Source organism: Mustela nigripes, chromosome 2 (assembly GCF_022355385.1).
Source record: "Mustela nigripes isolate SB6536 chromosome 2, MUSNIG.SB6536, whole genome shotgun sequence".
In the NCBI taxonomy this organism is placed as follows: Eukaryota; Metazoa; Chordata; class Mammalia; order Carnivora; family Mustelidae; genus Mustela; species Mustela nigripes.
In genome coordinates this window covers 105,236,204-105,380,382 of record NC_081558.1, presented here as the reverse complement: position 1 = coordinate 105,380,382, position 144,179 = coordinate 105,236,204, and the positions used below count along the sequence as shown (strand labels likewise).

The 144,179-nt window shown below is 43.4% G+C and overlaps 1 protein-coding gene across 3 annotated transcripts; it reads right to left on the bottom strand.

Annotated features, from left to right (window-relative positions):
* Positions 1-28,040: 28,040 nt before the first annotated feature.
* Positions 28,041-139,570, bottom strand: MB21D2 (Mab-21 domain containing 2). Of its 3 annotated transcripts, none has more exons than XM_059391272.1 (3): positions 138,500-138,586; positions 103,725-103,809; positions 28,041-30,967 (listed from the first exon to the last, which is right to left on the bottom strand). In XM_059391272.1, exon 3 carries the CDS (start codon positions 30,963-30,965, stop codon positions 29,703-29,705), a length of 1,263 nt encoding a protein of 420 aa, XP_059247255.1. In that variant the 5' UTR covers positions 30,966-30,967; positions 103,725-103,809; positions 138,500-138,586; the 3' UTR covers positions 28,041-29,702. The 3 variants fall into 3 exon arrangements, with proteins under 3 accessions (XP_059247255.1, XP_059247254.1, XP_059247253.1); XM_059391271.1 differs by lacking the exon at positions 103,725-103,809 and adding an exon at positions 80,265-80,364 and having other exon boundaries at positions 138,500-138,566; XM_059391270.1 differs by lacking the exon at positions 103,725-103,809 and having other exon boundaries at positions 138,500-139,570.
* Positions 139,571-144,179: the final 4,609 nt, after the last annotated feature.

Sequence of the window (144,179 nt, the reverse complement as noted above, 5' to 3'; positions counted from 1 at the left end):
CCCCATCGTCAACTTCCCCCACAAATGGGTACATTTGTTACAATTATTGAATCTATATAGAAACCCCATTATTATCTGGAGTCCACTTAGTACTTTAGAGTTCATTTTTGGTGGTGTACATTTTACTGGTTTGGACAAATGTAAAATGACAGGTACCAACCATTATGGTAACACACAAAGGGTATTTCCACTGGCCTAAAAATCATCTATGCTCTATTCATTCCTCCCTCCCTATTAACCTCTCCCTCAAAACCTCTGTTTCTATCATTTTTACAGTCTCCATAGTTTTGCTTTTTCTAGAATGTCATATATTTAAAACCATATAGTATAAGTAACCTTCTCAGGTTAGCTTATTTTACGTAGTAAGATAAATTTATTTCCTCCATGTCTTTTCATGGCTTGATAGCTCTTTTCTTTTTAGCACTGACTAATATTCCCTGGTCTGGATATACCAGTTTACTTATTATTCAATCACCTACTGAAAGACATCTTGGTTGCTTCCAAGTTTTGGCAATTTGAATAAAGCTACTAAAATCATCCACATGTAGGTTTCTGTTCAAAAATATATTTTTAGCCTCTTTAGTTAAATACCAAGATTGAAATTGCTGGATCATATGGTAAGAGTATGTTAGTTTTGTAAGAAACTGCCAAACTACCTTCCAAAGTAGCTGTACTATTTTTCATCTCATCAGCAATGACTGAGAATTCCAGTTGCTCTACATCCTTGCCAGCATTTGGTATTGTCAGTGTTCTGGATTTTTGCCATTCTCATAGGTATATAATAGCATCTCATTGTTAGACCCACAAAAATATAGTCAACTGATCTTTGATAAAGGAGTAAAAACAATACGATGGAGAAAAGATAGCCTTTTCAATAAATCATGTTAGAACAAAGTACATCAACTTGCCCAAAAATGAATCTAGACACAGACCTTATATCCTTCACAAAAAGTAATTTAAAATGGATTACAGACTTAAGTTTTAAAGCAAAACTTAAAATCCCAGAAGACAGCATAGGAAAAAATTAGATGGCCTTGAGCTGGGCACATTTTAGATATGACATTAAAAGCACAATCCAGGGGCTCCTGGGTGGCTCAGTGGGTTAAGCCTCTGCCTTCGTCTCAGGTCATGATCTCAGGGTCCTGGGATCGAGGCCCGTGTCAGGCTCCCTGCAGGGAGCCTGCTTCCCCCCTCTCTCTGCCTGCCTCTCTGCCTACTTGTGATCTTTCTCTCTCTCTCAAATAAATGAATAAAATCTTAAATAAATAAATAAATAAATAAATAAATAAAAGCACCGTCCATATAAGAAAGAATTGAGAAGCTGGGCTTTATTAAAATTAAAAAATTTCTTCTCTGTGAAAGATGCTGTCAAGTGAATGAGAAGACAAGCCACTGGAAAAAAATTATTTGCAAAGGACACATTTGATAAAAGACTGTTATCCAAAATATACAAAGAACTCTTGAAACTCAACAAAAAGAAAACAAAGAAACCAATTTAAAAATGGACCACAGAAACCTTACCAAAGAAGATGTACAGATGGCAAATAAGCACATGAAAAGATGTTCCCCATCATATGTCCTCAAATGTAAGACTTTTTATTAAAAAAAAAAAAAAAGGAGGATTAAGTTGCTCAGTTTTCAACAACAGTTTGAGATTAGAGTTCTTCATGACAATGTAACTAACATTCAGTCTCACATTTTAAAGTTTATCTGTTAGAGACATTTATCTTACTTGTAAAATGACTATTTACTAGGTACAACACCTAAAATATATTTTCGTTCTAAGAGAATATATACCGTTTTGGTTATATATTAAGTTAACTAAAGAAAATTGGTCAGATTAGTTTTTAAAAATTAGTCGGTTAATTATCACAGTTTTTTTTTTTTTAAGATTTTAATTATTTATTTAGAGATCACAAGCAGGCAGAAAGGCAGGCAGAGAGAGAGGGTGAAGCAGGCTTCCTGCTGAGCAGAGAGCCCAATGTGGGGCTTGATCCCAGGACCCTGAGCTGAAGGCAGAGGCTTAACCCACTGAGCCACCTAGGTGCCCCAATTATCACCGTTTTTGAGGAAACATAAACTCCCATAATAGTTTGATTTAAAATAAATAAATACAGTTTTCTACAACAATATTTTCCCCAAAATACATTTAATTACAATAAACATTTAATTACAATAAAGATCTCAACTAGCTTTGGAACTATTAAAATAAAAAGTGTTAATATTGCAGGAAACTTTCTCACTCCCTTTTAGCAAACTAATGGAGATACAGACTCCATTTTCTTTAATAGGAAGACACAGGTAAATACAGATTTACTTAAATGGTGTAGTAAATGATCTGTAAACATTTACCAACCTTCTCCTCTGTCTATTTAAACATAAGCTTATAACTAACTATTCCATCTTCCATTCTCAAAAGCACTCATATCAACAATTTATCAGACCCAGAAGTTTTCTGCTTTAAAGAAAACAACTTGCAGACTCAGCCTTCAATTTTCATTTTGATCAGGGATAACTTAAAGATATCTTAAGATTTAAAGTAATTTATTCCTTCAGAAATACAGAATTTCACCAGAACTATAAAATGACAGAATTTTCAGAGACCATCTAGCCCAAATCCCTTAATTTTACAAATAGGGAAAACAATACTGGAAAATGGAAATAAATCTTCCTAACATCACAAAGCAAATTAACATCAGAGGTAGACTTGAGAATCCAGGGGTCCCCTGATTCCCAGTCCTCTGACTCCTAACCTGCCAAACTTCTTTCAAAGTCACATTGCATTAGGCAAAGTTGACCTGAGATAAGCACCTATTGTTTTCATTGAAATATGCTAAAATCATTGGTTGCTAGATTTGTTGAAAAGATAGAAAAACATAAGCACTGTCCTCAAAGGCAATATATTCCTATGGAACAACTGAGGTAGACACATATGAAAGATAAAATATCATGTAGTTTTTTCCTAATTATTTAGAGTAACCGAAGGAAACAATGACGCACTTACTTAAAATAAATATAATCCCAAGAAACAGACTTATGTAGAGCCCCTGCCCCAATTTCTATCCCTCTTTAAAAAAAAATTTTTTTTTTAATTGGCTCCATGGGGTCCAACATGGGGTTCGAACTCAAAACAATGACCCTTAGATCAAGAGCTGAGCTGAAATCAGGAGTCACATGCTTACACTGATTGAGCCATCCTGACACCCCTTTATCCGTCTTTTAACAAATACCACATGTAGAGAAGGACAGATACATTAGACACAATTTAGAAGACAGGAAAAGACAGGAGGAGCCAGTGGTTCTAAGCATAACCTGAAAAAGACAAAGCTGTGTCACAGGTATATGGAAAACACTGTTACAGTCCTAGAAAGAGGGACATGAAGAAAGAAAGAGAGGGTAAGAGAGGGAGGGAAAGAGAGAGAGAGAAAAGGGGGGAGAAAAAGAGGAAGAGAGGGAAGGGGAAGCATACATTAGGCTACTCGATTTCAACAATAGGTTGAGATGATGATTAGATCTGGAAGATATGGAAGAAACAATGTAATAGTGTGATACCTTTAGCATGTCTCAGATATTCAGTTTGGCCCACATTTAAATGATTCTTTCCTAGGTACAGCAGGAGACAAGACTTTTACCAGCCTTACCTCTCAGGGTTTGATCTTATGTCCTTCTGTAGAAGTGACAATGACAACTAAGATTCCATATTTCAGATCCTTTCAGGCTTCAGAATTCATAACCAGTTGCTGGGTTGTACAGCTCTGAAGTTGCCTGACTTATATTCATGGAGGGTAAGGGAGTGGTCTGTTCCTATCAATTCCTATAATTTCTATCAAGAATTATATCAGGCAGGGACTCCTGGGTGGCTCAGTCAGATTAAGCCACTGCCTTTGGCTCAGGTCATGATTTCAGGGTCCTGGGATCAAGTCCTGCATCAGGCTACTTGCTTAGCGGGGAGCCTGCCTCTGCCGCCACTCTGCCTGCTTATGCTTTCTCTCTCTTTCTCTGACAAATAAATAAATAAATAAAATCTTAAAAAAAAAAAAAAGAATTATATCAGGCAAGAATGATGTGTAGATATCAGCAAAAATACTACTTTAAATGTTGGGAAAGAAACAAAGGAAAAAAAGAAAAATCTGTATGCAGATCAATCTGGGTGATTAAGCTTTTTATCTTCAGATAGTATCGTTCTTTTCAGTGAAGGGGGATTGTAATTGTTGCATGTCTGTCTTGATCATTTATTCTATTTTAACATTAACTTCAATAGCCCTACGTGTCTCAACAATGATTATGACTGCAGTTGAGGATTATGCCATGGAAGCCGATATCAGAAGGAAATCCAACTGGCTGCTCCGTTCTTATTAGATGATAAAACAAATTCATATCAGATCATACCAGGCAATCTGGATTATCTAATAAACACTATCTTAAATACTGAAAATGAAGCAACTTTGTGATCTTGGACATAAGCCAAGTGTAAAGACTTAAATCATAAGACAAAAAGACGATTCTCAAGGAGGTTAAAAAAAAAAAGTCAGACTGAGTGTCCTAACTAAGTTTCTGAGTCTCAGAAACTCAGAGCATGTTTTCTTCCTATTTTGTGTAGAGGGGCAGATGAACATCTTGGTGGTCATTGCAAGTGATAATATTGTATGACACCCTAAAGAACATTGAAATAACAGAAAGTTATTTAAGAAATCTTTTAAAGGTTTGGTTTTTTAAAAACTGTTAGATTTTCTTTTTAATATATAAGATAAATAAATAATAATTGGGAAATATATTAAATATTAAATCTGATAACACTTATGAATATAATCTTTCCAGAAATTTAAAGAGAAAGCTGAAATTTTGCCAATGAGCATCAGATTTTGAACTCAGGTTTTATGATTGGAATGGTCAGGATGAACTCTTCAGATTCTTGGTAATCATCATTGACGAGAAACCATGCACAAAGCAGAAGATAAAATATTTAAAGCCACTGCTTAAAGCCACTGTTTTCTTCAATAACCACCTAAATATTTAAAACAGTTGAAATTACATTTAAAGAATCAAATGAATTTTCCTTAACTTGCATTAACAAATGTAATAGTGAATTTTCTTGTGATTTGTAAGTGGGATTAGGCTTTAACTTGCAGATGGTACCTGCATTGTTAGAACAGTTGCACCTCAACATTAAGCACCTGAGACAGAAATCCAGGTGGAGGAATACGTCCTCTAGGGGGACACTTGGGGCTTCTTGTCAGAACTGAGAATGCTGGCTTTCGTTCTTGTTGATGCAAGTGGTAAGTTGGTCAGATTCTCACTGCACATGCGTTAAACCGAGCACAGGACCCTGGATGGGAAGCTCTGTTTAGATAACAACTAGCACGCCTCTATGACTTTCTTTTACAAGTATCAAAGTTCTCCATTTTTAGGCAAAGGTTAGGGAGCAACATATTGTTGTCAGAGGAACTCTTGACAACTGTCTTTGTTTTCTTCAGTTCCATTGATTGATGGATGAGTTCATCATGAGTTCATCTATTTATTTGACAACGATTGATCAAATGCTTATTCTTTGCCAGACACTAATGTTAGTCTAACTAGTGTTGCCAATGCAAATTGGAGAAAGGTTCAGCAATCTTTCACTTAAGCACTGGGAATCTAGAATCTAGAATCTAGAAAACTCCAGAATAAAGCCATTTACCATTCCATCCCACACCCACACCACACCACATCATATACCAAGCAAGCTAACCAGTCATGACAGACACTTTTTCACAGGGTGTGTCACCCTTTCACTAGTTGATTCGTAAGATCTATGTTTTTCTCAGTATTTGTCTGATATATTAAGTGAGGGGGAAGTACCCAAGCATCAAAGACCAAAAAGTCCTGGATATTTTAATAATGAAGCCCCAGAATTTCGAGATGCCTACACCTCACAAAAAAGAAGCTGCAAGGGCAACAATGAGCAAAGGTCGTGTAATGAGTTGACTTATTTTATCTTTCCCCGGGGAAGTCCCTCCTTCCTCTCCCCCATGTCCTTACCTTGTAATGTTGTAGCAAAGTGAGGGCTCTTATTGCTTGTTTCCCTCCGGGCTTTCTGGCTTCAACCTATTAATAAGATCTCCTCATTTTCTGCAAACCAAGTTAATCTCCATTCTCTTAAGGACCCTAAAGAACCGTGAAAACCACTAATACTGACAAAGGCGATTCCTGGTTCTTATCTTCAGAGTATATTAACGTAGATATGCTTTAGAGAAGAGGGGCATGAGGGCAAAACTAACCGCCTTATCTTCCGTACTTCCTCCTGTGGACCTAATATCACACTTGAGCCAAACAGCTCCCCATTGCCCAAATGTGCATTATGTCCTTTAACCTCTCCGTGTTCTTTCTCTTGCTACTCATTCTTTCTCTAAGGCCTGGTCTCTGTGTCAACCACACGCGTAGTCCTCCCCACCCTATAGTCACGGTTCTTGATGTCCTTTGTGCATTTCCTCGAGGCACCTAACACATCATACTTAAGATTTGTTTATATGTCTCCATACCACATTTACCAGAAAAATCCTTGATACACATCTCAAGGGCCTGTCCCAGGTCAAGTACTCAAGCAACACTAGATAAAAAGGTAAACATTACCCTCTGTGGGATTTAATCGCCACAAAGCCAGCTCTCATTTCAAGTTCAGTTAATTCTGCCTTCAGAGCATACTTGTATCTATTTCCTGGATCCTGACATGCTGATATTTTTCTACTCTTGTCTTCTGGTCTTCCTCTCAGGCTGGGCTTCCCCACCATCCTGGGACTCCTTCCTTCAGACTCCTTCCATAACTGCCAAGTAGATGGCAGCTGCTACTCTGCTGCCCCCTAGGGGGCCAACAAGGCTTTACTTCAGTGATGAAAGGACGGTCAAGGGAAGCATCCAAGCAATTGATGGATCTTCAAGAATAGAATAGAATAGAATAGAATGGAATGGAATAGCCGTCGCTGTCAACAACTGCCAGCCGTTGACAAAATAGTAAGTTAAGCCTCAGGTTGAAACGGTCTTCCATGATGGAGCCGATCTCTGAGTAGCTCTGATCCCACAGACAGTGTTGCAATAATATTGTGTCAGCTGGGCTTCCTGACTGTCTGGATGTTACGTTTCAGGTTAAACTTCAACATTTTCAAACAATTTTTCCAAAAGGCTGAAGCCGAGAAGTATAAATGATAAAACACTAGGTGAGTCTTTCAGCCTTCCTAAGACTTCAGTTTCCTCTGTTCCTGTTGGCTAAAATGAAGCATAATGAAGTTGTATAGAAAGAATCTTAATTGTTAGGGATCCTTTCTAATAACATTTTCCACAAGACAATGCTTATAAAGCACTCTGGATGTCTTTTTTTTTTTTTTTTAGATTTTATTTATTTAATAGCAAGAGAGAGAGATTGATCACAAGTAGGCAGAGAGGCAGGGGGAAGCAGGCTCCCCACTGAGCAGAGAGCCCGATGCTGGGCTCCATCCCAGGACCCTGAGATCATGACCCAAGCCGAAGGCAGAGGCTTAAACCACTGACCCACTCAGGCGCCCCACTCTGGGTGACTCTAATGAAAGTAATCTCTGTACAGTAATGCAAAATACTTTCTGTATTACTGTTATAGGGATGGGGGCTTTAAATAGATGCATTCCAGTAGCCATCACAGAAAGAACAGAACTCAAGGAACTGGATATAGAGTGGAGACATTTGTAAGTTACCAGAGACTCACAATAAAGCCTGCAGAGAAAGAGGTTGAATGGATTTTTATAATGTTTTAAGTTCTAGACCTGAGAACTTTTTCTCTTCTAAATTTGAAGGTACCTAAATTTTGAATTAGTGTAGGTGGCAGTCACTGAAGAAAACATATATACAGAAAAAAAATATTTTGATATCATTGGTCAAATCCAAGATCACTGTCATTCTCCTAAAATGATGCTATCTTGAATTTTTCGTTATCATAACCCAACTCTTGTCCCCAAAAGGTCACCTTCTATTAATAAAACTGTTAGTCACTGAACTGACTCAAGGGAGTATAACTGAAAGAAGCATACATAAAGAACAAAATAACCTACATCCCTCACACACTTACTTCATAGAAGCACTTGTCATGTCTGGGTGAGGAAAATCTAAGACTTTTAAAAATGAACAGAACTTGGCAGGTCTCATTAATACAAAACTATCATAAGAATGAGACAGAAAGTATGAATGAAAATATTTAGCTAATGAAAATTGTCTACCAAAACAATAGTTACCAAGTAAAGAAAATGTTGGGCTGGCAGAAAGGGCTACTTAAGATGGCGAAAGTTCCCGCCACAAGACCTGAGCTCAGACAGGAGAACAAAGGCCCAAGCAGAAAGCTGAGACCCCCGCCCTGGGCTCCAGTGGACCAATGGGACCCCGACGAGCAGGTGAGATATCCTAATAAGGGAAACTTGCCAAAAGACCCCTGAGCTCCCCTTGAGACCCCTTAAAAGCCCTCTCCTCCCTGCCTAGGGCGCGATTTCCACCACTCTGCTTTCCAGAGTCGTGGAACCTCGCCCGAGGGTGCCCACCTCCTCCTGGCTCAACTTTCCTGGCTCCTCTTCTCCTGAGCCCTGAAACTTTGCCGAAGAGTGTTTTTAATAAATCTTGCCTTGCACCCACTTTGCCTGGTGTTGTGTTTATCTCACCAATAAAAACTTTACAGAAAACTGTACCAAAATGCTCCAATATGAATTCAAAACAATTAAACAAGAATTTGCAGATATGAAAGAGCATTTCAATTCAGAAATTTAAAAAAACCCAGAACAGAAGTAAATAAAGAAAGAAGATTGTGAAACAAAAGTTCACTAAGACTGAGAAAGATCAGAGAAGGCAGAATCTTCTCAAGTCAACATCATATCACAAGGTGCCCAGAGAAATAGATTTCACTGAAAACATAATAAGAAAATAATTACTGGACAGTTGAGTTAAAAAATATATCATTTATAAGCTCATCAAAAATGTCTAATACCTAAGAATAAATCCAATAAAATATGTGCCAGATTGCTAACTTAAAAAAAAAAAAAAACTTTAGAATATATCTGAGAGAAATTAAAGAAGGCCTTGTTTTTTTAAAATTAACATATATGTACTATTTGTTTCAGAGGTATAGGTCTGTGATGCATCAGTGTTACACAATTCACAGCACTCACCATAGTACATACCCTCCCCAAAGTCCATCACCCCACCACCTCATCCCTCCCACCCCCTTCCACCCCAGAAACCCTCTGTTTGTTTCCTGTGACCAAGAGTCTCTTAAAGTTGGTCTCCCTCTCTGGTTTCATCTTGTTTCCTTTTCTCTCCCTTCCCCTACGATCCTCTGTCTTGTTTCTCAAATTCCTCATATCAGTGAGATCATATGACAATTGTCCCTCTCTGACTGACTTATTTTACTTAGCATAATACTCTCTAGTTCCATCCACATGGTTGAAACTGACAAGTTGTGTTTTTTTTTTTTTAAGATTTTATTTATTTATTTGACAGAGAGAGAGATCGCAAGTAAGCAGAGAGGAAGGCAGAGGGAGAAAAGGGGAAGCAGGCTCCCTGCTGAGCAGAGAGCCCAATGCAGGGCTCAATTCCAGGACCCGGGGATCATGACCAGAGCTGAAGACAGAGGCTTACCCCACTGAGCCACCCAGGCACCCCAAGAAGAAACAAAAGATACTATCTTCATAACATTTTTGGGTAGGTGAAGATTTTTTGACAGAACACAAGTAACAACAGTTATAAAAGAAAAGAACTTGAGAAATTAGATTTTGTTACAAATAAGTTTCTGTTCATCAAAGACATTATTAGGAGAGTGAAAAGACAAGGTATAGTCTAAGGAAAATGTTGACATTTATATAATAAAGGACTTGTTTGTGGGATATAAAGAGAATGTTTACATTTTAATAGGGAAAAACCAAACAACCCAATTTCAAAAGTGGGCAAATAACTTGAGCAGGTAGTTTACCAAAGAAGATATACAAATATCCAATAAACATGGTAAAAATTATTCAATGTCATTAAGTATTGGAAAACACGATTTCTTTTTTAAGATTTATTTATTTATTTGACAGACAGAGATCACAAGTAGGCAGAGAGAGAGGAGGAAGCAGGCTCCCCACTGAGCAGAGAGCCTGATGCGGGGCTCGATTCCTGGACGCTGGGATCATGACCTGAGCCAAAGGCAGAGGCTTTAACCCACTGAGCCACCCAAGTGCCCCAGAAAATACAATTTTAAATGGCAGTGAAACACAACATACAGCCACCAAAATGATCACAAATAAAAGGCTAGCAATATTAGGTGCTGGAATGTATGGGGAAAAACTAGAAATCTCATCCATTGCTGATGGATGTATAAATTGTCACAACACTTTAGATAACTGGAATTATCTACTCTCATCAGAACCAGAAATTCTTTTCATAGATACACACCCAGAAGGAACAAATGCATGTGTCCAATAAAAAGATAGGTACAAAATGCATAAAGAAACTTTATTCCTGGGGGGCCTGGGGGGCTCAGTGGGTTAAGCCTCTGCCTTCGGCCCAGGTCATGGTCTCAGGGTCCTGGGATCAAGCCCCACATTGGGCTCTCTGTTCAGTGAGGATCCTGCTTCCGCCCCCTCTCTCTTTGCCTGCCTCTTTGCCTACTTGTGATCTCTCTCTCTCTCTGTCAAATAAATAAATAAAATCTTAAACAGAAAAAAAAGAAACTTTACTCCTAACCATTCAAACTGTCAAAAACAGGCAAAATTTGGAAACAACTCTCATGTTGCCAGATGGACTGTAGACATAAACTTGAAAAGAAAAACTATAAACCTTTTAGAAAATAAATGGGAAAGTGGCTTCAACCATCAGGTCAGGAAGAAATTGCTGAATAGGATGAAAATATTGATAAATTTTATATTAAGATAACATTAAGAATGTCTGCTTATCAAACAATATCATTAAGAGAATGAAAAGGCAAGTCATAGAAAGGAGAGGATATTCAAAACATTTATAACTATGTCCAAAAAATATGCCTATAAGTAGCAGGAGGCATGGATAAGAATGTTCATAACAGTGTTATTTACAGTAACTAAAAACTAGAAACAACTCAAATACCCATCAGCAGAAAGAAGTTAGATAAACAGAGCTGTGTTTGTGGAATGGAGTATCAGACATTGGAAATTAGCAAACTGCCGTTTCCTGAAGCAATGTGCACGAATCTCACAAACACAAAGTCGAGTGAAAGAAATAAGACACAAAAGATTGATTCATTTGTATAAAATTCAAAACACAGTCAAACTAAACTGTATCATTTAAAGGTGGAGCAGCATACAGAGAAGCTATAAAAAAAAGTAAAGAAGAACTTAGAAAATTAAGCGAAGTTACATTTGTTAGAGCCAAAGGGGGTTGTACTTGGAAAGAAGCACAGAGAGGTTTTGAGGGTATTGGCGATGTTGTTTCCTGATCTGGGCAGTAAACAGGGTTTGTTTTTTTGTTTTTTTAAGAATTTACTTATCTATTTGGCAAAGACAGAGAGAGCACAAGCAGGGGAGGGGCGGGCACAGGGAGGGGGACTCTCTTCCTGGAATCATGACCTGGGCCACTCAGGGGCCCACCCAGCTCATCTTTTAAAAGGAGGGCTAGACACCGCTGGCCAGCATATAGGAAGAAACTTCTTCTAAGTTACAAGGTAACTCAACAGGAAATTTAGTCCCGGGAGAATTTCCGCCCCGTACAATCAGATCATCACTCCTTGTAGTGGAAACCAGGTAAATTAAGACGACTGTCTTCACAGACATTTGCAGTGAGGAGCCTGGATCCCTAACTGCTGGTTTGCAACATGGCCAGGCATGGAGGGTGATGAGAGAGAGAGAGAGAAGGAAGAGCAGACCCCTCCAGATTTGCAGGCGGCAAGAAGCTTAGACAGGTCTGTCTTGGGCTCGGCCGACCAGCAGATCTCCACACCGCGGTCGGAATCTCGGAAGTTTACTAGAGGCCATAAGTACCTGGATTTAGTGGTAGAAACTGTTCCAAAGCTTTCAGCAACACCTCACTCTCTCAAGACTGTGTCCTTCAAAGAGCCGTACTGTGGGAATGGGGGACAGAATGTATATTTCAAGGACAGGGCAGGGGGCCCACTCGCAGGACAACCGTAGGTCACGTCCCCTGGATGACCTCCTCCCACATGCCTTTTAGCCAACACTTACTAGCTCTGTGGCTTAGAAAAAGTCATCCTGTTCAAGATCTAGTTTTGTGAGCTGTAAAATGAAAGAAGTAATCTTTGCCCTAAGTATCCAGTAAGATGGTCTAAGAAACAAACAAAGTAATTGTGAATTCGTCTTATACATAACAAAAGGATAAACATATATGAAGGATTCGGGCGTGTTTTATAAACTCTGAAAAGGGGATTTACTACGTGTGTTGTGGGTAGTGGGCAATCAACATGGTGTTTCCTACAGCAATTCAAACAGTAACCCAGGGAATCACTGGCATTAATAGTATTCCATAACAACCTTGGGTAAGCTTTGTCCCTCTGTCCCCTTGGGTTGGGACAGGGATTAGACTGACAAATGCTGCTCCAGAAGTTATAATGGGGACTTGAATAGAAAACTAATCAATGACTTATTTTAAGATTATAGCTTTCAACCTTCCAGAATTAGTTTAGGCAGTGATAACATGAAAAGAAGGACTTGTGAAAAATACTGAAACTCAGATTATTTTGCTAGTTTAATAGTTATTGAATATAAGCATATTTGCCAGTTTATTCGGTTAAAATAAATTCTGGAGACACTAAGAAGCAAAGAACATGTCTTATGTCAGTACCCCCAACACTGTGCAGTGTCTGGCATATGATGTTTATGAAATGACTGAATTAAGTGGATGGTTTCGTCTCTCTTATGCCCTATAAAATCTATTAAAAACTTTATAGATGCAAATGTAGCCCTCCCACAACATGGCATCAGTCCTAGTTAGGTTTTAATGGAAGTTCCTTAAATATTCAAGGAATAGAAAATTCTTAATATTTAAGCTCTTTAAATGAATTTTTAATGACAATCTTTCCCATTAATTTCATAAGGCTAGTCTTCTTTTGATATTAAATTTTTCTCTATAGCTATAGTAACTATTAAGAAACTATATAATGAAAAAAGAGTAGAAATTACATTTGCAGTAATAAGAATACTGGAAAAAATCAGAATACTTTGCTGATATACTGACAAAAAAAAAATGAATTCCATGTTTCAGAAAGGGTATAAAATAACAATTAACCAATTTAACAAAGTGCCTCAAAAATAGATGGATTGTCTAAGACAAATTTTGGAAAAATAATGGGAGTGAGATAAACTTATTATATATTCATATAATATGTTATATTATAGTAATGTATTAATAATATAAATATATTAATAATATATTATATAAAATATATTATAACACAATATATAAAATATAACATTATGTTTCATATAATAAAACACATATTCAAGATAAAATCATTAAGACACTGTGGATCTCTGGGGCACCTGGGTGGCTCAGGGGGTTAAGCCTCTGCCTTTGGCTCAGGTCATGATCTCCCCCTCCCCCTCCACCTGTCTCTCTGTCTACTTGTGATCTCTCTCTTTGTCAAATAAATAAATAAATAGAATCTTTAAAAAAAAAAAAAAAGACACTGTGGATCTGAAACAGAAACTGAATAACAGATGATTGGAATAAAATAGTACATTGAGCTCCAGAAAGTCCATATTAGAATTTAATACATTTTTTGGCATCGCATAACAGTGGGAAAAGAGATATAAACAAATGGTAGAGGGAGAACAGACCAACCATTCATTCATAACAGTAAATAAATTAGACATATAATTTAAACCTTACATAACAATAAATTCCAGTAGGATTAGGGAATTAAATATTTTCAAAATGTACAAAATAAAACATGAAAAGGAAATATACATGAACATTCTTTTTTTTCTTTTTAAGATTTTATTTATTTATTTGACAGACAGAGATCACAAGTAGGCAGAGAGGCAAGCTGTGGGGGTGGGGTGGGGTGGCGAAGCAGGCTCCCAGCTGAGCAGAGAGCCCTGATTTGGGGCTCCATCCCAGGACCCTGAGATCATGAGCCGAGCTGAGGGCAGAGGCTCAACCCACTGAGCCACCCGGGTGCCCCTATACATGAACATTCTTATAATCAAAGGCCTCTCTAAGAATAATTTTAGAATCAAAGTCACAAATGAAAAGATTGGTAGGTTTTAGGTAACAAGCCTTAATAGTTCTGTGCGTGAACACATAAACAATGGCTGAAAACTTGTGAAGGAGTGAAGTAAAGACATCCCTGCTCATTTTTTTAGCCTTCAGTCAAAAGCAACAACTGAAGGGAGAAAAAAACAAAAATCCTGAGACAAAACTAAGAAACACCCATGCCCCAAGTCAAATATATTTGAAGAAGAGTGAGCCGTCAAGAGCAGTAACAACTGAACCAGGGAAGGGAGGTTGTGCAGGGAGCATGCTCACTACAGAGCTCCGGTGGAAGCAGCTGACATGGTGGCCTCTAAGAGAGGAGGAGACCCGAAAGGGGGCAGAATCACTGGGAGATGAGGAAGTAGAACCTGGAACAGCACTGAATCCCTCTTAGCACCCCAAAGAGGTGAAGGAAGTAAGGACCAGTAAGGAAAGAAAGAAAAGAAGCTTTCAACAGGCCAGCTCGGCTATCACGTGACAGACCAGGAGAGACTCTGTGGTGCAGGAGGAAGTCTTTAGGGGCTACTCTTTCTGGGCCAAGTTAACCCCTTAAAAACACAAACCATGCTTCACTGTGGGGCTTCATTCCAAACCCGAAAGAATTCCTGGCCTGCTGTTTTATTCTGTTGCAAGTAACCGGCCTAGGAAGAATTCGCTTCTTTCAAAAACCAGGATCCCTGTAGTAGGTTGGCATTGCATCACGTGGCTCTCAATTACACCAAAATTTCCTGAAAAGGAAACACAACCACCAATACAGGGAGGGTAAAAGGACATCATCTTCAACAAGATCCCCCTAAAAGTTATTTGTGACCAAACCATCAACAGCAGCAGGACCTGCATGAAATAAATGTTGTGTGGTGGAAATCCACCCTCGTATCTTAAAAGCTATCAAAATGAAAAAATGACTAAATTCTCATGCACAAGGAGAGAAAATACCATCCTGATGAGAAACTAATATGGATCATTCTGAGAAATACCAACAGGGAAAGATTCTCAGAAGGTCAGAATTTTGGTAAATACAAAAAAAGGTGGGGGGAGCAGGTCATATGGTTTCAAAAATGCTAAGAACATTTGGAACCTTGAAAATCTCAGAAATAACTATCAAGCATTCATTTCCAAAAGGATAAACTTAATCTTTTTAAAAAGACTTATTTTATTATTTGAGAGAGAGACAGAAAAGGAGAGAGGGAGAGAAAGAGAGAGAGAGGCAAAGAGAGCAGAGGGAGAAAGGGAAACTTCAGTAGATTCTTCATTCAGTGCAGACTCTGACACAGGACTCGATCTCTCAACTCTGAGATCATTACCCGAGCTGAAACCAAGAGTCAGATGCCTAACTGACTGAGCCACCCAGGGGTCCCAAAGATAAACTCCATCTAGAGGGAAAAGTACTGGAAACAAAAACCAAGTTGCACAGAGCAAGACAGTGAAGGTAAAAAAGAGGAAGGACTCAAAGGAAACCCAACCCAGGAAGTTCTGTAACAGCAAAGCACAGTCTGTAGCGTAGAGTTCCAACATGGACACAAAGGAGATTGGAGGCCACAGGGCTAGAGGCAGAAAAATGTTACTGAGTCCAAAATGGCCTTGAATCCAGTATTAGTGAATCCAGCTAGGCTACACAGAGAGGCCATATATTAAGCTTTTCATGGAAGTAACAGAGAAGGGAGTCACTGAGTTCTGAAGCTGGGAAAGATACCCTACTCCAGCCCTCCTACCCAATAGGCAATTCCTTCTAACAGCCCAGAAGGAAACGCACCTTATCTAAACACAAAAGGAAAAAAGGAATACCATTTGACCCCGTAATACACAAATTACAAGAAAAAATATTAAAAGAAACTTTATAATATTCTGACTATGAGAATACAGAAAAATATGCTCACAAATCAGGTTAAAAACTAAGATTCTAAAGGAACTAAAAGACATCAAGAAAATTACTGCACCTTTGAAAGAACAGTACAAGTCAGATAGAGAAAGCCTCAGGAGTTAAATAGTTGGAAATCACATGGAGAATATGAAATAAGAAACAAGAGATCACTAGAAATAATTAAGAAAGAAAAAAAATCTCTTTCCACAAACAATTTAATCCAAAACTACTAGACAAGGCCAAACATGTAGGCATCCATAGTAAGTGTCTTTGTATGTGTCTGGGGGTGCTAGCCGGTGTTAGCCTGGAGAAGGTGCACAACCTGGTAAGGAGAGTGTCTTACTGGGGAGAGAAGCAGCCCAGGGAGCCATGTCAGAACTCAAATGGGATGAGGAGGAAGTCCACTTTGGGAAGTGGAAGTGGCTATGAAGTGGCTAAAGGAAGAAAAGATTGGTTATGTACAGAAACATTGTCATATAAATATATTCAGGCCAGTTTTCTCAGAGAATGAAGATACAATATGAAAAGGTGAAAAGAAAGAAAACAGAAATGAACTCTATGGAGGTGGATTGGAATTGGAAATGTTGGGATGACCTCATGGTTTTCAAAATATAGAGAAATAAAAATAAGTGTGTGTGCGTGCGTGCGTGCGTGTGTGTGTGTGTGTATACCATAGTTTGCTACACTGAGCAGGACTGGGAGAAGTGCCAATTAGCAGCCCCAGGACCCAGATCTTGGTTTCTAATTATCCATTTTCTACTAAAAGGAACCAGAGTTCCTTGAGAAAATGAATGACTAAAGATCTGGGACAGGAAAGGTATAAGATTAGCTTGGAACATGGTGGTGTGCATGAAAAATAAGTGCTCAAAGAGTGATGGGGTCTGGTCAAGAGGACACAGAAACCATCATTAAGTGATTCTCACTGGCCAAATCTGGGATTGTTTAAACATCAAAATAAAGAATGATAATAATGGATTATAGGCCATTAAATAAAAAAACCACAAGTCCATTCTAATGTTAATAAGTGAATTCAGTAGTAATATGATGAAGAATAGGGTATTTACATAGTTTGAAAGAACCTCCTTACAGAATGTTTTAAGAAGTTACCTTTATGATGGAGAAACTTGGCAGATAATAATTTAATCAAGTGGTCAAGTTAACATTACCAGTAATAGGAAAATCTAAATAATGTGCCACAGAATAAGAATGCATTAAGAACTCAGCATAGATTTTATTTAGATACGTGTTTTTACTGCCAATTGTGCAAACATTAATTCTAAACAGGCAGGGAAAACTAACAAGTCTAAATTGAGGGGCATTCTACAAATTTACTATCTAGTAGTCTTTGAAAATGTCAAGGCCCTAAAGCTAAGGACGGAGAAATGGTTCTGAGTAGCAGGAGACTCAAGAAATGTCACAACTAAATGCAGTGTAAGAATTTGGACAAGATCCTTTTGCTACAAAGGACAATATTAGGAAAACTTAAATGAAGTCTGAGGATTAGATGGTCATAACATATTAAAGACAATCTCTAATCAGACAGTTGTGGTTATGCAAGAAAATGTCCTTGTTAATAGAAAATCCACAAAAGTATTTGGTTATGATGGGGCATCATATCTACAACATAATTTCAAAAGGTTCAGGAAATAAAATATCTTTCTATTGTACTTTCAAATTTTCTGTAAGTTTGACATTGTTTCCCAAAAAAGAGGAAAGAGTAAATTAGAAGGAAGATAAGAAAAGACACAAAGAAAACTTAGCAAAGAAAATGAAAACTGTAAGAGATAAAATAAAAAATAGAAAATAAGAGCAAGAAAAAAGATTTTTTTTTTATTTTTAAGATTTTATTTATTTATTTGACAGAGAGAGAAATCACAAGTAGATGGAGAGGCAGGCAGAGAGAGAGAGAGAGGGAAGCAGGCTCCCTGCTGAGCAGAGAGCCCAATGCGGGACTCGATCCCAGGACCCCCAGATCATGACCTGAGCCGAAGGCAGCGGCTCAACCCACTGAGCCACCCAGGCGCCCGCAAGAAAAAAGATTTTTAAGACAATGACAGATATGGAAGACTAGCAAAGGGAATAGAATATGGGTATAGATAAAAACCCAGAAGGAAAAAAATCAAAGCAAAAACAAATATTTAAAACTGTATCTTAGAAAGCTTCTTAAAATTAAAAAAAAAAAAAAATCACCCTAGATTGTATGCTGAAATGAATCTCCAGGGAACTAGCAAATATTTCCCAGAACGGTCAATACCAAAGTGTTTGCTAATGTGGAGTTTCAATGTTAGAGAAAGTAAGCAACAACAACAACAAACTAAAAAACAGTGGGAGGGGATAACCTGAACAGAAGACAAATGACATTGAGAGCGAAAATTTAAAAACAAGACAAATTAGTTTGGGTGGGTTTCCTTGGCTCTGGAGGAGTTCATAAGAGTTATTAATATTGCTCAGTTGTTTATTTGAGGAGTCAGTGCAGAGTCTGACATGACTGAAGAATTAGCTTCTTCTAGTCTGTATGGAAAAACTACAGGTGAAACATTTTCAAAGTCAGAAAACAAAACAAAACACGAACCCCCAATCTGAAGTGGAATCTGTCAAGATGTGTGACAGCTGATGGTGGTGAAAACAGGTATGGAGCAGAACCAAAGCTTAGATGGACCGATGTACGAAACCTGTGAAACTGGAATGTTCAAACCTGTTATTATTCATTGGACTACTCATCAGCTGGTACTTTGAAGACAGTATTGGAACTGATCGTGTGTTACAAACACAGCAGCATCAACAGTGAACTTTGCGTATTCTTGTAGACTTACCATTGGCAGTTTGAGAATTTTTGTTCAGAAATAGAAGCTGAATATTCTAAACTGTTCAACCACACAGGAAGTCAGTAACTTAGCATTGGTAAACATTTTTTATAGCTCTTTCCGGCTGAGATTAAAATGTTTCTGAATGAGAACAGCTCTCATTGGCTATTGTTTAACCTTGTGTGGCTTTGGAAAACAGCTGTTGCTACAACGTGATAATGTTTCTTAATGAACTGAACCAAAAATAACGAGGCAAAACAGTGCTTATATGTGAGACTTATTCAGCAGTAAAGTCATTTCAATGACAATTAATGTTTGAATTTCAAATACTAACTGCTTTATATACTTTCCATGCTGTCAAAAAATAAAGCAAGAAGTTTCCATTTCCATACAAATTTGCAACAGATATATTTTCCAAGTTCAAATTACACTTCCAGCGGCACTTTTCAGATCTCAATGTGTGAAAGAACAGAATGATTTGGATTTCTTTATCCTTTATTCCTATATGTCGCCCCTCCCTACCTCCTTTCTAAGATTCTCCCTCATTCTACACGTTCCCAGGCATCTCCATGGTTTTATGGATCCTCTTATCCTTTGAAGCGTTCCCTAAATGTCTCAGCCTAGGATTCTTAAGTCCAACTCCTGTGATAATTATTTTTTTTTAAGATTTTATTTATTTATTTGACAGAGAAATCACAAGTAGTCGGAGAGGCAGAGAGAGAGAGAGAGGGAAGCAGGCTCCCTGCTGAGCAGAGAGCCTGATGCGGGACTCGGTCCCAGGACCCTGAGATCATGACCTGAGCCGAAGGCAGCAGCTTAACCCACTGAGCCACCCAGGCGCCCTCCTGTGATAATTATTATCTGGTCTTTTATTTGACCTTCCTGTATACTGCTTTTTCTGCTAATATATATCCACTATGCAGTTAATATTTCCCTGTGTGCACTATAGGCACCTTGAGTGGAGAAGCTACAATTCAAAGATAACCCACAGTCCCTGCTCGCAAGATGTGAAACTTTAGAAAATGTTAGTTGATTACTTGCTTGAGCAAGTATTTATAGTTACGTAGAAGTGCTTAGTGAAGGACTATGAAAAGACTCATTGACACGTTGTTTTTACAAATTTAATTCAGCTAACATTTCCTAGGTATTTACTTGCTTTTGGCTAGTAATAGAAATGAACCTGAAATTATCTCTATCCTCAGGAAGTGAGTGGTAGGGTAGAATTATTTACTCCAGTGGTTCTCCACTAACAACAATTTTGCTCCCCAGAGGATGGCAATGTCTGATGACATTTCATCTTCAGACAAAACCGAGAAGGTCAGGATGCTGCTGGCATATAGTGAGTAGAGTCCAGGGCTACTGCTAAGCATCCTAATACACAGAGAAGTCATTCAAAACACACAATTGTCTGGTCCAAAATGTCAACACCGAGGTTCAGAAACCATGATTTACTATGCCAGTATGGGCTGAAATATGGGAAAACGGTTTATAATATTTGTTTTCTTCATCTTCTAAATTATGAAATTGTCATAGGACTTTTTAAAAAAATATCTGAGAATCTAGGGCTGGTGTCTTCCTCCTCGTTTATCATCATTTTACGAGGCTTAAAACCTCCCAAAATGGGAAACCAGTTCTCTTTCTTTGAAGAGTCTAGTAAATGTTTGATGAGTCTATGCGCTCAATAAATATTTGTTAAATGAATAAAGTGTTGAGGTGTTATCTGCTCTTCCTTCACTCCCCAATGCACTGGTCTAATATCTGCTTTCTAGAACTACTGTGAGTCTTCAGAGATCTAAAAGGACATTTAGAGATAATCTCATCACACACTTTTTACTATTCATTAAGATGGTGACACTTTTTCTATAAATACTTTCTCATGAAAAATTCTAACATATGAGGCAGATAAGAATAGAGATGCTTTAAAGGTGAGGAATCTGGTGCCCAACCTCCAGCAGCACATTGCGGTGTCTCCTAAGGTCAGCATTGAAAAACCAATGCAAATTACACTCAAATACCAATAGACAAAACTGAAGTAGGGAGAAAAAGTAACCAAAATAAAGTCACATAGCTAGGTAGTGGTAGGTCGCTAGTTAAAGCCGCATTCATTCATTAGGTACCCTGAGAGGCAGGTGTAGAGCAAAAGTTCCTAGTTTGTTGAATTAACCTAATACCACACTATACTAATGTGTGTGTGGGGGGGGGTGGGCAGGGGTGGTTAGGAACTCTATTGTTTATATCTGATCATCTAGGGCTAGTGTTTTCCCCACCAACTTCTCTTCATAGCAGGAATTCAATACTTAAAACACGTGGATTAACTGGACTATAGAGATATTTCTTTGTGAATCATCTTCCCCCCAATTAAGACAGGTTCTTTGATGAGGTTAATTAAAGCAGAAGAAATTTAGGAAAGTCCTTCAACATCCATTTACCCTTCTATGTAGAGAAATGATTCTTAATGGAAGAGGGTTGTTGCATAATGGTATTTTGGTATTAGGAAAATGTGTAGTTTGAAAAAGCACTGTCTCTAAATTTATTTTTAACACCCCCCCATACCTGTAATTTTCATAATACAAACCTCAGAGAAAGCCTGTCAAAATATTTTTGGCTGGCTGGTGGGAATACTTAGAAGATAGTCATTCTCTAATGAATAATAGAAAAGTGAAAAGGGGGTGTCTATGGATCTTACAAAAAAAGGTTGAAGCATGAGGTTTTTGTGTTTATCAAAAGATTATGAGATATTTGGGGCACCTGGGTGGCTCGTGGGTTAAGCCTCTGCCTACAGCTTGGTCATGATCTCAGGGTCCTGGGATCGAGCCCTGCATCGGGCTCTCTGCTCAGCAGGGAACCTGCTTCCCTCTCTCTCTCTGCATGCCCCTCTGCCTACTTGTGATTTCTTTCTGTCAAATAAATAAATAAAATCTTTAAAAAATTTAAAAAAAAAGATTATGAGATATTTAAAGGTGGGAGGTAGGAAACAGGGAATTTTATGTAATGACCTGGGGCCATTCAGTGTCCTACATAGCCATTGTTAAAAACAATATAAAGAGGGTTGAGTCTGGGCATAGAACATAGAGAAAACAGACAGGCAATGCCAAAGTTCTGAGAACTTCCAGGCTAGAACCTTCCTGGTAAAGATGAGGAAACCATTCTTGGATAATGTTATTTTGTTCTATTCCCTGTTATGCTTTGCTATGATCCTTCTCCACACTATCAGCTTAAAAAACAAAAACAAAAACAAAAAAACCCTACAAAATGACTGGAAGGTCAATATGAGAGCAAGGAAGGATCCCTCTGGCTGGAGTCATGCTGGGATCCTGTCAGCGTCACAGGGTTATCCTGGGAGACACTGCCCAAAAGTTTTTATCATGATGTGACCATGCAATAGGTGGAGATCTACTTTACACAGATTATATATGCAATCTAGACTTACCTTCTTCGCACATGAACCACCAAATATGTTCCTTTCTCTCAGAACTTTTGTATCAAACACCTGAAGACAAAACTGATGTGTGAGTTACCTCAGGTCAACGCTTGAGCTATATTTAGTGATCTGAGAGTCAAAAAAGGTTTCAACGTCCCAGGAAAATCCTTCTGTCAGCAATAGCTTTATAAAATGCCACAAACAGAGCTGCGTGGAGGACCCAAAGGGATCTGTACCTATGAATGTGAGACGGGCCTTGGGGAGCTCTCAGAACAATGATATCATCCTGGAGAGCAGAAAGGAGAAGGGAATAACCAAAAGAATGTCCTATCATTAGTCTCGCCTATCTGAGCACTCTCTGCCCTTTCCGTCTACCTCAGCTCATCCCACTGCTGATTCCGTTTACCCGTCACAAACTGTCATTGACTAATCTTCCCTTGTGTCCAGCTTCTGTCTTTGTGTTTTTTTTTCTTCCATAGCAAACAGCTCTTCACAGAAGGAGGTGTCCTTAGAAGTCATAGATCTCACTCCTCAATTTACAAATAAGAAGAGCCAGAGTAGGGACAGCCTTTGCCCAGGGTCACACAATAAATGTTCGAATGAATCTAGGAGGTTCAGCTCTTGATCTGGTGTCCTCACTGTTGGTGCCAGTTGTCTCAGCCTGATCCTACCCACCCTCTAAAGCTTGTTGTTCTTGCTTCACCAGTGTCCTCTTCAGAGAACAGTCATTCGGGGCATTTCAGGAAGCATTATAGAAAACACCTGCCAATCACTGCGAAAAGATCAGATGTACTTCATTTTATTATCATGTGAAAAGAAAGACTTCTTTGCGTTAATTTAGTCCCATGAATAAGGAAGAGCTTGGCTCACCATGACCAACACTTGCTTCAGTCTATGAAGCACAGCCCGTGTTGAGGCTGGAAGAAACAAGAATCGGAAACAAACATTTATGTCGTGATTGTTATAAGCAGAAAATGCCATCTTGTCCCTTCGGTCCACCACTGAAGTCATCCTTAAAATCATCTCACTGTCTCTAATTTGGTGATAGCCTATAAAAGCTGGTTTAAGAGTTTGGTTTACTATGAAAAGATTTATAATTGTAAATGAATAACATATTGATTTATAAAATGTAAGTGGTGAGATTTTGTAGTAAGTTTCATCAACTGAAGTTCTAGCAAATGCCCAGAAATTTTTACAAACACCATCATATTACAAAAACCTTAAAATAAAGAAATAGTTTTTATTAAGATTTTATTTATTAGTTTGACAGAGAGAAATTACAAGTAGATGGAGAGGCAGGCAGAGAAAGAGAGATAGGGAAGCAGGCTCCCTGCTGAGTAGAGAGCCCGACTCGGGACTCGATCCCAGGACCCTGAGATCATGACCTGAGCCAAAGGCAGCAGCTTAATTCACTGAGCCACCCAGGCACCCTACAGAAATAGTTTTAAAAGTACAAGATGGTCTATTTACACATATATCTTTTATTTTTTCTCAATGCCAGCTGACAGATTCATTTAAGTTGTCACTTGTAGCTAATTTTTAAATGTAACTCAATTCCTGACTTCATATATATGTATTTTTCTTTTTGAAGACAATACCTCTCTCCCTACATCTTAGGGAGGTGGGGGGAAGAGTAGTATTCTGCTACTAGTAACAGTTCTTCCACTGCCCAGCTGTGAGCTCAGGAATGCAAATGGTGGGAGGGACATTTGTTCATTCCTTACCTCATTCATCCAGAAACTTCCCCAAAAGTGATTATCTCTCTTCTACCAGGATCTGTTGGTGACAGAAAATTAACTTTCTCTAAATAGCCCATTTATTCTGCTCATAAAAAGCTCTAAAGGAAAGTTTGCTCAGGTTCTGTTATTTAAGGCTTACCTTTTATCTAAAGCCTGGTCCTCTATAAATGCACATAATGGAATTTATCCCAAGTGACAGACTCTCATATGAGAGCAGGGGGGAATCAGAAAGTTCTTAATTTTAGAAAATGACAATGTGTTCAAATCCTGGCTCTGCCTTACCACTCAATTATCTACAGAACTTTGAACAAGTTGTTCGATTTCTGAGTCTTGGGTTCCTTAGATGTTTAGAGACTTAAATAGGTTCATGAGTACAAAGCACCTAGCAAGAACATCTGTACTGGAAAGTACTCAATACATGTTTGCTGTGTCCCACTATATATGTGGGTACAATTGACAAGATTTTTAAAAATAATATTCTGCCAAAATGAATACACCAGCTTTGTAAACAGGTGGCTGTGCCAATCCAAAATTGAGATTATTTCAGAAACAAAGGCAATCGTGGATTGAGAAACCCAGAAAGGAAGAGAATGGCTGCCCAATTATGCATGTTACAGATTAAGGTACAAAGTCAAAGGATGTAAAATCAAAGTTTAAGCTTTACGCACACTTACCACCCTTTAGCTTCTGTGTTTAGTTGGTAGAGAGGATTGTATATGAAAAATGTGTCAATGTGTCCAACCTTACCAAGGTCACAGTAAGAGCCCACTCATCCTGAAGAGGAAAAGTGGTCCAGAAATAAAACATCCTCATCTCAGCTGCTATACTAAGGGAATATATATATATATACATATATATATATATATATATATGTATATATATATATTTATATATATATATATATTTTATTTTATTTTATTTTTTGAGAGGGAGTATGCAGGGGGAGTAAAGAGGGCAGAGGGGGAGGGGGAGAGGGAGAATCTAAGCAGATTCTGAACTGAGCTGGACATGGGTCTTGATCCTACAACCCCAAGATCAGGACCTGAGCCAAAATCAAGAGTTGGACACTTAACTGAGCCACTCAGGTGCCCTAAGGGTAAATATGTCTTTAAAGATGGTTACACAACAGCACTTTTATATGGGGGGATAAATTGACTTCTCTCAAATTTCTCCATTATTCTTAACCACACAGGTATGGTCTCCCTGATGTTTGATGAATGTTGGGACCCCAATGTGGATTGAAAACTGTCAATCCAAACTTAGACAACCAGGGTCATGCTATGGTAGTCTAAATGTTTTGTGCCATACAGCAAATGGTGCACTTTATAAACCAGAATGCTTTCGAATATACTGCTAATAGGGTATGAATGCTATGATATAGGCATAGAGAAACACAGTTATTGTAGTTAAACTATTACAAGCTTGATTTGTACTCTATATAATGTATGTATTCTTAAAAAAATAAAAAGTACACTTCATCAACTAATTAACAGAAGGTAGAATTTTAGACATGTTGCCAATAATTCTTCAATGGCCAATACCTATTCTAAACAATGTAGATGTCTTTGTTTACCTACTGAAGAAACTACACACATTCCTAAAACTATTTTTCTCACAGAGGAGCACTAATTACATTGATTCAATTGGTTAAAAAAATACACATTATTTACCTGATTATTAATGAAGTAACAGTAACAGAAATGATCCCCATCCTTCCTGAGTATATGTAGTCATTAGTGCTCCATTTAATGGCAAAAAGCTTTCATTCTCTGAATCAGAATATGGGATGAAAAGTATGAAATAAAAGTCTTTCCCTGACCCCTAAGAATGACCCGTTGGGCAGTCACCCCCTTGGGTGACTCAAGTTAAGAGGTTTTGGAGGACAGCAAATCAGGTGGGAAGTTGAGGTACTTCTCCAAAGAGGAGCACAGAGATCGGAGGCAGCAGGAAGCCACCTAACTCCAGGATTCCACAGCTGCTGCTAAGTGCCAGCTTCCTTTTCCTTCCCAGCAATCTCTTCCAAGGCTGAACTCCAAGTCAGGAAATTTTTCTCAGCAAGGTAATGATCTGATCCAAAATAATCAACACTTAGCTGTGACCAGCCAATGGGCTCAATTCTCCCTGGAAGTGTTACAAAATAGTCTAGAGAAATTTCCAGTCGATGAAGTGAAGGCAAGCCTGTATGCCTGTGTGTGCATGTGCATAAGGGGGTGGTACAGAAGTCACTCGGAGCTCTTCAACTAGCCCCAGGAGGTTCCCCACTGCTTCCCCACATCCCCACCTGAAAGTAAAATTAGCCACATGTACCCACCACTCCTTTCTCCGGAATAATTCTGTATAGTAATTTCAGGGGTATTATTTTTATAATCTCTGATCCTAATTGGCTCCTTCCCCTCTGAAACCAATCCTTATTTGCATCTTTGGATCATCCATGTTCAAATTAGAAAGGCAAAGGCTAGAAAATAACCTACTTTTGGAATATGTGAAACCAGATCTCATTAGGGAATTAAAATACTATTGAGTTTCAGCTTGTAAATTCCCACAACCAAAAAAATCAGTTATAAGCTATGTTGAAGTTATGATTCATCTTAATGTATTTTTTATTGCATTTGAAACAGAAGTGATTTTAACCAATCTTCTGGGCTTCAGAAAGAGAGTTGGTTAGTAATTCAATGATTTACTAAGTTTCAGACAGGAAAGGGTACCTGACTACATTCCATTTCTATCCATTCTTCAACAATGTCTGACCTGAGTCTTAGATTTATGGTGCTGATGGAAAATTCCAGAAACTAAAAAATATTTAAGTTTTAAAATTACTAGATCTCAGGGGGCACTTGGGTGGCTCTGTTGGTTAAGCGTCTGACCCTTGATTTTGGCTCAGGTCATGATCTGTCACTCTCCCTCTGCCCCTCCCCTTTCTCTCTAATTAAAAAAAAAAATTACTGAACTTTTTTTTTTAATGACATTTATCCAATACCTTGGAGAAAGTGTTCTTACTAGGACTAGACATAGCAAAAAGAAAAACATGCCAAAAAGATCACTGAAACTAGGTTTTTATCACACCTGAAATGAAATTGTGTCTGCAAACACAGCATCTAAAATATCGTAGATGTTGTTAATTGTATTTGAGAGGCCAATTCAAAGCACAGTTATGGCGGTTTACAGGGACATTAAAGGGAACCAATGCCTTTGAATATGCTTGCTACCTTAGTGGTTAATAACAGTTTCTTTTAATCAAGGAAGTGTAATGTAATGGTCAAAGTATAATAAATTTTAACAGTCTCTTCCAGATGCATATTTACTAGTTACGAGGCTGTGATACTCTTTGGACTTAATTAAATCAGATAGCATAAACCAGTGTTTAGATAAATTAGATAGACATTCCTGATACCTATCCACAGAAAGAAAAGAGACACAGCAACTGAAATGGTTTGGTATGTCAGTTTAAATATTTTGATGAGTTGGACCAAATTTAAACTGGCTAAAAGAACTAAATGTTGACTCATTTAATAAGAAAATTCAGTATGGGGTGTGTCTTATGGCTCATGGTTTTCTTTCTCTTCTCTCCACAGTATCACACAATGTCAGTTTCATCCTCACGCTGGCTCCAGTCAAGATTGATCTCAGGGTGACAGAGGCCAAGTGCTTCGTACTCCACATCCAGAGGCCTGCATCTTCCCCAGCATTCCAAGCCAGAATCCTGAGCACGTCCCTGACCGGAACAGCTCATGTTATATGATGAATCCCTAGCTAATCACTGTGGCTAAGGAAATGGTTATGTCAATCAGTTCATACCACGTCTCTGGGAATGGAGTCATTTCATGAGAAGGACATAGATCATGTGGAGGATAGGTAGATACTCAGAGGAAAACTGGGGAAATGGACAAAGGAATACTGGAGGTTCACTACAAATAATACTGGATGCTACTGAAAGACAACAGCAAACCCAGCGTTGTATTTACTGAAAATGATTATTGGTTTCACTAACAAGAAAATAGTTTCTGGATCACAAACTAACAACAGCAACAACAACAAAATTCCAAGGCCAGTATGTTTCTTTTATTATTTTGTGTTTGACTTAAGATGGTTGAATGACTTCATTTTCAGTTATAAGCATTACATTAATTCCCATGCAAAAACCCAAGACCGCATATGCCGAATTTCAATTGGCCAAATTCCAACCTGTGAGTCTGGACATTCGAGATCAAATCCAAAATGTTGCTTGACCTTTCCAATAGTAGATATCATGGTCATCCTTTGAGACATCAGCAGGGCCCCTGACCTCTCAAACACCACCGTTTGCCATGAGTCCATACCAGAACAAGGAGCCAATGCCTTGCGGCACCTAAACATGGCAAACGACTTCACTCATGAAGAGAAGACACCTCTACACGAAGCTACCACTCACAGATATGCCCTCGCTCCTGCTCTGTAGAACACCTGCTTTTGAATAGGCATGCTATCTTCTGTTGGGGATTATAAATTCTTTCTGCCAGTTTTCCCCACAACTCCCAGTAGAAGCAAAGAGACATTACAAAAAAAGCTTACCTCTATAACCCCCAAAGCAGTACATACAAAGACAACTACTCTATCAAGTATGTATTTTCTCCGGCTTCAGATGGTCATTTAGCAGGTGTAAAGCTTTGCAAACCTCTCTCAGTGAGACAGGAACCAGGAATATCAAAGAGGGCAAAAAACAGGACCCCACAATTAAAGGAGAACAAAACAAATGCAAATAATCCTTCTATTGATTGAGAAAAATGGGCTTAAAAAAAAAAAAGATAGCATTTCAACAGTGGATGTCAATTTATATTGAAACACCTACATCGGAAACTCTGACAATGGCCGAGATTTCATTAGTGCAAATAACAATTATAATGGTATGTTCTTTCATAGGATTTAAATAAGGCTTCAAATAATTACACACACTAAAACTACCATTTGGAAACCTTAATTCTGTTTGGAGAGTTGTCAAACACAGCCTCCAAACCATCCAAAGTTCTGATCTGAGGAAAATTACATTCAATGAAGTTGCTCCAAAACACAACTGGTAGCATTATCACTTTCAAAGTCTACATCGTTTGGTGGAAAGAGGGAAACTACTCTGGTCGCTGGTCAAAAGAAATAAATCCAGCTAACATACCAGGTAGTTTCCAGGTTCAGATGATTCTCAAATATCTGTAGTGATGAAAGCTCATTGAAAAAAAAAAAAAAAAAAAAAAAGACAAAAAAAAAATAGCATCCTGAAGCATCAGAAAGGTATCTGTTGCCCTACCCTCATTAACAAATTTACACAAAGCATGAAACAGTAAAAAGCAAGAGAATTCATGGGCATTCATCTATGGCTCAAGTTCTCCTTAAAAAAAAAAAAAACAACAACAACAAAAAACCCCAAAACAAACCCGAACCAAAAACAATGTGACAATAACTACAAAGAGTAAACAACCAAATCAGAGGCAGAATATGAAATAGTAATATACTGTTTCAGAGCCTGCACCGTCCTGCAGAACCAGGAAACTTAAAACGTGTTCTTAACAGATCCAATCTAGGCTGGATATGTAAAAAACGGCAAGTCAGCATCACAAACCACACTACACATTATGAGAGTTTTAGAACCCGGGAAAAGAAAAAAAAAAAAAGAAAGAAAAAGAAAAAAGGCAGCAGAATGCTCAGAAAAATTTATCATCGATTCTGAAATGGGGCCTCGTGACATCATCAGGGTTAATAAAGACAGAGATGGACTTCCCCGGGTTCTCAGTCACCAGCTGCTGCAGTTTTTTGGCCAAACGGTCGTCGGGCTGGTTGGGGTCCCCTCCGTCGGACTGCGGGGAGGGGATGCTGGTGGTGCTCCCCCGCCTCTGCAGCTCCAGCGTCAGCCGGTTGGCCGCCTTGACGTGCTCGATGGCGGTGCGCAGGTGCTCGGCCGGGTCTGAGCGCACGGAGGAGAGCTTCCGCGCGTGGAGCATCACGGTCTCCTCCGACAGGTGCTCCAGCATGTTGCACTGAGGGATGAAATAATTGGGGCACATCTTGTTGACCAGACAGTGTTGTAGGTCATCAATGAGTCCCAGCAAAAAGTGGGCTGCATAGTCTTCTTGGGCCAAGTAGTTAGCAGGAAGTCTGTCACAGGCCCAAAGCATCATGCTCCGCAGGTGATAGGGGCTGATCGCCTTGGGCCGGGACAGGAGTTTAATGATGATGGCTTTGCAGGCCTGGTAGGCCTGCATGAGGCTACCAGAGATGCATTTCTTCAGCTGTACCTCGCTCCTGGCGAAGGACAGCCGCCACTCATTGTCCTTCTTGCCCTTGTAGGAGCAAGCAGGCACCAAATAAAACCCACTGATGACCTCTTCCTCGGTGATCTTCCCATCCCAAAAGTGGTTCTCCATGAGCCAGCTCTGGGCCACAGCGGGCCAGCCTTTGAAAGAGACCACAGGGACAATATCATACAACATGCGACTGCTCCCCACGCCCAGGATGATGGAGATGATGGTCCCGTTCTTTTCTACCTTTTCCACCTTGGGCATCCCTCGCTGGGGTTTCTTCTGGATCTCTGACAGGACAATGCTGATGGAGTCATAGAACCAGTCCGCCACTTTGGTTGGGGAGAAGAAGTAATTGGTGGCACCATTGATGTGATCCACGATGGTGCAGCAGTCTTTCCACTTACTGATTGTCCCCTCATCAAAGAGCCGGAGGCTCAGCCAAGAGTGGCACAGGGCTGAGTGGCGCATATCGAGTGTCACAGGCTGATTACGGTCATGTAGCTTAAGGGCTGGCACCAGAAGAGTGAAGTCCATATCATAGTCTGTCCCTCGGGCATACACGTTAAGCTCATCTAAGTCCAGGTCCACCACGCCTTCCCGGACTCCCCCAGAGAGCAACAGGTACTCATTGGCCACTGGAAGTTTTTGGTCCAGCTTTTGCACCATTCCTAGAAACAGAAAAAGAAAACACTATTAGAGGAAACACAGACACCAGAGTCCTTTGCATCAGCACAGAACACGCTGAGTTTCTAAGACCCACTGTTTGTTAGAAGTATAAAGTCAGATCTTGTTGCACGGGTCCAGCCAGCAGCATACATTGTTCTTGCTCGTCAGTGACAGAATGCATCCTTTACCAAGTGGGAGAATTATGATCCATTTTCCTCTTGTGGCAAGAGCAGTATCTTTTGAATTTTCTTTTAATTTTTAATTTTTTAATTTTAATTTTATTTTAATTTTAAGATTTTATTTATTTATTTGACAGACAGAGACGACAAGTAGGCAGAGAGGCAGGCAGAGAGAGAGGAAGGGGAGCAGGCTCCCTGCTGAGCAGAAAGCCTGAGGCAGGGCTTGATCCCAGGACCCTGAGATCATGACCTGAGCGAAGGCAGAGGCTTTAATGCACTGAGCCACCCAGGTGCTCAGTGCATTAAAGCAGTATCTTTTTAAATCATAAACTGGGGCTCTTCTTCCCCCAGTCATTACCTTGGTTAGTGGCATTGCCATCCACTAGGTCACTCAGGCTAAACACCTCAGTAAGCTTTGAGTCTTTGTTGGCTTCTACTGCCAGATTTTATCTGTATAACCCCTGCGACATTTCTCATTCCTTCCCTGTTCTCCATCTCTGCTGCCATCATATAAAGCCAGGCTCTTCTATCTCTCGCCCATGCAGCCTCCCACCCCTAGGTTCTTCCTGCTTAAACCTTCCTTTATCCCAGGGATTCTCCGTGTGGGCTATGGACACTGAATGTGAGAGGTCACAACTCTCCCCATAATAACGCTAACATATTATTTGCCTTGTTTACTGTCTTGACACTTGAACTGACTCTTGATGGGACAAAAGCAAATGGTGGGTCACAGTGCTCGGCGTTCGTGAAGACAGTGGCACCAAACCACAGTGGCAATCACTGGACTCCTTATTGCTGACATGTACCAGCATTTAAAAAAAAAAAAAAAAAAAGTTCAGCCACATTGAATAAAAATCCCTCACGGAAAAGAAAAATGGGTTAATTTTTCTCAAATCCCAACTCTAGAAGTACCTTTCTAATGTTCTGTGCAACAAAATGGTAAGTGACCATAGAGCACTCTTGCCTCATACTGAAATACAAGAGCTGTCTTCAAGAAATGTGCCTGTCTTGGAGCTGTGGGCTAAGCTAGCGGCTCTGTTCATGGAAGACCATTTTTACTTTAAAGAACAACCGATCAACTATGGGCATCCAGACTTGGGTATCTGGTAGACATTTTCATTTAAAAATGAACAAAGTTAGCCTGTCTTTGCAAAAACAACTAAAATATTTATTGCCAATGGGGGATAAGACAAAACAAAACTGGAGATTTAAAAAAAAAAAAAAAAGCTGAATTTTACGAAAACTCATCTCTTGCAGCAGGAGCTTAATATCTTCCCAAATGGTATAGTTTTCTGGTAAGATTGGTGGTGACATAAAAAAATGTAATTTTTGGATGTTAATTGAGCTCTCTAAGAGTGCGGACCATGTCTCAAATCCGTATTAAGCATGCATTGGGCTCTGCAACCAGTATCATAAAGCTGGAGCTGTGACTGGATGGCAAAGGGAGAAAAGGATGGAATTACTGGGACTTCCCCATGAAGAGCTGAAATAATTAGACTAAATGTAAATGACTGATTCGTTGATGAACAAATGTCCCCTCCCTGCCAGCTCTCTCTGCGACTTAATTTAATCTTTTCTCCAAAAATTACAAAGAGCTATCACAAACTAAAATTCCCTTACTCACTGCAATTACTTTTAATCAACATAGTTTATTATTCATAGAACAACTCCAGTGCAAATCAATAAGCCTTGTATGTGTGTTTGTGCTACCATTTTATTTCAGAATTTAATACTCAAATGAAATAAAAATGTGCTCTTTTCATTCTTTCCAATCCTGTTTTCCAAACCATATGAACCATGAAAAATTCATACTTAGTACCATTTCCTTACGTATAGATAGACAGACATACAGCAAGCTATCACTTTTGTCTTAACGCAATCAAAAAGTTATCCAACTTTAAAGAATCCACAACTAGGAAGCCTGGGTTAAGCCTGGGTTAAGCCTCTGTCTTCGGCTCAGGTCATTGTCTCAGGGTCCTGGGCTTGAGTCCCACATCAGGCTCTCTGCTCAGCAGGGAGCCTGCTTCCTCCTCTCTCTGCCTGCCTCTCTGCCTACTTGTGATCTCTCTCTCTCTCTTTCTGTCAAAAAAATAAAAAGAGAATCCACAACTAGTCAGAAAGAGAATTCAGTGTACTGGACTTTTGAGGCTGTTTCTCACACGCCTTGTGCTGTGCCACCCAGATTCCTTTCCAGTAAAGGACTTCCTGTCTTAGCTGCTGGGAATCTGTCAGTGTAATCCCTTAAGGACTAGCTGCAAAGAGCCAGCTCAACCAAAGTGATGTCCTGTGTTTGGGGTAAGGGTAGGGGGTACACATCAATGTGAGAATGCCCTGGTTTAGGATACTCTGAAGAATTACTCAAATCCAGAGTTTCCAGGGGGGCTGTGGGCTGCAAAGGAACTGGACTTCTCCCTCTGCCTGATCCTGCTTTGGGTCCCTACTTTCTACCACAGTGGCGGATCCTAGAGGGGTTTCTTAATAAATATCCTAGGGGCACTTGGGTGGCTTAGTCGGTTGAGTGCCCAACTCTTGATTTCGGCTCAGGTCATGATCTCCTGGGTTGTAGGTTCGGGCCCGGAGTCGGAGATTCAAGAGAATCTCTCTCTGCCCCTCCCCACCACCAACTCAAGCATGTGTGTGGGGGTGTGGGGCGAGGTGGGCGGGCGCATGCTCTCTCTCTCTCTCAAATAAATAAATAAATCTTCTAAAATAAATAAATAAATAAATATCCTAACTCCATTCGAAGGCTGCTTCTTGAGGAACCCAATCTAAGACACTACGTTCTAACCAAGCAAAAACAGCCTTCACTGTAAGTCAGCTTGGAAAATTTATCTTCCTTTTAAAAGTGGTTTTCGAAAACCAAATTTAGTAACCAAGGATTGAAAGTTATGGTAAGCACCAAACCCAAGATTCATTTCTCAACTGTCATGTTTCAGTATTCACCTCATCTTTATGATGTAACAAATCTTACCACTCAGAGTTTTAGCTATAGCTATGAACAGATAAGATTTGTTTCTCAGAATCCAGGGTAGGTTGGGAAAATCATTTTCACAATATTATAAGTTCACAGGCAGGTAGTTACTTTCAAAGATAAACGTTTAATAATGAAATAATTTATTCATCATTCATTCAAATATGTTTAAATTCTAGCACTTGGTGCCATAAATACACATAGGAACCATGTTGAAATGTGTTATGATTAATAAGTAAGAGCTGAATAAATTAGAAGTGGTGTTATAATTTGGATACCAAACCACTGTTCCCTCTTAGGTATCCATGATTCAAAACTCTGTACATTCTATTTTGTCCTAGACAGGATCAAACTAGTTCTGAGCATACTAGCAAGGACTTGTCTAGACAACCAGAATAAGTTGTGCATTAACAGGCTGGGTAGAATTTGTTTACAAAAATGCCGCTGGATTTTGCCTTGGACTATCAATTTTGGTTTGAATCATCATAGGTAAGAAAAGCTAAAACTCCCTTCTGCCCTCTACTGGATTAAAGAAGTTTTAACATGTTTTTCACTAATTAGCATGTACACTAGAACACTCCTGCTAGTAATAAAATATTCTTTTTCCTCCCAGATGTGGCTTTTGCACCTAGTTAAAATGTCGTCCCTCCTTTCGGAAGTCATGAAAGTATGTGGCTAAATTCTGTTATCAGGAATTCGGTTAATTTGGGACACCTACTCCTTTAAAGGACAGAAAGAAGTTTTGCAGCAAAGAAAATATTACTGAGGCTCTTTGCTAAGCTCCTAAAAGGTAGAAAGAAAGTCCCCAAGGCCACGTATTTCTGGAAGCTGATCCCCTGTGACACCCACATTTACCTTTAGGCCGCCGAAGCCCATTAGTCTGCAGTTTCACCAATGATTTGGTAACACAAACCAGAGCCTGCCCAGCATTCTACTCAAATGCCCTTCTTGAAAAACTTTTCTGGGCTAAGTTTAAATGAAAATGAGCTGACATCAGCTATCATGGCAGATGGGTTGCCACGCAACTAAAACACAGCCACGGGCTGGAGGGAAAAAGGCAGAGGAGAGAAAAAAATTCAACCATATACTCCGAACACAGGCACCAGTTCCAACAAGTGCCTTCTCAGAACAGATCCAAGGATTTCTGTGTAATTACAGGAGGGTGACATCAAGTGACTGGCTGTTTAGCTATTAGCAATTTATCCAAAACTGTGAGAACAAAAGGAAGAATCACATATAACAATGACCTTGTTAGCCTGAGAAATGGCTTCTTGCCCTGGTGAGTCTCTTCTTTCTCATGGAATCAAGGGCATATGTTTGCTCTTAAAAACACAAAACTGCCTCCCAGTCTCCCCTCCTGTAATGGATTCTTTGATTTTGCTTTATTTAGTAGTTTCTACTTAAGAAGACCTTAATATTACTGGTGAAACCGGTAACTAATGAGTTAACAGGGCATATAAGCCAGGTGGCAACTCTTTTACCCAAATCTGCTTGTTCTCAGGAATGCTGTCTGCCACCACATTTCTGTAGCCTCATATTCTTGCCTGACACCAAGATAACCAAGTGTTAGTTTCACTGTTTTGCAGAGACTCAAGATTTCATCAAAAAGCCAACCAGACCAGTCAGTGGCCTCCTCTTTCAGTGCAAAGAAAGGAAGTTAACACTCCCCTGCTCAGTAACTTCCTCTGTCCCCTCCTGACACACCATAGCTCCTCTCCCCTTTACTCACTGCCTTCTCCATTTGGCTTTAGAAATCCTGGCACCTGTAGTGGCTCAGGGGGCTAAGGGTCAGCTCTGGTCCTGGGATCTAGCCCCGAATCAGGCTCTCTGCTCAGTGGGGAGCCTGCTTCCCCCTCTCTCTCTCTGCCTGCCTCTCTGCCTACTTGTGATCTCTCTCTGTCAAATAAATAAATAAAACCTTAAAAAAAAAAAAAAAAAGAAAGAAATCCTGGACTCTCTCACATTTCCCCTCCTCCCTGGGGAAGTGGATTTAAGGCTTGCCCCCCAACCTCCTCATCTAGCTGCCTCTTGAAGAGACCCCTTCCTAGCTGCACACTCCATGTCTCAGTGATTGTCCCTCCCCTGGTGCAGGGGACAGAGGGACTTGGGTTCTGTTTACACTGTGGTACCACGTTTAAGGAACGACTTCCATGTCATCCACTTAGTCCTTTGCTGATTATCTTTAGAATATCAAGTGAAAAACGGAACTCTTGTCCTGACACCCTTATATTCTAGTGAACAAAACTTTATCACATCCAACCAAATTCAAATTACAAGCTGCCATCACTCAAGCCCATAATGCCAGATTGTTAAGCACATATGAATCAGGTATGGTTTCCAGACTCACAGCTTCTCTCCAGGAGGTATGTGTGTGTGTGTGTAATTTAATAAATATTAAGTAGACACAGGAAATGGTACTTGTGCAGATTCCGTAAAAACACAAAACAAAACAAAGCTGTCACCTATGTTGGGGGTGCAGAGATAGATCAAAGAACTAAAATGTTTATATCTCATTATTAAGGCTACAGAATTAGATAAATCTTGTCTCTGTATCTTTGACTATGTACAGCAAGGATTTTTTATTTAAAAAGGCCGAAGTACCTTGACAATATTCTTTTCATTAAAAAATGTTATCTTTTCCACCCAAACCCATGTGGCACACTAATGACAGTGCCTTACTATAGCGGTGACTCAACAGTAGGAAGGGAATGGGGTGGAATGATGCTGACAAAGTGCTTCTGTGACTCTGATACATCTCCTTGGGGAACAGTCTATTGGTTGTTAATAAATAATATAAAACTTTCCTATAAAAACTGATTTATACTTCAAAGAAATAACTATTTTTGTCAAGCTTATTGACATCTTGAGAAGTAGGCATGGCCACCTTCTAAGAAAGGCACCAAATCAATGGGATTTTTTAATGACTCCTATTTGGGGAAGATTTTAGTATTTTCCTTTTTTGTGGCCAGAAATATATGTAGAGTCCCTCACCTTGCAGGTAAAAAATCTGAGGTTGAGAAAGGAGAACTAACTCATTCACGGTCACACAGCCCTAGACAGAGATTAACAGCATTGTCTTATTCCCACAATTGTTGCAAAGGTCAGAATGGCATATACCTACTGCTTTCCTTAAGACAACAACTGAACTTGACATAAATGTAGAAGAGTCTGAAAGGGAACCAGCAGGGGGTCTCAAGGCAAAGCGTCATCTTTGTGCTTTTATGGGTCAAAGCTGTGCGTGACCTTGGACAAGCAGGAGAACAGGTCCAAGCATCCACAGTTATCATAAAGAGAAAAGACCTTATCTGTCTTGCAGGAAGCTATTAGTATTCTAAAATAAATGGAAGAGAAGGAAGATTCCGATGAAGTTCTCAGCTTTTTCAATAACCTGCTGAATGATCATTAATATTAATAGTTTTAACAATAATCTTAAGGCAAAGAGCCCGTTTTATTTGGCATAATTTCTGAGACAACTGCATGTAACATTATCTAAATCTTTCAGAAAACTGATTAACTCATGTATGGTAATGACCCACTTTTTTTTTTTTTTTTTTAAAGATCTATTTATTTGACAGAGAGGGAGCAGAGAGAGAGAGAGCACACAAACAGGGGTAAGGGAAGAGGGAGAGGAACAGGCAGACTCCCCGCTGAGCAGGGAGCCTGATGCGGGGCTCCATTTCCAGGAGGCTGAGATCATGACCTGAGCCTGAGCCAAAGACAGACATTTAACTAAATGAGTCACCCAGGTACCCCTGGTAATGATCTATCGACCAAATACATATAGTCACAGGTCTGATTCAAAAGATGACTCTTCACAAGATGGTCTCTCTTGCTTGCTCCTTCCTTGTTTCTATACAGATATGTGTGCAAGAGCGTTGGAGTAAGACAGGCTTGGGTTTAAATCTGGCCTTGTCATTAAGTAAGCCAGACAAGTTATTTAACCTTTGAGCTTCCAATTCATCATATATTTAAAACAAACGAACAAACAAACCATAAAACCGCCCACTTGGAGTTGATGTGAAATGCCTAAGCACATGGTAGATACTTCGCCCATTTTCCCCATATGTTCTTCCCCTTCTCCACCACCTATAAAACTGAAGAGCAAACAACACCTATTCCACAGACTTATTCTGAAGACTTAACTAAACCTGTCTAAAGCTTCCAGCACATGCAAAGTGTACAAAACATGTTAGAGGAAGTGAAACGAACAGAGTATTCTCTCCCCTCGCTGCACTCAGGCTGCTGCTAGCCTCTAGAGGCTTCCTCTGATGAGTGCCATCGTGTGGCATGGCGCACAGCTTGGCAAGTAAAGGGCAGGCGGATTTCGGCCCTTTCTTGTTCCTTCTGAAGGAGTGCCCTGCAGAGTAAATAATCTGCAGACCCCCATGGAGGGCCTTTAGCACTTTCTATGCATATTGAATAGTGGGCCCTGCTCAGGGGTTGTTTTCCCCCCTGAATAGGATAACAATATAGAGCGTTTGACACACTAATTGGCACAGAAGCTCAGCAAATGGAAGATACAGTCACAGTCGATCATCCATAAGCTTCCAGAGTCAGGTTTTATGACTGCAGTGACTAACACAGATCTTGGGATCAGAAGGCAACTGCTTGTTGAGTGTATGAATGCCCCAATAACCATTATCTTGGAGATCAAAAATTTGCCACACAATATAATATGAAATACTGTCAGCACATACCTATAAGATCACTTAGTAATAATTAAAAAGTCAGAGTGGAAAAAAAGCTTAATTTTTCATTTAAAAAAGTTAAAGTTCTAAAAATTGGTGAGATTTGTCAAAGTCTACTAAGCTATTTTGAACATAATGAGTATGAGTTAGGCCTGGGTTCAAATCAGATCCACCCATGACCAACATAATTAACCCACTCTGCGACTCCGCTGGGGAATGAAGTTGGGGAATGACAACGGATTTTAGTGGGATCGTCACAGGGATAAGAAATGAAAATGCACACTAAATTACTCAACACATGCTCCGATACCTACTTGGCAGCCAATAAAGAGGGTTCTAAGCACAGACACACACACCCCAAAAACACACATTATCAATATATTTTCCCTATCTCCTAAGTCTTGCCTTTTTTTTTCTTTCTAGTTCTTAAGGTCGTTTAAAAACTCATGGTTTCTGCCAATCAGAACTTAATGGCAAAACCCAAAGCGACATCTTATTAGTCCCACCTGCCAGCTTCCCACAGCTGCAACGGGGCCTGAAAGCTACGTATTGTCAATTTATAAGGAGTCTTCACTTTAGAAGGCTCATCCTTGAGAGAGAAAAACAACAGCCAGTAGAAAGCCAAGTGTAATGCCAATACGGTATTAAATGGCTATCTACGGACACAGAAACGCCTCAGTGATGACCATATCACCTTTCTCCTGATCTGCAAAAGAAGGAATAAGCTTGCGATGATGTTCAGAATCAAGTCAGCTGTAGCCCCCTCGCCTCTGCCTGCGATCCTCAATGGGGGTAGTTTGCACTCCTTTTCCCTCTGAGGTCATCTATGCTATGAGAAACCACTGAATTTCTCTGAAACTGGAAAGCTGGGTTGGACTGGGGGAGAGGGCTGTCTACATTTTAGAAGAGAAATGATGAAGTAAGCCAAGTTCAGGAACTGGCAGAAATGATGGCGATAGGATTCAAAACTCAGGTTTAATTTATTCATGCACGCAGCCCACAGTCTTAGTGTCTCTTCTGAGCCAGAACTAGGCTAGAAACACACAGCCTTCACTGCATAATGCTTATCATGTAGCGAGAAAGCCCGATATAACTGTATCAGTGAGGAGAGAGGTAGTTAATGTTGAGAAACAAAGTTAAAGCCTCAGTGGCAGAAAGCAACAAAGTCTTCTTTCATTCAGGCTTTGTGACCATCAGGTGTTGGCTCCGGGGCTCTTCTTTTCTTAATCCAGGACCCAGGTGGATAGAGAACGTCACGGTTACTCTAGAGCAGAGAAAGAAAGCCCTGGAGAATCTATTTTCAGCAGCTAATTTTCATTTCCGGCCTAAAAAGGACACCGGTATCATTTTCATTCATAAATCCCTGGCCCAAACTAGTCACATGGTCTCACTCACCTTACGGGAGAAAGTGCAATTCTACCTCTGGCTGGGAAGGTAGAGAGCCAGAAATATTTGAAGAGCCATGTGAACAGCTCTCACACTGATCAAATAATCACACGCTAATAAACATATAATTATAAGCTGAGATAATAACACTTAAGGAAACAAATAAAGGTCCTAGCCAAAACATAGAAGAGGAAGAGGAGTGCATATTATTAAGCTTGAAGAATAGAACATTCGAGAAGGCCACGGGATCTGCCTTCAAATATTCGATGAGTTGTCCTGGTAAAGAAATGGGCTTTACCTGTGGGATTCCAGGAAGCAGAAGACAAAGAGAAAGAAATATTCTGTCTCATATGTCAGTGAAAGACCTTAGAGTTTTCTGACAATGCTGCCAGTGGAAAGTGGACATTTCCTGTCCCAAGGGATGATCAATCAGAATCTTGGGGGATGGAGCAGGAGACCCAAAATACAAACATGTGAGGAAGCTACTACTGAGGACAGACGATGACAGAGTCCTGAAGACACCTGTGGCCATGCCATGGGGGCCCCAGAAACAGTGGCCAGAACAAATCCAAGGCGCATATCATGCTCCATGCTGCTATGGTCTCTCACCGAGTTTATTCATCTGTTTTTAACCTGCAGCCCAGCTGTGATCACATCCTCTGACCTCTGCCAGTGTTAAAAGGGGAGAGCACGAAACTAGCAATAACACATAAGGGCAATGGAAGGACTGACTTTATAGAGCACCTTTTCAAAGCACGGCTCCCAGAGAATCAGCTCTACGATGCATTAAGGCATAGGCAGAATTTTTTTTTAATATTTTATTTATTTATTTGACAGAGATCACAAGTAGGCAGAAAAGAGACAGGCAGAGAGAGAGGAGGAAGCAGGTTCCCTGCTGAGCAGAGACCCTGATGTGGGGCTCGATCCCAGGACCTGAGATCATGACCTGAGCCGAAGGCAGAGGCTTTAATCCACTGAGCCACCCAGGGGCCTCTAGGCAGAATGTTGTATCTGTTATCTCATCCAATGCTCTTGGCTTCTTCAAGTACATGATATTGGCCCCATTTTACAGACAAGAAAATCAGGATAAGTAAGAGTGAAATAAGTTGTTCGTGGTCATGACAATCCAGCTGGGATCCAAATTCAAGTTGACTCCATAGTCTTCTCATTACCCTATGCTCCTTTCCACCACTAAGAGTGCTCTTCTAAGAGAACAAACAATTTAATATCTTCAAGCCTTTAAAATCGCCATGTACAACACTACAGGAAATAGTGGAAGCTTATTTCTCTATCTAAAAATAAAATGGATTCTATTCTGGAATGAAATGATTTCCAAAGCAGATGATTAGCTGATTTTAGCCATCCCTGAGGAATGAGTTATATGAGCAAAGTGGGTCATGGATCATAGGAAAGGCATGATTAAAAGTGACTTAAAAAAAAAAAAGCCAGAGGCGCCTGGGTGGCTCAGTGGGTTAAGCCGCTGCCTTCGGCTCAGGTCATGATCTCAGGGTCCTGGGATCGAGCCCCACATCGGGCTCTCTGCTCAGCAGGGAGCCTGCTTCCTCCTCTCTCTGCCTGCCTCTCTACCTATTTGTGATCTCTCTCTGTCAAAAAAAAAAAAAAAAAAAAAAAAAGCCATCCAGTGCTGTAACACCTAGCTACGTGTGCACACACGTCACGTATATGTGTTGCACACTTTAACTCTTAGACCATCTTCAGAGAGTATCCCACAAGTGTTTTCTTCACAACAACATCCATGGCATTCTTTGAGGACCCCAGGACAAACTCTGAGAACATTCCAACCTATTTAGATGCATAGTCCAACCTACATATTTTAATCTAACAGGAAGCCTTCATTTTAAAGTCAAATCCCCTAAATTTCTATGACTAGTTGGGGAGCCCAATTGATAGTCACTGAGAGCGTCATGACCAAAGGAAATCATAACCACAAAGCCATTAGTTCTGAGTTCTGAAGTAGGAAAATCCTTCTCCTCTGACACAGTATCTATAGGAGTCACCCCTCTTTTCTGGGTAAAACTAAGCTCAGACACACTGAGAGCCAGGGGGAAAGAAACATGAGGAATTCTGTGCCTTCTCTAAACACAGCCCTCTCCCTCAGCAAAAAACAAACACCAAAAACCATATGGTATCCCTGAGCCTAAATGATATCTTGCTTGTGACCCAGCAGCCTAAGAAAATACAACACTGGGGCACCTGGGTGGCTCAGTGGGTTAAGCCTCTGCCTTCAGCTCAGGTCATGATCCCAGGGTCCTGGAATCAAGCCCCGCATTGGGCTCTCTGCTTGGTGGGGATCCTGCTCCCCCGCCCCCCGCCGCCCCCCACCTGCCTCTCTGCCTACTTGTGATCCCTCTCTCTCTCTGTCAAAGAAATAAAGAAAATCTTAAAAAAAAAAAAAAAAAAGAAAGAAAGAAAGAAAAGAAAAAAGAAAAAGAAAATACAACACTGTGGCTTAAAACTGGACTCTAGGTTTATGGTCTATACTGCACACTTAGAGTTGCTACATTACCTCAAAATGATCCCAATGTATACAAAGAAGGCCCCTCTAGAGGATTTTAAAATCATCATTTGCTAGCGATGGCCTTAAAATTAGTTTACTTTTGAAAATTTCAAACATACACAAGAGTAGAGATAATACAACAACAAATCACCATGTAGCCAACACCCAGCTTGAACAATTATGGTTGCCATCACTGTTCCACTCATGCCCACTTTTTTTTTTTTCTGTCATATTTTAAAGTAAATCCCATACCACTTCACCCATAAACACTTCAGGACTACCTGCCAAAGACCTTTTTTTTTTTTTTAATTTTTAAAGATTTTATTTATTTATTTGACAAAGATCACAAGTAGGCAGAGGCAGGCAGAGAGAGAGGGGAGGAAGCAGGCTCCCCTCGAAGCAGAGAGCCTGATGCGGGGCTCGATCCCAGGAGCCTGGGATCATGACCTGAGCCGAAGACAGAGGCTTTAACCCACTGAGTCACCCAGGCTCCCCAAAGACCTTTTAAAAACCGCAACCACCTGTTCTCCTATCTAAATAAAATTAATAAAAATTCCTTACTTTTCCTGACTTCATTTTACCTCTCTTCTGACACGTGTGAATATATGAGTGTGTGGTGTGCGTGCTCACGTGCACGCGGGCAGCAGACACTGCTGACACCCTGCTCCGCTCCCTCAGCGGCGGGAGGCAGTTTCCCGCAATCTGGAGGCTTCCCTCCTCCAGGCCAAGGAGTCTTCTCCTTTGCCTGAGCGCCGGCTCAACTCTGGCATGACTAGGAAGTACCTGGGACATAATGCACAAGGATGGACACCCCCAGTGGCCGTCCTCACCCACTGGAGGCCAGGAATCTGTAAGTAAATGTCCCAGCTTACCCATACCTGCTGGGACAACTCTAAAATGGGCTCTACACAACTTCCCAGAGGTCTCCCAAGATCACTCTGCTCATTAGCTCAATAACAAACACTTCATTGGCTTTTCTCTCTGCTCTGTTACAAAGGCTCTATTCCCTTCCCTGTGCTTCTCAGCACTATACTGAGGCAGTTCTTGTTTCTGGAGTGGTGTGTGTGCGCGTGTGTGTGTGCGTGCGTGTATGCGTGTGTGTGCAGCAGTGCTAGACAGGCTCATCTCTGATAATTCTGGGTGAAATTATAACACGTCAGATGTGTCCATGAGAACAGAAGCATAAGCCAATGAAAATTCCTTGTTCTTTCCCACAATCAAGTACAAATCTAGGATATGTGGCTTATAAAACTGCATCTGAGCAGAACTCTCAGAGTTCATCACCTTTCTTCACTCGACAAGCCTGTTTTCCACTGCATTTGCAGTTCGTACCCTGCCTATTCATTTACTGCTCTGCTGATACTCCAAATCTCATTTCCCAAAGGACACACTAAAACCTCTTCTAATTCTGGAAACCTCTGGAGAGATGAAAATTTATATGTTACTTTGAAATGGGCCTTTCTTCCTCAAACTACAAAGAAAATAATGGGGAGTAAGGTTTGAGGAGAAAAAGCCTGGCTTCCCAGTATACTGCAGAAACCAATCTTCAGAATGGAGCTTTGTTCAAGTGCATCAGCCTTATTCATATGGAAAAGGTCAAACCAAATTCACAAACCAAAATAACCTTCTCTTTCAGCCTCCACCTGGGATTATTCTGTCTCTGTTCCTCTGAATTGTATGGAAAAAATTGCAAATGACATATTTAGTCTCTCCGTTCAATGACCTTTGTCCATGCTTTCTTTAGTGTAGGGCTTGGACCAGTTATCAATTATTTGTTGGCCTGTCGGCGTCCCTCCATCTAAAGACCTGTGTGTTTCCTAAGCGAACACAACAGAAATTCAACAGATGCCACTTGAATGAAGAGATGGTAGAGACTAAAGACGGAGTTTATAAGAATCTTCCAGGATGAAAACTGCCAGGGTGTTATGCTTAGACTGATAGAGTCAATCTGACATTGTCATTTCTAGACACAATGAAAGACTCCAGAGCCACTCTATCTGACAGCAAAGGAATCCTTTATCACATCCACAGAAGAGATGGAAGGGGGAAGCTAGGACCCTGTTAATGAGCTGGCCATAAACTCACTATGTTGTATTTACACAAAGGCATCTCTCATTCTCCAAGAATAATTTAAGTAGAGGACATTTTCCAAAGCACCAGTTTTTAGCCAACAATCATAGCCAGAGATTAGAAGAAAAGCTACTATGTAATTACAGTGTGCTCTAAGATCAAAGTCTAATGACTGCTTTTTAAAAAAATGAGAATAGTGCATTTTTCTTTTGATGAGCAAGAAAAAAAACTCCATAAATAAATGGATTGTCTTACCAAGCAATTTCTAATAACTGCCAGGAGATGGCGCTCATACCCTATTCATCTACCAAGCATATACCGCTGGGACCCATCCTCCAAAAATCTGAAAACAGAGGCTTAGCAAGGGGGTAAGATTTGATAAGACTGTATTACAAGCAACCCACCAGTGGGGGGGGGGGGCTTAATTCAAGATACCACCCAGGGACTCCTACCTTTGCCTTTTGGTTTCCCGGAGAAAATCTGTTGGTAATTCAAGAGCTCACAGGCTCCATCTAGGTTCAGCCAAGACTAAAAAGAAGCTTTGTCTGGGCAGGCCATGTGATTGACAACGGACTCTCAAAGTATATTGAAGACCTTGCTGCAAGCTACAGGTTGCAAAGCACATCTCCGCTGAATACAGTTTCAGGTGGCAGGAATAAGGGGTACAGAGAAGGCAGAGGAAATAGTACTTGATGTTCTGAGGTCAAGGCCCTCCTCTTTCTGAAAATGGATTCTGTTCTTATTATATGCTTAGTCTACAAATAAGTGAGTACACTAAAAGATTTAAGAACAGGTTATTAATAAAAACGAAACTGATTTTTGGACCTGCCTTCAATCGATAAAATCAAAACAAAACTGATTTACACTATGTGTACCGTACACATGTATGTTTTGCAACTTCCAGAGAACGGCCGGTCTTTTTCTCATTTTTTCCCAGCAGTCATTCTGGGAAAAGCATTCAAGTTCTCATTGTGCAGACATGGGAACTGAGGCTCTTGGCGGCTAAGTGACCGGTAAATATAATTGCACAAAATATCTCCATGGTTCTCTGGCTTAAATTAGATGAAAAGCTCATCTGATCACCCTCAATAATCTTCAAGAAAGGGAAGTTGTGGATTCCTTACCAGGTTACTAATTGGTTTGCTGCAGGTTGGGCAGGAAGGTCACGAGAGGTTTCGAAATGTAAAGCCTGCTCTGTTAGGGGCCGTCTACATACCATAAGCCTAGAGGTCTTGGTTATGCCTACACTGTCTGGGTTATTGATAACATGCCCTCCTTTATCTACCAGCAAAATAAACTTAGATCATTCTTAGGAGATAACTAATCTTGAAGTGCCAAGTCAATAGTTATTAATCAATTTTCCATATGGCTTGTTGCTGTAATGCCTAATACATTAATAGTGATGACCCCTTGCCTACATTGCCTTTATCTTCATTTAAATCAATCTTATTTCAAATATTAATACTCTCAATCAAGTTTCCAAACAACAAAGTAGCAACATCCTAAAAATCTGCTATTTAAAAAAATAACTCCGTTAATAAGTCTTAAAAGTTTTCCTGTTATATAAAACCAGAATGTTCCACACCAAAGTCTGGATTAGTATAACTACACCCATACCTGTAATTTAAGGAAGAATATTTCCAAGCAAAACAGACACAGAATAAAAGTACTGACAATGTGACAGACTCATAAGGAGCAGAATCTACTTCAGAGCCACAATTGTCTACCTGATAATTACTTTCGGTATCTGGGTAAAAACACACTTTATTGTTCGCACTTGAAAACATTCACATGAAAAGAAGCCAGACTTAAAAAACAACCCATCAAAGCCTTGTGCGGAGGTTGAAATTTGCAGTTTAAAAACCATGAGTAGATAATTTGAAAGAGGGTCAAATTGTTTCAGTGTTTTTAAATCAGTGCCTACACAATAAAGAAGGGAAAGTCAAAGAGAAAGTCAAAAAGTGAATCTTTTAATGATGAAGTGGGAAAGTGATATTTGGGGAGATAGCTTTTTTCTTCTACTTCTACTTGTTTTCCAACAATCAAAAAATGGAGCAAGAGTCAGTAGTGTGGGGCTGAAAAGGGCGATTCAATATTTAGCCATTGTGAACTAACACGGTGGCTGTTAAGGAAGAAATAAGAGATTTTTTTTTTTTTTAAACTTTGTAGTTTTAAAGATTATTGTTTGAATTGGTTGCCATTTCAGTAACTCTTGGGACTCCTGGAGACAAAGTTTCAGCTGTATAAATGGATCACTGATGACTAGAACCAGAACAGACTTCCAAGGTTATATACTGTTAAGGGATAGAGCAGGTTGCTGAAGCCCAAAAGGCCAAAGTGACACAGCAGGACTCCTGCCACAGTGGTGCTAGGAATGAATCTCAAGTCCTTATCCTCAATTCAGGGCTCTCTCCACTCCCATAGGTGGATCCCTAACCAGGAGTTTGTGGAAAATATGGCTCCCCAGTCCCCACTCGGGACTGATACATAATCTCCAAGGATACATATGTGTTTTAAACTAGCAATATTGAAATGCTTTTAAAAATTGAGATTGTCTGCTCCGTCCCTCAATTTCAAAGCAGACAGTTTAATTGCATGGATTCAGGAAAGACAAAACTGTCAAGGCAGAGGAGGGGGTTTGTCGTCCCAGTAATTCTCTAAAATCTTTAAGAGCTGAGGTTACCTGTTCTCCAAATCAAGAAAGACACAACTTTGATGAAACTTTTGGAAACATGACAGTATTTGAGATTCAGCAAACAGAGGACATCTCTCATACCTCATGTCTGGGGGATTCACTAACGCCTGCAATCTCCCACTTGTTCATTTCACTTCGAATGAAAAAGGTCTGGGTTTTGGGGGCTAGATTTCTTTCAGTTTCTTTTTTCACATCCTCTGTCTCTCTCCACCCATGAGATAGTGGCTGATTTTGGTCCTCTACTTTAATCTTAAACTTGGACAAAGCAATTGTGTAATCAACAGAGAATCCTTGAGGGCTCTTGGCACATGCCTCTCCTCACTTGGGAGCACATATGTGGGTCAGTGAGTATCTGCTGTGGGGCCGACTTGGCAGCCAAACAGTAAGACCTATGGTGATGGGCACGATTATAGCTCAGTTCCCGAAACCAAAGATTACACAGTTTGGATAGAAGTGTACAGTTTCCAAAGCTATCAACTGTCCCGAAGGCAAGCTGAGACACAATGGGTTCAATACAGACACTCATATTCATACAGTGGCCCTTCCAAAAAATCCAGTCAGATTAGAATTTATAGATAAGTGGGGAAAAGACTAAATAATAACAATTCTTTTTAAGAGATGGTGTGTGCTTGAGAAAGGTCATTAAAAGACTCAAAGCCAAGTGTAGTGTGAATTTGAGATGCAGAAACCCCATTTTTAAGGTCGTGACAAAAATGATCTCTGTGTACAAACCCAAATCTTATCATGAGAGGAGATTTCAGGTCAGAAATTCCAGAACTCCATTTTAAACATGGCAAGGAGGTAGTCTGGAAGTGGTCTGCAAACAGGAAGTTTGCAGTGTTTCCACTAGAGGTCGGGCATTCCTCATTCCTAAGTTTCTTTCATTCTTTCTTTTTTTTTTTTTTTTTTTGAACAGTTGGGACAGATTCCAACAAAAAAAAAAAAAATAAGAAGAAAAAGGCCTGAAGATTGGATAGATTGGATATAATTTTTAATTCACACTTGATTTTACTGAGACGCTTTGAAAGTGAGTCATAAAATGGATTTGGGTTTCAGAACAGTACTAGTCTCTGATGAATCCGAAATGCCCACATGCTGTTTGCAGCAAGCCTGTTCAAGTGGTGGGATGTCACACATCCACTGACAAAATTCCTTCGCTTTGGGATGAAAAAGGCACACAGAAAAGAAAGATGCTTAAGAGGTAACGTGAATGATGTGACAGGGAGCTTATGAATTTAGGATACAGAAAAGTTAGAATGTGAACACTTCCTTCATGATTTATTAGCTATGTGACATTCGGGGAAGTTACTTGACTTTCTGAAACTTTAGTTTCCTCACTTTTTTTTTTTTTTTAAATGAGGATACCACCACCTGTTTCACAAGATTATTATGAGGCCTGGTGGAGAAAAAGTTTCAAAAAGATTTCAATACAGTTTCCAGAAATTTGCAAATGTTGAGAAAATAGAATTTTCTTTTTTTTTTTTTAAATTTTATTTATTTATTTGACAGACAGATCACAAGTAGGCAGAGAGAGAGGAGGAAGCAGGCTCCTTGCTGAGCGGGGAGCCCAGTTGCAGGGCTCCATCCCAAGACCCTGAGATCATGACCTGAGCCGAAGGCAGAGGCTTAACCCACGGAGCCACCCAGGCACCTCTGGAATTTTCTCTTTAAAATAGCATCATTTCACACTTCTCTCAGTCAGTAAAGGACACTGGTCTTATCTGAGCATGTGACTTTTTAAAAAGAAATGTAACAGGATTTATCTATCTATTCAACCATCTCCCTCCCTCCTTGTTCTTTTCTTTTGATTTCAGTTTTCCGGTGCTTTGTAAGTGTCAAGTAATGTGGGTTGAAGGAAGGAGAGCTCACGACCAACTCTGGCAGCTTTGTAAGGAACAGAAGACACTTTAAATGAAGTTACCACAGTGTCCTTGGTTGACAGGATGACAGAGGAAGGGACTGGAGGGTGCGGTGGGTCGGAAATGGAAGAGAGAAAGACAGATGGACTAATTGTTAGGGTCAGTTTTCACTCAATCCTGTCCCTCCTGTTCTCTGATGACTCTGATATACAAGCGGAGATCACAGATGCCAGACTCTGTCTTCTTACCACAGTGGTTTTCTTTCTTTCTTTTTGCTTTTCAATTATTTATTTGACACACACACACACACACACACAGAGGGACAGAGAGAGGAGAGAGAGCATAGCAGGGGGAACAGCAAGCAGGGGGAGAGGGAGAAGTAGGCTTCCCTCTGAGCAGGAAGCCAGATGTGGGGCTCCATCCCAGGATTCTGAGATCCTGACCTGAGCCAAATGCAGAGGCTTAACCCACTGAGCCACCCAGGGACCCACCACAGTGGTTTTCTGACTACCATGGAGAATCATCTGGAGAAATTATTAAGACATAGATTTCTGGACCTTGGCCCTCTGGGTTCCTACTTCATTGCTCTGGTGCAGGGTTCAAGAATTTGCTTTTTGAGGAAGCTCCCAAGTGATTCTGAAGCTGTTGGTCCAGGACCACACTTTGAGAACCAGTGGTTTAGCACAGCACCAGAATTTATAATCCAACTGTGGAAAAAGAGAAGGGACGCACGGTAAGAAACCTAGGCTCTAGTTCTGGATCTTCCATTAATTCCCCATAGGATAGGGAAGGTCATTTGTTGTCATACCTGCATTTGCTCACCTGTGAAAGGAACAATGTTTGTTTACCAGTGAGGTCAAATGAAGGTCAAAAAAGAAACAGGTAAATTAAAACTTTGAAAAGTTAGAAAATACTCTGTAAGAACAAAGTACCATGATCAACAATTCCAAAAAGCACAGGGTAGCAAATCTGCCTTTGTGTCAACCTGAGATCATCAGGGAATGCCCAGATTTCGGGTTGAGTGTTTGTGTGTGTGTGCCTCTGAGTGTGTTTCTAGATGAGATTAGCGTTTGAACTGGGCTAAGTAGATTGCCTTTTCCAGTGTGGGTGGGCAAAAGACCAAAAAAAAAAAAAAAAAGAGTGGAGGAAAGAGGAATTTTCCCCTTTTTTCTGCCCCACTGCTCAAGCTCTCATCTTTTCCCATCCTCGAACTAGGATTTACATCATAGACTCCCCCTCATTCTCAGACCTTCAGAGCAAACTGCCAAATCACACCACTTGTGAAAGGAACAATGTTTGTTCATTCCTAGGCCTCCAGCTTGTAGGCCACAGGTAGTGGGGATTCTCAGCCTTCATGAATGTATGAGCCAATTCCTCAAAATAAATCTCCTTTTATCTTCTATTGGTTCCATCTCTCTGGAAAATGCTAACACACAGCCATTACTTCAGAGGTTTTCTAAAAATTAGTGAGTGACAGTCCTAGGTTCTATTCCAGGGTTAGCCTCTGACCTACTCTGGATACACACTTGACCTTTCTGGGCCCTAGTATTCCATACAGCAAGGGATTTAAAGATGATTTCTAGGGGCGCCTGGGTGGCTCAGTGGGTTAAAGCCTCTGCCTTCAGGCTCAGGTCATGATCTCAGGTCCTGGGATCGAGCCCCACATCGGGCTTTCTGCTCAGCAGGGAGCCTGCTTCCTCCTCTCTCTCTGCCTGCCTCTCTGCCTACTTGTGATCTCTGTCTGTCAAATAAATAAATAAATAAATAAATAAATAAATAAATTCTAAAAAAAAAAGATGATTTCTAAGGTCTTCCAAATTTAAGGTCTTCCAAAATTTAAAAATGTGTGGTTCTATGGTCAGAACATGAGCAGGGACTGGGGCTCCAGGCAGGTCTCAAAATACGGAACATCATGGCCCCTCCCAGAACTGGCATAGATCGCCCAGTGGTAACCCAAAACACGGCGCACTTTGCCCACACTTCAGTATTAACCCATGCACAGAACCCAGGTACTGGATGGTACTAGACCATCCATCCACTCAAGAGATCAACACTTGAGAATCTGCTGTAAGATGTCTCGTATCATGCCCTCCCTGAACGTCCCACTGCCACCATGGGTCAGCATCGTCACCGTGCAGCTCAGGCCCTCACATCTCTCACGGGGACTACTGCCATACCTCTTAATGGGATCCTTCTTCCCAGCACCATCACACAGCATAACCTGCCAAAAGGACCTTCTGACAGGACAGCTCTATCATTCTCCTGCTCAAAATTCTTTGATGGTGCTTACATTCCTCTCAAGGCCTCTGACATTCAGAGGCCAACCTCTATTTCAACCTTGTCCTACTGTTCCCTTAGGTTCCTCACCGGTTCCAGCTCCAAAGTGGAACCCCCAAACTATACCAGTCCCCCAAATATTTCCTATGCTTCCTGGCTCCAAGCCTTTGCTCATTCTCTTCTTTTTGCCCTCTCTCTTCACCTGGTGAAATCCTGCCAATTCTTCTCCCACAAGCTTTTGCCTCCTTGTCCCCCACCCCTAGACATATTCTTTCCTCTCTTTCCATAGCCTTTGATTCACCTGATAGGAAATTTCACAAGATTTAGTGTGACGGGTATTACGGTTCTCTGTGTTCATTTACCTCCCGGTCTCACACAAGATCATGAGACGGATCTTGAGGACAGGGGTGGAGCCTTATTCATCACCTCTATCCCTGAGCTCACTGCCCAGGGGTGAGGCTGCTGAGCCCTGGAACAGTCTGTCTGGATACAGAATGTGTCACTGTAACATGAACTAGCTTGTACAGCACTGGCATTATGTCTGCACAAGGAAAGTAGTGTTAGGTTCATTCGCAGTTTTCCAAGAATGTTAGTATTTTGTACAACCAAGGAATAGCCACTAAACAAAACATGCTCGAACACAGCAGAAAGCAGCCATCCCGCAGAGGGAATGATGCTCACGTTCCCCTTCACTCAGACTGGGGTGTCATCTGTCATGGAAATGCTTTTCTTTTGATTATTATTATCCATGATTTTAAGGGCAGTCTATCTTTGTCTCCAAAATACAACAAATGTTATGTATTCTTTTTTTTTTTTTCCTAAAATGCTCTTTGTCAAGCCTTGAACCTTTTTTTTTTCAAGGTAAAGCCCTATACTGGAGTGATATTTATTTTTCAGTATTGCTGTTGCTCTTCTGAACGCCTTGGTTACAAAGTCAAATAGGTCTTGAGTGATCGGCACACAAGCCCTGTCACTTTTGGAAGGCAATTTGGCAGCATGCGAGGATTTTAAGGAATCCTCCTTATTCTGTAACTGCACTGTTACATAAATGTCTAGACTAGTACTCAACCATGGACAGAAGTCAGACTGCTGTTTGTAAAAAAGGAACCATTACCAAGCCCCTGAATATGATTCCTCTGCATGTCAGTTACTAGGCCAGCTCTTAAGGAACGGAAACTCAGAGAGGCAGGAACGGAGCTGTTCTGCTAGAATCCAGAAATGCCAAAGGAAAAGCTCCTGGGGACGGGGACGACAGAGCTGTCCCAAGCAGCCACTAGAATACAAGTGACTCAGTTTTCCTGGAAAGCTGAGCGTGTCTGGCAGACTGCTGGTGCCAGAGGCCTCTGGGCTTCTGAAGAAGGAGGGGACATCTAACGGATAGCAGCATAGACAGTGGGAAGGAAAACAAAACAAAACAAAAAAGATAAAAAGAGAGGTGGGAATCAACACTTACAGTGTATCTGCTATGAACCAAGTTGATTATTTGTCATCTCAATACTTACATGAAAAAAATCCTTCAGTCTGAAGCTTTATACTCAATTTACAAGAAAAGAAAAATCAGGCTCTGTGGTTAAAGCATTTGTCAACAGTGACCAACACAGGGTTGCCTGACTTGCAAAGTTCACTGGCAGTTCATGGCAATGGTAGCTTCCAAACTGAGCAGGGTTGGGGATGGGGAGCAGGCCTCCCACGGAGTAGGTGAGAAGGGTAAGGAAGCGTTCTGCACCCCAAGGGCAGAACCCGGGCCTCCCGCCCCCTCTTCAACCATCTTTTATCTGTTTTACATATCGGGCTTCCTCTGCCATCTCTATTTGAAGTAAGAGTACTGCAGCTTTAACAGAGAGGGAAAGAAGGTTTGAAAACCCCTGCATCACATCCAGCTGGCTAGTCCCCAATTCTGCCTGAGGCTAGCCTTCAGCAGAAAAATAAATCAGTGCTTACAAAAGATCTACTCTATACAGAACGCTGTTGGGGGGGCTCCCAATTCCCTGCTCTAATCGTTCTAAAGCTGTCTAAAAAAGACTTCACTTTTTGCCAACTTTACTCGTTCATTTGACTATTTCTACCCACACCTTCACAGACCCTGCGAGGCAGGTCAGGGGCTTGGAGAAGCACAGGCAGCATGCAGAGTGGACCCTCCAGCTTCACAGCAATGGTGGGGGGGGGGGTAAGTCAGAGAAGCCAGGGATCCCCAAAGAACTCCAAGTGTGAACCTGGATACTTGACGCTCCTGAGGCACATCAGGGGTCCTCTTTACTTCTCTCCAGCCCACGTCTGCACGACCAAGTGAGGTGGTCAGACCAGATGGTCTTCACTGCTTTTTCGGACTCTTGGGAGCCCAGACAGAGAAAGGGTGCTGTGTGCCCAAGTGGAGGGAAAGCAGAGCTGTAGAAACAGTGAGTTTGTAAAAGCAAGGCAGAGTGAGCAGGTGGTAAGCACATGCCTCCTGGGTCTGCGCAGAGGCAAACACAGACCCTGCAGACAGATGATTTCTCTCCAACTCATGCGTACTGGGGAATACATGGAAACAAAAAGGAAACGAAGATGTACTGAGTGCCGATATAACTTACACGGAGAATGGAACAGAATACATCTTTAATTCGCCGGAAACAACAACTCCAAACAACACAAGAGGTAATTTCAGACCATTCCAAAGTCCTTTCGAAGTCTAGAGGTGAGTGTGTTGCAGGGAAAAGACACGTGCAGAAGTTTCTCTAGAGCAGTCAGAGAGAAAATAGCAGGTGCTGGATTTACAGACAGACTCTGGGCAATGAACGATCTGGCACCTTCTCTTTGGTATTGATTCTCGCCTCAGACAGGCGATGAAGGCCTGCCGAAGAAAGCGTGTGGTCCCAGGGGCTGCTCAGGCTGGGTGCGAGTCCTCTTCCAGCATCCTACCTGGGGCTTCTCAGCCGCCTCTCCCGGGAGCAGTCTAGTCGGCCTCATCTGCACACATCTGGAGGTACTACCCTTGGGCTACCTGCATGGCACGCGGCCTTACCACCCATTTTCTGTTCCCCGAAATCGGTTTAAAACAATCAGAGGGGCCTCTGACATTAGGAACCCTTCAAATAGCAGCATCTGAAATAACAAATCACTTATCTGAAATCTCTGATCACGGCTGCCTTCCAGGTGTTGCTCAGGCCTCTAACCACCCCTGACCTCCTATCAACATAGCCCCTTTACTGAGCATCTTCTTCGGGCCAAAGGTTGTTTCTGTATTAATTTTTGTAACGTCCCTGGGTAGTGTGAAGAAATGGACGCTCTGACGTTAAATAATGGCCCAAAGTTTCATAGCCTGTGGATCTGATCCTTGAACACAGGTACGGGACTTAAAAGACAAAACTGACTTACAGATGTCACAGGGGTAAATGGTAAGGACTGTCCCCATCTGCCTTCCCTAGTCCTCCTGCTCATCCTCATTAACACACCCTCTACCACTGCCTGGGAGAGGACTGAGTAACCCAAACTTTCAAACACTACGGGGTCCAGAAATGGACAAAACTGGAAAAGCTAGGGGCAGACAAGGAAAATTGAACCAGGAGACAGACTTCCAGACCAAAATTTTCTGTCTTTTCCCTCTTCTCTTGCCAGAAATTCTACCAGTTAGGTTCATTTTCACAATTATAAAAAGACAATGGAATAATGCTTCTTGGGAGTTAGGGCTCAAATTACCCTGTACTCCTAAGTATAAACATGTTCAATCAGAGTGCGACCTTCTCACTGCTGTGGTGACCACCTGCCCTGTCCAAATGGGAGTTCTGTTTCAGAGGGGACAGAGCCATCTGTTGATTAACAAGGTACCATGGTGGGACATCAGAGTGCTGGGGGGCACGGAGGACAGAAGTTAAGAGACTGAGAGGCTGCAACAGGGGGTGCCTGGGAGATGACTCTTATCAATTTCCAAACTGCTCCCTTCTTTCCCTCTCCCTCACTGCAGAACGAACTCTAGCTCCTCAAACACAAGCTGGTCAGACTAGAGTTATAGTCTGGCTGCAAATGGAGTAAACATGGCACTGGTGTACCTAGGCGCTGCTTGGGAGGTTTTTATATAAAATACATAATTTGAGGGATGCGAGGATGGCTCAGTCGGTTAGGCATCTGCTTTTAGCTCAGGTCATGATCCTAGCATCCTGGGATCAAGCCCCATGTCAGGCTCCCTACTCAGCAGGGCATCTGCTTCTCCCTCTTCCTCTGCTGCCTGTTTATTCTTTATCTCTCAAATAAATAAAATCTTGAAAAACAATAAAATATGCAGTTTGATTCTAAACAAATGAATACATACCTATCATATTGTTAAATGTGAGGCTACTAAGAGACATCATTAGTAGCAAGCCAAAAGATGCTAATTACACATGCCCCAAACAAGCTTGATGGTATTAATCCAAAGGAAAATAGGGAGTGGAGAATCTGCTTAAATTCTTCATTTTTTTTTTTTTAAGATTTTATTTATTTATTTATTTGAAAGTGAGAAAGGTATTGAGAGTGAGCGAGAACGGGTGGGTTGAAGGGCAGAGGGAGAAGCAGACTCCCCACTGAGCAGGGAACCTGATGCAGGGCTCAATCCTGGAACTCCCGGATCATGACCTGAGCCAAAGGCAGATGCTTAACCTACTGAGCCACCTGGGTGCCCCTGGATTCTTCATTCTCAGTAGAAGTTGTTTCTAAATGTAGTTGAGAAGAGGAAGAACCCTGAAGAGTGGCTTCTATTGCTTCACTTTAATCTCTGGTTTCTCCCCAAAATAAGACTCAATAGAAAAAGTATATAGGACCCTAATTTTGATCGCATGGTGGGACTATTAAAATGGGACTTTGCCAACTGACTTCACTACTATCACACTTTCAAATACCCACTAGAAGTTATCCTAACAGACACAGGAGCAAATGCGAATGACCAGGCTTTGTAAACAATAAAGGGCCACACCAGGGAGGTGTTCCCAGGGTGGCCGTGAGGTCCAAAGGGATGTAGAGCTCCCAGCCAGCTGAAAGAGCCTGGCCATGCTTATTGAGCTGGTGACTCTTCCAGTCATCGTTGAGGGCTTTTCCTTCTCTGCGTGCATGACAGAAACGCTCTATCGCTCACATTCATCTGTCTCCAAAGTACGTGGGTCCAGAGAATTTCTAGTCTAACCACTTCATCCAGCATCCATGAAAACTGAATGCCCAACAGGCATGGCAAGTAAAGGAAACTTACAAAGCTAGTGAGTATCTAGATGAAGGTTTCCGAATTCTTCAACCTGTGCTCTGCCGTCCTGGTTTAACAGTCAGGCACTACGATACAGAAGTGGTGAAATGGGCTGTAACTGTACAAATATAAATCCTTTCATGACAGCCTGGCCAACATACTAATGCCAACAATCAACTGACATTCGACGTCTATACTTTCTACTAAACAGAGATGATAGAATATGATAATATAATATGATAGACACATTTATAAACTAGTAGTCGTTCAAAGTTAAATTTGCATTTTTATGCATATTATTTTCACACTGAATATTCTGAGCTCTGGTTTATTTATAGGTGGCCTTAACCAAGCACATTTAAAATAAAGAAAATCAATATTACCTGCAAAGAAATTCTGGTTAGAACAGCTTTAATATTAATTAATGCCATAAAAAAAATAGATCCAATTGGCTTTAAAAACACTGAGTAAATAAATGTCTGATAATCTCTAAAATGACTTACAGCTGGAGAATGCCTAGCTGCATCTACTCACAGCTTAACAAAATGCATTTCTCCAAGATAAATCTACTCTTCTGACTAAGAGATGAAGAGAAGGAAAAAGATTATTCATGGCTGGCTTGGACTTCAAGATATACAAATTCATATATGTCAAAGGTTAACTTGGAAAGTCCAGGACTCATGCCAACCTATTTTATTCAAATTGATTTCTGGTTTTGAATAAATTAACAGAGTAAGAGGATGAGAAAATATAAAAATCATGGAAATTATAACAAACATTTCTCCTAGAAGGGTATCCCACAGACATGATGATCTTTGGTGCAAAAAAGACAAAAATCACCATACCTCCTCTCTCTGCTGATATATATATTTAGTAGGAATTTGTTTCTGTGGGAACTCTGGGAGTAAAAGTAGCAATGTTTTATGTTGGCAAAACACCCAGCTTCATCAAGAGAATCCTGGACGGTAACAATAGGGTCAGATGATTGAGGGACTTGAATCCCAAAGAAAGAACTTAAGAGTTCATCCTATGAAACCATGTCATCCACCTGTCCTCAGACCACAAGCTTGCCCAGTGCAAAAGCAATGCACCCCAGTACCTATGGCCCTCGGTATAAAAGTCCAGTGGAGATCTGTTAGATTAAAGAAGAAAAAATAAATTACTAAAGAATGTCAGGAGGTGTAATAAGACTTCAAATAACTTGGCAAAAACTATGAGGGAAGGTTTACAGTTGTTTGTTAGCCAAGTGGGAAAGAATAGTATATGGGAGAAAACTTTCTAGACAAGATAATATCTTGAGTTAACCTATGACAAAAGAAGGTGGTCTGGTTATGTGGGGTGATTTCTAGAGCTAGTTCTGCTATTAAACTATCTGAATTCTGGGGAAAAGAAACCATGAACTTTTCTGTCCATTAATTGCCTTGTGTATAAAATGAGAACAACAACATATAAAGGATTTTCAGCTCTAACAATCGGACTAAAATAGTTGATGTTCGTAAAGAGGTAATTGAACTTAATTGCAGTACACAGACTACCTTTAAGGAGGGAATGATGAAATAAATACTTTTAAGATTGTCACTTATAATTTTTAACCTTTTAAAAGCATCAGCACTTTGTTAACTTCTGCCGTCTCTGCTCCAAAAAAAAATCATTCCTTTTTCTCTCTACTTTGTGTTTCCATATCATGCCATGCTGCTGTTTTAGGACATTCTCAAAATCCCCTTCTAGGAGCCACATACAGAAAAGATGTTCAGGAAGTCCTGGGAGAGACTCAGAAGAAAAGTCCATGCAAATACTCCTTCCTCCCAATCTTCACCTTCTTATTTCAAGGGGCAACTTAAGATATTACATGCTCCGAACAGCTTTCCATGAAGATGTCCAGCTTAGGGGACCCTCCTGTGTGCCTGGATACTGCTCCATGCAACCCCAGGATGTCCCTGACCTGCTCTACTTACTTATCTGTCTCCCTGTTACAATATAAACTCATGTGAGAAGGGGCTTAGTGGTGCCCTGGCCCCCTTCCCACTTTACCAGTTCCTCACACTGTAACTGGCACATCATAAGCATCCCGAATGCTTTTTGAATGAAGAAGAAAATGAATGGGAAAACAGAGGCCTGGATAAATGTGTGTGTAGGGGAATGCAATTCATTTCAGGCAGATTCTCTTGCCAAGGAACGAAAAAAATGGAGCGTGGAAGGGACCTCAGAGATCATCTGGTCCAACCCCCTCATTTTCCAGAAGCCAAGGAATCTTGGCAGTGTGCCCCATGAAAGAGAAAAGAATATTTCAGGAAACATGCAAAAGAATATTAGGAAAAGCAAACATTCTCCCTAATGAATGAGGAGACCAGCCCACACAATCTGCAAATGGAACTTAAATAATTAAAAAAATGTTCACGGCGCTAATTTTATTTGGCCTTTATTAGTGCCTTCAGCGAGTCTACCTACCACCCAGTGGTGTCAAGTCTCCATCACGCAGGCTCAATTACTTAGTATGTAGATCAGGCAAGATTCTCCCTTGTCTCCCTCCTGTATTTCTCTGGCCTTTCAATGCTCATTAGCACCTCCAACAGAAGGCTGAGGAAATGAAACTCCAATTTATCAATGTCAACTGTTGAACCAGCAAATTGCATCAATCCCGCCCCCACATGGAAGTGTTTGGACAATTCTGAATCAACAAGATGTTGGCAGCTGTGTTCCTATGGTTCAGTAATTGCATTGTTTCCTACTGTGCTCTACGGGTTGTGAAATGAATTTATTAAATAACCAACACAAAGGGGATGTGGTGTGGGCTAGCGGAAACAGCTCTGGGCTGGTGTTGGGATTCTGTCTTCAGTCTCCCCCACTTTGACCACCAGCCTTGACAATAGCTTTTCTTGTCCTCAGGCTCCTAACCATTTAAGAAGACAATTCTCCCCTAGGGAGTAGAGAAATCTATGGTACCTAAAATATCTTGTGCTTTTCACCCCATGTACAGATTTAGCATTGATCATATTCTCTATCTGTTGGAACCTCGTATGGTTACTTTCACCTCAAATGATGCCCATTGTGTGTTATATCCATGACACGAAAACGGTACACCATTCTTGACAGGATGTACTAGGATCCGTATGTCTAATAGGCCATGTCACACTGGAAGACAATGGTTAGAGGAGGACAGTCGAGTCCAGGCACATGAAGCACATAACGGAGGCATCTCAACATCCAATTCTACAGTCTTTGGTAAGTTTGCCAGTTGGTAGTTTGCTGGTTGTCTTAGGTGATTAAAACTAGTTGATGTTTTGTAAATCCATGCTGATACTTGCTGTGTGACAGACTGAGAAATATTTCTAAATGAAGAGGGAAAGCTTACTTCGTATATTATCCCAGCTCTCAAAGAAGAAAAACAAACAAGTTTCATAAAATCAACCCTATTCAGTTCCTCTTGAGTCAGCCTTGGACTCTCAGAAGGCAGGCAAGGTTTTTGAGTCCTGAGAATGTCCGCAGAGGGTCACCCTGTGGAGGGGCAGATGGGAAGTCTCCTTGGCTCTCTGGTTTGAGCTGGGCCCAAACTAGCACAAGGTCTCCTCGGTTGCTGGAGAATTTTTTCTGGACAAAGAGAGGAGGCCAAGTGAAGATGAGACCGGGGAGGACACCTTCTCTTCAAGTGGGAGTTTGACACTCGGGGCCCTCATTCTGGCCTTGTTTTCCTGTTCTTTCTTTAAAAGGAAATAATGACAACGACAACAATGTTTTTTAACAACAACAACAACAATACTTTCTTTCAAACTAAGAGCAGAATTTCACTCTTCCCAATCTCCCGACCCAGTTATTTTATAAACAGGGCTCAATTCAGATCCGCCATCACTCAGTGCAATCTACACACAGCCCAGTGGTTCTGGCCAGGAGGTATAATTGCTGGCAGACTATCTACCGTCGGCTGATCGTCTCCACAATGGGGATCGTGGCTGTTAAGGGTTCAGATAATTTATGTAAAGCACATGGCCCAGTGATGAATGTACTAGAGAAGTCTATCACACCCAGGCCTGGAATTCTATTTCCCAATCTCTGATTTACACATCGTAAAAACCCTGTGAAGTAGGAATTATGGTCACTATCCTGCAGGCAGAGAAGTTAAGTGGCTACCCAAGGACACGACGTTAGAAAGGAAAAGATTTAGGAACTAAAATCAGGACTGGCTTCACTCCGAAGCGCACCTGCTTTCTGCAACAAGATGTTGGTGTAAATCTCCAGGATATTTTGTTCTTTCTGGACTGACTGGGTGGTGATGTCCTACAAGGCATAATTCCAAATACATTAACATCCTGTTTTGCCATTTTCCCCCTTTCCCCCAAAAATGGAATGGAATAGGTACACAGAGGTTTATTATTGGAGTTATATATTCTTGGATTCTGGCTAAATGCAATTTACTTTTTTTTTTTTTTTTCTAATTAGGAGCCCTCCAGCCAAACTGCAGTTCAACAGCCGATTGAGCCTCACAGTAGAGGGTGAGTTTTTAAAAGTCACCCTCAGTGCTGCACTGAGTGCTGGGGATCAGCACTCACGACCTGTCTAGAACATGCTGTGGTCTATGACAGGAGGCCAAGGTTCCAGCTCACTTCAGCCTCAGGGCTGGGGTGAGAAACCTGTATGCCCAACGCACATCTACTTAGCAAGTCATTTTCTCATCTGGGCCAAGTATTCCCATCTGGAAAATGGCAGGTGTGGACTGGTTCATACTGCGTAACTTACAGGCAATAAAATTTATCCCCTTGATACAGTTTGATGAGTTTGACAAAGGTTTACAGTTTTGTAACTATAGCCACAATTAAGACACAGAAAATTTCCATCACTCTCCCCACCCCTATTTCTTCATGCCCATTTGCAGTCGATTCCTTTCCCAGGTCCCAGAAGTTCTGACCTGACTTCTGTCCCTATAGGTTTGCCATTTCCTAACCCGTACATAAATGACAAGGCATGTAGCCTTGGGTTGTTTCTGTTTTTGCTACTATGAGCAAAAGTATTGCAAACATCTGTGTACAGGTCTTTTTTGTGGACATACCTTCCATTTCTCTCTCAGAAACAGGAGTGTGGTAGCTGTGCAATTTGTTAAGTGAATATGCTTAACTTTCTTACAAAGTGTCACACTGACTCTCAAAGTAGTTGTACCATGTGGCATTCCCACCAGCCATGTATGGTCTGGTTGGTATTTCATGGGCAGCCTCAGCTAATGACTGTGATGTCTACCCACACCACATTCATGTGTGGATTCTTGCATCTCAGTACCCTGCACAGCAGCAAGGGACCAAGGGCAGGTGCAGACTAAGTATATGAACTCAGTGTTAAGAGCCCTTCGGGCTTTGATAGCTGCCGTTCTGTTCTCTTCTCTGGACATCTTATTCTGCGATGGTGAGCACCAAGTAACAGCCCTAGGTTGAAATCACTATAATTTGGAGACAGACTCCACAACTACCATCTACTAGCTGTATAAAGAAACCTCACAGGCTTGGTTTCCCCTTTGCAAACTGGGTGTGATCATTACCTTCCTCTCAGGTCGTTGGAGGATTAATAGTATAAATGCTTGGTGCATAGTAAGTACGCAGGGAACAGCTATTTTCAGCTTCTACAGTTATAGAATTGCATGGCTGATGGAGAAGTGGTAGGTGATACACTTGATCCCCTTCCCAAGGTCCCCAGTGACCACTAGATATGTGAGGATGGAGGTCCCTGTGTTTCATCACAAGTTTCAAGGTCCCCCTTACATGTTAGTATGGTTTATTCACACCCTATTCATTTATAATGTATGCGTATGTGTGTGGTATGACTTAGAGATGAGCAAAAAAAAAAAAAAAAAAGACACAGCTCCTCCCTTGGAGCTTACAGTCTAATAAGCTCCTCTTAACTGATGTGTAGAAAGACACTGGGCAGAAGGTTTGCCTTGGGCAAGAAGAAAGGCAGAGTGCCAGGACCAGCATTCCAGATCACAGCAAAGCAGCTTCAAGTGGGAGCACTTAGGGGATTTCAGCTCTGATTTTCAGTTTATTCAGGGAAATACATTGTGGGTCTAGAGGTTTCCTGAGTGCTCACGTGTGTGCATAAGAGGGAGAAGGGAGAGGCGAGCAAGGAGGATGAGGAATCCACCGACGGGCATCTGAGCTCTGAATAATGCATTGACACGTTTCCTTTCAAGCACTGTTTGTGTTCCATCCCACCCCAACCCCCCGCAAACTAATTACCTCGCCATTTTGAGCACCCAGCTGTTGCTGTCTGAAACCTGACCTTCAAAGGGAAGAAGCTCACAGCTGCAGTGAGCTGTCTACCTAATAATGCAGGGGCTCACATCGGTTTCGTACCTCTCCTTCCCTCCACCACTTTAGTGGAGGTTCCCCTAGTTCCCCTGCCTCTCAGACAAAATGAAAGGAGGAGACCCAGAAGCAAGGTTATAGGGTTGCTGGTCAGAATGCAAACTCTCAGGCTGCCTTTAAACCTACTGGATCAGAATCTGTGTTTCAGCAAAAGGCCCAGGGAATTTGTAGGCACATTAAAATTTCTGAAGTGCCATAATAGGACATAAATCCCAAAGAGTTTTCATTCATTCCACTTGAGAACCTGACCTAAGCATACGAGAGGGCCAAGCTGATTAGGACAGCATGATATTGGAAAAGGAGTGTGGTGTGAAGGCAACAGCCAGCGTGAGCCTCACTTTTTGATATCCATGCCCTTGAGCAGACCCCTCGAACAGAGTCAGGTCTGTGTGGCAACCTGAATGTGTAAGTGTTGACAACATGCAACTTGGGAAGTGAGGTCATAAAAGGCACTTAACATTTTCTCACCATGGCCCCTTGGATCACCTGCTCTGGGGGAAGCTGGCCACTACATTGTGGGCACTCTGAAGAACTCACGGAGATGAACTGAGGCCCCCCTCCCATACTGGCACCAACTGGCCAGCCATATGAGTGAGCCTGTCTGTATGTGGAACCCTCCGGCCCCAATCAAGCTGGCAGATGAATGTACATCCCAGCTGGTTACTTGACCATTAACAACCACAAAAGGACAAGAGCACTGGGTCTGCTCTTGTCCACCCCAACTGGTGGTGGATCTCCAAGGTCACATTACCTTCTTGGTGCCTCAGGTACCTCCTCTAGAAAAGGAGCGACTACAGTTTATCAGACCTTCGACACCTTTGACTAGAAAGATGCACTGTTATTTTATATATTTTATATCCCTAAGACCAAAAAAAAAAAGTGCCACCAAATTCCTACATCATCAATTCTAAAACGCATACGGATTTTAGAGACGTAAAATGGATGAAATACGGTATACTTCTTTTGCCTACCACAGGGAGATGTTCTCAGGATCTAGGGTGTTACAGATGACAAGGCTCCTGGAGGGGCTGACAGGCAGCTTCCCAAAGCATCGTAGCTCGAGGAAAGGGAGTCACATTAGGGCTCCAGACCAGCTAATTAATCAGGCTCTGCTGGGCTTCGTCCCCTCTCTCGCATCAGGCTTCTATCACCGTTGATGCTCAAAATGACTGTTTTGGGCTCAAAAGCCCACCCAAGAAGGAAAAAGTCAAGGAAAACCATTTGTGGCAGTGCTCCCTAAATCTGCTGGAGTATAAGAAATCACTTGGTGCATTTGGTAAACACACACCCAGGCCCTTAGCAAGAGACTTTGATTCAGCAAATCTGGAGGAGCATAGAATCCATATTTTAACAAGGGCCCCAGGCCATTCTTGTGAACACACAGGTTTTCAAACCCCAGTGGAAACAGGGTGATATCTGTCTACTTACTGATATTTTCTCCTTGTATGAAATCATAATAGAAAACTGCAAACCTGGACTGCCTTAGCTATGTCCCCATATAAGAAACACCTTCAATCAAGTATAAGATTTTACTGGAGGTCCACCTAAAAGAGCTGTCTCACCAAGCAGTGTTTGCCATTGGCTGGAAAACTTATGGAAGCTACAGAAACTTCTATGCTTCAATGTTTACAGTATAAAAATCGGTGTAATACATATATTAAAGCATAGATCTCCTGACAGGCTGACCTGCTTTCTTTTTTATCAGTCAACGCAAGTTGCTAGGCAACCCTTCTCCCCTTTTTTGCTTAGACTTCCAGGGATCTTTCACCTAAAATTCATGCCCCCAAACAAGAACAATATTAGCAATAGTTCTATACCTTGGTCCCCCCCCCCCCAAAAAAAAAGGCAAACAAAAGTCCAGTTGCTGTTAGACAAAACTTCTTGTGAGGTTTCAGCTTTGTCCTGTATTTTAATGGTGATCTATATTCTCGGGTCTTTTTTCTTTCAAGACCTTTAAGTCCTTTTGGAAGACAGGAAAGGGAACACATTTTACAACCAATCCTGTTAGTTTTGTTCTGTTCCTCATCACATTTAGACTAAGCGACCAAAACCCAGTTTCCAACACCACTGCAGGAACGCTAACTGTGTCTTGGCAGAGAGACTCTATTTCCTGTTCAAGCCAAATACTTAAGAGAATAAACCAAATAATTTTAGAGCATCTCTAAAAAAGCTCTTCTTGTCTTTCTTTCTCTGGTGGATAACAGAATATTCTGACAATCTGACCCAACTAGGAAGCACAGAAAAGCCAGTAAGATCCTTCCCTACAAAGACAAAATGAAACAAAACTCAAAAAATCCCCTTTGAAACAAAACAAAATACCCCTTGTACTTCATTTTTAAACGTCTTACTTGTGTGCCTTCAGTTCTGCAACAGAAATTTATCCTTGACCTGAACTTCGAAATATCCCACAAATAATAATTAAGTGGCTAGAACCCTGCTGGGTAAAGGGCATTTTCTGACAGATGGGCAACCAAGCCAGAGCCCGAGAACTGTTTCCTCTTCCCCAGCCTCCCGCAGCAAGGAGATTAGGGGCAAGGATTTCCATAGCCATCCTTGGAAACTGGGGTGCATGCAGAATCCCCAAAGGACATATTATAAATACTTTAGAGTACAGAGTAATGTTACTGAGTATGGTCCCAGTGACTATTTCCAGCCTTCACGGATTGTTCGCTACCATGCCAGCTGCCCAGGCTGACATCGCCCTGCTTTCTGGGGAAAGGTCTTTGTACCAGGTGAAGTCCTTCAGGTTGCCATTCTCCTCCCACCAGGGCTAATCCCGCTGTCATGTGTCTTTCCATGACGCTCACGATACAGCACCACAATCGGCCGCCTCATCTGTCTCTGCAGCTGGGTCGAGCCGCTTAGGGTCCCTGATTCCAGTTAACTTCACCTTTGCATGTCAGGACCAATCAGATTATCTGGTACAGAGTAGGCGCTCAGGCAATTTGTGTAAATAAGACAATCTAGTTCAGGGACGCTGAGGTCCCTCAGATTCTCTAATTGATGCAAATAAGGACATGCGGCCCAAAGAAGTAAAGTGATTTTTCCCCGAAGTCACGCCGGAAAAAGAAAGAAGACACACAAGAATCCATATTCTCTCCTTCCCTACCTGTGGTTTCCCATTCTTCCTCCTGCCCGTGGGACCCTTGCATCCCAGCTGAGTCTCCCCCTTCCCCACCATTTCTCACCCTACAGTGAGGTTCCCAGGGAAGCCTTCCAGCCTGGGGCAGGCCCCTTGGATACCTGCTCCTGGAGCTCCTAGAATCACGTTCCTTTCTTTTGGGAAATTCAGCCCAACTTGCAGTTTTACTTTCAAAAGTGAAATTATCTTACGAAGGCCTCCCTAAAATAAAACTCCCTGAGAGCAGGAGCAGGTCTCTGTGGCAGCTCTTGGCCTGCTCTATCAATAGTGCCCCACGCAGGAAGCGTCTCTAAATATTCGTTGAATGAATAAATATTTTTGGAATCCTCTGAAAACAGGGAGTGGGTCTGTGGTGCAAATATTGTGTCTCATGAACAGCAGACATACAATAAAAGTGGCAAATCATTCTTGTACAAGACTAAAAGATATCTCTATTTTTGCATTCAGATGATTCACTTTATAAATAATAGGTAGCCAGTGCTTAAACACAGCTGTCCCTGTTTCAGACTCTGGGAAAACCTGGCAGCCTTTCTCTCTGTAGGTTAACAAGGATATATTATTTCATCATGGGAGTAAGACAAATGAGGACCACCAACGGGAGGCTCACAGAATTTCTTTCACAGAACAAATGGAAATGTCTGTTGAATGAGGTAAATGACTGGTTTCTATCACAGATACAGATACTTGACAGGATTATTCTTATCTGATTTACCCATGATCTTTAAAAAAAAAAAAAATCCTAAAAGTATAAAATGGTAGTTGTAAATTTTATTCCACTTAACCTAGAGAAGGTGCCAGGTCACATCTCCGATTCCCAAGCCACTTACGGATTCCAGAAAGAAAAAAATAACAATCTGATGTAATTTCTTAAAACATTTCAACAGTCTGCTGGATTCTAAAAGTATTTGACATCAAAAATTGTTCCCAGTCCTGACCCCAAAATTAAGCTAAAAAATTCGGTGGATCACTTCTATTACTGTTCCTCGCTCTTCTTCACCGGTTTAAATATAACAAGACTCTGCCATTTTACAGATTTACCACCCTTGATCCTAGATCTCGTGGTGAGAGACCTGCCCCGCTCAGGAGACCAAGAAGAAAGTGTTGAAAAAAGCCCTCTCCTGGACAAAAAGCTTTTGATTACAGAATGTCACTATTTTTGGAATGTTCTTAGCACATCCCTGGGAAGTACCATTATATCTTCCCCTCCTTGGAGCCTGGAAAAATGTCATACCGCTCCTAATTTGGGGTGTCTCAGAGGTACTGGAGGGAAGCACCAGCGAGGACAGAAGCTATGGTTATGTACTCTGATTTGTCTTCCAGCAGAAGTAATTGGATTATAAACCAAGAGACCTAATTATAAACATAGTACAATCCCTCTCTACCCCTCCACCTCCTCTAATGTTAAATAGGGGCAGTACTTGAAAATCCTCTTTCCTGATCGCATTCTGTGACTTTGACTCTTCTGACATAGAGAGATAATCTCAGAACTTGCTTCCGGAAAAGCGGAGAAAGGACCAGATGTCTTAAGGGGGTTTCCTCTGTCTGTCCTACCTCTGCCAAAGACAGCCAACGGGGCCCCACACCTACCCCCAGCCAGCGCTTCTCTAGTAACTGTGAAGGTAATCTGGATGCTTGTTATGGGCTGAACTGTGCTCCTCCCAACTCATTATTTTGAAGCTCTCACTCCCCAAGAACTCCAACTGTGACTGTATTTAAAGATGGAGCCTTTAAAGAAATTAAGTTAAAATGAGGCCACTAGGGCGGGCCCCAATCCGATTTGACTGGTGTTCCTGTAAGAGAAGGAAATTCAACACATGACAAGACATAGAGAACCCACATACACAGAGGAAAGGCCAAGTGAGGATACAGCGAGAAGAAAGCCATCTGCAAGACAGGGAGTGAGGTCTCAGTTAAACCCGTTGACACCTTGATCTTGGATTTCCAGCCTCGAGGAGCGAGAGAAAATAAATCTGTTGTTTAAGCCACCCAGCCTGCGATATCTTGTAAGAGCTGCCCTCGTCAACCTCGATGATGCTGAACTGATTCACCTGTTCAGATGAGAACTTGGATCATCTGTCTACATCTCTCCCTTCTCCAATGAAAAGACTTGAGTTGTAAAGCAGGAAAAAACTTTTCCAAAGCCACACACTTACTGAGTGTCAGGAGGGATTTTCGACCAGAGCTCACGGGGGAAATAGGTACACTCTCCCTTTGAAAAATGCAGATCAGACAACAAATATTGACACTTGGCATACACGTCCAGATGGTATACATCACAGAAACGACACCCAGGGCACAGTAATAATGTTTGAAGAACTAATTTTATTTGTTTCTTTTGTTTGTTTGTTTTTTGAGGATTGGAGTCCTATTTAGGATCTCAGCCAAAGTTCACATTTTTGTACACTAGATGTTGTCTGCATTATTTCTCCTCAGCTGTCATCCATAGCAATACGCAGGTGCAGACTCCAGGCCCACCTTCATCTCCACCGTTGTGCCAAAGGCCTGTACATCACAGGGCAGAGCCCTACACTCTCCTAGGGCTCCTGGACCCACGAGCATCCACATTGGATGAACAACTGATTTTATATTAGGATTAGAATATTTCATTGAAGAACAAACACACCTCCAGAATATGCCCTGTTTGTGCCACAACTCTGTCGGCATCTAGTGACCAGACGATGGGATTAGGACTTCTTCCTTCATTTTAGAAGGCCAACAAGTTGCACCCCAGAGAGTCCTCACCATAGCGACCAGTTCTCCTCTGCGCTCCTTCCTTTCTCGGAAGGAAACTTCTTAAGTCCCTATCCATGAAGAGATGCTCAAACATACACACACCTGATTCTGAGACTAATCTCAGGCATTAGATTCAAGATTTACACTGGAACCTGTCTCTGTTCTCGCTCTAGGTCCCAAGGAGTGCCTGGACAGGCCGTCCCCTAAGCCTGGTCTGACGTGGGCTCCATGCCAAGCACAAGACGGAACTTCAACTGGGGCGGTGTGGGGGCGGATCAACCTGTAGATCTGACAATGACTCTTCATTCCGAGACACGTTCCCCTACCACGGAAGACTCTAAGATAAGGCCCTGCAAGAGAACTCGACGCAATTATCCATAACAAACCTTGATGATCAGAACTGAAATACGGAGAAAGCATTCCAGTCCAGTGTTTCTCAAACAATACCCCTTGGACAAGTGGAGGCTGGCTGTATCTGAATCATCTTTATTTAAAAAAAAAAAAAAAAAAAAAAAAAAAAAAAACCATAAATTCCAAAACCCCGTCCTTAGGATGTTCTATTTCATGAGTTAGATTGTGGGCTTTTAAATGATCCCCAGGTGAAACCCTCGAAACTGGGAAACCCTCGAAACTGCTGTGCATTTTTTCAGAGTTAAAAGAAAATAACAGAGAATGAGCTGGTGTGTATAAATCACAGTGGGCATCACTGAGTCACTAACATTAACGACCAGAAACATCGTGAGCCTGGAGCTCTTGGGGTGAATGTCCATTCGTTTCCATATTAGTTTGTGCACTATTACATAACAGAACACCCAAAACTTAAACCACGCATTTCTTATCTTTCAGTTTCTGTACAGAAGGACTTTGGGCACGGTAGGGCTGGCTATTTCTAACTTAGGGCCCTCTGTGAGGCTGCCATTAAGTAATTAACTGAAGGCCTAATTGGGGCTAAGTAATCCATTTCCGAGTTGTTGACCAGGGGCCTCAGTTTATCACCACATGGGACTCTACATAGGACTTCCTAAGCATCCTCGTGACATGGCAGCTAACTTCCCTCAGAGTAAGCGATCCAGCAGAAAGGGCAAGGAGGAAGCCACAGTGCCTTTTATAATCTAATCTCTAAAGATACGCATTGCCATTTTCACTTTTTTTCTCCTCGTTAGAAATGGGTCGCTAAGTCCAACCCACATTTCAGGAGAATACGCTCCATCTTTTGAAGGGACTGTCAAAGAATTTCTGGACATATTTTAAACCACCATGATTTCCAATGTCTGTCATATTCTGAGCAATGAACAGAAACTAGAAATACAAAAGGATCTCTGGTCTTGACCTCATGAAATATAGGAGCAGAGGTGGAAGAAAGCAGCAGTAATAGAACGAGAAACATATCATCCTCCGTGTATGAAGTCAAGCTAGTGAATGCACAGTTAGCTTAGGGACAGAGACAGATAAGTGTACTAAATGAGAAGTCGAAAAGGCTTGGGTTCTTGGGGGATAAAAAAGGCTTGGGTTTGAAATTCTACTTTCCCAGCTGGAGCTAGGTACATCATTTAGCCGCTGAGCTACTACTAGCGTCTGTCTTTACAAAACGAACAGGACTCAGTGCTTCATGGTGGTGAGGGAGTAGAGCTGGGGGCAGGGATTCTGTGAAGCTAAAGAAGGTAAGACCCATGACAGTGCGGGACGAACAGCTAAGTGCTTGCATACATATGATAATGACTGCTGCCATGTTTATTATACGTGAAGGTATACCTACTAGAAGGGACTGAGACCAACATACCAGGTCACCTTCATTCCTTTTGTGTCTACCCTCTGGAATAATGTACTCTACCTTCTAGGGACAAAGCAGCCCTTTGGGTGCTAAGGAAATCTTACCTAAAGGGACACTTATCTTGCTGCTCCAAACTGTTTTCTTTCTGGTGGGCAAGTCTTACCTGTGGCATTCCTAGGAATTGTGTCTGTGTAGGCCCCATAGAATGGACCTCGACTGACCAAAGCTACCTGACCAAGTAACTTCTCTCAAGGATTTAGAGTTGCTCCCCTGAATACTGAAACGCCCATTTATGTCGGGGGTGAGAGTGAGAAGGAACTGCAAACACATACGGATGTTTCTGGAAATACTGGGCACTTAAGGGTATGCCTCCACATAAATATTTAAGTATTATTTGCATATAGATAGAGATCCCAGCAGACCTGAAAACAAAATAGTGACACACAATTCTACTGTCATCAGAACGGGAACTTTCTCAGAGCTCCCGAGAAAAGAATTTGACTCCTGAGTACTCCGCTCAAGAGAATGTCAGTCTCCGTGGAAAACCACTTAAAATCACCCAGGAATACGAAAGTACCTGAGAAAGCTCATTCCCAATTCTTCTTCAAATCCCCTCCTCCTCCCCAGTGTCTTCAGACTCTTTAAAGAGATCCAAGAAATTCCACAGTTTTGAAGAAACTCAGCGTGGTGAGACATGAAATATTTAAACCACCCCACGGCCGTGACGGGGGTGGGAAAGGAATAAAAAATGAAAAGCAGACCTACGCAGAGATAAGAAAAGAGCTTGAAAAACAATACTAAAAACTTTTCTAGGCCTAAGGAGTGGAGGACATACCTAAATCAAGAATATTATAGGAAAAAAAAAAAAAGTACCTTTAGCCAGTAAGTCAAAAATCCAAAGGAGCATTACCCATAAGTCTAAATGCCCCCTGCAGACTTAAAAGATGATCATGAGAGGGAACACAAAAACTCTGAAGGGTTCAAGTTTTCGAAAGCCACCTGCCATGTTCCCCTTTCTGCAGAGAATAAAGGAAGAATGACTGAAATTAGAAACACTTGTACTCATTCCACACTTTGAAAGTCAACTCTGGGGGCCAGAGTTTTGTTCAAAATGAAAAAGAAAATCAAAGCTCCTTTAATTCAACCACCAGAACTTTGTGTTCGAGGGTACAGCAAGGACTTTCCTCTTCCTTTTCCCCTTTTTTTTCTCTTCTCTTCTTCCTGTTCCCCACCCCGCCATCACACCAACCTTCCAGTGAACGGAGTCACAGTATCTAGGACAATTTATCAGGAGATATTCCAGCTTAAATTACGGCTCCAGCCCACCAAACCTAGAGAACCTAGAGTCTGTTCTCATTCTGTTTGAAGCAGATGAGTAAGGTTTTGTGAAAGGCAATGTCTCGTGGTGGAAGATACCGGATGAGACCTAGGAGATCTGCTCCCCCCCACTCACCCAACACCCACCCCCCCGCCAGGAGTGAAACATGGCACTCATAAGGGCCTCTTAAGCTTCCCTGCTCAGTACAACAGTCAGATAAATCACGGGCTGTGATTAAACAGTTGCTGAATAAATGAAAGCACAGAAGATGAGGTTTCAGTTCATTAGGACAACGTCTTAGAAACTCTTCCTGTCTTGGAACTGCTTTATAGAAGAAAGACCCCTGCCTCACTGGGTGCCACCAAGTTGTTCCTTTTAATTATCACCAAAGCTGAGAGGCAAGAAGAAGGTTGTAGCCAATATTTTACAGAAGTCAAAATCAGTAAATTATTTATAAAATGCAAAAAAACATAAATTTTAGATCAGGAAGACCTAGGAGTGAATTCACAAACGGTCATATAGTAGCTGGTTGACTTACATTAATCCCTCTGGGCCTTAGTTTCCTGCACATGTTTTAATTAATTAGTTTTTAAAAAGCCCAACAGGTTATCATGAAGGTAAAATAAGCATCTCCAGGAAAAAGCACTTGGAAGTAGGGAAGCAACGACAGTGAATGAGACCAGTCTCTCATCTCTAACAGTCCCCAGGCTAGCTGGAAAAGCAATATATACATACAGAAAGACAAGGCAGGTGCAGTAGTCAACCTCCAGGGTGGCCCCCAATGACCTCACCCTCTGCTAATCCCTTTTTCAAGGGGCCATCTTCCAAAGTTGGTCAGTGCGCCCCACAGAAGTGATGGTTTTTCCTTTCAAGATGAGGTTACAAAAGGTGTTACAGCTTCCATCTTCGTCTCTCTGTTTCTCTCTCTCTCTCTCTCATCGCTCGCTTTGGATAAGCCAGTTGCCATGTCACTGAGCAGCCCTATGGTAAGGACCAAGTGGAGAAGGACTGAGGTCTCCTGACAAGAGCCCCTTGAGTGAGCCTAGAAGTGGATCCTCCACGCCAGCCAAAACTTCAGATGGCTGCAGTTCTGACAGCCCGACTACATGCTCCGAGGAGGTACAACCATACACCTAAGCCACTTCTGGATTCTTGACCTAACACAACCGTTTGTTGTTTTAAATTGTGGCGTCATCTGTTACACAGCAATAAGGAACCTGTACATGAGGCCACACTAAGAGCTACAAGGTTTGGAAGAGGAACAAATCCCTGAAGGCTGGGAGTTCTCGGTCCCAGAAGTAGGCTTTGAAGGGAGTCTGTGAATTTGTGAGAGGTGGGTGGTGGCAACAGGCTGCGGACATGAGTGAGTCAGACAGAGGGGCAGGGAGGTATCAGACAAGGTCATCAGGTACCATGGAGGGCGCTCGGACACCAGGCCTGAGGGTCGTCTTCTCACTCAGACAATGGGGAGCAAGACAGGATCCTTGAGCAAGGGAATGAGTAGGCAGTAACCAGGACGGCGAGATCTGACTGGTGGGCACGTACAAGATGGATGAGCTATGTACAGCCAGAGAGTCAAACGGAATCCTTCTGTAATGACCCAGGGGAGGAAGTAAAGAGCAGCCCCGGAGTGCGGCTGATGTAGGAATGGAGAGAAGAGATGAACGAGAGGTACGTCGTGAACATGGTCCTGCATGTCCACACTGGCCTCCCATGGCCGTTTGCCAGAGCCTGAGGTTTGTGAATACTCACTCGGTCACTGAATCTGTGTTCATATTTAGTTACACGCCTGAGGACAAAGCTACCACGGGACACATACTTCAAAGCGCCACCATTCCTGTATATAACACGCTGTTTCGCTATACAATACATTGCCTACAAAATTAATGCCATAAATATCATAGACATTACAGACACAGAATTAGAGTAAATGGGTAAGATTTGTTTTCTCTTAAATCACCTCAACCTCAAGAACTGACTCCAAATTACACTGTTATCTTTAATAGAATAAAGTCAAATACTAATAAAAGAGGACCCACTGTGGGAGTGATACACAGGAAATTCAAAAACAATCCTTCACAACAGTGGCAGGTCCAAGGAGGAACTGAGAAACAATATTGGTATTATCCATCTTGTCTGGTCATCCTATGTAACAGGAGAAAAATCAGCAAGATGCCAATGGAGATTCGAAGGACTTTTATTTTTTTATTTTTTATTTTTTTTTTAAGATTTTATTTATTTATTTGACAGACAGAAATCCGAAGTAGGCAGAAAGGCAAGCAGAGAGAGAGAGGATGGGAAGCAGGCTCCCTGCTGAGCAGAGAGCCCAACTCAGGGCTCGATCCCAGGACCCTGATATCATGACCTGACCCGAAGGCAGAGGCTTAACCCACTGAGCCACCCAGGAGCCCCATGAAGGACTTTTAGATTGTGGGATCTCTGGGGTCTCAGGGAAGTGGATGCTTTTCAATTGGTCGGAGGCTTTTGAAGCTGCTGCTCATGTTGGATGTGCAATTAGGGCCATTCTAGTGAAACAGACAAAAGGGCCCTGCTCTAAGGCACACAGAATCTTATAGGACTGGAGGCAAGGAAGCCATTGGGGTGGGAAAAGCACACCCAGATGCACAAGGCTAGGGCCCACCTGGCTTAGCGTGCATAGAGGGTCGTCGGGCTCATGCTCAACTCCCAGCTGGGGAAACTGAGGCTGCCCTGGCCCAGGTCATAAAGGCTGCTGTGTAGACCAGAACTAGCATCCTGGGGGCACCTGGATGGCTCAGTAGATTAAGCCTCTGCCTTCAGCTCAGGTCATGATCTCAGGGTCCTCGGATCAAGCCCCATGTTGGGCTCTCTGCTCAGCAGGGATCCTGCTTCTCCCTTTCCCTCTGCCACTCCCCCTGCTTGTGCTCTCTCTCCCTCTCTCACGTAAATAAATAGATAGATGAAATCTTTAAAAAACAAAAGAACTAGCATCCTGGGTTCTCTAACTCCCAGCCCCATACTCTGTTTCACTCAGTCCTGTGGTGGAAAGGAGCAAGAAGACAAAGGAAGATTCTTCCAAAGAGTCTCTAATGAGCGTGCTGTGCTCTGAGATTTATTGATCCCATGCAGAAACAAAACCTGAGTCCTTCAAGTCAGCAAACGCTGAGCACCTACGACACACCCAGCAGTCTGCAAGGTCCTGTGGGACAGGGATCTGAGGGCAGCAAATTGTTACAGCAGACTAACCAAAGGCTGACCATCGAGGCGGAAGCTGAAGCAGACCTAGTGGAGCAGGTGACATCCAAAGGGCAGTGAGTGTCCTGACAGGGGGTGGTGGCAAAAGCCACTCAGCGAGCCTGGGAAGCTGGCTCTCTGTTGGCCTGAGACGGAGATCCCGGGGAGACCAGGGAGGCTCCCGCCCTGCTGCAGAGGCTTGGAATTCCAAGAGAAGTTTGAGGCTTATGTCACAGACAATGGCGGGGGTGTGGGGATGGGACACGGATGCTTTACTGTGGGAGTAATGTGATTCAGCCGTGGCCAAAATGTGGCTTGACCAGCCACAGCTGTAGCTTGCTAGAGGGCTGTCTGCCACTTAGCCAGTCCTTTCGGGGGGGGGGGGGCACTACGAAAGACAAAATACTGAATGCAAGCTCCTTTCTGCCTCTGACCTATTGGAGAAGAATGCTGATCAGCTTCCCAGGGAGGGAAGGTGCCGAGAGCCCCGAGAGCGAGGAACCCGTGCCTCTCTCGGCCCACTGTGACAAAGCAGGACTGTCATCCCAGCTCAGGGAGCAGCTCTGCAACACCACACTGTGTGTGTACAACAGAGATACGTCCTTCTCAGTTCAAAAGCAATTGAAGCAGGGACATTAGCTCAGGAAAACTGATTTGTTAAATTCACAGAACTATAAACAGATCTCTATCTGGGCAACATTGGAATCTGTCAAAGGAAGTGTGTCTGTCCGTACATACAAACTAGAGCTGGTGAGGGAAGAAAAGGCTCTGGGCACTGAAACGTCACACCTGTTGTCCCACCCTGGGCCTGCTACTTCCCAGCTCCGTAAAATGCAGGTTATTTTGCTTTCCTCAGCCTTGGTTTCCCCATCAGCAACTAAGAAATAAATACCACCTTCCTTGTCCACCTGCCAAGAAGATGACAGGAGAGAGACAGGTGCCTACACAGTCCTCAGCCCAGGCTTTTAAGCAACCTCAGCCCAGGCCCGCCTCTAAGCACAGCAGATAAGGAGCCTTCTGGAACTTGCTCCCCACGTGCAGATGGAATCCAGACTGCCAGACTGGGACCAGAGCTCTGTTCCCCTGGCTCCTTTCATACCCTGCTTACTTCATCTGCTGATTATGAAATAAGCTCTTAGGATCCAGGGTTTGACATCTGCTCAATCCTATCCTTCTAGTTCAGCCTCCCTTGGCCAGAAACTCACACCCAAACCACCTGAAGGGGTCCCTCCCCACCCAGGGACAGCCCGAGGAGACACAACAGTGGAGCCAGGCCCTCTCACTTCCTGTGTCCTTGCCTCTGCAGTGATGGAGCCTGGAGGCACGATGGCCACCGATGTTCAAGTTAGTTTTTATACGACTTTCAACCTTTTAGGAGGGAATGAGTTTAGACAATTATTCTCTCTGCTGCAGCTCTCCTCGCCTTCCCCTTTCCTTTCCTCTCAATATTAATTTCTTACTCTTAGAATTGACTCTTTGTAAACTAGGAGAAGACAAATACCTTAATGATATCAAAATTATGTTCCAGGAATCAATAACACACATTGTACTAGAGTGAAATATAAGACGAGATCTTTTTCTGTTAAGTTTAGAAATTAGGGATATCTATCTTTTTTGCTATTTTTTTAACATTCTTCTGAATGCTCTAGTCAGTGTCGTAAGAAAAGTTTTTAAAAAAAAGCATACAATTAGAAAAGAAAAGCAAAATTATCTGCAGAGGATATAATCTATATCTATATATATATATATATTTAGGAATCCCAATATAGTTGACCTAAAGATATATTAAACCATTGGAAGAATCAGATATCCAGATATGAGATACATATTTTTTAAAAATCGTGATATACAGCATGGCCATTTGCACTAAGTAGAGGTGACTGACTGATGGGTGAATTAGCAGATGATGCCACAGAGCCCCTGTGACGCCAAAGCTTCAGTTGCAATCCAAAAACACAGGTGAGGGAGGTCAACAAAAGGGCACCAGGCACTGCTGTAAAGCGGGTCTCTCCTGTTAGTTTTCTCCTCTGGTAAATGGAGCCCACTGAGGGAAATTAGGTGGAGGCTTCAGACACCCCCATGACAGGGCTCCCAAACTCCAACAGGTTGGGAACTCCAGAAGGAGAGATGCTTCGATACCCTTCCCCCCAACAGGACCCCGTCCCGGCATGAAGTCCCCATAGCCTGATTCCAGCCTGCTCCTTCACAAGGACACCATTTACCCACACATTTTGCTTGAAAAAGAGAAACCTGAAGAAGCAAAGAGCCTCCTCTCTTTACTCTGCGGGAGGAAGTCCACTTCTAAGCCTCCTGTCTCTGAACCAGGAGGCTGGCAGCCTCTCTTCTTATTTCCTCCAAAGGAACGTCAACGAGACCAAAGCTCTGGCCCGTCACTTCCCACTTGGAACTTGTACAGTCGGTGATTAACAGCCTCCTGAACAAGTGTGATCCTTCACTCACTGCAGACTTAGCTGCTAAGTAAATCGGATTCGAAATTAAAAGAAACACATGCATTCATTGTTCTGTTTCCTTGGGAAGCTCAAAAGTTGCAGAGTAAGTGATGAAGAAGCCTGAAGAGTGTGAGAGGATGGCAGGACGACCTGACTGACTGAGTAAGGTTTTCTCCTTTTGTAATTAAGAGCCAAGGAAAAAGAAACTCCAACCACTTTCATCAGGTAGGAGCCGCAGGAAGAACAATGTACCACTCCTAACTCAGGCAAGTAGTCTTGCCCTCCGAAAAGGCTCTCATCACCAAGTCCCTGGTGATCTTTGTGGTGGAGATCATCTTGTGTCTGTGACCATGACTGCCATTTAGGGCACACTTCCTCTCCATCCCCTGACGTGGCAGGTGTCCTCAGCTATGCTCCAGTCATAAATCTCCATCACAAGACAGAAGGGTCGCAAAGGTGAGGAAAGTCTTGGCCTCCTCAGCCCATGATTCACATCTCAGAGTGTTAGTGTTTTTCAACCCTGCCAGTGTGATCATCTTTGCCATTCCCCCTCCCCGCCACAAAGGCCTCTCGGGAAGGAGGTTCAAATTTCACCCGGGTTACTCACTTTGCCCTCTCCACCACAGACGATGAACAAGTGGCACCCAAGAGTCCACATTTGCTTTATTGTCTAAAATAATGCCTTCAGCCAAATCATTACAAAGACCTCATTGGATATATCCTTCAACTGTCTGGCTTATACCATAATCACAGCAATCATCATCTAACTCTATCAAGTTATAAAACACAGCATATCTTAGTAATTCAGAAGTCTTTCTCCCATGCACATTTGATAAACATATAATAACAGTAATGGAAGCAATAGCAAAAACCTAAAAAACAGTATCTATTGAGTACTTACTAGATGCCAGACTGAGAGCACTTCATATGCATTATTTCAGTAAATTTTCATCAGAATCCTATAATCTAGGCTGTTTTAGCATTTCTTTTGTTCCATTTTAAAAAAATATTTTATTTATTTATTTGTCAGAGAGAGAGAGAGGAGAAGCACGGAATGCTGCAGGCAGAACAGGCAGAACAGGCAGAACAGGCAGAGCAGGCAGAGGGAGAAGCAGGCTCCCTGCTGAGCAAGGTACCAGATGCGGGAGAGGATCCCAGGACCCTGAGATCATGACCCGAGCTGAAGGCAGACGCTTAACCGACTGAGCCACGCAGGTGTCCCTTCCACTTTATTTTTATATCTAATTGCCTGGCACGCTGCTCCTTCTCCCCTGCCCCAACCCCGCCACGTGACAAACCACACCAGTGTACTCAGGTGCACACACGTAAGTCCACACCACCGATGCCCTCCCATCCACCCACAGCATCACTTCTGATGGAACTCAGAGATTTGGGACCCCAGACAAATCTCTTTCTACTAGAAACACACCAGAAATATCCTCAACCAGAAGGCCAGGCAATTTCCTTTAAAATCAGAGAAACAGCCATCATGTGACCAAGCTGCACTGAGACACTGCTGGGAAGAGCTCCCTAAAATAACAAAGTCTGCGACCACCTATCATTCCTGCTCCACATATCATGACCTTTAGTCTGAGTCTTCTTGGGGACTTAACTGGTGTTGCTTTTCCATCATACCTGTGTCAAGATGCAAGAGTGCGGTACAAGCATAGGCAAGTATGTGCATGGGCACCCTGATTCTTGCAAACATTTTTATTAAATGCCAATTAATTTATGAGACCCCAGGTGATCTGGTTTCAGGGTTCCCTGAACCCTTTTATTTGGAGGTAGCAATTACAGCTCAGTTGGAGAAGACTTACCACCACATTGAGGCAGACACTCTAGAAATACCCTAGAAGGAGCCTTCATGGTCTTGGGATCACAGAACTGAAGAAACCTAAGTATTTATTCATCCCCAAGATAATCACACAATCATTTGTCAGAACAAGGTCTAGATGGTGGGTCTCTGAACACCAACATTGCTTAGCTGATTAAGTGTTGAAAATAAATTCATAATCAGGTAAAGTCATGGGTTCTCCATTAACTATCTAGAGATTAAGAAACATAAGCTCTATCAGACAAAATCTTTTGGGGTGTGCTTAACAAACATGACCTTGCTGCTTCCTTGGAGAAATCAAGATAATAAAAAGAACATGGGCTTTTAAGTAGATTAGAACTAGGTCCAAATCCTGGCCCTGTGACTGACTTTCTAGGGATCTTGGGACTAGTGTCTCTCAAAGACTAATTGTCCTCATTATAAATTAGGAATACGATCAATCACCTAAGAGATGAATTAAGGAAGACAGTATGTGACAGGACCATTCCTGATGCAGAGCAGTGACTTTACCTTCCTTCGTTTTTAGGGTGGTAACAATGGTTATAGGTTGTAATACCATTATTCTTCCCCATAACACCCCACAATCAAAGTTCTTGCAGGACCAGCGTCTCCCAATTCAACACAGCAGACCGGTCGCCCATACTCTCTGCAAATTCAGTAACCTACCTGCTCGGCCGACAATTTTCTTTAACTACAATATCCGAAAGCTGTTTGCACAGCACTTGCTCCAGGGAACCAGCGATGGAAATGATAATCTGGACACATTCTGGAAAATGTAAACACCTGTATTCATTTGATGTTGGGATAATACATTCCAGCCAATAAGGGCAGGTGAAATGGACACAAATGAAAGCTCCGTCAACAAAATTCAAATAGAAACTCCATTTGGGCTTTGCTTCCAAGTCCTGAACACTCTCAAAATAAAATATGACCAACCAAAGTGTATTTATATCTACAGCTGTAACATTAGTGGCAGCTTGTTTACACTTATCGGCCAAGAAATGCTCTTCCATCTGGTCACATACCCAGCATTACACACATATTTCAAAGTTATTCAAATATTTCCTGTGTGAAAACAGAGAGGTTATTTCATGTAGACAAATTTGGAAGAAGTCAAGTGCTAAATATGCTGCAAAGATCCTGCTTAACCCACAGAAACTGACATTTTCCCTTCAGTCTGCCAGTTAAATGCCTACTCTGCTTTTTAATTCATTCGCCCACCTCTACAAACATTTGCATTGACATTTTGCCAAGGAGCTATCCCACAAATCTCTAATGGGGAGGGGAGAAAGCAGCACAACAAATGTAACATGAATTTCAAATACTGGAGGCATCTTTGAAAAATTCTGGCCCCGAGAAGGCCCCACATGAAGCCAAACAAATAAAGGACATCAGTACTTTTTTACATTTATTCTCTAAGAGGGTTTCCATTCATGGAGCAGATAATGTGACTACTGTCTGATCTGTTTCCTATTCCCAGTGGAGTAAATGGGGATTGCGTAAAAGACCTAGTATTCTGCAGACTAAAAGTACGCTTTTGCATGCATATTTCTAATTTGGAGAAAACCTTATGAAATGGAATAAATCAACCTATAGCAATTTAATACATCAGTCTCCAGGGGCTACGTGCTATATGCATATATCTATAATATCTGTATTTCTTTTTTTTTTTTTAAAGATTTTATTTATTTATTTGAGAGAGAGAGAAAGCAGGAGAATGGGGAAGGTTAGAGGGAGCAGGAGGGAGCCCAAAGCGGGGCTGGGATCCCAGGGTCCTGGGATCATGACCTGAGCAGAAAGCAGACGCTTAACGACTGAGCCACCCAGGCTATATCTGTATTTCTTAAAGTATATGCTTAATGTATGTAAATGATTTAATACTTATTGCTGAGTCTTATTATAGCATACAAAATCCAGAGACTACTCATAGACAGCCAGAAGCAGGAAAACACATACACTACCGCCAAGGCGTGGTAAATTTCTACGTGAGAAAGTAGGCACTTTCCGCCTTGAGGCTCTGACGACAGGCATGAAAAGAAATGTATTTGGAAGGCCCCTGAACGTCTAACAGAGGACTCCAGAACTCCCCAGGCTCTGTACCTATCACAGGCATGATCTTTAATTTTTTGAGTAGTTAATCTGTCTACTCAAAAAAGTGCACTTAGCATATCACAGATTCAATACCATTATAAGATTTTCACTCTGCAGCCATGGAGGTGATTTTAAAGCTCGTGAGCAAATGTGTCACTTCTCCGTTCAGTCCTGAAATGCTATTTTTCGTTCAGAGGGAAAGCCGGAGTCCTCCCAGGGGCAGAGGGCTGATAAGCCTTGCCCCTACTTCTTTCCATCCACGCCCACACTTGCTGTACTCACCTCCCCCACCATTCTGTGAACCTCTTCCAATTCTCCCCTGGGTGGAAGGCTTCCTCTGATGTTCCCACTACTCATCTTTAACCATGTGCAAGTTTTTGTTTCAACATCGCCCTTTTATTCTATTTAACACTGAGACCTCCTCCCAACCCCTTTACTCTTTAAGAACACTTAATGTATTAAATAAAAACAAAATGACCATGTGTTATCAAGTCAATTTTTATAGTCTGCTTCCCCCCCATAGAATGTCTGAGTTCCAAGAGAGAAGGAGTCCTTATGCATTTTGTTCAATGTGTGTCTCAAAGGCCTTGAATATATCTGGGCAGACAGTAGGGCCTCTATATTTGTTGAATGAATAATTGAATTGCCAGGGACAGAAGTATTCTATCACAGGACAACACCGAAGGGCTCCACTAAAGCAAAGACTAGGCCTGGAGATTCCAGTCTCCCAGATGTGCACTCTATAATGTCATCGGAAGGGACATGGATAGTGTCCCCCAGCCAGGTGCTGGACAGAAGCTCCAGCAGCGTACCAGAAATCTGGATGGACTTAGGCAAGACAGACACTGCTCAAGAAGCCAGTATGGCACTGCTGCAGGTTTCCATGCCCCTCAAGGCCCCTATTGCATGGACTCTTTAACTGCATGTTCCAGGCTCTCTGGCACCCACCCACGGTTATCTCTCCTTCATTCCCACACGAGTCACACAGACGGTAAGCTAGATGTGACCCTTTGCCCTGCAAGTCCTCTTCTACATTCCAGCAAAAAAAGAGCTGCTTGCTCGCGAGTTCCTGCCTGCCCAACCCCACCCAGGTGCACAGACTGTCTGAAAACTCCTGGCCTCTGGCTCAGCCCCACCCACCGCCTACATCAGCAGGACCAAACCTGGCAGTGAATGAGAGCTGCACCCCATCGCCCTGTGCCCTAAACGCTTTTGCAGGCCTCAATCCATCGTGTGCCATAATCCAAAGGGCATGCAGGAATGGCTCTGAGCAGAACCCACATTACATCACCGCCTCATAGTGCAGGCCACCCCCAACTCTGAGCTATTCACCCTCACAACAGAGCCCTGCGTAACTTTCTCCCATGTTCATAATCATTTTAAAATATTTCTTATGTTCTCTAATTTGTAAGGTAGTGGGGAAGGGGCATAGATTGAGTGCTGGGTAATAACGCATGATTGTAGTCACATCAAGCCTACGGGGCCAAGTACTGGCTGTGTGGCCTATCTCTGCCTGCTTCTTTTGGTATAACATGGTGATTATTATCATGGTTACCAAGTAGGTTTGATGGAAAGATACATGAATTTAAAAAGGTACAGCTTGGGGGTCCCTGGGTGGCTCAGTCTGTTAAGCATCCGCCTTTGGCTCAGGTCATGATCTCAGGGTCCTGGGATCGAGCCCCACAATGGGCTCCCTGATCAGTGGAGAGTCTGTCTCTCTCTCTCCCTCTGCCCCTCCCTTTGCTTGGGCTCTCTCTATCTCTCTCTCAAATAAATAAATAAAATCCTTTAAAAATATCTAAAAAAATTAAAAGATAAAGCTCATGGAATAATGAGGATAGAAAATATTCAAAGATACTACTCAAGATATTACTCCCATAAAAAATGCGATTATCCACACAATGGAATATTATTCGGCTACAAAAAGTAATGAAGTATTACTACGGCCTACATCATGGTTGAACTTTGAAACCATTATGCTAAGTGAAAGAAGCCAGACACGAAAGGCCACGTATTACATAATTCCGTTTATGTGGAATGTCTGGAATAGGCAAAACCCTAGATTCAGAAAGTAGATTAGTGAATGTCAGAGGGTGTCGGAAGGAGGGAGGGAAAGCGACTGCTAGTGGGGGACTTTGCTCCTGAGGCGATGAAAGTGTTCTGCAGTTAGATTGTGGTGATCCCTGCACAATTCTGTAAGCATCCTAAAACCACAACACGTTTTTTTTTTTTTTTTTAATTTTATTTATTTATTTGACAGAGGGAGAGAGAGACATCACAAGTAGGCAGAGAGACAGGCAGAGACAGAGAGGGAAGCCGGCTACCCGCTGAGCAGAGAGCCCGATGCGGGGCTCGATCCCAGGACCCTGGGATCATGACCTGAGCTGAAGGCAGAGGCCCAACCCACTGAGCAACCCAAGCGCCCCTAAAGCCTTTTTTTTTTTAATTTATTTATTTGACAGACAGAGATTGCAAGTGGGCAGAGTCAGGCAGAGAGAGAGAGGAGGAAGCAGGCTCCCTGCTGAGCAGAGAGCCCCCATGTAGGGCTCAATCCCAGGACCCTGAGGTTATGACCTGAGCCAAAGGCAGAGGCTTCAACCCACTGAGCCACCCAGGCGCCCTGAACCACACACTTTAAGAAAAAACCATATCTTTCCTCTTTTTTCTTCTCCAGAGCTATTTCCAGGACTGTATCTTAATTTCATCACTGAATCCCCGACAGTCCCCAACAGAAAGACAAGCTAAATGTCAGAGAAACTAAGTAACCAATGACGAATGTGGAGCCAAAATTTTCTAGGAAATATCAACAAAGATTAGAACAACCAAGCAGCTGTGTGGAAGGACTGGCCAACTTAGGCAAAGTTTTGTCCCCCAGGCATCTGGAGTAGGGCCAGCACACAAGCACACACTCATTCACTGTGACTGAGGGGCAGAGGCAGGTTCTGCCAACAGGGGAAATGATCAAACAGCAGAACTTGGACAGACCAGTTCAGGAGGAGAGAGTGGGGAAGGGGAGCCTGCCGTACCCTTCCCTCTGAGCGCCTGACCAGAGATGGCGATCGGGCCGCACAGCACCAGTTTCCAACACGCAGCAGGATTGACGGCCTCTTTTTAATCTGTGTAATGGCTACAAAAAATAAATGAACTAGAAAGGACGCTCATGAGGAGACGGAACACCATAGGAAACAGGCCCATATTTCAAAGCAATGGTTTCTTTGCCTGAGTAGGCAGGCAGTAAAGAATTCTTAAGTGTTTTCTAGCACTCAGCTGAACCATCCTTGCAACCTGTTCCACAGAGATGTCCTAAGGTTGTGTTCTTAGAAATTTTTAAAGAAGGGGAAAACAGAAGAGGAAGTAAAGGATCACTTCAAATAAGAGGATACGGTCTCTTCATTTTCTGATGGAGGGGGAAAAAAAATCTTCTTTCGTGCATTTCCTAGAATCCAAAGGCTGTAAACATAGAAAATTTAAAATAATTGGAACAAAAGAAAGTGCACCACTGTGGCTGACATAATTCAGGAGACAGCTAAAGAAGCAGGGGAAGCCCAGTTGTCCAGAAAATGCTCAAACCGAGTGTTAGAATCTTCAGAACTTGGTCCCCACCACAGGCCCTCTGCACAGTCTTTGCTGGGTCACTTTAATCACCACGCCCCTGATTCTCCGCCTGTAGCACTCTTCACGACATTTCCACATTAGCCTGGGTTTGCCTATTGCTACTTTGATGACCACCCAGAAATCCAGGCCCTTCAAAGTGCTTTTAAACCATCTTATCACCTTTGATTTCTCTCAGCTACTTTTCTTCCCCATCATCACTGCCCGTGAGTCCCCCCCTCATCATCTCTCTCCCACTGAGACTGTTTTAATCGCCTTTGACGCAGTTTAGCATACTGACTCTGCTCCAACCTCGGCATACCCCGACATCATAAATGAAAGAACGAACGGACGAGTGAACGAGGCCTCAGTTCCTTAGCCTGGACTGCAAAGCCCAGTCATCCCACCGGCCATGTCAGCCCTCCAAGCTCTTCTTCCCATTCAGGCCGCTGCAGTCCATAGCCCTATGCCATCCCACAGCCCCTCTGGTCCACGATGACCCTGCTGGAACTCAACCTTCCTTTCTTTACAGGGCACTTCTGTAACAGCTAGTTTTTCACATCAAGGTAGCATTTAATGCAATGTGATTTTTATCACTTGACATTCAACCAGATTTCGGTTCACCTCAAACTGTAACCACAATAGAAGAATAAAGGCTGCAAATATTTATTCTGCACCATGCTAAATATTTCCTATATGTGTCTGTGTCGGGACTAGGTCTGTCAATGCCAGAACCCATTCCCTTGAATATTAGCCTCTCCATCTTCCCTCCTTCCTCCTTCTCCAAGCCCTTCCATTTCACGCATAAGCATTGGAGCTTCAGAGAAGTCGTAAAGCAAGAAAAAGGGAGCACTGGGGGTCTGCATACTGTAATGTTTCCAGCACTCAGACGAGAGGAAATGAGGAGAGACTCCAACTGCACTTGGGAAGGGCTGCCCCCACCATACCCGATTAGAGGTCAAGTTGGAATACCAATACCCTCCTTGAGCACAGGCTCTACCACTAGCACCAGGGCCTCCACACTTAGGGCTGAACGCCACCCTCAATTCTTTCTGTGTAAGCTCAAACAACTGCTGTCAGCACTTTGAGCCTCAGTTCCTCACAGGTGAATGAGACTCGTGATGCCTCCCCCGCAGGAAAAATGAGGAAATACAGAGGAATCCAGACTCTCAGCACCGTGAGCAGAGACTCATTCTCTCTCCCACAGCTCTACCCCAGCACCTGGAGTTGCACTTGGCATGTTTTATGAACTTTGGAACACGATTTCCTGGGCGTCTCTCTTGTTCCCTGATAACCTGATGCCTCCTTGAGATCTAAGTGCAGGAACAGACTGACAAAGGAAACACTTTAATCACGATAATCATCGTTATCATCATCATGAGCCCCATCCTAAGGCATAAAGAAAAATACTAAGCCAAAAAAATTTTTAAGAATCATAAGCGTCAGGGCGCCTGGGTGGCTCAATGGGTTAAGCCTCTGCCTTCGCCTCGGGTTATGATCCCAGGATCTTGGGATCGAGCCCCACATCGGGCTCTCTGCTCAGCAGGGACACTGCTTTCCTTCCTCTCTCTCTGCCTGCCTGTCTGCCTACTTGTGATCTCTCTCTTCAAATAAATAAATAAATAACGTTAAAAATTTGTTTTTATTAAAAAAAAAAAAAAAGAATCATAAGCGTCGGTGGCCAGACAAGAGAAAGAAATACCTGCATTTCCCACAACTGCATGTTTTTCACTGCGGAGGAGATTTAAAAGGGGAAGAGAAAGGCAAAAATAAATATGAATAAATAGATTAAGAAACCTAACGGATACCCTGAATGCGTAATCAAAAAGAACAGGCCTTGGAATATAAATTGAAAGATCTGCTCAGAGAGAGCCAATTTAAGGCCCAAATTGAACAGCCTCAGCAATTTGTGGCAGCAGAGATAGTCTGAAATGGCATAATGCAGGAACAAAGAACAAAGCATTTTTATCTGGCTCCCGAACAATTAAATGCACCTGCCAATTCCATGTGGAAGACGGGCTTTAAAGAACTGCGGTTGGGTCGGGGGAGCATTCAAAGTCAGTCAGAATTCATTGGTTGCCAGAGGAGAAGCAGCTACAGATTTCTGAACAGGCATCCCCAACCCCGGCCAGAAGGAGCCCAAGGCAGTCCAGAGCCGCCTAAGACTCAAAGGGAAACCACTCTCTTATCATCCGTCCAACATGAATGTCCTGCCAGCTCCTGGACAAGCTCCTCTCCCTGGAGGCATCACCAGTCCACAGTTATGTGAGCCCCGTGGAATGACAAAAATGAGGCTCACGAGGAAGGAGCCCTGGTTGCAGGTGAGGAAGGCATATGCTTAACTCAGCCTCCTATGCAGAGACAGGAGGAACACTCCTCCCTCCAAGACCATTTCCTCATCTGTGATGTGGGACAAAGAGGGAATTTTTACACCAGGAACTCAGTTCCCAAATCAATGGGTAAGGCAAAAATCATGTATGTTAAAAGCAGCTCTGGAAATCCCTAGAATCACGCCAAAAGTAGGGACCACATGATCTCATGGATATACCATAAAAGGCTCATGGGACCCAAGACCAAAGGAGAGAACGGGCCTATGTCTCCATCCCCACCTCCTGCCCCTAAGGACACTGTCTCATGGTCGGACTCCAGACTCCAGGCCACCGGCACAACTGAAACTGATTGCTCTTGTGTGTGGTCTCTCTTTGCCAAGTCATATATTTGCATTCTTATCATTTAAAAGGGCCCAAAAGATAATTTCGTATTATCAGTTCTGCCTCAATCACAGGGATGTTTGAGGATCAGTAGGATAGCAGAAGTGAAAGCACCAGGAAAAGAACAAAGTGCACTACAAATGCTATTATTCATCTGACATGTTATGAACTTCTAGGGGACTCAAGGGCGAGGTATTTTCGGTATCTATCACCAGGCCGACTGGCCTCCCCAGGCACTCAATAAATAATGGACAGAGAGATGCACGGAGCTATTAATTAACTAACCCTGAACACAGAGCCCACCACTGCGCGTTAGAAACGGGGCAAGGTATGTTCCCAGGCTTGTCACGAGGGTGCTCCCGATACAGCTAGAGAGGACGCTCTCCTAGGGTGCAGGAGGTGCTCCCTACAGGGCACAGACCGCACCACAGGCAGTGGGGCAGTCCGTGAGCTGGCATTGTCAGCCAAGCATCCTGCACACGATACGACCTGAACTAGAATTTCACAATATCAGGTGGAGGGACCTCGGAACTGGGAGTGTGCTGAGGGGCCAGATACTCAACTGCCTTATTTTAAGGTTGAGAAAATGAAGCCTTTGGAAGGGACTCTTGTATGCTGAGTTTATAGAGCAACAGCACTGTCACTAAAGACCACAGACCCAGAGGGATTCCCTGGCCCCTCCTTAAACAATAGGACACAATACAGACTACATCTTGCTTCTAGTTCACTAGGAATGGCAGCATAATAAGCCAAGTCAGCAATAAAGGCTCCAAAATCACTTCAGAAGCACCAAAGACAAAATGCCAGGCAGCACTGGCAACTGCGTGCACAGCTTCCTTTCTCCTGCCCCCCAACACAGTCCCATCCACATCAGAGGAAGGCAGAGGGAGGACAGTCAGAGGAGGAAGATAGTACTTCGAGCTTCAGATCCCGATTCCAAATATGGCCTTGGCAGGAAGGCCTCGTTCGTGGACCATTCCACTCCAGATGACCTCCCCATCCCCACTCTGCCATCTGACATCGTGTATACACATATTCTCACTCTCTCTTTCTTCTGAAATAGAATGGGAAGGCCACAGACAGTGATCTTTTTCTGTTTCTTCAGTGCTGCAGCCATAGCACAGAGCACAGCACTTATGAGATATTTAATAAAATGTTTACTGAAAGCAATGAATATATCAATGAACAAAAACAGAAATCAGAGGCGGCTTTATGAAGCAGACAACACTGATCTCATTTTTTTTTTCAAGATTTTTTATTTATTTACTTGAGAGAGAGAGAGAGATCACAAGTAGGCATAGAGGCAGGCAGAGGGGGAGGGAGAAGCAGGCTCCCTGCTGAGCAGAGAGCCCGATGCAGGGCTCGATCCCAGGACCCTGAGATCATGACCTGAGCCAAAGGCAGAGGCTTTAACCCACTCAGGCGCCCCAACACTGATCCCATTTTTAAGTGATGGATGGTATTCAGAAAAAAACAAGACACTGATAGGAAGTGAGGGGCCAGAGCAGACGACATAGGTGGAGGGAAGAGTGTAAGACCAGTGAGGGGTTCCCCTGTCTGAAATGTAGGATGTACAAAGAAAACTAAAGCAGAAATTATGAAAACTGAAGCCCTATGCCTCTGGTAAAATATATACAGATAATCCTGCATGAAATAAGGGCAGAAGGCTATCACCCAACTCAAGAGGCTACTTTGGTGGCCCCCAAAGCACAAAGCCCTGTAAGAGTTTAGCAATCCAGCTGGTGGGAGAGAGGGGCCAGGACTCCTCAAAGCCAGTGAAAACAGCGTAAGCCTTCAAGCCGTTGTGCACAAGGACAAGTGGTTTTCTGAGCCCAAACCCCATCTCCCTCTTCACTCGGTCTGGGTCATCCAGGGTCTCTCCAGCTCTGCAGAGCAATGGTTTTTGTACTCTCATCTAGATTCACGCCACAAAATTCCAGGCAGAAATTCACGATGATATAGAGAGGGCCTTTTCTTGTTCTCATTCATTCTTCATTCATTCATTCATTCATTCATTCATTTTAGTGTTCCAAAAACTGATCTGGGAAACAAGTACATTTCAAAAGGAGAAAATCCATTAGCATGCATAAAAAATCAAGGCAGTAGAATACTGATTGTGGCAATTTAGGAAATCTGGCACAATGCACCAATTCACGGGAAACTGAAAAAAAATACAGTCCACACTGCATATGGAAAACAGAGAGAACATGGCCTCAGGATGCTGGTAGCTGCTGGGCATGCAAAGATGGCTGCCAGGGCCGGCCAGCAGAAGTGGGCGACATTACCAGGTCTGGGGCAACTTCTTCACTTCTGTCCCTGTCCCAGAGGGCATCTGTTGTCCGCTGGTGATTGGGACACATCTGAAATACACCCGAGGAGGCTACAGAGGAACTCCATCCACGTTCTGGTGAGGGATGCATTAAGAACCAATTTTATTTCCCTTTCTTTATTCTCTGAACAAAAGCAGATGGGCAGATGGATGATTTCTGAAGTGCTGGAGAGGTTTAGACCAAAGAGCCTGGTTTGCAGTGGCATGCACTGAGCAACCTTGGAGAAATCATTTGACTTCTTTGGGCCTCAGTTTCCCTTACTGACAGCAGCTTAGCGAAAACTATTTGGATCCTATTATCTCATTTAATTATAACATCCCTCTGAGTGGATACGATTATTAATCCTATTTTACAAAGTCATATTTTCCAAAATCACAAATAAGCCGGGATTGCAAATCTGCCTGATCCAGGCTCATGTACTTAATCCATACCCTATAGTGCCTTTAGGTGAACAGTGCCAAGTCCCTTCTGGTTTTGACCATCTATGGCATTCATTTATTCTAATTCATTCAATGTAAATGCAAATTCATTCCAAGAGAAAGGGTCAGGACCACCAGAGTCTACTTGTATCCAACTGGTACCTAAGTACCAGAGGAGATCCCCCTCACCCCATCCAATGGTATGAAGGAGCTGACCCCATCTCAGGAGCCTAGAGTGACAGGTGGAAAGCCTGATGCCTTTTCTACAGTTAGCGCCAAATCATATCTAGGTTCTGCGCTGGTCAGCTGCCTAGGGATGGAGAAGCGGTACGGTGGCCTCTAACACAAACCCATTTCTAGTGATGGTCCCTCCCTCTACCCTCCCCCAGTGTGATCCATCATCATCCCATGTGCACTGACAACTCTGATACAGCTGTTTCAACAGGCTGGGGCTAAGGGCCAGCACAATAGGCCAAGTGCAGCAAAGAAAAGTAGAATCCCTCGAAGGCCAGGTCCTACTCGTGGACTCAAGATGGTAAATGGGAGGAACAGGGCTTAGCAGCATCATGTATGACCAAAAGTCCATGTTTCAAGGGTGCATGTTGGCTGCCAAGACAGTGTGCCTGAAGTTACATGAACAGAGGTGGATTCCCTGGAAGCAGATGATCTGGGCTCATATCACACCCGGAAGATTCTCATCTAGTTTCACCACCTGACATACAGGAAGCTTGGTAATGAAACTACAACCTGGATGAGGAGTGACAGAAACGGAGAATTTCAAGAGGAAAACCCTTGGAGGACAAGAGCACCATCTCCAACAGCCGAAAGTGCCCCTTCCTCCCCATCAAGGAAGTAAGAGCATATGCCATATTCACCCCAACTGCAGAGTGATGGGATGACAGGCAGGTAGAGTTGGGCCCCATTAGAGGAAAAACTCCCCCAACATTGCCACCTCTATACAGAAAATCAGCCCCTGAAGGAAGTGACTCCCCAGTATCAGAGATGTTGAAGCAGAAGCCAGACAGTCGCTGGAAGGAGAGGCCAGGGAGCTAAGGAGTCAAGATTCCGTGACAGAAGCTCCAAGTGCTGTTGTGGCTGAACTGCTCAGTCCTGACTCCCCAACCCCCTCACCTGTGAACATGACCTTATGTGGAAAAAGGGTTTTGCAGATGTAATCAAGTGGACGTCATCCTGAGTTAGGGTGGGCCCTAAATCCAGGGCCTGGTGTCCTTTAAAGAAGAGGGAGATGTGGACACAGGCATGCACGGAGGGGAGGCAGACGTGTTAAGACAGAGGCAGGCACAGAAGTGATGCGGCTAGAAGACAGTGAAGGCCAAGGATCAGAGGCAAGCACCAGCAGCTTGGAAGAGGCAAGGAAGGCCTCTTTGGTGCCTTCAGAGGGAGCACAGCCCTGCCAGCAACTTGGTGTCAGACTTTTAGCCTTCCAGAGCTGTGAGGAAGAAGTTGGTTTTCAGCCATCCAGTGTGTTCTGTCCCTGTCTTAGGGAAGGAGAGTTGCTTTCCAAGTCGGAATTTGGATGGGGCACTAACATTACTTCTTGAATCAGAAGGAATGTTAAGAAATCAATTTAGCTATTTTTCTTTTTAACTCACTCATATACTTATTAAAAATCTGCTGAATCCTTAATATGTGGCAAAAATTCTGCTAAGCCTTGAGGACAGGGACAGGTGACGTGATTCCTGTCTTCAAAAAGCTCACTGTCCACTTTCTGCCATAACCTGGCAGATATCTTCACATCAGTGATGGGTGCTGTAACTGAGGCATTTACATAGAGGTAAGGAAAAGACGAAATGGTCATCTGTGACAGTGGGAATCAGGGAACACTTTATGCAAAGGTTACAGCTGCACTGGATCTTTAAAGTTTGTATTCTGGTGACCAAGATGGAAGCGCTTTCTGGACGTGACAACCCACGTTCAAGGGCCTTGACTTAAGCTCGAGATATGGGTAGATGTAGGGTATGAGGAAGGACAAGAAATGAAATTCAAGGTCTACGAAGAAGCATCTCCAATGGTACACAAACTAGTCTGGGAAACGTCATGGGTGGTTGCACAACTCCAGCTCTGGTTTTGAAGAGTCCTCTTCAGGTCCTATGTGGATATCCAGAGCACCATGTCATTTTCCTGTTTGACCCCTCTATGTCTTCCCCAACACTGGATCTATACTCCCCCTTAGAGCTTCAGTGGGAATATCAAAACTTAAAATACTCACTGATGAAAAGCTAGACAGAAGACATCAGATGGTTGGTTCCCCTACCCCAACAGAGTTTTAATCCATTCACTTCTCCTTGCTCTGGCATATGGAGAAGGGAGCGGCAGAAATGAAGCTGACAGCTGCTTCCAACAGTGGAGGACCAGGAGAGGATGTCAGTGTGTCATACTTGACAGCTGGGAGCGTTCTCAGAACATAATTATATAACCTCTTGCGTATAGTGCTTCCAGAGCCCTCTCGCATGTCACTGGGTTTTCTTCCTACAGCAGTGGAGGGAGCTGGCAGCGTGGGTGGGGCCAGGGGGTGGCCCAGGGTTACGTGAACTGCAAGTCAGAGGCTGACCCAGATTAGATCTCAGTTCCCCGACTTTAGGACACCGCTGCCTTCGAGGTTTTATGTATTCTTCTTATGTAGCGTGTAAACAGGCTTCTGGGATTCTATTCTACATGGAGAAAGGGATTCAGAGGGAATAAGTGGCAATTACTCAAAGACATGAACAAAGAGTTCACTGGGAGGGCAAAGAGAGCAAATCCTACTTTCCCACAAGAGGAGGCATTTCCTGCACAGAGTCAAAATACCCACAGCTTGGAATCTGGGGTCTTGAGAAATGAGTTGAGGAGTGACACAGGTAGTGAAGCTGTGGGATGTATGCAGCTGGGATGGCACCCAGGGAGCAGACCTGGCCTAGAGTCCTCTAACTCCTCCTGACACCGCCCGCCATCCAGTATGTGACCTCTCTGTCCAGTGTAACACTAGATATGGTCCCTTTAAAAAAGTAAGGGCCTAGGAGTGTCTGACACCAAGGGTGACAATGAAATCAAGTCATCAGAAACGAAGAACTGAGCCAGGGACCCTTGTGCCCCATGAACTTTCCCTAAGTAACATTCTATGAAGCTAATTATTTATCTCCAGGGCTCAGAACTTCTCCCAAATGCTCAGGTGGAGAATGCAACTGCAAACTTTAAATACGATTGAAACTATCAAGTATAAGCAGGAGCCACACTCTTCCCGAAGAACTGAAAACACGGTTGGCCCAGTCCCTTCCCTTTGTGAGGATTAAAAAACAAAAAAGGGGCTCCTGGGTGGCTCAGTGGACTAAGCCTCTGTCTTTGGCTCAGGTCATGATCCCAGGGTCCTGGAACCAAGCCCCGCATCAGGCTTTCTGCTCTGCAGGGAGCCTGCTTCCCCCTCTTTCTCTGCCTGCCTCTCTGCCTAATAAATAAAATCTTAAAAAAACAAAACATGAAAAACAAAAAGAACATCCAGTAGATTGCATCTTCTGATTATAGCTGATTAAGGAAATGAATGCAAGGAAACAATCAGGGTTGCCTGCATGCAAATAATCTCCTTACCTCCTCCTACCCCCGAGCTCAGTGCGTATTTGGGGGATTTCTTTGTGCCCTATCTACAAAGTTAAGGACGGGGCGTATCTCTGAGTGCAGGGGTGCGTGCATATGTACACACATACACATCACATGGGATTCACAACCAGAAACTTTGCCAGGTGTCCCAGATTGTAAATAAATTCTAAACTAACCTAATTATCTTCTATTTCCATGAAGACGGCGCCTGCTTTGGAGGTATTCTGGGTGATCACATGAAACAGAAGGCTATAAAGAACAGTATGTCCTCACACCAGGTACAAGATTTCTCCAAAATGGGAGAAAGCCCACATCCTTAGAAGAGGGGAGTTCACTGGTTTCCTGCTGAAACCTCCACACACAACCACGTTCTAGACTAGTGTCCTATCCCCTTCCCTCTCATCTCCCAGAGTTTCTGCACACACACCACATGGGGCACAGCCACAGGCTGGAGGGAGACAATAAAGTCAGACCACACTGACATGATTAAGTTTTGAAACGAAGGATTTCATGCAGAAATCACACTAGGGAGCAGGAGAAGCACTGGATGAGGAGAGAAGAGGCCGCTCAGACACGCAGCACGCTGGGAGCGTCTTACTTGCAAAGGGGAAGCTAGATACCCGGCCACGGAGACAGCACAAAAAAAGGTGGCAAAATAGGGTGAGTGCGGGTGCTCTGGCCGGAGAGGGTATAGACTTTTTCCTCAGTTGTCGTTGGTTTTCATTTTATTTCTGAGAGGAGGGCTCTGAAAAATTAGGTCAATCACGGCTTCTCTGGGGGCTTCCGGTAATTCCATCTGGGAATAGAAGAGGTCCTCTTCCCCTGGAATCTAGGCGGGCTCTCCGACTGCCAGGTCAACCGAGTATCACTGGAGTGATGCTTCACAGATCTTCCGGCCCAGGCCTTAAAAAGCTAGCAGCTTCCCCTTGCTGTCTCTTGGAGCATTCTCTCTCGGATCCCTGATCATCCATGCCAAATGTCTGACTTACACTGAGGCTGTCCTGTTATGAGGAAGGCTACACTGGTCACATGGGAAGACTGGGGGTGTGGGGGAGACCAGAAGGAGCAAGGGAGAGAGATGTCTGGCCAGCTCCCAGGTGAGGTACAGAAACCAGAGAGCAATTATAAGCCATCTTCTGGATGCTCTGCCTGAATTCCTGATTCACAGAATCATCAAATATAATAAGCTGTTGTTTTAAGCAACTAGGTTTGGGGGGTGGTTGTTATGCAGCAATCAGTAACTAAGACAGGGACCTGAAAAGCCCTCCCAGCTCCAACTCTGTGCCCTTCATGCATCTCAGTGGCCTCCACTTCTTCCTCTGTACTCCCTATGACAGCCAAATTCAGAGGCTAGTGGGACTGGGTGCCAAGAAGGCTGGAGAAGAGGCAGAGCTTTGCCTACCCATCCCCTGCACTCAAGCCCTGGGCTTCAGATAGATAAAAGGCAGGAAGAACAAGAAAATGGAGTCAATGCAATGGGAAACAGCCACAACAAGGAAAGACACAAGGCCTGATTTGGACTCAGGACAACATTTGACTCTTTTCATGGAGCCAGCTGTCTTGGACTTTTCAATGACACAGGTCACCAAAAATGCATATTCCGCTGAAGCAAGTCTGTTGTGTTTTCTAACCCCACTTTGCTGCTGCAATGCTAAACTACCAGCTAACAGAGACAGGACTCTCACCGGCCCTTGCTGTTTCCCATACCACGCCAGTCATCAGTGGCAAAGAAAGAAGTCATTAGGGGAGACTGATGATGGGAGCACCCACAGGCAAAATTGTTAAACACATCAGGGCTCCATTTCTCTGGTCTTTAAAATGAAAAGATGGGACTGAGCTATTTCCGGGGAAGGAAAGATCCTAATGTCCCTAGGACTCGGTGGCCGCAGCTTTTCCGTGCTGTGGCAGTGGCCACAATAGAGTGGTGAAGGATTGAGGCAGCCGAGCAGATTGGCACTAGTGGCGAGCTAAGGAAACCACTATGGAAAGCTCAGCGCGAAATGGGGTCCATGAAATGTGAGTTTGGGGACCAGGCTACTAACCAAAAAGGCATCCGTCAAATAAAACACTAAAGGATTCAGTAGGCCACAGACCAGTTGCTAAAATAAATATACTGTATTTAGTAATGAAATAGGAGGAGGAGGAGGAGGAATAATGTGGCGGCATTGGGTGGTGGAGACAGACAGACATGGGGAATGGAACAATCCAGAATCTAAAAAGCTGGCTCTGGCTGGGGTCTGAGGCTCTAACCATCCTGTCTCCCCCCCATCACTTGAACGAAGCCCCAGCACCATCTAGAATCATAGGGTCCTGGCGGACCCTCGCCACACTCGCACTGCAGTTGAGTTTCCGGCTGTGCCATGGGAGAGCGAAGACTGCCAATTACACTGGTGAGACCTCTGCTCTGCAAAGCCCGTATCCCCAGCAGCCCTTGACCTCAGCTTGCGGCAGGGCTGCGGCCAGCTCCACAGGAAGCAGCTGCACCTGCTGCCATCAATGAGCCCATTCCAGTCTGCCCAGGCCAAAGCCGACAACCCGACACTAACATCATGAATAATGGAGAAGACCCCTGCTCTCTGGGCAGCCACCACTGCGCTCGACAATCGGCTGAACTAAGGAGGGGAACTGAGCAGCAGGCAGCGAGACGGCTGCAGCCTTCACATTATATCGGAGGCATGTGGAGCAATTCCCAGAGGAAAATAAATTGTACTGCAATCGTACTTGGATGGATGATGCTTGACTGCAGCAAGGGCCTGCAATTTATCAGAATGGCTCACTGAAGAAGGCTAATCATCATCATCGTGGAATAAATTACACAACCAAATAGCGACGATCTTGGTCCAGGACGGCTCAGACACGGTGATCCCTAAGCCACGCATTCAAGGCTGCCGCTCATGGTCAGTGCACGGAGAGAACCTCCCTGACGCAAACCAGGAAATCTGGGTCTGAATCCCGACTCCCGTGCCCAGCTGAGCCTTCCTGGTTAATGGCACCCTCTGACTCTCAGCTTCTCATCTGTAAAACGGGTGAATAAACCAGAACATTTAAAGCATCGTGAGCACGGCGGGGAAGCACACCAGATCATCTGGGCATTTCGGTGATGTGACCCTGGTACTTAAATACGCAAACGCATGCTGGAACAGATAACCACTCATCACATGCTTTGCTTAAGGCAAAAATACATCCGAACTGAGAATGGTCTCTGGCGGCTACTGGAATTCTGTGCTGCTCTCCTTCCAGTCAGTGTGGCCTGACGTCGGCTCCATTCTCAGAGCCAATGCCCGGTACAACTGCTCAACCACACCCTGCTTGGGTGTTGTTAGGCACGTCTCTTAGCTTGTAGGGTGAGGATAAAGACATCTGCTCTGCCAAGTTCAGAGGTTATGATGAAGCCATCCAAGGAGACGGGTTGCAAGGGAACGTTTTGTATCGTAAAGCTTCACTTCCCACGGACCGTGAGCATGTCATGAAGCCAGGGGCCAAGCCAATCACTTGCACACACAATCCACCTTCTGCCCGCCTGCCCTGTGCCAACCATCACCTAGCATGAAAAGTTGCCATTCTGTGCAGATTGAAGATATCTAAGCTTACTAGAAAAGGAAGGCTGTAATTGGTTAAAAATGATAGTTATCTACAAGTTGATAGTACTTGCCAAATACAGCTTACTGATGTCAACAAAACTTGACTACTGTAAAGGACACATTTCGTTTTTTTCAACAAATCTTTCTTGAGTGTGCAGTTTGCCAGGCACTGAGCAGAGAGCAGAGGACATGGCAGTAAACAAGAGCGATGCAGCATCTGTCCACATGGGGACTATCTTCTATAAAGAAGACTGACGTTTTATAAGGGATGGTAAGTACAGGTATAGATGGGAGTGTAATGAACAAAGCCAGCCAGCCTCACCTCTGGGCTGAAGAATAAGAAGGGGAAGAAGCCAGAGAAAGTACGTTCCAAGGTCTCAAGTCCAGAGTGAGTCAGGCCAAAGGACCTCAAGGGAAACCTAGAGTGAAGAGAGCCAACAGTGTGGAAGGGATGACTTTCAATCTGATGATAATGGGAGCCACAGGAAAGCTTCAAAAAGGAGTGACAGGATAGAGACAAAAGTGTCGGTAGGGAGAACAATTAAGGAGACCCTCTACTTCAATAACTAGAAATACCTTTGGGTACTGCACAGAGATAGTATAGAATGCTGAAGTATAAAGAAAAATAATCCAACACTGTGATAGATTAAGGTAGAGCTGACTTAATCATTTCCGACATTTCATTTTTTTTTGTTTAAATACTCATGATCCAAGTTTGTCTCTCATAAAACTGAGGTATGGAAATAATTCTTGCCTAGCTTTCTGACTGTTTAGATTTAGACAAAGGAAAACAATTTACTCGTGGATTAGCCAATAACTGAGTAAAGTTCCACCTGTTTCCAAAAAGGATTTGAGGTACTTTACAATATGAGGTAACGAGAGATGGACAAACAAACCAAAAGATAACCCAAGGTCAAGCGGAGCCCAGGGGCCCCAAGGATCAAAAGCAGCAAAGCTTTGACTTTATGGCTGAACATTTCAATACTGAGAAAGAATTATGGATAAGGGGATGGCTGAAATTAAGGAGCGGAATCAGTTTCCAGGTTCCCCCTAGGCTCATCTCTGGACAAGCTTCTCTGCCTCCACCAGGAGAGCAAAATAGCACAAAACAATGGATAATCAATAACTTAACAGCAGTAAAGACCCTACACTGTGTCTTTGAAAACAGGAGCCACAGCCAAGGTTTCATTCATTCAGATACAGAAAACACACACACACACACACACACACACACACACACAGAGAGTTACAGCCCTAAAGATGCTACTGGATCCTGACCGTTACTCCCTTTTCCCTTAGGAGGTTCCCCATAACTGATTCATTAGCTCCCCAAAGCCAACAGTTCCCCCAATTGGTGATGCTTAGCAAAGCACCCAATGCAAAATTCACAAGTTTAGAAGACACACAACCCTCGTAAGCATACCCCCTGCTCCTTGTCCTATACCTCCATCAGGGAGGGAAGTGCTTATCACATGCTTCAATCCGGACACTCTCCAAAATGAAACCCTTCCCTCGGCTCCATCAGCCTCCAAAGTGGACAATGGGAAGGCCACTGTACACACAACTACTACCGGTATGATTACATTTAAGTTGAGTAATGTCACCAGTGCTCTAGTGTATAGCTTTAAACAGTCCAGGGAGAATTTCTAGAATGACAGTACTTGATAACCCAAAGATAGTACTTGGTACTTCCCAACTGTCATTGTGTCACAACATACAAGAGAGTGCTGATATTTGTATGACACCAGGGTGAAGGGGAAGAAGCCTCCAGGTCCATATATAACTGAACCCTCCCTGTTCATTCCCCTCCCCAAAGAGAACCCACCCAGAGCCCCAAACTGAAAAGTTTGGGTTGAGAGCTCAACTGAGCTCAACTCAGTCTTCCCACCTGCCCTTCTTCCCACCCCCTCCACTTAGCCAGTTTCAAAGCTGGAGAAACCACATGGTCTCCTTCCTGCCTCTTCCTGTGAGCCCACCTCTGCCTGTCCTGCTCTTCACTCTCTGGAGGCAGAAGAGCCCCCACCAGTACATCACTTCCCTTCTGGTCAGCACTGAGTGCAGCACCTACCTAACACACTGAAGGTACTTGTAAAATGTTTACTTTCAAAATGTCTCCTCCTCTGGTCCTTTAGGTGAACACGGGTTTGAAGTCCCTAGCCCTGCGGCACTGCCCCATCCTGGTGTCAATGTCCCTATATGGAATCCCCCTCCATTTATCCTATCAGAGACCCTGACTGATACAATGATAAAAACAATGATAAAAAACAAGAAAAGTAGTTATATTACATCTACAACATAAAAACAACGTGTTTATTTGATTAACACGAGTATTCAATCAATTGCAATTGTTTCCTGTTAGGTCTTACTTGTTACCTATGAATATATTACCCACCCAACCGTTCCTCAATTTTCCAAATGTTAGCTTGGTAAGGACAGACACTACTATAACCCCTAATACCATGCATCTAGAAGATACTTAGATGTTTGCCAAATGGATGAATGAACGAATAAACGAGCAAACAAATACGGCAAAATATTTGGTGGGAGAAAACAGTTAGAAAAATGAATGTAAATTAGAATTACCATATGGATGTGGAGAGATAGTAAAAGAACATAAAGCTTGAATTTTGTTGTTGTTGTTATGAAAAGACTGTGGGTGGATTTTTAATTTTTAATTTTTCATTAAATTTGCCGTGTTTATATAGCAATAATACTTCAAAAAGAAAATATTTTTGTGCCACTGAAATCTGGAATGAAAATGGAAATGGAGCAAATATGCATTTATATATTTTATGAGTACACAAATGGAATACCAAAATAAACTTTTTCAAGAGAACCAAATGATTAAACATTAAGGTCGACGTTCCCTCTGTACATAGCTATTAAAGAGTAATTAAGACTTTCCACTGTATTAAGCAACTACTTGCCTAACAAAGTTGCCATAATTGTGTTAAGACAGGGCAGATGGAACCAAATGAGATGCAAATGGGGCACAGTCCCCACGTGGATTTATGGCCCACATTTTTACTATCAGCAGTTCTTCTCAAGCAAGGGACAACATGATTACACAAATAGATCTCTACATGTTTTCCACAGGCTACTGAGCCAACAACAGGAATGGAAACACACCTAGGCAAATGTGGAGACTTAGCTGTTGGACCTGGGTTAACCCGTAAGTAGCTCTGTGACCCGAAGTGGGTTGCGCCACCTCTCTGGGCTCTACTTTTCCTCATGAGTAAGACTACAGTTCTGACGAGCTGCACCGACCACCACCAGGGCCAGGCCAGCCGACAGCAAAGGTGGAACGTCCGTATCATCCCTGGATGTTTCCTAGGGACAGTCACCTCAATGGAACCAGTGGTGAGCCGTTTCCTTTTGCTTTCTGCACTCTTCCGTGAATGCTCCAGGATATGGTCTTGTACCCAAAAAAGCAATCGAGCCATCATCTTGGATTTCTGCCCCTTCTTTCCCGCCTACATCGACAACACTCACGTGAACAAGTGTACCTTCTAATCATTCTGGAAAACCTGCCCTGTATTCTCCATAACTGCTGCTCCCACTCCAGTCCAGCTCCCATCAGCTCACTCCTGGGCTACTGCAACACATTCCTACCTATCTGCCTTCCTTTAGTCTGTCGAGCCCCTGCCCAGCCCTGTGCAACAGTGCTCTTCTGGAAGTGCCTTCCATTTCCCTGCTTAAAGCCCATCAACAGCAACTGCGTTCTCCTGAGGATAATGTTCTACAATAAGGCAGGTGCACAAGGCTCTTCATTCTTCAGCCTCTGTTTACCCTGAAGCCCTGCTTCTGGCCACTTCCTCCATTCGCTCCAACTGTCACTCACACTGAACCACTTGTGGCTCCTGGGAGGGCCAAGTTTTCCTTGGGCTCAGTGGCCTTTGAAGAATTTGCCCTCTAGTTAAATTGCTCTTCCTTTCCCCTTCTTTCTTCCTCCTTGGTCTGCTTCTTCCTACTGGCCCTTCAGGCTCCAGCTGTCTCCAGAAGCTCTCTTAGGGCACCAACCCGGGGTAGGTGCTTCTCCTGTATGTGTTGTCATAGCACCTGTTCAGAACTGTAACAGTCTGTTTTCTGAGGGAAACCTGTGGGCAGTAGCTTGCTTGGCATTTATTTCTGGGATCTAAAACAATCTCTGCCCACAATCATTAATATACGTTTGTGCATGAATGCAAGAAAGAGAGAGAGAAGCAAAGAGGAAGAAGGAGAAAGGGAGGGATGAAAACCCATCAATGTTTCTTCTGTAAGCAAGCCCAGTGCCATGTACTGCACAAGATGTGTGCTAGACAGGACCCGGGGATTCCACTAGCGCCTTAGTTGCACGCCTGCATCTTCTTAGTTTTCTAACTAAGGAGATGGAATGAATTCCAGAGATTACCATATCTATTATTTTGTATTTAAACTGTGGAACTTTCAAATCATTCCAGATGATTCCAAGCTCATCTTTAAAAGAGCACCCATAACAACATCCTTCATAACTGAAATAAATAGGACCATCATCCTGAGTACTGAGAACCGTTTCAGACAGGTTACCTCCATCAAGGAGGTCATGCATGTACTTTCCCAATACCCGAAACTTAATTCACACCATTCCCACTTCTCTACTCTAAGCTCTGCCCACTTCAAATAGAAACTCATCCATGAAGCTTCCCTGGCCACACATGTCAGAGCCGCTCAAGGAGGAGTTAATCTCGCTGACCTCCCACAAGGCTTCACAGGCATCGTCCCATGGTGTATCCTGTTCATCAGTAATGACTCACATATGCTGTTTATCTGTAGGTTTATATTGTACATATATATTTTGTAACATTTATCCATACTCAAATGTCTGCTCAAGGAATCTTGTTCAAACTCCTAACCAAAGCATATATTTTTAAAATATTTTATTTATTTATTTGGGAGAGAGAGAGACAGAGATAGCAAGAGAAAGCAGGATCAGGGAGGAGAGGGGGAAGCAGGCTCCCCACCGAGCAGGGAGACTGATGCGGGACTCGATCCCAAGACTCTGGGATTGTGAAGGCAGACACAACGGCCTGAGCCACCTAGGCACCCCCCAATGCATCTTTATTAACAAGAATAAGTAACCACTGAGTGACACCAGCTACTCAGAGGTGGGGGCTGAGGGTCTGGTAAGTTCACAGGCAGGTATTCCAGTCAGATGCATGGTTTCCATGTCTAAATTTGGATGAGGACTTTATTGTCAAAACTTGGAAGGGCCAAAGATACCACCTGTTGGGAATTTGGGGATCCTAAGTAAACCACAACCTTCCTTTCATGCAAACCTATTGTTGGAAAAGGAAGGGAAAAAAAAAAAACCACTGGGAGAGAACATGGGGGTAGGAAGAAGACACGAGATAGGTAGCCACTATCCCTAACAAAAATTTGCCTTTAAGCTGTACCTCCCCTTCTTCCCACTTCCCAGCACCCAAAATGAAAAGTGAACTAAATGACTTCAAATGGCTTTTTTGACTTCGTGGTGTATTATCTACTTATGAGTTCTCTTCCCCTAGGCAAATTCAAAAGCATGACTAAGTTATTAAAAAGGTGGACACAGATGAGTGGCTTTATAGACCTTTTCCCCCCACAGAGAAAATTGGACAAGAAATAAAAAGCTTAAGTTCTTTGATATCAGGTCTTTACTTATTACCGTCTATAGAATAAAGATTTATTCAGCAGCATCTTCTGGTCTAGTTTGCCCTTTCATGAAAAAGTAACTTTTTTTTTATAGCTTTAAAAAGCATCCATTAAGTCAAGCAAGGCTTTTGAATTTCTGCATTCATATGAACTATGACTTACAGACCTTACTGCAAGAGTCCCAATTCCTCCTACAGTCCTGGCTAACGTACGTGCTGATCACGGGGCCGGGGCAGAGGGGGCACGTGGTGCTGAAAAAGAGCAGGAACCCTGTGTTAAAGGAGCACCTCCACTCCCCCACCCCAGAAAAAGAAAAAGGTGCTAAAGAAGCAATGGCCAAATCTTCTGCAGGCCTTCTTATCTCCCTAAAATATACACGGATTCTGAAATGCACATAGCAGGTCTGGGTAAGGCTAGAGGTTAAAGGCAAAACACACTCCGTCTTGGAGACTAGGGGAGAGCAACCGTGACTCTTTCAGAGATGGGAGATTGTGAGAAGCGTCAGAGTACCCATGGCTCTCCTTAGGCCAGATTCCACCAGCACAAACAGCCTTGAATCAAAGGTCTCCACAGGAACCTTGAGGAGAGGAGAGGCAGGGTCCGTCCATCAGAGCTCTGAGCACTAACCAAGGTGACTCAGCATTTTGAGCACAGGCCATAACTGGAACAAACCTCCTTAGGCCTCAGAAAGGCCTCTGCTTCCTGCACCTTCCATCACCATATTTCTTTCCAGCTGATTAGTGAGATTATAGGATCTGCTGGAAATAAAAGCACAATCGGAGAGGTTGTGCAAACAGGGATCTTCCGGAGAGGACACCGTTCATCCTGCAGCAGTTTGAAGTGGGGGAAGCCAAAGAAGGGGGTAGCTACTGGAGGGGAAAATATCTTCATCAACTCTTAGGCAGGAACTTTCAGTGGTTCCGGAGAAATTTCTCCCAAAGCAGATAAATCTTCAATGATTAATATCATAAACAACTAAAACAGATTTTTATTGTACAAATACCATTAGCAAGAAAGTCTTTAGAACTTTCCTTAAAACCACAGAGCTATCAGCTTTAGCCCCTGCCTAAGGCCAAATTCTTCCAATCCCACACCTCTGACGAGGGGCAACGAAGGAGAGTGTGAGCTCACTGAGAGGAGGAATGGATGGATCCGGACATCCTGAGCACCCTAGGATTCCACCAGCTCCCAGGAGGACATCCCAGCAGCAGGGGTCCCTGCATGGCTCAGATGGTTATATGTCTGCCTTTGGCTCAGGTCATGATCTCTAGGTCCTGGGATGGAGTCCCACATCCGGCTCCCAGCTCAGCAGGGAATTGGCTTCTCCTCCCTCTGTTTCTCCCACTGCTTGTGTTCCCTCTATCTCTCTCAAATGAATGAATAAAATCTAAAAAAACAAACAAACAAAAAAACCCAGTGCCCCAGGCTGAGTTCCTCAGAAGCAGAAGTTATATGAAGTTTGGAGTTCAAGGTATTTATTAAGGATCAACCCTTGCAAAGGGAGGAAGAGGAAGGAGACTGGGCAGAGGCAGAGATGGAACAGGAAAGCAACCAGAAGGCTTCAGCTTCTCAGCGGGGCCTTTTGGTATCCAGGGAGCCTTCATATCCCGTAGTGCCAGATGTCACCAGACATCACCAGATGCAGATGCCCCAGGGAGCGCATGGCCTAGGGCAAGCAGCTCTGTGCAGCACAGCCAAAGGGGACTCCCGTGGAGCTGACAGCTAGCACAAGGCTGTCTGCATGCTGCCCTGCCCCCAGCTGTCAGCAAGCCCTTCCCTCCAAGAGAACCTGCGAGGTGCATCTGGACAGCTAGCCCACCCGCCGCTTCCGAAGACATAACCTGTCCTTACATTTATGATTAAGTAACAACAGTAAACGTTTGTGTTCCATTCCTAGAGATGCATTAATACAAGTAACATACAATCCAAGAGGAAAATACTTCCATGTGTACTTAAAATAAGTTGAGTATCATCTTTCAAGTTAAAGAAGAAACACCTGCAAGAAAATGATGCTCTTCCCATTTACTGAAGATTAGAAAGAAAAATACACATCTATACCTAAAGGCAAATATAGATACAGATGTAAATACTGAGAGGACTGCCTGGAAGGAAGTTCCCAAAGATGTTCAGTAAAATTATTGCTGGAGGCCATGATTTCGGAGGATTTTTGCTTTCTTCCTGATATCTTGAAGTATTAATTGAATTTTTAACAAGCATCTCGCACTGGGGTGCCTGCGTGGCTCGGTTAGTTAGGCATCTGGATCTTGGTTTCAGCTCAGATCATGATCTCAGGGTCGTGAAACAGAGCCTCCTTTTGGGCTCCAAGCTTAGCACAGAGTTTGAGTTTCTCTCCCTCTCCCTCTGCCCCTCACCTTCTCTCTCTCAAATAAATAAATAAAATCTTTAAAAAAAACCAAACCAACAACAAGCATCTAGCATCTATCTTTGTAAACCAATACAAAGACCCAAACTCAAAAGAAACACATCCTTTCTGGAAGACTTAAATGCCACCAAAAAATGCAGATAGGAACCACCACTATAAAAGAAGGAACCCAAAACTAAACAAAAGCTTCAGATCTAGCTGTGACTCATCATGAGAACAAAGGTTAATTAATATCCGGCTTCTCTGGTTTTCATTTCCCGGTGTTAGCTGGGAAAGGGGCAAGCCAGAAAGCTCTCTGAGGCTCCTTGCAACTCCATGTTTTATGGTTCTAAGACAAAAGTCAGCCACACCCACACCCACACCCACTATTTTTTGAAAGAAAGAATTAGATTAAACTGGCAAACACCTCAAATATCCTAAATAAATGCATATATATATATATATATATATGTATATGTATGGTGTAAGAAAACTGTACTGACAGCCATGAAATTTGAGCCATAAGTTACCTAAACCCTTCTGGGGAAAAGCAGTCAGGTCCTTGCTGCTCCAGAAGTTCCTTAAATTTATGTCACAAACTGGTCTAACCAGTTAGGAGCACATCTGTACCTGTGGAGGCAAAAAGAGGGAGGTCTCTGGAGAGAAGTGGCGGGACAGGCCACGGGGGAGCCCTTCACATCAGAAGACGAAAATTTTATCCCTGGAAAGGTATATGCCACACGAACAAAAAGAGGTGGCATGGATATTTGTCCGGTCTTACCCCAAAAAGCCCTGGCTCTGGTTGTCATTCTTGGTGATACAGGCATTTTAAACTAGCCTTTTAAGCACTGAAACCCAAAAGGGACGGGGAACAACAAAAAAAAGATGATTTCCACTGCTTCCCCCACAATGAAACTGATTCCTGGAAAGAACTCCCCGCCTCCCTTATAGGATGTGAATGGAACAGCCTCTGAGCTCCTGGAGAGCAAGGATCATCTGACTCATTCAGTTACAGATATCTCAGTGGCTACGTACTCCCTGGCACAAAACGGACATTCAGTAATTATTAAACAAAAGAAGAAATGAAGGAATGCACACACTCCTTGGCTAAGGGCAACCACAGAGAAGACGTGAAAAAACATGATGCAATACCTGGAAATAAGGCAAAAGGAAGGAGGGATGTATGTTGGATCCCATACTAGAGTATTATCTGCGGGGTGCCCTCAAGGATTATTTTATTTTCTAAGAGTTGCACCTGTGTTTGGTTTGCTTTTTAATCAATATGGGTTCAGACTTCGTGAAGTTACAGGTGAATCTGCAAATTCTTTTTTCCCCCACTACAGAGCCATATGACTTCTGATAGGTGGAAATGAGAGCCGCAAATGTTATTGTTTTATTGCCCTGTAGGGTTTCAGATCTAATCTAGCAATCTTACTTCAATAGTCATCAGCGCCTCCAATAACACAGTTCCTCAAAGGCTCTTTGAACCAGCTTTAACTTCCTGTTGGTTCCCTCCTTCATGAGTCAAGTATTTCTTTGACATGCACTCATTTACATTTGTATGGGAGTCATGTTTACAACCCTAACAAAAATTATACATTGACAAGAGAAATACAGGAGAAAAGGTCTAGTTTCTAGCCTAGCATGAAAGCAAAACATGTATGTAAACATTTATATTTCAGGTTGGAAAGAGCAGTAGAGGATATACATATAAAGAGATACCAAAGTGCAGGAATGAGAGAGATGGCCTCTAGTTCGGGTTCACAGCTAGGTTTGGTATTTATTGTCAGTGAGGTAAATTTTCAACCATTCGGTAAAAGAAGGGGGGAAAGGAAACAATCCACTCGAAGTTACCTTAAAACACTGCTTAGTAAGTGTATCTCTCCTACAGTCCAGCGGGGAGAGTCGCAGACTGAAATCTCAGTCCCTGGGCCGCGACTGTAATTCTAGGAAAAGTCACTTCTCTCTCAACACCAGCTCCAGCAACAAGGGTATATGATCTTTAAATAGTTCCCAGACTAGGAAGAGTTAAATTCACATCCATTCCAGATACCACCATTCTCCATTAGAGGCATGTCCTTAAAGGACACCCAGATAGGAAAGTTCCATCTGCTTAAAAAAAAAAAAAATCAGTTCTAGTAATTTCTCAGGCTTGGTCAGTTGGCTGGGTTGTGTCTGTCATAGCAAAGGGGGTAGCCATGACTCAACACTACTTCGATTCACAGGGACACGGTTTCACACACAGGAAAAGCCAGGCCCAAAGTCCTTGATATAGGAACACCTCAGGTATATCCAAAGAGACATCCCCTTACCTTTCAAAGTCAGTGTCCATCCTGTATACATGCAATGATGTTAATGTGGGATTGCACTGCATTTCTGTAGCTGCTAGTTCCTACTGTAAATCAGTCATCCCCCTGACGTCTCCACCTTTCAGACACAATCATTCTGCAATTTTGCACTCACCCTCACTCCCTATTAACTATCTGCAACCAAAAACGGAAGTGAAGGACTACAGTGTGAGGAGGACCAGGCTAAGAGAGGGACACAGGTGACTTTCAAGCCCGGCAACTGCTCCATTCCAACCACAGTCAAACAAAAATGCAGAGGTTGCTTCAAGAATCTCTCTTAGCGCGCAGATCTAGGTGTACATTTCCCCCTTCCTGGGACTCTGTCTCCCTGACAGCATCTGCCAGAGCTCCCTACACAGAAGAGACGCTCAAGAAGCATCTGATGAACACCTGGAGGAGAGGACAAATGCATGAATCCTGGCGAGAAAAGGACGGAGTGTTGCTCCCACTCTAAGCGGGAAGACCTGATACAAAATGATTTAATGTTGTGCGAGAGCCAGGAAGCCATTCTTCTGCTACATCTGGCACGATTCAGACCCTTAAAAGATAATTATATATGTTTCTGGGAGATTAGAGATATTTGAGAGTTGAGATAAGAGCAATAAATATGATTAAGGGGACAAAAATCGGTCTGTGAGGGAAATAAAATCACAGTAGTGAGGGTTACATTAGACTAGAGGCAGACCTCCGGGCTGTCTTCAGGTACCAGATGTGACTACAGTTGTAGGCTCCATTTAATGATGAACAATAAAACAACCACAACTCAGGGAGCTTGATGCTAGACAACCTGAATAAGTAGCACATACTGAAGCTCTTGGCATGACCTATTCCATCATTCATGTCAATGGGGCTTAATTAACATGTCTGCTCCCCACCCCCAGCACATCTACTTTGGTTTAAAAGCCCAAATCTTCCCCATTGCCAGAAAGAGCATCCCTGATGAATGGTTTCCAGTCTATACTCATGAATAAATATCAAATGTGTGCCCTTTATCATACCCTCTAGGCAGAATTATTATAATGAGACCACTGATCAGTGGGCTCCATGGGCACAGCAGGAAAACCGGAATGTAAGGAAAAGGTGATTCAAAACCCACAGTTCTCCAAGAAGCCCCTTTCTCACGGCTCTTTGAAACCACCCAGGACTCCCACGACTCAGAGGACTCCCAGGACTTGGAGTCCTGCTGTCTACAGATGGGACAGCAGCAAAGGGAACTGAGGGCAAAGTGCACGGTTTGTGGGCACAAGATGCTTTGGAGGCTACCTAGCCACAGGGGAGCTGGTACTCTTCCACCTTGAACCTTCCTTGGAAGCAGCAGAGCTCTACATTCCAATGAAATAAGCAATGGCTCTGGTCCACTGTTACAACGCTTCTGTCCTTTACCAGAATCCACATAGATGAAACGAGTAGGACACAGAAGATGGACTGAAATTTTGAACGACCCCACACACTTCACAAGTGGCTCTTCCTAATTTTTTTTGAAAAATTTTTTTTCCTAAAGATTTTATTTATTTGACAGACAGAGATTACAAATTGGCAGAGGCAGGCAGAGAGAAAGGAAGGGAAGCACGCTTCCTGCTGAGCAGAGAGCCCAATGCAGGGCTAGATCGCAGGACCTTGGGATCATGAGCTGAAGGCAGAGGCTTTAACCCACTGAGTCACCCAGGTGCCCCCTTTTTTGGACATCTTTAACACCACCAGGAGCCCCACCAGTTAAATCATTTTTATAATTTTTGTACCCAGCATCAAATTATTTTTCAGCTTCAAATTTTTGTGATGAGCTGAGAATATAAATAAGACCTACTTAATAACATCTTTGAGTGCCTGAGTCTACAAAATATTTGCACATAAACTGGCCAGTTTTTAAAATGTCTTTCTTTTGCAGTATATCCAAACATACATAACAGAAATAATGCCACAGATAGCCATCAGGCAGCTTTTGCAAATCTTGACATTTCACGATACTTCCTTCAGATTTTTGGATAATAGAAAAAAATCTACAGATACAGCTATTCTATGCTACTCTCCCGTTCATTGAGGGAGGGGATTGCTATCCTGAAATGTGCAGCTGTCATTCTGAGGCATGTTTTCACGCTTTACTGCATGTGTGTAATCACAAACAATTTATAGTATTGGTTTTTGTTTAACATTAAATAAACGGTGTCAGGCTGTACAAATCATTCTGCAACCTGCTTTTCTAAACTGTTTTTGAGAATTATCCACATGGGTAATATGACTCTAGTTCATTCATTCTAATGGCTATACGGTATTGCAATTTGATTCAATTTTCATAGAAATCTTGTGACTTGAAAATCCTGAAAGAGTAAATATTTTGCCCAGTTCTAAGAAGCAATGAGTGACACAGATTTTGCTCTTCTTAATCAAAACTCCATGCTCTTTTTACCTAAAAAACTCTTGATTTCTGCGTGTTGGAAATTACAAAAGCTTCATAGAAAATCCTAGCTACTAGGTGGGAAAGCACAAGGCCCACTCTCTCCACTGTCTCTAGATTCTTCATTGACCAAATAAGACCACCAGCTTTACAGAGAGAAGATGCGGAACCAAATGCCTTTTTTTTTTTTTTTTATGATTTTATTTATTTATTTGACAGATATCCCAAGTAGGCAGAGAGGCCTGTGGCAGGGGAGGGGGGTGGTGGGGAAGCAGGCTCCCTGATGAGTAGAGAGCCCAAGGCAGGGCTCCATCCCAGGACTCTGAGATCATAACCTGAGCAGAAGGCAGACGCTTAACCCACTGAGCCATCCAGGCGCCTTGAATGCCTTGAATTCTTTAGGCGAAACTATAATGTGGGGATTTGCAACTCTGATTGGGGACTGGATGCTATTAAGAAACGTAACTTTTTTTCGGGTGTGATGGTACTATGATTATGTTAGGAAGGAAAAAGATATTTAATGTTCATAGAGTTTCAGTTCTGCATGATGGAAAGACTACTCGAGCTTGGTTGCACAAAAATGTGAATGTACTTAACACCATTGAACTTGCACTTCAAAATGTTAAGATGGTTAAGTTTTATGTTATGTATATTATAGAACTAATTTTAAAAAGGGAAAAAGAAATATTTGTGGATAAATTATATGGCTGTGATTTGCTTTCAAATAATTCGGGGTGGGGTGGGGTGAAGTTGAGAAAATGAGTTGGTTGACAGACATTAAAGGTAGGTGATAGGTAAAAAGGAGTTCATTCTACTAGTCTCCCTACTTCTGTGTATTTGAGGTCCTCCAAAATAAAAAGTCTTAAACGAAGGTTTACCCCAACCAAAACACATTTTATTTCATTAGCAAGTTATTTTACTTTAAAGTAGAAATAAAAAGCAGCATATATTTCAAAGGCTAACAGTTCTGAGACCTGCTTCGCTTGCCGTTGTCTCTATGAGCGGTGCTTCTCAAACTTGAATGTGGGTATCAGTTGCCTCGGGACCTTGTTAAAAATGCGTGTTCTGTTCAGCTGCAGGGTGGGGGCTGAAATGCTGCATTTCTCACAAGCCCTAGGTGCTGCCTCAGGCCCATGGGTCACACATAGAGGAGCGAGGTGATGGTGGACTTCCTGGCAGCAAGCAAGCCTTTGCAAGGGGAGAAGCCAGCTAAGCGTTCTTGACATTGCTTCTCTGGGCTTGAGAAGGGCACCAACACTGCCATGTTCTGGAGAGAGGTCTTCCCACCCTTCTGCACCCCAGGACCAGGCATCCCTGTTCACTCAGTGGTAACCACCAAAACAGAGGACAGTATACAAAAACAGAAGTATCCCAGCAATCAGGTAAGTTTTTTTCACCGCCAGCCCTGGACCTGTAAGCTCATTAAGTAGCAATGAAAGATTACTGCCCTGATAGATTTCTTCCTGAATCTTTAAGTAATGACTAAACCAAAACAAAACAAAGTAAAATGCAGCACCTGGGTGGCTCAGTGGGTTAAAGCCTCTGTCTTCTGCTCAGGTCATGACCCCAGGTTGGGATCGAGTCCCGCATCGGGCTCTCTGCTGGGTGAGGAGTCTGCTTCCTCCTCTCTCTCTGCCTGCCTCTCTGCCTACTTGTGATCTCTGTCTGCCAAATAAATAAATAAAATCTTTGAAAAAAAAAACAAAAACACAAAAAAATCCCAACCATGTCTAGATGTCAAAGTTCAGAAGCAAAGGCAAGACTTGAGAATCATTAACAAACTGCAAGAAGGTTAAGAGAGCAAAATAATATCTTGGAAACTCTAGTAAATTCCATCTGATGTAAGAAATAAAATCCATTTAAGCATGAACATTCCTAAACAGCCATCAAATCCCTGAAGAATAACAACAACAAAATCTCTACTCATAAAACATCTTGTCCACAAAATACTGTTAGTTCCTCTAATGTTTTATGGTCGTCGGCGGATGTGACCAAAGTCTTCTGTCCTCAAAGACTGCTCTATTATCTGTTAGACTAGCCATGCCCAGAGGGAAGGGATTATAATTGAGGATTCCCTCCTTTAGCTGGTATGATACGTGATTAAGCCATTCCTATGGGATTGTAGGGTTCCCATTTGTTGAGAGCTTGCTAAGTGCGAGGCAAGCACTAAGCAGTTTATATGAATTACTTGACTTAAAATGCTTTGTCTTCACTCACTGTCTTTTGAAATCTAATTATAAAAGCTTCTAAATCCCTCCCTCTTTGCAAATATGTTTCCTAAAGTGTTAATTCTTGCTTCTCTCAGCAAGGAGTGATATAAGGAGAAGGCACTTGGCCCTCTGTCCTGTGTACTCCAGGTCCAATCTCTCCAAAGTCTAGAGGAACAGCTCAGACCACGCCCCCTCCCTCAGTGTTTGCACAGGCAGGACAGGGACCAGCTACAGGGAAGGGAAGGGGAAAAATCCACACGGTCCTGCCTATCACAAACCCAGTGGAAAAATCAACAGCAGAATAATTAAAATACAGTTTATGGATCTGCTCAACACACACAAACACACATGCACATACTAATTCCATTCAGAGCTGGCAGACTCCTGCACAAAAGGATTAAGGTGAGGGGCACCTGTGTGGCTCTGTCGGTTAAGCGCCTGCCTTCGGCTCAGGTCATAATCCCAGGGTCTTGGGATCGAGCCCCACATAGGGCTCCTTGCTCCATGGGTGCCTGCTTCCTCTCCCTCTGCCTGCTGCTCCTTTGGCTTGTGCTCCCTCTCACATATTTTCTCTGTCAAATAAATAAAATCTTAAAAAAAAGAATTAAGGAGTTCTTCACTAAAATGGCTTTCAGGCTGGGCCTTAAAATACTGGTGCTTAGAATCCACGAAGGAGAAATACAAACGAAGCCAGGGAAGAAGCCACGGAACCATGGGAGAATCGAAACCAGTAAGCAGCTTGGAATGGCTGGAATGCAGAGGCCCAGACTGCTGGAGCTCCCTGGAGAAGAAAATTCAATGAATTGGCTCTTCCAAGAGGTTTCTTGGCTCTGAATCTCTCATTTCACACTTAATACCTAATTTTTACTTAACACGTGTTATTCTTTTTCCAAGTTTGTGGTCCTAGAAACATCTCCTTGAGATTGCAGTCTGCAAAGAAACTACAAGATCCCTGCCAGGCCAGGCCCCATCTAGCCCTACCGTGGATCACAGGATGGTAAGAAAAACACACCAAAAAACAGTTTCTGGAGGCTTGTGCCAGGGTGGCTCAAGAGCTAGCCAAAACTGTCACCCCCAAAATGAAGAGAGAAACAAAAAACTAGGCACCCAGAGTACCGGAACTTGAAAAGTATTTTGTGGATTCTGTGCAAAATGTACAATGTGGCAGGGGCGCCTGGGTGGCTCTGTGAGTTAACCACCTGCCTTCAGCTCAGGTCATGATCCCAGGGTCCTTGGCTCGAGCCCCACCTCAGGCTCCACGCTCAGCAGGGAGCCTGCTTCTCCCTCTCTGTCTGCCCCTCTCCCAGCTCGTTCTCGCTCTCTAATGAATAAATAGAAATCTAAAAAATAAAATGGACAACATGACAGTAAAACATTATGGTAAAAGTTTTCCCCCACACAAGAAATCACTCTACCATTTGTAAGATTAAATCCAGTCTAAAAACCTCCTCTAAAAAGACATTGGGTCCTGATCACCCGCAGTCAGAGAGTCATCACTCAGTTTCATAAAATAATAAAAATGCTGCTCGGCCAGTAAGAAACCCAAATAATCTGAAGTTTGACTTCAGAAATGTCTTTTCTGTGAAGGGTGGATTTTAAGATATAAGAAATGTCTAATGGGATTTCTGAAACTACAGCTAGTCAGGAAAACAGTTCTTTTCACTTTTCTTTCTTCCCAGCACACACAAAAACAAGAGCAACCTTTTCTTGACATGTTTGGTGCTTCTGGAAAAAACGACTCCTTGGAGTAAGTAACTAAAGAATGTTCCTGCCTCCATCACAGGAGAAGGAGGACGATCAAACACACAAAGGTAGCTTGGTTAACGGTACAGTGATGTGCACACAAGCACGAAGCCTCATCACTGTGTACTTTATTTTCACAGATCACACTCGCCAGGGGAAATTCCCATCAGAAATAAAAGAAAGGAGAATTTTCCTAGTGTTTTCAACTCTCGAGACTTTGAGAAATCATGATGCAAGTGAACCTTGAAAATTCAAGACACTAGATAAACAAAGAGCTTGTACTCGTCCTTTAAAGAAAGCTTGGGTTTTAGAGGGTGGCAGCCTTAGCTTTAAATGCCTGCTGGCCCAGCATGACAAAAGGTAAACCTGAGCCTCCTGCATGATGGTTTTCTGGGTATAAAAAGTCTGATGCAGTGTGTTTTGTAAGCAATGATTAAAAACAACACGCCTTACCTATAAAGTTAACAGTTGGCATATCATGCCTCTTCCTGACTGCAAGAGCACGAACTCGCACATTTGGAAAGCCGTGAAGCCAAGTGATTGTCTTGTAAAAAACCTCTGGGACAAGTGGATTTCGACACAAATGATATATGGTGTGAGGCTACGGCATGAAGTCCTAATGGCTACCCTCACAGCCCTGGCAGGGGGTTACTGACACAGGAGGCACACACCTCTCAGAAGTCTCTAAATATCACGCCTAGGCAGAGCAGTGGAGACAGCAGAAAGCACGGTGACTTTAAAATATTAATAAAAACGCAAAGATTGTCTTGAGTGGGGGAAAACGATGGTCAACGTGCTCAAAGTTCTTGCATTTTTAGAGATAATTTTCGGCACTTCTTAACACCTTATCTCAAAGAACGGGACCACCATGGAGCAAAAGGTGAAACTAGAGATTTATTGGGCATACAAACACACCATCTTCTCACTTGTCAGAAGCTTTTCTGGAAGCCCCCTGCTCAATTATCTCGGTGGACCATTTTACCTCCAGGAAGTAGGGAAGGTGATGAGGGTCAAGGAAGTTAAGACTCACGCCAACAGTCAGATCGGAAAAGGCACCACAGGGATTCAGACCGAGGACTGAGCAACCCCAGGTCCTTGTTCTTTGCTCTCACCACATCTCTACTGAGCATTAGGAACGAGGAAGTGATGAGCCTGATGGACTGCCAAGGGCCCTTCTAGATCTGACCTGTTATTTCTAGTAGTTTAATCTCTCGGTCCAGATTTCCATGCGTCTGAACTCACGTTGCCCCTGCTTAATTGTCTGCCTGTAGCAAGATCCGGATGAGAAAGGCCAGCGATCCGAGCAGAGCAGCTCGCCACTTGTATGAGTCTGCTTCTGTCCATCCAGCATCCCACACACAGCTTAGGGCTCCGTGGCTTCCTGTCACCTGCGTGCCACATACCTGCCAGCCCTCTGTCCTTTTCATCCAAGAGCAAAGATCACCCCCTAACCCGTGTCCAGGAGAAAGGTTTAGAAAACAGTCTAAACTAAAAACTGCAAGCTAACATATGCTGCCTCTCCACTCGATGTTTTATGTGCATTAGCTCAGTAAGGTCGCAAAAATCCCCATATCTACTTCTTTATTTAATCATTTATCGAGCATAAATATTGAGCACCTTCTCTATGCCAGGCACTGTCCTGGGTACTGGGAGATAACATAAGCTAGTTGGTTTTTTGTTTGTTTGTTTTTTTAATATACCTACGAAAAAGGCTCAGAGAGGGTAAGTGGTTTGTCGAGCAAGGTACAAAGTGGCAGAGAGCAGAGACTTAAATGTCTGTCATAAGCCTGAAATGATGATAAGGCTCCCAAAACATCTCCAATAACTTACTGGCTGAATACTCAATAACATACAAACCACTTCCCCATACATTATCTCATTTAACTCATCAAGTCTGCGATTTGTTTTAAAGAAAATAGTTTCCTCATATTCCCAAATGCTGACTAGTCCAATAAAAGTAATTTTATCAAAAGTAGGTCTAAGTACATCTTTTAGCTTTTGATGAGTCATAAAGCTTCAAACAGAGGGATAGAGGCTTTCCTTCCTTAAATAATAGATTAAGCCTAATATGCCCATCTGCCCAAAAAGTATCATGAAAGCAAGTCAGCTCGCAAAGAGCAAATATTCTCTTACCAAACTAAGACTATTTCTTAAGCTACCTACTTTAATTCGATTCAGCATACACTTCCTAAATTTCTTCTCTATGCCCAACTTTATTTGCTTTCCTATCTTACGTAAAGTATACACTCCCAGCTACCACAGTCTGATAGTTACATGGGGGTGGAGAAAGGAGATAGGGAGGAACAAGTGGAGTCCCTTTCCAGTCTAGAGGGAGTTGTCTGATGTTGGCAGGTAGATAAGCAAATCTCATACTGCCACAGCTTTTCATAAGAAATCCTAAATCTAGATTTTTTTTTTTAAGATTTTATTTATTTATTTGACAAGAGAGAGATCACAAGTAGGCAGAGAGGCAGGCAGAGAGAGAGAGAAGCAGGCCGCCTGCTGAGCAGAGAGCCCAATGTGGGGCTCGATCCCAGGACCCTGAGATCATGACCTGAGCTGAAGGCAGAGGCTTTAACCCACTGAGCCACCCAGGCGCCCCTAGATTTTTTTTTTTCCCCAGTCGCCTGAATTTTCAGATCTAACTCAATTTCGTATTTGTCTTGAAGACAATCAGGGCCACGTGTTAGAGGTCTACAAACCAAATTCAGACTGCAGACGGATGACATGTACCATGTGGATGAGGAGAGGAAGAGAAGCCTCGTGAACAGGTGACATTTCCAGGTCAGGAAGAGCAAAGTAAAAGGGAGATGTTGCAAACGGGCGGCGAGGTGAGGAAGGATGAGAGGAGTTTGCTGCCAGCAGAACACAGCCCGGGGTCTCCTCCGTGGGGAGCGGGCCACCAGATCAGATTCTGAATGGGCATTACTCAACACGGGGCCTGGCACCAGTGACCCAGTCAAGGCTTGTAGGCACGCTTTTATTCCCAGAAGTACAAAAGTGGCTCAGCTGGGCCGGCCACGCTAGCTGTGTGACCTCTGGCAAGCTCTTCACGTCTCTGGGCCTCACTTTCCTCATCTGTAAGATGTGCTGGCTGAGGCACATAATAACGCAATAAACCTCAGCTGTTATTGTTACAGAGGCGATGGAAGGTCAAATGGGACAATGTGACAAATGAGAAGAGAAACGCTCCCTGTGAACACCGTCCAAAAGTTTGCAAAGTATTTTCGAGCAGTTGAATCTGATTTTAGGCCTGTGACGTAACCCATCTGCCCCTGAACTCCACGGTGGGCTGTTTAAAAAAACAAAACAAAACAAAAAAAATCCACTTGCCTCAGAAAGTTTTGGGGTTACAGATACTGTATATGTGAGGATGTATCCAGCCAATATAACTATTAGCCCGAATATTAAGTATAAAATTTCAATTCACAAAACACACATGGAAGACTGCCCAGAAGCCCAGGAAAAAGTGGCAGCCACCTTGTTGCTCAAGGAACTGTGCTAAAGAGCGCCCTCCACCGCTTGGCATTTGTCCACCCGTCATCAGCTTCCAGCGTGCTCTCACACCCATCAGGCTCTGTGGCTCTTGCGTCCACTGCGAGTTTGTGTCTCCCCCACTCAGAAACTGGGTCTGTGAATTCCTAGCCCAAAGCGCACCCCCCCATGGATCATCCTCCCCACCTGTAGTGAGAAGCCCGTAAATGCGAGGGAGAAAGGCTTGGAAAAATCTTACATTAGGAGCCTGATGAATTCTTTTTAATTTTCAGTCATTACTCATTAATATGGCCAGTACAGGCAGACTGAGGGCTAGTATCATAGCAAATGAAAAGCAGAAAGTAGCTCTATAATTACCCTAATGTTTCTAACGGAGTCACACAATGGGCACAGAATTATGTATGGGGGGAGGGAACTGTGTTAGACACCTTTGAATCTCTGAAACGGTGTTACTTGGAACCGTGGCAAATGAGCAGAAAGTATTTAAAGAAGATAAAGATGAAGTCTGTATTTGGTGTCCTACTTAAATTGCATAAAGATACCCAGTTGTCACCGTCAGTGTAAACTGTCTTCTCTGTACCTTCCACGCTGCACTCAGTGCACCGAGCCCGCAGCCTCGAGCTTTTGTAACACTAATAGCATCAGGGGCCAGGTCACCAACCCCTACTAGGGGCCACACTGCTCTAGAGTTCAGGGAGTCACCCTTCAGGGGGCTACAGGGGGGGATCCGGGCTTCCCTGTTGAGTCCTAGGACTTGATGCCATGACTTCCTCCAATGAGAACAAAAACGACTCTCCATACCTCCCCTGGAGAAATAAGTACCCCCAAACCAACTACCCCGACAAACCTCCATGTTAAGCCCAGGAATCTCAAAAGTATAGCTATCTGATGCAAGTTTTTAGTGTTAATGAGAAAGATGGTTCCACTTCCGGAATCCTAAAATCATAGACTCGGGCCACCCAATTTCCTCATTTATTGATGAAAAAGTGAGCGCTTGACATGGGTAGCGACTTACTAAAGACAACAGAGTAAGCAGGTAAGCAAAGTCTCAAATGCCTATGGTATCACAGGACAATCCTCCAACTCCTGATACACCTGGGAAGCATCCTTAGCAATTTCTAGTCTTGTGAAGCAGGCTAGGCTGTCCCATCCTCAGGTCCCCACTCAGCTCTTCCATCCCAGCTGGTTTTTGAGTAGAGCCTGGTCTCCCCAGCTTTAGGCCCAGCCCTCCACTTGGCTGCCGCTGGTGACAAGTGCATCTCTTACCTCAAAGATCTCTACCACTCATAACAGGTGAGAGACAAACAGGTAAAGGAAGCAACATACCCAAGAACATTTAAAAGCCACCAGAACCTTGCAAACTTGTTGCCCATGACCTATAACGTTCAGTCTCATTTCTTTTCTGAGGAAGTTACTAGAGTTTCTGCTTCCATCCCTGAAAGCTTCTATTCCTGAAATCAGAGATGAAGCTCTGCCCCTCCATTCCTTAAGAGGCCATCTTCTCTGCCCACCCAACACCCCATCCCTCCCTCCCCTGGACAGGAGGGAGCATTTTGATGAGGGGTCGGACGACTACACAGGACAGCTCTTCCTCAAGAGAAAGACTTCCTTCCAGCTTTTTCTCACCCAATTATAAGACAAAAAGGTAAGATTAATAAGAAAGAATACTGGTAAGAAATCTTTTCTTTGACATCTCAGAGAACATTCAGAAGCTCTTCTCAGTCTCTTCATGATCCCTTCTGGTATCCAACTCATCATGAACTCAAAGTTCACCAACACTCTTCACAAAATGAACCAGTCACCAAGTCCTGGAGGCTGGGTGATGGGTAGGTGAGTGTGGGATCTGCTAGGACCTCTCTGCATGGCCCCCACTTCTCAAGAAGCCTGGAGGAGCAGAAGTCTCTTCTTAATACCCTAACTTTGGGTACAGGGCCCACCTCCTTCATTTCACCAGCAGGTACCCTGCCTCTAGCACCACCCTAAATTCTCAGATGTGTTAGTGTAATCGTAAACTCCTATGCGGACTTCTGAGTGTGCGAGCTACATTCTCCCACACCTCTGAGCATGTATCCCACTCAACTCCATGTTACGTCTCCCCTACATATGTCCCTGTTCCTCTCTTCTGGGTGAAAATCATTATGGATAGCGAATTTAAAATCTCCACTTTATTTCAATTACTTTAATCCAGGCAGCCCATCAGCTGTGGCATTGATTGGGGAGGGGGCCCTCAGTTCCCTTCCTGAAGGCCCCGTGCACTGGCTTTACAGAGTGGCTGGAATGAGCATCCTGTCTGGCCAATCCTACCCTTTTCTGAAATGTCTGGAAATGGGCTCCTGGGTGACTCAGCCGGTTAAGCATCTGCCTTTGGCTCGGGTCATGATCCCAGGATCATGGGGATCCAACATGGGGCCCAACATGGGGCTCCCTGCATGGTGGGGAGCCTGCTTCCCCCTCTGCCTTTGCCTGCCACTCTGCCTACTTGTGATCTCTCTCTCTGTCAAATAAATAAATAAACAAATAAAGTAAGCTGGGGGAAAAAAGGATATTTAAAATAAAAAAGAAATGTCTGGGAAATTATTAAAGGAAGAAAAAATTTCTTCTGGTTTCCTGGAAAATCTACCCTGGTTTATTTACAAACCTTGAAAAAATCATTAAGAGTTCCATTCTACCTAGGCAAGAGAATGCAGAACCCAAATGTTTGCACAAAGAATCACACTAGGTCTCTATTCAGACAAATTTATGCTACTTCTCTGTATACAGGCTGACCCACTAATCCTATTTTAAAGGAGGGGGGCGGAAAAGATTTTCAGTGGAAAAAATGGATGAGAAGAACAGTTTCATGTACAGGCACATGTTCTATTGTACTTCCCTTTACTGCACTTCGCACATACTGTGTTTTTTTGTTTTTGTTTTTGTGTTTTTTTTTATAACAAGTTGAAGGTTTGTGACAACCCCGCAACAGGCAAGTCCATGGGTGCCATGCTTCTAACAGCATCTGCTCACTTTGTGTCTGTGTCCCATTTTGGTAACTCTTGCCGTATTTCAAACTTTTTCCTCATCACTATCTTTGTTACCATGACGTGTGATCAGTTACTTCCACTCGCTGGAAGCTCGGATGATGCGTAATTTTTTAGCAATGAGGCATTTTCTAACTAAGGCATGTGCACTGTCTTTTTAGACATAAGGCTTAACTGCACACTTCGACTGTAGTATTGTGTCAACACAATTTTAAATGCAGCGGGAAACCAAAAAATTCATTTAACTTGCTTTACTGTAATAATTCCCTTATTACAATAGTCTAGGACCGAACCGGCAATATCTCCAACGCAGGCCTGCATAAAATTAAAAGATGAAACACATTCTTTTATCCCTGTTTGATTAACAAAGAAACAGGCACCGAAAGGATAGTCTGCTCAAGGTCACACAGCTATCCTGTAACAGACTCCGGTTTGCCCGACTCCCAAGACAACATTTTTTCTTTCCCCCATGTCACCCTGTTTCATGTAAGCCCAGAGGCTGACACTCCTATTTCTTTCCTCTTCTGTGGCATTGAGGCCTACCGTCCCTTGAAGATCCAGAAGGACAAAAGCACCAGTATTTTCCTTTCAAACTGTACAATTTACCACAGAACCACAGATCTTGCCTACAAGGACAGCCTCACTGAAAAACTAAGTCCTCCTTGCCAGCCTGGTATAGGGTTTTACAGGTGTTAGCAATGCCACAGTTGGCTCGTTACAGAGTATCTCAACAGGCAATAATGCAATGATTTAATTCTTTGCTATTTGGAGTTCAACTCAGAGGTGTCTTCTGTGTCACTGCTGCAGCTTGCTTATGGCTATGGGACCCCCTCCCTTCCCCGCAGGAGCAGAGGACATGGGATGAAAGGAGTGGAGCTGCTCCGGACAGGACAGGGGTAAAAAGTGGCTGGAGAGAGAAAGCAGGGGAGAACCCACAGCTCCCTTCTAGTATTCCTAAAATGAACATCAAGGTACAACAATAAAGGATAGATCCCTCCATGAGAGACAGACACAAGGAAAGAGAAGATGGGGGAGTTAACAGCAAACATGCCCCATTGTACCAATAGACCACACAACTCTGCGGGGTCCAGGTGGTATTAAGTTGGTTGCAGACGACCAAACTGAGGCTTGGAGAGATCGCCCATCTTACTCAATATCAGCAAGCTAGTCAGTAACAGCAGCAGGACAAAGACCCAGGTTTGCTGACTCCAGGCCCAGGGTTCTTCCTGATCACAAGCCTCAACAGAGATGGTCAGGAGGCCTTCTTCACCTCGGGCTGAGGTCCAAGGTTTCTAGGCCCCATCCTACTGGTCACTTGCTATACAGCAGTAGAGAAAAGCAAGCACCATGACAAACAGAAGAAAGCGTGGCACTTCTAAGGAGGTACTTACTGCTCAGTACCTGGTGACAAAGGCCATATAGGAAATAGGGCCCAGGTCTTCTAAGTTTTTCAAGCTGGAAATCTGATTTTGTGAAAAATCTCCCAGCTTTTTAAATGTTTGCTCTAAATTTGTAGAAACACTAAGTCCAATTAAATACATGTGCAGAGGGACGCCTGGGTGGCTCAGTTGGTTGGGTGGCTGCCTTCGGCTCAGGTCATGATCCCAGCGTCCTGGGATCGAGTCCCGCATCGGGCTCCTCACTCGGCAGGGAGCCTGCTTCTCCCTCTGCCTCTGCCTGCCTCTCTGTCTGCCTGTGCTCACTCGCTCCCTCCCCCTCTATGCCTGACAAATAAATAAATAAAATCTTAAAAAAAAAAGATACATGTGCAGAGAGGCACCTGGTTGGTGCCTTAATCAGTAGGTTAAGTGTCTGCCTTCGGCTCAGGTCATAATTCCAGGGTCCTGGGAATGAACCTGCATCGGGCTCCCTGCTCAGTAGAGAGCCTGCTTCTATCTCCTTCTGCCTGCTGCTCTGCCTACTTGTGCTCTCTATCTCTCTGTCAAATAAATAAATAAAATCTTAAAAAAAAAAAAAAAAGTGCAGAGAAAAACTGAGCTTCACAGGTAACCAGTTCTAAATCTGATGCAAATGTAAAATAAGGAGCCAGACTGGATGCTAGTTCCTGAGAGATCACAGAAGCATGGAGCTATGGGTGCTACAAATCCATATGCTCACCAAGTATTCGCTCTAATGCCTACACGCTACTATTTTTCAAACAACATGTTGATACGATTACAAAAAAATTCAAGGTAATTTGCATGGTTAACTAGATCCATTGTAGCTTTCCATAACTACTCATTTTTCTCCAACAAACTGACAGGAAAACTATAACCACTACCATTTAAAGCATTGTAATGTTTTTCACTGGAAAAAAAAAAAGACCCTTATGTTTAGAAAAGGTTGGAAATGACTAGACTAAGTAATTTCTAAAGTCCACATTTTTTTTTTTTAATTCCATGCCTACATGCTGCAGAGAGGTGGGAGACAAGGGGAGGAAGGAAGACAAGCCCCCAACCACACCAAGGTATACTCTCAAAACTCACTACCTATGGGGCCATCATGAACTCCTCATGCACGGTATGCCCCCTAACTGCCGGAAGGAAAGCAAAAGAGCCAACACGCTGCCAATACTTACTGAGCCCCTCCCAAATATGTCTCAAACAATCACATTCCAGGCAAACAAAAAAAAGAGGAAGAAAACCAGATACCCCAGGGAGAAGCATCAAGCTTTTATGGCAGTGGGAAAAGCCAGACATCTGTCACGAATAATTACAAATTCATAGCCGACCAGTGCAACTAAGACACCTGTGAAGGCAGAATGCCTGCTTAAGAGAATTTGGCTTATTTGGGGATGGCCTGAAAGGCCTCCCTAGAAAGAGTTGATTTGATGGTGCTGAGATCTTCCGGGTAACAGAAGTCAGTGAACTGTGTGGGCATGTGGTGGGAGGGATGGGGCATTCCAGCAAAGGGCCTCCGTGGGTGGCAATGTGGTATTTCCCAAGAACTGAAAGGCCAATGTGACTGCAACCAAATCAGTGAGGACATCTGAGGAGATGAGGCCAAAGAGGCCATGGGAGACATGGGAGGCACTGAGGCCTTCCTGTCACACTCAGAATGTTTGGGACTTTACTTTGAGAGAGGACAGTGTCCGTGCCTCATACAGGGCCCACCTCACAGCGGGTATACAGGAGATAAATGGTAGAACTGGAAGGGGATGAAGCCAGAGATGGGAGTGGCGGGGTCTCCCAAGGCCTTGTGAAACAGGAGTGTGAACTTCATGTAAAGAATGACAGGCTGCCCCCGAGGAATTTCAGCATATTTAAAAGATGACTCAGCATGGACAGTGGATTAAAAAGATGCAAGACTGGAAACAGAAAGCCCAGTGAGCAGATTACTGCAGTAATCCAGGAAACAGATGGCAATGGCCCCCACTAGGGTGGAGATGAGGGGAATGGAGAGAAGGAAGTGGGGTCCTAAAGGAGGCAGAATTGACAGGCCTCCGTTCCTCGTCCGCTCTGGGACAGGAGGACGAGCCAGGGAGCTCAGGATGACTGCCAAGTCCCTGTCATGGGCACTTGGGTGAATAGTGGTGTGGTTGACTGAGGAGGAGCTGCTCTGGAGCATAAATTCACTTTGAACACTCAATTTGTGGCACCTTGGGGTCACCCAAGTGGAACTGTCAAAGAGGCAGTGAAGAGTTCCGGGCTGACCAAAAAATAGCACCGAGAGACTGCTTAGAGACAGCGAAGGAAGAAGAGACAGAACCAGTCACCAAGGGTTGGACAAAAGAATTCAAGTCTGTCCCTCACCTGGAAAACTGAGAAAAAGGCAAACACCAGGAAGAGTATGTTGCCACAGACGCCACAGGAAGAGAGCTCAGGAGAGCATGGCCAACCTTGCCAAACTGGAGAGGGAACAACAAATCACAGCAACAGGTTCTGCTTTGTCTGCGTTCTTCCTTCTGGACTTTGGTCATAATCTGTATGGTTTTTTTTTTTCATCGTCCATCTCGTCCTAAAACTTGTGTCAACAACATGAAGGTTTGTTCTGCATGGAGTTCTAATGCCTCACGGAGAACTTGTTGTAGAGGTCTTCCAAGATCTCCAGTGAAAAAACAGAGAGCACATGCACGGATGTCTCAGAAGGAGAAACTGTAGTTGAAGGGGGCAGAGATCATCCCTAGGGCAGAGAGCTGAGGCGGTCCACAGCGAGAATGGGATCCAGGAGACAGGAACAGGGGTCGGTCGGTCTTGAATGACAAAAATACTGAGTAAAATCATTTACCATCTGTCCTCTCTTCCTCAAGAATTAAGGATGATAAAATCCTCTCCCAAGAGCTGCTGCATTGTGCAGATGGGTTCACCAAACTAGGATGCTTCCGTTCCTACCAATTCTTCGTTGCAGGAAAACCACGAGTCAGTGGGCTGGGAATGAGGCTGCCCTGAGGATTCCAACTGCAATGCTCTGTAGCACGAGCGCTAGGATCTCAAGAGGTTGCTTCATCCCGATGACTGGCTTTGTAGCACGATGCTGAAGACAAGTCAATGTACAAAATCTGCCCTGACAGAGCAGGGGAACTGGACAGGGCTATTCTTTACCTTAATAAATAATTACTCGCTTTTTAAGAACAGCCCAACACTAAAGAGGCAGATGCTTTGGTTCACATAAAGCCGAATTCAACGTATAAATTTTTATTTCAAAGTAACTTTGTCGAAAGCACATATGGCATCTGCCTTTCGCCGAAGAAAAGATCTGCTCCCTATTCTCCCCACAACGATAGACTACATTAACTATGTCCTAATTAAATGTTCTAAATCTGGAACGAAACCCACCGGGGAGGGGGGTGGAATCAGGAGAGAGAGGGGAAAAAGGCTTCACAAAACTGCCCTAATTTACTGAATATCAAGGGCCCAGTTGACCTTTATACAGCTTTACGTCAATCACTTAGCTGGGACACACCTTCCTTCTTTCAAAATGAGGAGACTGGGGATGAGATGAGATTTGATACAAAGGACTTTCCATAAATACAAACTACAAGTATGACTGTTGCCCAGGAAGGCTAAATGGCAGAATGACGAGTCTCTGGACCAGAAACCCAAACAATGGTAGGAGCCACCAGTCTGCAGGGTAGCGCGATCACTATTTTCCCCACCCTGCCCAGTCTTCCCTTCTTTCCAACGTCCCCACGCTTCCATGCCAGCAATCAACAAACAGCCTGGGAAAGTAATGCTCCTTGACTTTTGGAGAGGTGCAAGGAGTGGAAGAGGCAGAACTCCTGGATTGGAATGGCGCCCCTATTGCCAGCTTGAGCAAGTGACTTAACTGCTCAAGTTTCCTTACCAGGAATCTGGGGATGGTAACAGTTCCCTCATCACAAGATCGCTCTAAGGATTCAATGGGTTAATGATTTTAAAGCACCTGGAACAATCGCTGGCCAACAGCGAGGGCATATTTCCCACCACCACTACTCTGACCTTGAGCAAGTCACCGTCCACCATGGGGTTAAATTTCCCCACTGGCAAAATGCTGGGGTGGGTGAACTGATCTGAGGAAGATCCCCACTGGCTTAACTCGTCTATAATTCTTTGAATCCTATTACAACTCTCTAAATCCTCCTAAGGCTCAGAGCCCTCAGTCCAGCAGCGGGAAGCAACGGTGGTGGTGGTTCTCTTTTAGGCCCCAAGAAGACACCCTAGCCCCTGGAGCCTCCCCTCGTCCCAACCACAGGCTGGCCCGAGTCCTGGGTTCACCGAGCCAGCCCCTCCCTTACTACACATACAGACTGTTCAGAGAGGACAACGTTCATGGCGACGCTCAAAGCTGTGGAAATAGCACAGATGTGACAAAAGGACACACTCCACGGGAAAGAAACCAGACAGGAAAAGACAAGGAACTGTCAAAAGACAAAGGCAAACACAACAGACCTTACGTCCTTCCTCTAATAGCAATTAAGAGAACTGCAAATGATGCAAGGGAATGTTCCCTACCTTGAAGCACAGCGCGTCTTCAGTGACTCGCCCTCCCTTCACACCCAGATGGACCCTTCCTTCCGGGGGAGCAGAGGCTACCAAGTGACCACGCTCAGGGGTACCTTTCTGAGGAAGCAATTACTTGCTGGACACTTACCTAACCTACAGTCTGCCCAAAGGTAAAAATCAGCATTCGCAATGTTCAAATCCCCTCTCCTTTCTGGGGCTCGTTTCCACTTCTGAAAAATGGAGGAGGGAGGAACTTGGGCTAGGTAGCTTCCAAGTTTTCCAGCAGCATTAATTCGAACTAATATTCCATCATTGATTTCCATTTTGCAGGAGGGTTTTTTTTGTTTGTTTGCTTAATGAGATACAAAAGAAAGTTTGTAATTATTTGCTGCTTTTGCCTGAAACTAGATCTCTGGGGTTCAAATCCCCATTCTACCAGTAACTCTGGGACATTGGGTAACTGTCTAACCTCTCTGTGCTTTGGAATGCTCATCAGAAAATAAGAATAGGAAGATGACCTTTCTTCACAGGAGTGTGGTTAGGACTAACTTAGTCAACATATGTAAAGTATGAAGTATTTAGAACTATGCTTGGAGCATGGTAAAAAAAAAATCAATTTCAGGGGCACCTGGGTGGCTCAGTGGGGTAAAGCCTCTGCCTTTGGCTCAGGTCATGATCTCAGGGTCCTGGGATCGAGCTCCACATCAGGCTCTCTGCTCAGCAGGGAACCTGCTTCCCCCTCTCTCTCTGCCTGCCTCTCTACCTACTTGTGATCTCTCTCTCTGTGTGTCAAATAAATAAATGAAATTTTTTTAAAAAATTAATTTCAGCATAATTATTTTCAAAGTTATACAGACAGCTTTCCATTCAAAGGGAAAATTTATTTGGTATATTAGAATATACAGTGTGCTAGGACTAACACACACACACATTTGGCTAGTGGACAGAACACCTGCGTTCTAGTGGTGACTCTGCCCCCAAACTAACCGCATACTGTTGATGAACTACTTACTGCCCCTTCCTGGGCCTCCGTTGCTAGAGCAGACAGCACAAGGATGTCTCTGAAAGTATTCAGATCAGAAGTGATACACCGGGAGCCACAGTATACTATGTGACCTCCAGTTTTAAACCACATGATGTTCCTTAAATATTTTTAGTAATATTCAAAAATCAAACATTCATGTAATGAATTCGTGTAAAATCCAGATCTACTGGGTCTCTTAAAACGTCCAAAGTCAGATCAGCCCCGCCTCCTCAGCAGTGGTTCTTCAAGAGTGTGGGCTCTGGACCAGCAGCAGCAGCAGGGCATCCCCTAGAAATTCAGTAGGAATGCAAATTCTCAGGCTGGACCCCAGACCTCCTGAAGAAAAAGCTCTGGGAGCAGGGCAGGCCGTCTACTTAAACAAGCAGGAGGCTGGTACACCATAAAACACAGCAGTGAGGAACGGCTGGTGGGCTGCCAGGCACAACGCCCCCCCTTTAGACAAGACGGGAGAGTGATGGCTGGCAGCCCCAGTGCACTGCCCACTCCACGGCATCCCTGATTCGGACACCAAGGACCAGCTGGCATTGCTCGAGCTGCCCACCGCACTCACTGTCCTTACCGCCCGGTCCCTGGTGGGCTTTTGGCTCACCAGCCCTGATCTCGAGGGACCGCCCCTTCTGACAGCAGGGTGAGGGGTCCTTCCGCACGGTGCACAAGCAGGACTGCGTTGTTCCGAATCCCAAACAGAGCCCGTCTGGGAGCGGGGCTGTGCACACCAAGGGCACAGTTGAAAGAACAAACTGTTGAGTTTCCTTTATTAATCACAACACAATCCACACAAGCAGCTGCTATTAAGAACAGCTGCGGCTGCTAAAAGGGTGATCTTGAAGCAGCCTAGAAAATGCTTACAAGTTGAATATCGGGACCAGGCACATGCAGACTTGCAGTCTATTGGCTGGGTTCCTCCCCACCGTGGGAGCCTCTCTCCTGACCAGAAATCCTACTGCCTCCACTATCCTGGGACGAAGTGGGGTGGGGGAAGGGGAGAAGGTTTTTAGAATTAGCATAATCCAGAGAATTCGAGGTGAGCCTCAGAGGGCTGGAGTTGGATCCCACCTCAACCCTGCAGTAACTGTGAGTTACTTAACTTCTTTGGACCTTGGGTTTCTTCCTCTGTGAGAGGCAGAAACAACACCTACTTCAGAGGGTTGTTGTGAGCAGTCAAAATGAGATTAGGCACCTGGAAGTATTTTGTAGACTATGCAGGACGAGATACAAGTAAAGCCTTATTAGGATCCCATGAAAACTGCCTGTTTGACCCATAAATCATCTAAGATAGGACTCACTGTTTCCAGCCTGGGGCTATCAAGGGTGAAATCAGAAAATCACAAGACTACAAAGGGCCTTTTGAAGACCTGTAATCCAACCTTTCTACATTGTCCTCCTCCCCCTAATCCCTGAACACTGTGAGCAAGTGCCTGGCCAAGGGTGGAGCCACCTGGAAAACCTCGACCTGCGGGAGTTCCTCATAGTCCAAAGTAGGCAGCCCATTCCCTCCACCTCAAGCCGAATCTGCACACAGACCACTCCTCCTTGGAGAGGCCAAGTCAGACTTGCTATCATTTAAACAGCAAATTTACCCCCACCTAAGGGTCTCTGGATATGTTCTGTCTACCTAGAATACTCCTAATTTACTTCGTCTTTGCTTCAGATGGTTGGCTCCTTCTCACCTTCCCATTTCAAATGTCTCTGCTTCACTCCAGCCTATCCAGTCACATTCTCTAGCATAACTTTCTGTGCTTCTTCAATAGTGCACGCCCCTGCTTATTTGCATACTGAAATCTTACAAAATCTCCCAGTGAACCCAAGTCCCGTGGAGGCTGTGACCTTGCTTCTCTCATTCAGCACTCTGCACAGTGCAGTAATGAACACGAGCACACAGTAGGCACTCCCAATTGTGTTGAATGAATTCACGAATGGATGCTTATACGATTCTACACACATTGTAGCTATACAAACGCTAGTTGGGAGAACCAGAAACAAAAACAAAACTTATACCACCTCCCATTACTGACTCAACTCACCAATACTAATAATGTCTTCTTGCATTGAGGGAAAAATACGAAAAATAAATAAATTGAACAACAGCTCCCCATGCTAGCTTTTTTCATAGCAGCACTGTACCTAGTTATCTGTCCCTTTATTTTGTGCAGAGGGCACTTATGAAAAGACACTTAGGTGGACAAAAAACCAAGTAGCTCTTTCCTAGAGACAGGGCCTCACATAACAGCATAATTACAGAAGTCCTTAAAGAGATCACACAGCGGCAAAGCATCACCCAGGTCCATTGTGAACACCATTACAGACCCTAAGAAGAGCTGGGCAAGGCCTAACAATCAGACCTGGAGAATGCAGACCTATGGGGCAAGTACTTACCCATCCCGATCTCAGCCAGGATCACTTACTAGCTATCCTCGGCCCAAGGGGAGAGCAGAAAAGCCCAAAGGGGAATGAAAACTGCTACCCTTGCCCTTGTTTGGGAATCCAGACTCAGCTCGACAACCCATGGAAGACATCTAACAGTGGAAAAGCCCACTGGCTCTTTGCAGACCATGCGCTGTAGCAGAAGACACTAGAGATCTGGGTTGAGTCTTGTTCCATGACAACGTACTCCATGACCTCCAACTCATCACAGAGTCTCAAGCACCCCCACCTGTGAATGGAGGTTAACAGTTCCTACACTACTTCCGAAAAGCCTGTCCAGAGAATACCATTCCACATCAAATGCAAACATGATTATAATCTATAAAGCACTGCACAAAGCTAACTTATTATTACTGATGGCGAGGAACAGTGGTCTATAATAAAGAATTGTTGGAATTCAATTTCAGAGTAGGCATCTGGAAACTTGGAAGCTGCCTGATAAGCCTATAAAAAGCCTTCATGGGAAAGATAATTTATGCCCTCTCTGCATTTCATGAAGCCCCAAAGGTGGAACTTCCATGCAGGAGTTCCACCGAGACCCCCACTGGCTATGAAGGAAAAGTGAGGATCTACAAGAAAGGGGACATTCCCACAACTCACTGTTTGCTGTTCTTGGTCAAAAAGCTACAGCAATCTGGGTGGCTCAATGGGTTAAGGTTCTGCTTTCTGCTCAGGTAATGATCTCAGGGTCCTAGGATTGAACCCCTGCATCGGGGTCTCTGCTCGGCAGGGAGCTTGCTTCCCCCCTCTATATCTATCTGCCTGCCTCTCTGCCTACTTGTGATCTCTCTCTCTCTCTCTATGTCAAATAAATAAATAAAATCTTAAAAAAAAAGTTACAGTAATCAGTTGGCACATTTCTTAAATAGCCCTATGATAAGCCTTAAGGTTATTATTCCTGGAAGGGAGAAAAAACTAACAAATAAAAAGACTGGATCAAGATTTTCTTGATTCCAGAGAAGACCATTATGCTAGCATGGCTTTCCAGAAGGGAAAATTCTTAGAGACAATGTCAGAAAGTGCTCACTCCTGAAATTGAGGCTGAAATAAGAAGCTTCAGATAGAAAGGCTCTTTCAGAGTGAATCAAAGAACTTAACACTCTGTGAGCACCGTGTACCCCACTGAGTGCTGGAAAGATAAATAAGCCTTAGATTCTTTAACCTAGCCCAGGGAAGAATGTGCTAAGGGCTATAAAAGGGGGAGATGGCAGGTGTTAGAAGAACACAGAAGCAAGGTAAATTTTTTTTCTCCTTGGAGAGTTATAGGAAAACTTCATGAGTCGAGTGGCCTTGGAATCGGAGCTGAAAAAGGCAAAGGAACCAGAGGTAAGGCATCATTGCTTAGCAGCTAAAATGCTTAACTGTCTCTGTGACAGAGTTTATCTTGACAGGCTGGTGAGGCCTATGGGCTTCTGCAAAAAGAACGGTATATTTAGATGAAAATGATAAAAGTACACAGGACTTTAAAGCAAATCAATATTAAAGCAAAAACACACATTTAAAAAGTACATTTGTGATAGAATACAAGTGATTCTTTACTACTGCATTACATGAAATCTTGCAGCAAGTCTAAGAGACACCATCATTTTACAGCAGCAATAAACAACTTTATAATGTAAACTGAAAATATCTGATTTCTAGCAAGAAACGGAAAAAAGATAGGTACTGCTAATACTCCTATGACTTAGTACCTCATTTTATAATGGAAGGAAAGTACTATATTTCAGTTAGGGATTAATAAAAATAAAGCTGTCATTTTTCCCATTCAAGTTTACTCAGTCCATGTTATTACTGCCATAGACCTAGGTTAAGAAGTTCTCATAGAGAAAACAGTCAGAGCAAAGGAAGGAAATGGGACGTGGGTAAATTCTGTAACAGTCCAGAGCATGCAAAGATACAGCTAGGAGATGGCCCTGGAAGGCAGATAAAACCCTCAGGAATCAACAGTGTCAAGGTTCAACAATTATTAAATCAGATTATTAAATCGATTATTAAATCAGATTATGTGCTCTAAGTTCTGGAACAGTATCTTCTTTTGGAATAAGAGATGAATGAAAGAAGCTAGGAGAACATTTGTTTTAGATTAGAGCTCCTTTTTCTAAAGCGTGGGAGATGACAGCATATCGATAAATTTACCAAGAGAAATCATGCATCCATATGATGCAAAACTGTGTGCACGTAAGTATGAGTGGGTTTACGTGTGTGTATAAACACAGATGTCTAGGGAGAAAAATGCATGTCAAAATATTAATAGTGATTTGAATGGGGGAATGATTTTGCTTTATTCTTTGTATTTTCTATAATTGGAAAATGGGCAAAAAGAAGTCCCAAAGAGGCTAGGAGACTTATTGTGGGCAACGCACATCCCACACAGTACAAAACAGAGCTGGTACTACAGACATGTCCTTCGCTTGTCCCGCACAGAGATTTTCAGATTTAGAACTTAATGCACCCGAACACACGAGATGGCTATAATTATTCACCCCAACTTACATATTCAGAAATTGAGGCTCAGAATCTAAGTGACCTGCCCAAAGTCATACAGCAAATAACACGAACAGTGGGGGCCGGAATCCAGGCCTCCTTCCACTCCTGACAGCAGAGGAGTGTCTTTGTCAAAAGCAACGGTTTCATCAGCCTGACCCTGGTTAAGTCCTAGCTCTGCAACTTCCCTGCTGGTACACTTGGGAAGTTCCTGAATTCTGCCCTGTAATTCTTTTTCCAAGGGTTATGGTGCCAATTAAATGATACAATGTTGTAAAGACCTACAACAACCTCTGGTGCAGTCGCCATGCCTCCCTGCCTCTGTCCCAGGTGGAAGGACTCTGTTTCCAAGAACTAGGAGGCATGTCTGCTCATTCGGCTCAGCAGCCTGGTTGTAGGCTCCATGTCAACTGGAATCATATTCGTTGCGGAAAGGAGCAGTTCTGTTGGATGGGAAATGCACGGCATCAGGCCTAACACTGGACAGGATATCAGACTGCTGATCAGACAGTATGGGGAGCTCCCAGAATTCGGATTCAATAGGTTTGAAAGGGGATCAGAGATTCCAAATTGATTAAAAACAAACAAAAAAAGAGCTGCAGGAGAGTCTAAAGAGCTAATATTCAATGACAAGTTCTCAGCTTAACAAGAGAGAATCTAATGTTTCTATGTAAGCAAAAGGGGGCCCAGTCTAATCATGAGCAATGCATTATCCGATGGGCAACAGAACAAGGCATTGTGGGAAGACCCAGAATCAACAGTTCTAGGATTCTTCTGTCAAGGGCGAAGGTCAACAATGCCCAGAGCCACCAAGGAAGTATTGAGACCAACTGAACGAGCAGCAAAAATAAATATCCAGAGGGCTCTCCCTGCCCTAGATGCATAATACTTTCAGTGCTGGAGTACACTTCAAATATGTTCTTGCCTGTTATTCAGATACAGCACATTAGTGACTAGAACTCTAAGGGGCTTACCAAGACTTGGAGGCCCACGAGGCAATGACAGAATAAATTCCCTCAATAAATATTGCTGGATAAATTCATTAAGAGAAAAATGGCATTCAAACAAGAGAAAGGCCGGGTCTCAAAACAGTCTACTCGGAAGACACAGAAAGTGCCTAAAAATATGGTAGGTCTAGCAACTCTCAGAAGCACCCCACTCTAGGATTTGGAGATGGCTAAGATGTATTTATGGACCTAAATGGACACAGAAGCCAGCAAACTGCTTTCAGGGAAGTTGTAGGCAAAGGAGAAGAGGGAAGGGTCTCCAAGGGCCTATATGAATTTCTCCAAGTTTCTGCTCACTATGCTATCCTCGGGACCCTGCATCTTGTTTGGCCACCAGTACAACATTCAGTAAATATTTGTTGAATGCAGAGGCAGGGGAATACTTATCTGCACAAATTTTTGGAAGAAAATGACAAACACTGATGGATTTATGCAAAGTGGTTAGCACAATGGCCAGAGCACGGTAGGAGGTTAACAAACGGCAGTGCAAGGTAGAATTAGCCATGACTTCCACGGCCAGAGCCCATATTCTCTTAGGCTGCCTCTAGTGGTACTCCCCAGTTCTTTCTGAAACCAACTTACAGAAGTAATCCCAGCCTAAATTCACTAGATGTTCTAATAATGCCCATTTCTTTAAATAAATAATAAAATCATGTATACATTCCTTTTCCGTTTACAAAGCTACCCATATTTAATAGATGAAAAAACTAGGATCACACAACTGGCAAAGCAGCAGACTAGGACTAGAACCACAGATTTCCACATTTTATTAGAATGACCATTTTCTCAACTAGAAATTCAAACAAGTGCTTTTATTATGGAATAAAATACTTGAACTCGGGTTGTTCCAGAAATCAGCTCAGATGCTTCCTGGATCACTCTAACAGTGATCGCTGAAATCAGAGACAAAATCCTGAAACAAGAGGTAGCATTTTTTTTTTTTTTTTTAACCAAAGCCCGTCCTTGGATGTAATGCATTTACTCTTAATAGTTTCTCAAGTAGGAGAGGAGGAACATGCCTGAGAGGCAGGGTATTGTGAGTTTGAGCAACATCTGTACGATTTATTAGCCCTGAGACCCTGGGAGGGCCTTAACCCCAGGAAATTTCAATATCCTCATCTGTTTAATGGGAAAGTAATACCTACTTCTAAGACCATGCAAAGTTCTTGGCACTAAGAAGGCAATCATAAATAAGAGCTGTCCTAATAACTATGCCATGGTATCTACCATTTGGACTATAGGATAAGTGACTGCTTGTCTCTTCCCTGGCTTCTAGTTTCTGCCTAGCTCCTGTTGTGCATCTGTCCAATGGGGACACAACCAGGCTCCCTCCAACCTCGCAAGGGAATGAAGATAACAAAAGAACTGGCAGAGACATTATGCAAATACCAAATATTATTAAAACATTAATGAACTCTGGCAATTTCCCTGAATTTTGATAAATGGTGTTTATTATGCACTGCCAGCCTCTCACACAATCTGGGCTCTCAAATATTAACTAGATAATAACAGCAATCAGTCTCCTAAAAGACCAAGGTATAGAGAAATAAAGAGTGAGTCTAGATGTTTCCAGCCAACATCCGCCTCAAAGGAATCAGAATATCTGTACAAACACAGAACGTCAGGACAGATCACAGTGACCACCAACAGCCTCAGACCAACCCACAGCCTATCCAGAACTCTGCTTTGATAGAACAATGGACTTTCTTGGGGCTGACAGGTCACTGGTGGTGACAACTGTCTACCATCAATTTACACTCTTCTGCACAAAGTTGCCTCCAAAGTAGACCCTTCAAAAAAAGGCCTGAGAACAAGCCTTCAGTCCAGACTAACAATTTTATACAGAGAAAGTAGCTGCTCCCCACCACCCCAGCCGCCTGAAAACAGAGGTAGCGTTCTCCACAGGTCCATTAAAGGGACTTCCACCAAATGCCTCTACCATTTCACTCCATGCGAGGGGATAATGTTTTTAAGCTGCAGACAGTCCTCAGGTACACACAGCTCAGACAGAGGAAGAACAAAGCCAAGATGAGTTGTGCCTCCCTGCCCCCCCCAAACCTCCCAGAAATGAGGGTCTGGTGCCACCCCAGTGACACCTTAACAAGCTGAGGGTCATTAAGACACCTCATTTGCATATTCATGAAAGACTCAAGGCTGTGGCAAGTGAAACAAAGTGCACAAAAAGAGATTTTGTTTTTTAAGCCAAGCGAAAATCCGCTTTAGAAAAAGTAAATCCACACGGGGACCCTAGCTGTCGCCAAACCTTCACTTGTCTAGAGCAGCCAGCACCTCATTAAAGGAAGGCAGGGAACTCACTAATGAATGCAGCACCACACACAGGCAAAGCCCATTTTGCCATCTGCCTTCTAGTGTCCAGAGGGGCAAAAGGCTTAAATGACACTCTCCTGAATTTTCTCTCCTGCAGGTGGAAATATCAAATTCCCAGGGGGACAAGAAAGCCTTCTCTCACAAGGTCAATTGGATAAAAAGGGATAGAAGGTAATTTAGCTTACCTGTCAACATAATACCTCTGGTGACATCAAACGCAGGTATACATTAAGCACCCTGGAATAATTCACCCTTCATATGTGGGTGAAGGTTTGGCTCAATCAGTGTCTCAGTCATGGGGTTAGCATAGAAGTTCCTAATGAGCTGGGTATCTAAACTTACTCCTCCTCCCCTCCCCTCCCATTTTCTGTTGCATGATTATCCTGTGTGATGGTGACCCAGAACCTTTCTCTAGAAAACCACCTAGAGCAGAAGACACCAGGCCTGATGCAGGGGGCTGTAACAACACAATGGCAGACTTCCATTATTTATGTCAAAGAGGAAGGCCATGATTAAGCAACTGAAATCACTGCCCTGAGCCTTTTCTGCGTATCCCCACCCTTCTGCCAATCACTGAACCGGTTTCCAGATCTGTAAGCTCACTCCCACCAGGTTTGGGAGTTGTTTAAACAACAACAAAACATTTAATTCATACAGACGGTTGAATGGCAGAGTAGCTCAGAAGAGAGCTTTTCAACCCCATACAGGATTTAGGACAACTTGGGCAGTGTGGAGCAAAAGGTAAAATCCAGCCCCAAGTTTTCACATACTTTTTCCAACTTCCCAAAGCATTACTATTACCGGCCCCCAAACGTTCAATCTGTAAAAACCGCGACTTGGACTAGGGCTTCGGGGAGGAAGAAAACCCAGAGGAAAGAAGGTAGCCTAACGACAGAACCAGCAACGACCAACAGCCGGCTGTAATCCAAGTAAACTGTAGCAGGAAAGCAAAAAAATTCTGTCTTCCTCTGGGGTCAAAGCCCTTTTTCAAAAAAATTTTCCACGACCTGGAAAACTGGCTGAGGATGGATTTGTAGAGGGCACAGAGCCGCGTGTTAGGACAGCTCCACACTCGAATCCCAGTTCTGCGCAACGTTAACGGTCAGGCCACGTACTGCATGCCCCCAGGGTTGCACTAGTGGAGCCACAAGCTACGTGGGAGGGAGGCTCCCAGCAGCGGACACTCCTACACCCCAGTAGCAATCATTCGAAGGACAGACACTTGCGGAGGGGGTGGGCTCCAGGTCTGCTTAATTATTTCCCTTCACACACCATCCGACAATCTGTTGAAGGACCTGTAGGTGCCGGGCTCGGGGGTGGGAGTGGCGCCGTTATTCTATCCCCCGCGGCGTCTCCGGGATTCGAAACTCAGGGCGCCTCCCCGGGCCGACGCATGGACAATACACAAAGAGGAGGAGCCCGGCGCTTCTTGGGGTCCGAGCTCTCAGGCTGGTCATTTTCGAGCTGGGAATCAGAAATTCCGAGCTCAGCGAGAGCCCTGGAAAAGCACAGGAAATGCTTCCGAGCGCTTCAAAGGGAAGTCGATTTGCAAATCAAAGTTGCACGAACTCCAGGCGCCCAGCCTACTCGAGCGGGTTACTAGGGAACACCCAACAAGTTTGGTCACCGGGGGCTTGGCATGACAGCGCCGCGCCGCAAGACTAGAGAAGCAACTTGTCGCTCGGGCGCGGAGCCAGAGCCCCGAACTGTCTCCGCGCCCCAAGCTCCGGACGGGACCCGACACTCGGCGCTCATCCGAAGGCGCAGGTCCGAACCTCCGCAGCCAAACCCCTGCATCGAAAGGCGCCTCGGGGTCTCACCTGAACCGCGCCGCTTCCAGGGGCTTCCCTCCGACAGTGAGATGTTTCGCCACGAACACTTCAGCAGCTTACGAGCCCCCCGGCCGGTGAGAAATTAACAAAAGAGCCAGCGAACGGGGGTAAAAGGACCCGGCGCAAAGTATACTAAAGAAGGGAGCTCCGCTTGCGGCGGAGAAAGAAGGGGAGGCGGACCAGGGATGGGTTCTACCATAGGTACCCGGCTCCGGGAAGGAAACCAAGAAGGAAAGAGAGCATGAGAAGGGGGAATGGGTTCTCTACCCCTCTTCCCATCACACACACACACACACACACACACACACACACCTCCCCCTTTTTCCTTCTTACCCAGCATGGAAAAGATGAAATCCTTGGCTGTGTGAATCTCCAGCGCTCTCTGGTCGTCGTATTCCCGCTGGTCGTGCTTCGTGAATTCTTGGATGAGTTTGTTCAATTCCTCCACCCGAGCTCCTGACCTGAAATCCAGCTCCGGGAACGCTGGCTTGTTGTTACAGCCCAGGGAGGCTGCCTTGCTGGCGGTGGGAGCCGCCATCTTCATGCAAAACGCGCCGAGTAGCAGCTCCGCGGCGGCGGCGGCACCCACCCCCGCCCCCCACCCCGCCCCCCCCGGGCCTCCTCCCCTCGCCGGCTCCCTGGCTGCTGCCCCGGCCCGTGGGCGGGCTGGCGGGCGGGCGGGCGTCTAGGCGGGCGGTCCCGGCTCGGTGCGCCCCGGGCGTCCCGGCTTCGGCAGCAGCTGACTGCAGCGAGGGTGCGTGTGTGGCCCCGACACCCTTCCCTGCGGCCCCACACCGGCCTGGATGCTGCAGGTCCCTGTCCTCCCCCGGCCCTAGCCGGCCGCGGCGACAGCGGTCGTGGAGCCTACCGAGCCTCCCTCGGAGCGAGGAAAGTGAAGTGGAAACAATGTGAAATTCACCAGCTCTGAAATCAACAAGCTGCCGGCTCCGCGGTTACGGAGCCAGCACCAGCGTCCCCATTTAAAGGGACAGCGCACCCAGTGGAAAGAAAAATAAATAAATGACAGAGGTCTGCGCGCCTATGCCACTTGCCAATCTGTACTCGGGCAGACGGGCGAGTTGTGGACGTATTCTTTCTCAACCTCCACCCCCTTTGGGGGCAGGGCTTGCCAAGCTCATTCAAGGAGACGGGAGTCTTTCTCTGTCTGATTTTAAGGGCGGTGTTCTGAGCGAGGGCATCTCTACGGGGAGCATTTCCATCTCAAAAACTCCCAGTGCCTCAGATGGTGAAGGAACCTGCCTTAAGAAATATGAAACCAATCTTCTGACCTTTTCTGCAAAGATTGCCAAACATGATAGAATTAAGCATATCAAAAATAGTGCCCACCACGTGCCATATAGATACTCCCATTAAGCACTACGATATCCCTATCTTTGCCCTAGGTAATGAATTTTCCTGGATAACACCTTGTTCAACTTAACATATAATGAGTTAATGAGGCACAGCCTGCTCTTTAGAAAAACTGAAGTGTGGTTGAGGGGTATGGGGGAACAGAATGAATTGCCCCAGGTTCACAATGAATGTTGAATGTCCAGATGAGAATTCTCTCATTCACCAAACACCATTTGAGCACCCACCATCTGCCAGGCAGAGTGCCAGAATCTGGGTGGATGGACAGGGATAAGATAAAGGATTTCTTGCAATGGAGTTATACTTATTTGACCCGGTAGTTTCCATCTGAGTCATGGTCCTTTTAGAATAGGATCTTACAGCTGTTTTTCGTGTTTATGATGTTTCTGAGGCAAACATTTAGAAGGCGTGTTGGTTCTCAGAAACTAGTTATCTTCCTAATTCTCTAAAATCCATCTCTTCTCTATTCCACAGTCCCCTATTCAGATAGGAGCTTTTTCATTTTCTCACGAGTTCTCACTGCCAAGAATACAAACTGTTTGGTTAGTCCAGGTTCTGCTATGCCCTTCCCCATAAAATGGAGATGGTAATTCCTATCTCAGAAATTGTTTAATGATTATGTAAAATAAAGTGGGTCAATTTCTGACACAATAAGCAATTAATTAAATGCTAGCTGCTATTACTGTTGTTATAAAATTAATTATTTCCCTTCTCCAACCTGTTCTCCATGTTGTTGCCGGGAGTGATGTTTACAAAACACAGATCTGGCCACTGACATTACCTTGGAATTAATTTCTCTCCCCTCCTTACTCTCTTCTCAACCTTACACCAAAGCCAATTCCATACCTGCCGCCCCCCACCCCAAAGCCTTCCCGGACCCCTCTCCAACCCAGTGGCAAAGTCCCCTCCTTAGGACCTCCACTGCACCCTTTCAGAACTTTCAGATGACACTGATGAATTTTGACCTTGCTTTATCACTGTTAATGCACATTTCAAACTATGAGATTCTTTAGGATAAGGATTACATCATATCCATCTTCATGTTTCCAATGGCATTTAGCCCTGTGGGAAGGTCCTCAAAGTTTTTTGACTCGAGTAATGAATGAAGAACTTTGACAGAACCAGTTAATTTCCTTTGGTTTCCTTCTCCTTGAAACAAGCTCACCCACTCAATATTAAAAAGGATGCATGCCCAGATAAATGCTGGCTTTTGTAGGTCTGCTATGCTGCCCTGACTGACTTCTCATCTGAGACGGTTATTACCATTACCTGGGCAGTGGTATAAACTGTGCGAGTGATTGGAACTCCAGCACAAATCGATCCGCTCCCATCTGTCAGTGTTTCTCTCATGATCAATGGTAGGCATCTGTGAGTCAGCTGACTGAGGTACAGTCAGTCATTCCATAGATAGGAAAGATCCTAGTGCACCCATGCAAGTAAAAACCTCCAACCTACATAGTAACATTTTGAAATAATCCCGGCAAAAAGTCAAGACACTTGTTCTTCATTTCCAAAAGCATAAACAAGGCATTGCTCTTTTCTTGTTTCTTTTCTTCTGATACTTCTATTCACAGAGAGAAAACAGGTTGCTAGCAGAAATTGCTCTGAGTCTTAGCCCTGGGCCTTGGGTGTTTTGAATGAGTGAGTCAATAATTGGTCTCTCAGTTCTTCAGCACTGTCTGTTCTATTTTACATGAGCCAGATCAGAATTCTATGAATCACTGACCTTTAATGAGCCTATATGTTTAGAGGATGTCCTGAAGAGAAAATGAATACCTTTTATATGATCTTATAGAACTCTGATAACATGGTATAAATATCTCTTGTCGAATTGGCAAAATAAGAAAGAGGATCAAGATTCATAATTTCCTGAATTGGGCTCTTGGGAGGATTTTTTTTTTTAAGATTATTTATTTATTTATTTGACAGACAGAGAGATCACAAGTAGGCATAGAGGCAGGCAGAGAGAATGGAGGAAGCAGGCCTCCCGCTGAGCAGAGAGCCCAATGTGGAGCTGGATCCCAGGACCCTGGGATCATGACCTGAGTCAAAGGCAGCGGCTTTAACCCACCAAGCCACCCAGGCGCCCTCTTGGGAGGATTTTTAATCTCTGGGCCCCAGTAAACTCATGAGCTCCTCAAGGGCAAGCTTTGTAAACACTGTAAATACTGCATTTAATACAGTTTAAAGTGTAAACACGGCATTTAATACAGTTCCTGGCCCATCTTATGACCTTAATTAGTATGTTTGAATGAATAAATAAATGAATGAATGACAAATTAATATCTCTCAAAGTCTGGGAAATCAGCATTTAGGTAACTTTTGCTACAGTTTCATGCCTCAGTGTAAGCTTTCTATGGTTTCCCAACAATCACTGAAGAGTTGTTATAAATATAGGTATTTCTGCTTGAATTTCATCAAATGCTTCTATTTTCATGCCTCACTCCGCGCCCCCCATACCATGTATGTTCCCTTCCCTAAAAGAAGGAACGGAAATAGAGGGGAAAGTGAAGTGAGAGAGGGACAGATAGAGAAGTTTTGAGAAAATATTAAAGAATGTCCCAGTTCTATAACAAAAGTGCACATTCCAGAGTGTTGACAAATGACCCAGGAAAGGTCAATGGAGTCTGCCATCTAAACAAGCACTAAGGAAGGTCATTCTTCCAGCATCAAACTGAGCAAAGAAACTCACTGCCTTGCCACGCTGCTGTCCCACTTAGAGGTAAAACTTGCCCCTCTACTTTCCCACTCCAGAGTTTTATTAGCTTGTGAAAGCAGCGTTCTTATTGCTTCTCTGGGGCCGTTTGCTTTTAAATTCAGCTCTTAAGTTCTGTGGCAAACTCTCAGCCCTGAATAACTGGGCTGTTCAGAGCATGTATTAAAAATAGCAAGCTCCACATCCACATGATGGATTAACAAAATATAATTTTAAGCAAAGTTGCTCTGGTCTCACAGAGATTTAAATAGCAGCCCAGGCTACAAGATCTGGCCTTCTAGGGTGGTTGGATTTTCATTAAAAGTCTAACACATGGAAGTGGCCCAAGCTTCTTAGATTTGAAACTGTAGGCAGCAGGAAGAGAGGCAAATATCACAGACATGCGGAATGTTGACGGTGGAGAGACTTGGGGAGAAATCCCAACCACCATCTCCGTTTTGCAGGTAAGAGAACTAGGGCACAGAAAGGGAAAGCAGACCTTCCCAAAGGTAGAGATGTTGTGGTTTCTATTTCTCAAATGAACTTTGAATTTAGTAAACATTTAATATATTTCCAGGCCACCGGAGGGGGCATGGAAAATCCCCTAAAATTTGACCAAAATTAATAAAACAAGAAGAGGAGACTGACCCCTGGGCAAAATGAACTCTTTGCTCTTTAAAGTTAAATCTCTGTCAACCAAGAATTGTTGACATTTGGAACTGCTTTTGCCCGGATTCAGGATGAGCTGAGCTGAATCTCCTGGGCATCTCACAAAGTTGTTGAGAGGCACACAACCCCGCTGGGGAAATTTTATCTCTGGTGAGACTGGGCCACAGAAATGTTAGTGAGGTCACCAGAACAGTGTGAATAACCATTTGACTCAGACTGTTCTTTCTAACAAGGTGAACCCCAAGTGAGGTGCTCCCTCTCTGACCCATGCACCTCGTTCCACCTTCAGCTCCCCCCTACCCGGCCCCGTGCCCAGTAGGCCTGAGGGCCTGGGGGCTCTAGCGAAAAAGTAACTGTCACTGTGTAAATCTCTGCACCCAAATCTGTCCTTTTATTCTCTGCTTCTGCTGTGCCCAAGGAGCCAGATCTGTACATGCGGAAAGAAAATAGAGTCTAGGAATGGTGATAACACAATATCTGATAACAATTATTAACAATTGTCATTTCTTACAATGATAGAGCACTTTACAGTTCAACTGAGCACTTACCACAAAAATCTGTTTGTGGAGCCTCACAACCTCCCACTAAAGCACGTGACTCAGGACTGTTATTCTCATTCCAATTTTAGAGATAAGAAACTGAGGCTCAGGGAGACAGGGAGATGGTGATTTCTGAGAGGCCACCAGCTAGTAATTGTCATCCTTCAGCTCTCTGGTTAGATGTCATTTCCTGCAAATGGCTTTTCCGCAACCTCTTCCACCTGCACACCTCCAAGTCTAGGTCCTGTGGGCTCCTTACAGCCACTCACTGCCTTTGGTTCTGTCAAACGCTGTTGTCCCCTCCTGACAACTTGTCTGTCTCCTCCACAAAAATATACACTGCTTGTGTGCGCTGGCTGAGTCCATTTTGATCACAGATGCATCCCTAGTGCCTATTGCTGGTGCTGGCACATAGTAAATGTTCAATAAATGTTTGATAAATGAAAGAGGAAATGAATAAGCTGGTAGCTGGTTGCAACCCCAAACTCAGTATCTTTATGTCAAACCTCAGACTGTATTGTTACCAATCTCTGAGCACCCAGAAAAACAACAGCAATCTCTTCAGTCTTAGAGAGCCTTACATTTTACCCAGCATTTCCTCCCATGGTCGGATCCCGAAGCTCCATTTAAGTTTCATCATGGCAAACAAAATATTTTGTTCCCCTCTCTCTCTACCTTAAAATCTGAGCAGAGGCCGTTTGTTCAATAAATTTTCTGACAAGATAATTTTTAAAAATTA

Excerpts from the sequence above, each read along its gene's own strand:
- MB21D2 (XM_059391270.1), bottom strand. The coding sequence starts at position 138,710 with ATGAAGATGGCGGCTCCCACCGCCAGCAAGGCAGCCTCCCTGGGCTGT. Across the intron at positions 30,968-138,499 it reads TTTCATCTTTTCCATGCTGG|GAATGGTGCAAAAGCTGGAC; the intron begins GTAAGAAGGAAA and ends TTCTGTTTCTAG.